Source organism: Culex quinquefasciatus, chromosome 1 (assembly GCF_015732765.1).
Source record: "Culex quinquefasciatus strain JHB chromosome 1, VPISU_Cqui_1.0_pri_paternal, whole genome shotgun sequence".
NCBI lineage: Eukaryota > Metazoa > Arthropoda > Insecta > Diptera > Culicidae > Culex > Culex quinquefasciatus.
The window spans coordinates 128,898,332-129,025,342 of NC_051861.1; the positions used below are offsets into that span (position 1 = coordinate 128,898,332).

General features: G+C 39.4%; 11 protein-coding genes and 1 long non-coding RNA gene across 21 annotated transcripts; 3 read left to right on the forward strand and 9 right to left on the reverse strand.

Moving 5' to 3' along the window:
- Positions 1-743: 743 nt before the first annotated feature.
- Positions 744-7,666, forward strand: LOC6047020 (protein mab-21). The gene is made up of 2 exons (XM_001864095.2): positions 744-1,873; positions 7,002-7,666. Exons 1-2 carry the CDS (start codon positions 1,126-1,128, stop codon positions 7,349-7,351), a joined length of 1,098 nt encoding a protein of 365 aa, XP_001864130.1. The 5' UTR covers positions 744-1,125; the 3' UTR covers positions 7,352-7,666.
- Positions 7,667-26,701: 19,035 nt separating this feature from the next.
- Positions 26,702-41,302, reverse strand: LOC6047025 (protein mab-21-like). The gene is made up of 2 exons (XM_001864096.2): positions 40,752-41,302; positions 26,702-28,086 (listed from the first exon to the last, which is right to left on the reverse strand). Exons 1-2 carry the CDS (start codon positions 40,952-40,954, stop codon positions 27,192-27,194), a joined length of 1,098 nt encoding a protein of 365 aa, XP_001864131.2. The 5' UTR covers positions 40,955-41,302; the 3' UTR covers positions 26,702-27,191.
- Positions 41,303-53,100: 11,798 nt separating this feature from the next.
- LOC6047021 (tudor and KH domain-containing protein) lies at positions 53,101-67,744 on the reverse strand. 2 transcript variants are annotated; one of them, XM_038248387.1, is made up of 4 exons: positions 67,207-67,742; positions 65,480-66,448; positions 62,339-62,657; positions 61,928-62,275 (listed from the first exon to the last, which is right to left on the reverse strand). In XM_038248387.1, the coding sequence occupies exons 1-4, from the start codon at positions 67,613-67,615 to the stop codon at positions 62,137-62,139; spliced, it is 1,836 nt and encodes a 611-aa protein (XP_038104315.1). In that variant the 5' UTR covers positions 67,616-67,742; the 3' UTR covers positions 61,928-62,136. The 2 variants fall into 2 exon arrangements, with proteins under 2 accessions (XP_038104314.1, XP_038104315.1); XM_038248386.1 differs by lacking the exons at positions 61,928-62,275; positions 62,339-62,657; positions 65,480-66,448 and adding exons at positions 53,101-53,450; positions 57,838-59,107 and having other exon boundaries at positions 67,207-67,744.
- Positions 67,745-72,313: 4,569 nt separating this feature from the next.
- Positions 72,314-74,148, forward strand: LOC6047022 (serine/arginine repetitive matrix protein 2). Its single transcript, XM_038249425.1, has 2 exons — positions 72,314-72,565; positions 72,759-74,148. The coding sequence occupies exon 2, from the start codon at positions 72,830-72,832 to the stop codon at positions 73,982-73,984; it is 1,155 nt and encodes a 384-aa protein (XP_038105353.1). The 5' UTR covers positions 72,314-72,565; positions 72,759-72,829; the 3' UTR covers positions 73,985-74,148.
- Positions 74,149-74,184: 36 nt separating this feature from the next.
- On the reverse strand, positions 74,185-76,796 carry LOC6047023 (paraplegin). Its single transcript, XM_038249420.1, has 3 exons — positions 76,676-76,796; positions 74,662-76,621; positions 74,185-74,593 (listed from the first exon to the last, which is right to left on the reverse strand). Exons 2-3 carry the CDS (start codon positions 76,570-76,572, stop codon positions 74,219-74,221), a joined length of 2,286 nt encoding a protein of 761 aa, XP_038105348.1. The 5' UTR covers positions 76,573-76,621; positions 76,676-76,796; the 3' UTR covers positions 74,185-74,218.
- A 51-nt stretch (positions 76,797-76,847) lies between these two features.
- Positions 76,848-78,739, forward strand: LOC6047024 (probable ATP-dependent RNA helicase DDX52). The gene is made up of 2 exons (XM_001864101.2): positions 76,848-77,020; positions 77,081-78,739. Exons 1-2 carry the CDS (start codon positions 76,940-76,942, stop codon positions 78,716-78,718), a joined length of 1,719 nt encoding a protein of 572 aa, XP_001864136.2. The 5' UTR covers positions 76,848-76,939; the 3' UTR covers positions 78,719-78,739.
- LOC6047027 (protein halfway) lies at positions 78,729-101,284 on the reverse strand. Of its 4 annotated transcripts, none has more exons than XM_038249424.1 (5): positions 101,117-101,284; positions 100,614-100,872; positions 100,471-100,544; positions 98,869-99,975; positions 78,729-79,423 (listed from the first exon to the last, which is right to left on the reverse strand). In XM_038249424.1, the coding sequence occupies exons 3-5, from the start codon at positions 100,480-100,482 to the stop codon at positions 78,875-78,877; spliced, it is 1,668 nt and encodes a 555-aa protein (XP_038105352.1). In that variant the 5' UTR covers positions 100,483-100,544; positions 100,614-100,872; positions 101,117-101,284; the 3' UTR covers positions 78,729-78,874. The 4 variants fall into 4 exon arrangements, with proteins under 4 accessions (XP_038105352.1, XP_038105351.1, XP_038105350.1 ...); XM_038249423.1 differs by having other exon boundaries at positions 100,614-100,902; XM_038249422.1 differs by having other exon boundaries at positions 100,471-100,541; positions 100,614-101,284.
- Positions 101,285-102,253: 969 nt separating this feature from the next.
- On the reverse strand, positions 102,254-104,111 carry LOC6047028 (XK-related protein 6). Its single transcript, XM_001864103.2, has one exon. It carries the CDS (start codon positions 103,799-103,801, stop codon positions 102,527-102,529), a length of 1,275 nt encoding a protein of 424 aa, XP_001864138.2. The 5' UTR covers positions 103,802-104,111; the 3' UTR covers positions 102,254-102,526.
- A 287-nt stretch (positions 104,112-104,398) lies between these two features.
- LOC119767095 lies at positions 104,399-105,314 on the reverse strand. Its single transcript, XM_038254713.1, has 2 exons — positions 104,764-105,314; positions 104,399-104,706 (listed from the first exon to the last, which is right to left on the reverse strand). The coding sequence occupies exons 1-2, from the start codon at positions 105,253-105,255 to the stop codon at positions 104,497-104,499; spliced, it is 702 nt and encodes a 233-aa protein (XP_038110641.1). The 5' UTR covers positions 105,256-105,314; the 3' UTR covers positions 104,399-104,496.
- A 6,993-nt stretch (positions 105,315-112,307) lies between these two features.
- LOC6047029 (double-stranded RNA-specific editase B2) lies at positions 112,308-117,603 on the reverse strand. Of its 6 annotated transcripts, none has more exons than XM_038254695.1 (5): positions 117,340-117,603; positions 117,153-117,188; positions 115,134-115,366; positions 114,461-114,674; positions 112,308-113,522 (listed from the first exon to the last, which is right to left on the reverse strand). In XM_038254695.1, exons 4-5 carry the CDS (start codon positions 114,573-114,575, stop codon positions 112,744-112,746), a joined length of 894 nt encoding a protein of 297 aa, XP_038110623.1. In that variant the 5' UTR covers positions 114,576-114,674; positions 115,134-115,366; positions 117,153-117,188; positions 117,340-117,603; the 3' UTR covers positions 112,308-112,743. The 6 variants fall into 6 exon arrangements, with proteins under 6 accessions (XP_038110623.1, XP_038110620.1, XP_038110629.1 ...); XM_038254692.1 differs by having other exon boundaries at positions 115,134-115,392; XM_038254701.1 differs by lacking the exon at positions 115,134-115,366.
- Positions 117,604-119,841: 2,238 nt separating this feature from the next.
- LOC119771141 (speckle-type POZ protein-like) lies at positions 119,842-120,708 on the reverse strand. The gene is made up of 2 exons (XM_038266560.1): positions 120,621-120,708; positions 119,842-120,380 (listed from the first exon to the last, which is right to left on the reverse strand). The coding sequence occupies exons 1-2, from the start codon at positions 120,706-120,708 to the stop codon at positions 119,842-119,844; spliced, it is 627 nt and encodes a 208-aa protein (XP_038122488.1).
- Positions 120,709-124,327: 3,619 nt separating this feature from the next.
- On the reverse strand, positions 124,328-127,005 carry LOC119771158. Its single transcript, XR_005279057.1, has 2 exons — positions 126,537-127,005; positions 124,328-126,197 (listed from the first exon to the last, which is right to left on the reverse strand). It is a non-coding gene; the product is annotated as an uncharacterized LOC119771158 (long non-coding RNA).
- Positions 127,006-127,011: the final 6 nt, after the last annotated feature.

Genomic DNA, 127,011 nt, shown 5'->3' on the forward strand with positions numbered 1-127,011 from the left:
GGACATACCGTACCAAACGAATCTGTGGAGTGTGGTGTGTTAGTGTCAATTGGCAAATAAGTATATTTTCAGGAGGGAAATTGGGGTAAATAATATTGGGAATCGTTATCAGAGATTTTCATGATAAACGCGTGTCAAAGAAGTGTAAAGGATACGCCCTATGCAAATATTATGATCATTGGAATATCAAAATAGACGATAATGGTGAATTTTGACTAATAAATCATAAATATTGCTTTATTTACAGTTTGAAAGCATTATCCATATTTTTACATTTTTATGCAATAAAACAAAGGAAACCATGTAAACAAGCTGCCATAAATCAGCCACGAAAACGGGTAGCTGAAACCCGCAGTTGCACCACAAACATTTACCCAGCCTACTGTCCCATCCCACCAGAAGCAAAATTACCGGCAAAAGCCGGCTCGCCGTAAAAGAGAGGGTGATCTGCCAACATTATAAACGCTCCACCAACACAAACAAACAAAAATACACTGTGCGCAACAAAAGACAACAAATCGCCCGCGGGGCGTGGCTTACACATGTAAACACTCACACCTTCTCAAAAGCACCATGTTTTTAGCATTTCTCTGCGCCTGTATTGCGTCGTCACCAACACACAGCATGCCTTGCCCGTGCGGCGGTTACCAACGGCAACCACCGCACCAACACCACTTTAACCCTGTACGAACGATACCCGACCCGTCGGACGGACACGGCCACGGAACGAAGTCGTGTAGAGACATTTTTCACGCGCGAGGAAGATTCAGTGGCGTACGAGGCGTTGCATCGATCAGTTGTATTAACGAGTCCGGAGGTGTTCCGAAGGAGAGCGGGTTTCGGTTACACACGGGGGCCGCCGCGCGTTAATTAATCTTGGCACGAGCCAACCTCTCCACGGCTGAGAGTCTCGCGGACCGGTTCCGGAGAATATAATCTGTGATAGTGTGATTGAGCTGGGTGTGTGGAAAATAAAGGAAGGAAGTTGGGAGCAGCGATCATCACGTGAAGCTATGGAAGTCTAATTAGTGCAAACAATTCCACAAGTCGACAAGATCAATTAGTTAGTGCGTTCGAGTATCCAGGGGTGATCGTGCTGAAGAAGAAATATCAAGTCTAGTGAAAATGCTGGTTCCACCGGAGATGATTGCCGTGCAATCGAAGCTCATCTACCAGATGAACAAATACTGTGCCGATCGGGTTCAAGCCCGGAAGGCGCAGATCCACAAAACCATCCAGGAAGTCTGTCGAGTGGTTCAGGACGTCCTGAAGGAGGTCGAAGTCCAGGAACCCCGCTTCATCTCGTCCCTCAACGACTACAACGGCCGATTCGACGGACTCGAAGTCATTTCGCCGACGGAGTTCGAAATCATCATCTACCTCAACCAGATGGGCGTCCTGAACTTCGTGGACGACGGAACGTTACCCGGCTGTGCGGTCCTCAAGCTCAGCGACGGTCGCAAGCGGTCCATGTCCCTGTGGGTCGAGTTCATCACAGCTTCCGGCTATCTCTCCGCGCGGAAGATCCGTTCCCGCTTCCAAACCCTCGTCGCCCAGGCCTGTGACAAGTGCGCGTACCGGGACTCGGTCAAGATGATCGCGGACACGACCGAGGTCAAGCTGCGGATAAGGGAGCGGATCATCGTGCAGATAACCCCGGCGTTCAAGTGTGCCGGACTGTGGCCACGGTCGGCGTCCCATTGGCCGCTGCCGCAGATTCCGTGGCCCCATCCGAACATCGTGTCCGAGGTGAAAACGGAGGGATTCGACATGCTGTCCAAGGAGTGTGTGGCGCTGCAGGGCAAGAACTCGGCCATGGAGGGCGATGCGTGGGTGTTGAGCTTTACGGAAGCGGAGAACAAGCTGCTGCAAGGTGCGTTTGGGATGATCGCGATGAATCATAGAAAAATAGGCATTAGTTTGATTTGCATGGTCTTCCACACGGAAATGGATAATCGCTCAATGTGGGGTGTGTTTTACCGACGGCATTACTCTAAAAACTTTACTTAATCCACTTTAATGTGGTTAGAGCCTGGCCAAAATGCCTCAAAAATTAACATTTATGAAAAAGCATTTTTTACGGGTTAAATCTCATTCAAAATTCAAATGCAAAGCTTCAGCTCCTGTTACGTCCATGTCATTTTTGGACGATTCTGTCTTTTTAACATTTTTATGTTTAGTTTGACGTATACTTTTCGAAAAACCTATAAAATTTGGGTCTTTGTTCGTGGACTCATTGAAAACAACACCAAGTCTGTCCCATCGTTGTTCTTCTACGCATAATTGTCCCACCAAGTATTTTCTTCCCCGAAATCAATAGTTTTACGAAGCATTATGTCGTGTTTACCTATTGTATAGCAAGAGGATTACAAGTAAGAGTGATAAACTGCTAACTGGGGCAATTAGGGACATATAGGTTGAATTGGGACCCATGGGACAATTATGCGTAGAATCAATCGAAATCGATCGAAAAATTTCAATCGCGTTTTTCTCAGTTGCTCTTTTTTGAACATGGGACAATTATGCGTAGAACAGCAGTATGCACACCGGAACGAACCCTCCAAAAAGTCATTTTTGTTACATCTTATTAGGCTTCATCCATAAAGTACGTCACGCTAAAATCAGCCCAAATTTACTACTCCCCCTTTGTCACGCTTTTCCTATACTTATAACATGCAATGTCACACTTGCTCAGACACCCCACCCCCTCCCCTAGAGCGTGACATACTTTATGGATGACGCCTTATACATACGTTAAGATGGATCTAGGAGGTTTGATTAGAAAGTTAATTGTTCGAGAGATTTTATAACCCAAAATAATATTTTATTTTTTTCCTCGCACTTCTACGTTTCGACTAAATGTCATTCGCACTCTTCAGGGGAAAGGCGATATTTGAAAGGAAAAAGCAGGAAAAAACTACGTTATTGAAAATCAGGTCGGCCACGCAAGGGAAAAGTCGAGAATTTGTCATAATCCGCAAAACATGGGGGAGAGTCGGGAATCCCAAGCATATTTCCTTTTTTTAAATATATATAATATTGTAATATTGTAATATTGTAATATTTCGAACAATTGTCAACTCAAGTTCGATTCGTTTTTTGCATATGACATTTTGACCAACCTAAAATAATCATTTTGTTTCATTATCCTACATTACTTAAATAATTAAAAATACATATGTGGAATCTTCCAACTTGAGTTTGGCAGTATTTTTTCAAGTTAATATTTTAAAAAGATTAACTAAAGTCATCAGCATAATCGGAAATCATCGGAAAAACATAACTATTGAATAAATCCCAGCCGCTTTTCGTGGTAATTGAAAAACATCGATTTAGTATGAAAAAAAATTGTAAATATGCCAAGACAGATTCATGAAATCTTGAATAAATGCCCTAAAATATGTAGAATTAAATATAAAATTCATTAAATTAGAAGAAACATTTGATTTAAAAATTAACACCAATTTCATGATATTTTTAAAATGGATCTGTCACCATGTTAAAGTGCGTTTTCATTAAATAATGAAAACAATTTATAATGAAGCTATTTTTAACTTTATGCCTATTTTTATTTTTCAGTTAAAACAAATTAACATAAACTCTATCTTTGCAATTGTAAAGTTGAACCTTGGATTTTTATACATTGCTTCTAATTATTTTTCAAACGAATTGCATTAGGTTTCTCTCTAAATCCATTTTATAGGTGCATTATTTTGATGTATTTTTTCTAAATATAAGTTTCCATTTTAAATAAAATTGTCTATGCTAAAAAAATTTCGTTAAATTTTTAGAAATTTGGTTCGATGGATAATATTAATTTTTATCTAAACTGCATTAGAATTACAATCATTTTCGAGTTTGAAATGCCCTTTATTTGAGGTTCTGGAAATTGTCAGGAATTCGAAAATCGGATTTGAGTTGTCTCATGTATTCAGATAAGCCATGAAATGTTTAATAAATTATTTAGATTTATGCGCAAAAAGAAACAGTTCGGAGAGTTTTCTGAAAACAATTGAAAGATAATATGCACGGAGAGACCGGTCAGGGCTAATCTAAGAAAATCTTGGTTAATTTTACTAAAAGTATGGGTTAATTTTTTTACACAGCTATTTTTCAACAATCGATTTTTTATTTTGTTGACCCGAAATTGTTGACGACCTTTCTGGTTCTTATTGTCATTTTTGTAGGTTAAATGGTACAAAAAAATTATAGCTGTCGACTGCCAGAATATTTTTTTGAGAAAATTTAACTAAAAATGTGTTGTTTTCAGCTGAAATATTGTTATTCTAATCTGTTTTTTTTTTTTTTTTCATGAAGAAATTAAATTACTGTTAAAAGCATAATAACGAAACTTTTTTTAAATGTTGTTATAAAACAAATTTAGTTGCATTAATTTAAAAAAATAGCATATTACAAATTTGGCTAAACATATTTAAAAGAGATGTTTAATATATCGTGAGTTCCTAAACCGAGCAAAATTTTCATCAGGTTTCACTTACCATGACTGTGAAATCATCCGATAAGTCATCATCTTCTACAACCAAAGCGAACCTTTTGCTGCAAATAGACATATAAAATTTAATAGTTATTTAATACTTTTTATTATTTCGGCTATAAACTGAAAAGAGGAACGTGAATAAATGTAATTATAATGAGGAGAGAAAAAATATCAATAATGCTACTTACCAAGCATGCATCAATTTAACAACTACTTTTGGCAACACACTTTCATTGCATTTGATTCAATTTAATGAACGTGCTCCGATTCCTGAAAAAATATTTTTGCAATTCCGTCGTGAAACTACTTACTTTTCCTGTCATTCTTGAACGACGAAATAGCTTACTTTTCTGTACCAAAAATAACAGAATCGAATAGCAACACTTTTCAAAATAAATGCTGAAAAGTTCTACTTTTCAGCACTCAAATGGGTGCTGAAAAGTTAAACTTTTCAGCATTTATTTCGAAAAGTAACACTTTTCAACATTTTTTTGAAACGATTTATTGACAAAATACATAAAAATTTAACATAAAATTTCACTCAGTGTGTGTTTTTTGGAATTGCAAAATATGTTGTATGGAACTCGTTGCAAAACTTGATTTTTTCAGCACTCTTCGTATTTATCCAACTCGGTGAACCTCGTTGGATAAATGTACGACTCGTGCTGAAAAAATCCTCTTTTTGCAACTTGTTGCATAAACTACTATTTGAGTTTTACTTACCAGTTTATTGAGCAGTCTTCTTTCAACAGCATATTTAAAATATCAATTATCATCTTTTTTATAAATCTTCTATAAATGTTATGTTTAGACATTTCCCTTCATTTAATTTTTATGTTGATATTATGTGTACGCATTTCCATGTATTTAATGGCTGATGATTCTGAAAAATAATGGTTCATTCAAATTTTATCCATCGTAAGCACGAAGGTTTTTTTAATATTAAGTTTTCTAATTAAAATCATAATTGATAAATTGTTGTGGTAAACCCATACTTACTTAGATTAACTAACATTTTGTTAAATTTGCCCGTGCAAGTATTGTCGTGCAAGAGTTGGCCCGGCTCTTCCTTCCACTGCCCCTCTCTTTCATTCAAAGATTGTCATGAAGCCCCCTCGCATCAGAGGTCCTTATTGCGAATGTCCTCGTTTTGCTCATCATAGTTTATTACCTGCAAGGAAATCATCAACAAACCAACTCATCAATTCTACCTCGACAGTTGCACCAGTGTTTTCTTTAATTTGCACACTTCAAACAGTGTGATTTTCACCTTTCACATCCTCTCACTTCACAATTCACAACACAAACTCAACAAATCGACCGCTCTCGTTCGAATCCTGACTACTAATGACAGACGTAACAAACTCAAGTTCATCTTTTAAATACTTTTGATTTTCCCAAAACAAAAGCTAACAGTCGAGCGCGTTCATTCGAGTTGGGGAATTCTGTTAGCATTTTGCCTTTAGCATTTTCAACAAACAGGTCTACAGTTTTGTTTTAAACATATGAAAACTGTTGTCTTTCATATGTTTATAGGACCCATTAAAAAAAATCTCTAGAGGTTATCAAACTAATACAGAATTTTGGTTATTTTAACTCAAAATTGGCCCTTCGGGATAGGCAAATATTACATCTTAGTTTTTCATATCAACTTCTACAATTTTGCCTTTCTCAAAAACATATTCGTTTGTTCCAATTGATTAAAAATGTCCCAAACCTAAATATTGTTAAAAAAAATCCTTCAAAAAGGCCTGTAGCGAGCTCAAGAGTGCTCAAAACTTCATTGTTAAATACGTTAAACGCAAATAACGCACATAAAAACGGTACAATTTATCAAAAAAAAAAATAGTTTATGTAGCAAGTTGAAAGAAGAGGTTTTTTTCTCCACATGAATACGACAAGACTGTCAGCTGAAAATAAATTTTTAAGCTGTGTTTGACAAAATTTTGACATTGAAAAAAAAATCATATAATTTTCATAATTGCCTAGCTCCGAAACAAGGTTTTTAACCACTTTAAACTCTAGCAGATAATTTACCTTTGTGTCCACTGAAGCATAAAACAAAATCTCGAAAATTAAACAAAATATGTGTTTGTTTCTTCAACTTTCCAAGATGCCTATTACACTTCCGCGTCCTTTAAAAAAAAAAACCTAATCAGCATATCCTATCATCATACCTACCTAACCTTGCCGAGGACACCAAATCGATCAGAAAATTCTCATTCATTCCCAAAAATAACAGTACTGTAATAGTAGTTTGTTGCAAAAAAAAGATTTTTTAGCACGCTGAACCAAGTTGGTAAATGTATGACTCGTGCTTTAAAAAAACTCTTCTTTTTGCATTTGTGGCAAAAACTATTATTTTAAGTTTAATTATTTCAAACTCTGATTTCAACTTAAAAAAATAAATCCTCGAAATATGTTGTATTATTATTATTTCTACATTTTTTTATGAAAACTAAAAGTTTCCTCCGTCTTCTCCGTTTTTCGCCCAAAAATCCAGGTGGCTGCCGGCGGCGCTGTCTCAGCATCCTGAAAACCCTGCGCGATCGGCACCTGGACCTGGCCGGAAATCCCGTCTCGTCGTACGTCATGAAAACGCTGCTCCTATACGAGTGCGAGAAGCACCCGCGCGAGATGGAGTGGGACGAGAACTGCATGGGCGACCGCATCAACGGCATCTTCCTGCAGCTTATTTCCTGTTTGCAGTGCCGCCGATGTCCGCACTACTTCCTGCCCAACATGGACCTGTTCAAGGGGAAATCGCCGGGCGCCCTCGAGCACGCCTCCAAACAGGTGTGGCGACTGACGCGAATCATGCTCACCAACTCGCGCTGCCTCGAGGAGCTGTGAGCGAGTGAGTGAGTGGGTGAGTGAGTGAGTGAGTGGGTGAGCGAGTGAGAAGTGAGCAAATCAAACAAAAATGAGTGTTTCGTACTAGTTCAAGTCCTAAATTATAACCTACTCAGTATACTCATACGATTAAACTATTATTATTAAATAAATCAAGAAGGAAAGCGCAGAAAAACGTAACTCAAAACAACATAACTTATGTCTAACCACTAAGAAATCGACGTATACCTAAACAATTGACTAAGCGACAAACAAAACATAAAACTACAAATCATCAAAATGACAGCAAAAATAAACCAATTTTATTCAAAAGAATTTCATTTAGATTTATTTTGATGCTATGAAAACAACGAATACTCCTTGCGCCATGAACTGTCATTCTAAACCACATGCTATAAAGTCGACGTAGTCGTCATAATCATTTGATTTGCTTTGCATTCACCGACGGTAAGTAAAAGACAAAACAAATTTACGGTAATTGTCATCATAACTTGCTACTTGTACACACGGTAGTAAACGACAGCAAAAACAAAACACATGAAAACAAATCTTCCCCGCGAAACGCTGCAACTGTCACTTTCGACCCCATTTTTATGGCAACAATTTCGCGCGCCACGATCGCGGTAGCGACGCAAAACCCAAAGTACACTTGACTTAATGGGATGCGACGACGGCCACTTCTTCGCTTGCTGCGATGTGCCGCTAATGACCCTAAATGACACCTCCCCCCTCCGAGGGTCATCACTGCGTCTGCGGTGCAGAAGCCGCCGGACCATAATGGCGGCGAGTGAGTGCATGTAAACAAGCGTACTTTATAGCGATTGGCTTGACAAGCTGCCATTATGGCACAACCGCGTCACAACTGTCAAACTAATTGCTACAAGCCATAAAAACGCCACCCCCTACAACGGTTTGACGAATGTTCAGCTAGTAAATCACCCTCCAACCCCCCTCCTTCGCCGTCAGCTGTCAGTCGACCGACCTCGACGATTGTAATTTAAATTTTAGATTATGGTGGCATTTTCCTTATCTAAACTGCCCCCAGCTGACGGTTCATGACCGGCGGCGGCGGCGGCGTCGGCAATTTGCATTCTAGTCTTACATCTCTCTTTCATTATCATTATGGGTCTGTTTTATGGCCGGTTTTATGGTGTGTCTTGAAGTTGTTAGTCTTCTTTTGCTTTCTTTTCGCGCTCTTTTTTTGTGTTGCTGAAATTCTCGTTTTGCGGTTCGACTCTTTTTTCTGTTTTGGTTTCATTTTGCAATAAAGTGGATCAGTTGGCTGTCTAATTTTTTTATAGCAAGTTCAAGTTTGGTTATGACAAGTTTTTCTTTTGATAAACAGGTGGCACGAGCAATAAATTACTTAACTTATGAACTCTCTCGAAGCGTAACGACATTAATTAGCGCCACGGGTTATTTTAAATTTATCCAACTCTTCATCTGACCTGTAATAATGATATCAGAACGAGTGAAAAGAGCTCACACTAACAAGTACTTCCACTAGAACGAATACAGCAAAGTTTTATTCATTACCATGTATCTCTTTGAATTAAACGAAAGAAGAAAAAACCGGACTCGACCAGCCATTATAAATTCATAAATTCATTGAGTTGTGTAAATAATTAGCATTTCTGCTTTGGACCCCTTTTTTCAGAATTGACTTGCTCTTTCTCTCTCTCTTTCTGTATGAGAGTAAATTAAATTGTTAAAATATGATTCCGGGTGTCATCGTCGATTCCCAGCCCAACCAAGTCTGAGCCAAACTGAAAGCCAACATGGTGGATTATGATGGACGATCGCCGAAAATATTTCATTCGTCGTTGAAAGTGGGAAGACGAGCGAGCTTGATGAAATTTAATTGAATAACACAAAAAAGAGGAGACCATTTAACGGGTGAGTTAGCGGCGAACAAACTGCCATAATGGCGATGTGCCATAAAATTGGAACACGTGCTTGCGCGATCAAGTAGGCGAGTGTAGAATTTCTAGCGGGGGTTATCGTTAAGGTGTGTTCACACCATTTCGCATAGCATTTGTATCTAACCAAAAAATGGAACTTTTAGCTGTATTATTTATTCGAGCGATTCGAGTGGCCAAGCAAAAGGCAATCCAGTTAAGGTAAGTTCACATTGTCCCGGATCATAATAGAAGACAGTTATAATAAAATTAAGACAAGTTAAACAAAAAATTATTTTGCTAAAACTCATGCCAAATTCCAGATAAAATATAAACTCGACACACAAAAATTATAGCAAGAGGGTAATTCTCTTCAATTTCGCAAATCGACATTTCTCCGGTTTTTTTTAGAATGAAACTTTGTCCTTTCCCAATGTCAAAATGGGCATGCGAATATTAACAAATCTGAATCTGTCTTTGGATTTTATGATCGATTTGTTCCGGCAGAGTTATAGGTTATAGTTGGCCGTTGCAAATATTTTTTAAAGTTTATGTCCCTCGACTCTGGTCGGGGTAGAGGGGGGGAGGGGGGGGCAAAAAAATAAAAAAAATGTATAAAATTCAAATAACAAGCCATGATCTCAACATTTGAATGAAAAAAGAGTTCTAAAATGCATTCTACACCTGCCCAGTTGTTTTGCAATCATTAGTTTTCAAAATATCCAAGTATTTAAGAGATTGTTTTTTTCGTCGAAAAAAAAAACTTTTAGCGGTGCTGTACATTGGAATTTCACAAAAATTAAAAATATTTTTGATCGATCACAGACATGCTAAATATGGTTTTTAACGCAGAAAAATGCATTGCTAATGGTTTTCAGTTGGCTAGACTTCTATTTCCTTTAAAATTTTGTAGTTTTTTTGAAAAATATTTTTTTTGCCCTCTAATTTTCGGACCGATTTGGAAGGGGGCGACAAAAACTTTGAAAAATATTTGCAGCGGCCTTAGACAATTTCAGCGAAAAAATAGTACACGGAAAAAAATCCGATTTTTCTTTGACATTTATCACTAAAAATTTAATTAGAGAAAAACTTTTTTTTATTTTCAATGAAAATTGATATATTTTAGGGGACTAAAAATCATCCACAATATAAAATTGAGCTTTTGTTAACTTTTCTGTTGTTTTAGATGAAAATAATGTTTTTATCTTAAAAATCCTGTTCAACTTTTAACAAATGTCCAAAAAAATGATTAAAATTGATTCTAGAAGTTTGAAACTATTTTTATTGAAAAAAGTAGGAAATTTCATATTATCAGCATTGAAAATCGCACCAATAGTTTCCGAGAGATCACGAGTTGAGAAATGAGGGCTTATTAGACGCCACCGAGAAAAATAAATTTTTCACAAATTTTAAGCTAACAGACGCTGTATCTCAACAATCGCATCACCCTAAAATAAATAAAAAATAACAAAAATTAGAAAAAACAGGAAATTAACTTTTAGTGATCGAAAACATCAGTTTAGTTTGAGTTTTTCTGTTTATCTATTTTTTATGAAAAATCCTTATCTTAACCTACAACTTTGCCGAAAACACCAAAACGATTACAAAATCCTTCCTCAAAATTCAACTATCAACTAATTCCACAAAACAACAATCTTCAGCCTCTTTTTGATTCGATTGAGTCTTTTTGCGCCCATTCTGCAACAAAAAATAATGCTTTTTATATTCCGGATTCTTGAGGTAATTTCCAGATCTGCTTATGAATTATGTCAATATTGTTGACGATTTCAGTATAAAAAGCACAAAATTTTCTATGTTGGACATGGGGAAAGAATTTTCTTGATTAGTCAAAAACATAAAGAAGCAATTGAGCATGAAATTTTGTTTGGTTATTTTTGTCGAAAACATTAATAATAAAATCAAGATAAAAAATAATAATAAAATCAAGAGTTATTATCGTTTATCTATGTTTTATGAAAAACATAATCCAAATCATAACCTACCGACCTTACCTTAAAAGTTTATTTTAATCACATCAATTATCTGAAATGGGACACGAAGAAACGAAGTTGACTTTATAGCTGTCGGCCACCATTGCTAGTACCAACCACTAGTGTCTTCCTTTTTATCTACAAGGACTTCGCCGCCCTGGGCTCCTAAGTTTATGAAAGTATGGCACGGAGCGACGGCGCCGAATACCCATATTTACACAAAGAATTTTAGAGCGCCCGCCGCTGGATTCGAACCTCTGGATTGTGAGTCCAGTGCCAGTGGGACACATTCTGAGAAAAATAGGCACGTATTTTGTGTTCACAGAATAAATTATAATCTAGGAAAATATAAATAACAGTTTTTAAACGAAAAAAATATTTAAAAAAAAATGATTTGCAGCATTTCGTTTTAAAGAATTTAATGTTCTAATCTAGAAAAAAAATAATTTTTCAACGAAAAGAACTATTTAAAAAAAAATGATTTGCAGCATTCCGTTTTAAATAATTTAATGTGACCTTTATAAGAGCATTGTTTTCAATTAACATAAAAAAATTCAGAATACATTTTTGCATGAAAAACATATTCGTTTATACGGAATGTTGTGAATCTACCTTAACAGTTTATTTAACCAAAATTAATTAATAATTACGTAAATCAATTTAGTGATTAAAGGTTCACATTAATTCATCACAATCCAGAAATCAGAGGGTTCTTTTCACGAAAGCTGCTTTTGTTTTCGTAAAACAAGCTGTGAAGGTAAATTCACATCATTTCGTATTGGCATGATTTTAATGTCGTCTACAAGTACAACCAAACATGGTGTTCATGCTAAAATATTATTCCAAGTTTCACGATCAAGTATAATTAAACAAAATTAATATAAAATTTACTGATGATAGGTTAAGGTCATTTCACACTATTCCGTATTCTTTTGTCCTTCTTCGTTTAATGATTTTATTTTGAGATTTTTCATAATAAGCCCATATGTTTCAATCAGCCAGCTTTCCCACGCATGCAATCGCCGAGAATGTTTGCTTTTTATCCCCTCCTAATGAGTAGAAACCACAATCGAAAAAAAACACAGGTAGGAAGCGGATTTCATAAACTATTAATCAACGCGTGTTCGTACTGCCCACCCGGAGCTAATCTACGACGACGACGACGAAACCACCCATTTCTGGAAGCTGGGGTCAAAATCAACATCAACACGTTCGCAAAGATCCATATTTTATTCCTCACACACACTCCTCGTGCAGTAAATAAAGTGTCATAAATTTCGTTGAAATTTCGTAGAATCGAACAAGAAGAAAAGGAAGAACATAACATGCTCACCATTTGCATTTATTCTCACGGACTCCACTCCGCTATCACCATTTGTCCGAGAAACAAAACAGAACAAGCATAAAATTTATCATCTATTAGAGGCAGAGACGTCGCAAGGGGGGCGAGGGCGATCGCCCTCCTACATATTTCTCACGCACGCAGGTATCTCACGTCGTTTAAACTAATTTTCACGAATAGCTCATCGAATAAATTTCGAACCATCGCAGTGGGCCATGGAAGAAATGGCAACCCGGTTGGGTTCTTGGAAATTTTTACTATGTGGTCGTCTCGGCCTCCCTCGATTAGGGCAGAGAGGTAGGAAATGAGGGAGGGGGGGGGGGGGGGGGTCTTCGAGGGGAACGACAGGTCGTCGCGCATAAATATAAATTAATGATGTGAAACACGAGAATGGAGCAGGGAGAGTATAAAATCAATAACGAGGAGTCACGCGGGGAGATTGGATCTAACCTCAAAATCTGATAGTGGAGGAGGAAGAAGAAGAGAGGAGAATCTTATCGCGCGAATGGTTGGCAAGAGAGGACGAGAAAAATCTGCCCGCGCGAGCTCGCCCCAAAACAAAGATGATAATTTTCTAATTTATTGACGGTATAAATTTAATGTTATTATAAACATACAATGGGAAAATGAATATTGAAATAGACACGAAGCATGAATTAATTATCGCTCTCGTTTTGGCCCCGCGTCGGTGGGTAGCGCGGAATCGCGATCGCAGCAGCCCTGGAAATCGATACACCTTTTCTTCGCAGCTGGAGGTTTGCGAAAAAAAAGGCACGCTCATGATGAGTCAGCTTCTGAAAGGGTCGAAACGTTGCTTTTTGACAGGCTGCTATAAAATTTATGGCACGTTGAAATCTGTCATTTGAAAACAGAAGATATTTGGTTGCTCTTTGAATGATTTTAATTCACCAAAACGGCCAAAAACATACCAATGTCGTGTAGTTTTCATCATAAAAAAACACAAAAGAAAAGTATATTTCAATCTTTCGTTTACCCAAAACGTACAGCCCACATTTCATTTTATCCCCTCGCCACGTTCCCTCCCCCTCGAGAGGGTTAGGATTTATTTACACCGCACGCCAAAAATTCGAACAATAATAAAACAAAAACGCAGCTATAAAAAAAACAAGCTGAACATAACCTCAAAGTTCGCTCGCTCGCTCGTTTCCACGCATATCAAATTGCGCTCGCTTGATTTAAAATGAACGCCAGAGCAAATAAACAAAGCCCACAATTATTTCGTGTTCCATCAAAAAACTGTTTTTCAACTTTCGACGGGGAAATACCAAACCCACCCACCGGCGGTTCCGTTACCTTCTGCAGGTACGGAATAGGTTTTGATTTTATGAAATTCTAGCGTCGAAAGGTATTGTAATCAATTATCTAATTAAAAAAAACGTTTTTGGCAACACCTCGCGCGCAACTGCCAACGAGCTGTCACCTAGCCATAATGGCGTCACCGACTTTTATGGCACACTGCTAGCGGAACGAATCAAGCGTTGCTTTTTTTTCAATCATTAAACACAAAACTTTGCTGGTTTATTTGTTTAAGAAGTTTAACTGGGAAACTTTTTGCACACACACGGAGCGCCCCCACCTCTGTTGAGTGTAGAATGGGGCCTCTCAAACAAAACTTGACGTGATTTTACCTGTCAGCTGTCACTTTGGTTTTGGCTTCCACGCAATTGAATTGGGTTTGATGCGTGCGCTCCGGTGTAATTCGCTTGGATTTCGAAGGAAGGTATTTTTATCTGAATTTTGATTTTTATATTTCAAAAAATTGTTACGCAGAAAAAAGTAAAATGATTTCTCATTATTTGATGATAAAAAATGTCTTCATATGAAGAACTTTGTTTTAATTTTTTATTGTTCGAAAACACGGAAAAAGGATCAATTCTTGTTTTAGTCTAAATGACATAACTTTAAACAAAACGAACTTTATACAATTTTTGATAAATATATTTTTTTCAAATTAAAATCACCAAACAGTGATTTCCAGTAAAATATTTTTGACACTTCAAAATCAGCATCAACATTTGAAAAAGTAAAAAAAACGCAGATTAAGGGTCCTTTTCTCAAACTAGTATTAAAATTAAAATTATTTTTTTCACAGAAAATCAAACTTTTTTTTACATTGAAAATCGATTAAATAGTTACCAAGATATTGGGATGCTGTTTTGTTGACACTCAGAAAATCTTATTTTAATGTTTGTTTTTGTATTAGTGTATCTCAGCAACACTTAGTCCAATCTTCAATGTTACAGGATATTTTCAGATTTTTTGAAAAATTGATAATTTTTTGTCATAGTTATCCAAAAATATTTTTGAAAATGCTACTTTGTTAATGAAAAATGTTTTTTTTTTAATTAAATATAGATTTTTAAAACCTAAAACTGAGAAAAAAAAATATGTTTTTCCAATGTTTTTCGTTTATTTGGTATAATTTTACATGCATTTTTCTATTTTTTTTTTTTTGCAACAAATTTTCAACACTGCCCGAAGAATCCGTATTCTGTTGAAGTTCAAAAGATTTGTTGTGTTTATCTAAATCTAAATTGTCTTTTTCTAAAATTCTAGAGTGATTTTTAATTAAAATTTAGACATACATTTTTTATAATTTGCACTTATTTTTTAAGCTAATAAAAAAAATAAAAATGGCAACACTGCCAAATACTTATTGATAGATCTGCAAAATGTTATTTTTAAAATCGAAACTGTTTTTTTTTCTATATAAGGCCGATGCAAATATTTAAAAAAAGTTTTTGTCCCTCGGCCCTGGCCGAGGTCAAGGGGAGGGCAAAAAAATAAAAAAAAAAAATTAAATAACAAGCCATAGTCTTCACATTTAAATGAAAAAAGTGTTTTAAAATGCATTTTACACTAGTTCAGTTGTTTTGCAATCATTAGTTTTCAAAAAATCTAAGATTTGACAAAAACAAAAATTGTATCGAAAAAAAAGATTTTGCATCGAAAATTTTCAAAAAATCTTAAGATTTTTTAATAAACCCAAACATGCTAAAAATGATTTAAAACGCAGAAGAATGTATTTTAATTTGATTTCAGCTGGTTGCACTTGAATTTTCATAGAAATTTTGAAGTTTATTGTAAAAATATTTTTTTGCCCCCTGATTTTTCGGGCCAATTTTGAAGGGAGGGTGACAAAAAATTTTAAAAATATTTGTACCAGCCTAATTATTTTTATTTTATTTTAGTTTTTGTGTTTTTTACACAAATATAATAATCCACAAAGTGGATATTTTTAAAGAGTAACTAACTGTTTCGTCTATTTTCTGTTTTTTTTATGAGATAATGTTTTATATGATTTGATATTACTCTGCGAATTTTTCATTGCTTTTTGACATTTAAAACAGATTTTTTTTTAGTAATTTGCACTTATTTCTGACGTCTATGAAAAAATATGGCACACCAATTTTTTGCCTAACTTAGATCTGCAAAATACCATCCATTCAAGTCTTAATTGCTTTTTTTTATTATTATTTTAAACATGGCAACACTGCCAATTTTTTGAGTGTAAGTATTTCCTTTGGTCTTAATGGAAGTATCCACAGAGTTTGATCCAAATTAAAACATTTCCCAAAAATATGGTAATTTTTTTAAAGAGGGAACAAAATGCAAGTTTGAAATTAATTTCCTAATGAATCTGTAAAAAAGTTAACGGGGTTTCTTTTAAGAAAGAAACCGTTCTTTAATTACGTAACTATTTTTTAATTATTTTTTTTTAAATTCCTCCTTTTCGTTGCGAAACTACCATATACTGAAATAAATCAAGAAAAACAATGTAAAAATGCCGAAGCCGAAGTGTAAACAAAGAGTCTATCCTGCTCACGTCAGTTGATGTTTACATTAGGAACGAGCAGGATAGACTCTTTGTTTACACTTCGGCTTCGGCCCTATTACAATGTTTTGCTAGAAATGTATGAAGCGTAACAGAACCACGAAACCCCTCCCCCGAATCTGCGTTACGTAATAAAAGAAAGCTCCTAATGAACCTTATTTGATTTGACAGTTCTTTCTATAGTAGTATTGATTATTTTTCGAAATTTTGCTCTTGCTATTATTTTATCATTGTTTTACAAAAAAAAACCGAAACCTGTCAAAAGCAAGAACCTCCATAAGAAATCGTTAAACAATAAAGGATTTAGGTAAACATCTTTATTTAGATCAAATTTGGATTATTTATGGATTTTCGGAACTGCTTTTCCATCGCGTCAAAAAATATAGTTTTAACCCTTTCAGGCCTGATGGGTCATATATGACCCATACCGAAATTCGGTTGTATAAAATCACACAGTGCTCAAAACATATAACATTGTTCAGCAAAGTTGTAATTTATGAGTTTCTCTACCTAGGAAAAAATGTTTGAGTGGTTGTTAATGGCCTTTTGACAACCTAGAACATCCTGAAAACCTGAAATTTGGAAACTTCAGAAAATGTTGAAGATAATTCAGGTTTACAACGATTTTTCAAGGCAAATGAAGTTTAGTTATTACCAGTCACATCCTCACGACCATTTGGGGCCACTTCGATCCCTTTGGATCTCTTTTGGGATGATCTAGGTCCTCCAAAGTGTCCTGGAATACAGATCTTGGAGTCTACCGCCGTAACAACACGATTCTACCAAGTTTCTGATCATGGTTCATATTCAGTGATGTCCCTGGGACCCTTTGGCAACCCTCTGAGCTATGTGGGTCACTTTTGGGGTGATCTGGTTCCTCCAAAGTGTCCTAGAATACAGATCTTGGAGTCTACCGCCGTAACAACACGATTCTACCAAGTTTCCGATTAAGGTTCATATTCAGTGATGTCCCTGGGACCCTTTGGCAACACTATGAGCTATGTGGATCACTTTTGGGATGTTCTGGGTCCTCCAAAGTGTCCTGGAATACAGATCTTGGAGTCTACCGCCGTAACAACACGATTCTACCAAGTTTCCGATTATGGTTCGTATTCAGTGATGTCTTTGGGATCCTTTGGCAACACTATGAGCTATGTGGATCACTTTTGGGATGTTCTGGGTCCTCCAAAATGTCCTGGAATACAGATCTTGGAGTCTACCGCCGTAACAACACGATTCTACCAAGTTTCCGATCATGGTTCATATTCAGTGATGTCCCTGGGACCCTTTGGCAACACTATGAGCTATGTGGATCACTTTTGGGATGTTCTGGGTCCTCCAAAGTGTTCTGGAATACAGATCTTGGAGTCTACCGCCATAACAACACGATTCTACCAAGTTTCCGATTATGGTTCGTATTCAGTGATGTCTTTGGGATCCTTTGGCAACACTCGAAGCTATGTGGATCACTTTTGGGATGATCTGGGTCCTCCAAAGTGTCCTGGAATACAGATCTTGGAGTCTACCGCCGTAACAACAAGATTCTACCAAGTTTCCGATTATGGTTCATATTCAGTGATGTCCCTGGGACCCGTTGGAAACACTATGAGCTATGTGGATCACTTTTGGGATGTTCTGGGTCCTTCAAAGTGTCCTGGAATACAGATCTTGGAGTATACCTCCGTAACAACACGATTGTACCAAGTTTCCGATCATGGTTCATATTCAGTGATGTCCCTAGAACCTTTGGAAACACTCTGAGCTATGTGGATCACTTTTGGGATGTTCTGGGTCATCCAAAGTGTCCAGGAATACAGATCTTGGAGTCTACCGCCGTAACAACACGATTCTACCAAGTTTCCGATTATGGTTCATATTCAGTGATGTCCCTGGAACCGTTGGAAACACTATGAGCTATGTGGGTCACTTTTGGGATGTTCTGGGTCCTCCAAAGTGTCCTGGAATACAGATCTTGGATTTTCCCACCGTAACAACATGATTCTACTAAGTTTCCGATCATGGTTCATATTCAGTGATGTCCCTGGGATCCTTTGACGAACACGAGAAACCAATCCGCGGACGTGGAGATAAGTGAGATTGAGGGAAACCTCGTATATTTTTGACCCATATAGAGTTCGATACCGATCATATAGCCCAATTTTCAGCTCGAATTTTGCCTGAGACTATGTTAGCGAGTAGAATGTTGCAGTTGAGGCATTTCTCCGTGTATTGCTACGGAGTTTTTCAACGCTCAGATTCAGCCGCCCACAGATCGTTCGAGAGATTGAATGTGTTGGGTTTTGGCAGGTTTATGACTTGAACAAATTCAACTAACGCTGCAGTCAAAATCCTCCCTCGAACGCCACCTACCCTTTTGCCTCGCCAGATTGGATTCAAGCCATCCTTTCGCTTACAAAGCGAAACCCGCCAGGAGCTGGCATCCTTTAGCATTACTAGACTCCAAGAACTGTATTCCAGGACACTTTGGAGGACCCAGATCATCCCAAAAGTGATCCACATAGCTCATAGTGTTTCCAATGGCTCCCAGGGACATCACTGAATATGAACCATAATTGAAAACTTGGTAGAATCGTGTTGTTACGGCGGTAGACTCCAAGATCTGTATTCCAGGACACTTTGGAGGACCCAGAACATCCCAAAAGTGATCCACATAGCTCATAGTGTTGCCAAAGGGTCCCAGGGACATCACTGAATATGAACCATAATCGGAAACTTGGTAGAATCGTGTTGTTACGGCGGTAGACTCCAAGATCTGTATTCCAGGACACTTTGGAGGACCCAGAACATCCCAAAAGTGATCCACATAGCTTAGAGTGTTTCCAAAGGGTTCTAGGGACATCACTGAATATGAACCATGATCGGAAACTTGGTACAATCGTGTTGTTACGGAGGTATACTCCAAGATCTGAATTCCAGGACACTTTGGAGGACCCAGACCATCTCAAAAGTGATCCACATAGCTCATAGTGTTGCCAAAGGGTCCCAGGGATATCACTGAATATGAACCATAATCGGAAACTTGGTAGAATCGTGTTGTTACGGCGGTAGACTCCAAGATCTGTGTTCTAGGACACTTTGGAGGACCCAGATCATCCCAAAAGTGATCCACATAGCTCATGGTGTTGCCCAGGGACATCACTGAATATGAACCATAATCGGAAACTTGGTAGAATCGTGTTGTTACGGCGGTAGACTCCAAGATCTGTATTCTAGGACACTTTGGAGGACCCAGAACATCCCAAAAGTGTTCCACATAGCTCAGAGTGTTTCCAAAGGGTTCTAGGGACATCACTGAATATGAACCATGATCGGTAACTTGGTACAATTGTGTTGTTACGGAGGTATACTCCAAGATCTGAATTCCAGGACACTTTGGAGGACCCAGAACATCCCAAAAGTGATCCACATAGCTCATAGTGTTGCCAAAGGGTCTCAGGGATATCACTGAATATGAACCATGATCGGAAACTTGGTAGAATCGTGTTGTTACGGCGGTAGACTCCAAGATCTGTATTCCAGGACACTTTCGAGGACCCAGAACATCCCAAAAGTGATCCACATAGCTCATAGTGTTGCCAAAGGGTCCCAGGGACATCACTGAATATGAACCATGATCAGAAACTTGGTACAATCGTGTTGTTACGGCGGTAGACTCCAAGATCTGTATTCCAGGACACTTTGGAGGACCCAGACCATCCCAAAAGTGATCCACATAGCGCAAAGTGTTGCCAAAGGGTCCCAGGGACATCACTGAATATGATCCATGATCGGAAACTTGGTAGAATCGTGTTGTTACGGCGGTAGACTCCAAGATCTGTATTGCAGGACACTTTGGAGGACCCAGATCATCCCAAAAGTGACCCACATAGCTCATAGTGTTGCCAAAGGGTCCCAGGGACATCACTGAATATGAACCATGATCGGAAACTTGGTATAATCGTGTTGTTACGGCGGTAGACTCCAAGATCTGTATTCTAGGACACTTTGGAGGACCCAGAACATCCCAAAAGTGATCCACATAGCTCATAGTGTTGCCAAAGAGTCCCAGGGACATCACTGAATATGAACCATGATCGGAAACTTGGTAGAATCGTGTTGTTACGGCGGTAGACTCCAAGATCTGTATTCCAGGACACTTTGGAGGACCCAGAACATCCCAAAAGTGATCCACATAGCTCATAGTGTTGCCAAAGGGTCCCAAGGACATCACTGAATATGAACCATGATCAGAAACTTGGTACAATCGTGTTGTTACGGCGGTAGACTCCAAGATCTGTATTCCAGGACACTTTGGAGGACCCAGACCATCCCAAAAGTGATCCACATAGCTCATAGTGTTGCCAAAGGGTCCCAGGGACATCACTGAATATGAACCATAATCGGAAACTTGGTACAATCGTGTTGTTACGGCGGTAGACTCCAAGATCTGTATTCTAGGACACTTTGGAGGACCCAGAACATCCCAAAAGTGATCCACATAGCTCCTAGTGTTGCCAAAGAGTCCCAGGGACATCACTGAATATGAACCATGATCGGAAACTTGGTAGAATCGTGTTGTTACGGCGGTAGACTCCAAGATCTGTATTCCAGGACACTTTGGAGGACCCAGAACATCCCAAAAGTGATCCACATAGCTCATAGTGTTGCCAAAGGGTCCCAGGGACATCACTGAATATGAACCATAATCGGAAACTTGGTAGAATCGTGTTGTTACGGCGTTAGACTCCAAGATCTATATTCCAGGACACTTTGGAGGACCCAGAACGTCCAATGATGAAATGTAACTTTTTTTTGCCTGTTTCTGTTTACTCATGGAAAAAATGAACTACTGGTACCAAAATTGTAGATTAACACAGCTCAGAAAAATTCAGGCCTGAAAGGGTTAAGTTAAAAAATAAAGAATTTCAAAGCAACAATGTCTTCATTCATCGCGCAGTGCTGACAGCGCGATATATCTTTATTCATGTGCTAAATTTGAGCAAATTCCAAGTGGCCACGTTTTTATACTGTCATTCCGGTACAAATTAACCAATTCGTTCTTGTAGCGCGCCGCTGTCATATTGCGCCAGCACTCTACAGTTCTAAGCAAAAATGTCCCATGACGTTTTGCGTTGCCTTTAAACATGGGACATTTATGCATAGCACGGCATAGCAGAAGCAGCCCCGTCACATCCCATATTAGCTGGTTGACTTGACATGGCCAACACGTGTTTTTTACCGGCGTTTGGCGGCGCATACCAAATTATTGTGCAAACTTCCTTCTTTTTTTCTTCTTTTTTCTGACAACCCATTGCCCCCGTCTAGAATCGAACCCGGAGCGCGCACCGGACGGGGTAATTGATATTCCACCAAAGTAAGCAAGTTTAGAGGAAGAATTATGCTAAATTTATGGATCTTTGATGAGCAGCAGCAAGCGCAGCTTGCGCAGTTCAAAGTGAGCGAAGAAAAATGGCCGCGTCCAAGCAAGCGTTGAAGTTTTGATTAATTTTGAAAGTGTCTCGCGGCGAAGCACGCGCGCACCTTTTCAAATTTTTCACTAGAAAACCAAGCAGGCAGAAGGACATTTAGACGAACCATAACTCAGTAGGCTGCGTCGCGATGACAGACGCGAACCACGTTGATGGATGATCGTCGCGCATGCTTTGTTTTTGCGGGGCAGTGCTGCCAGATCCGCGCAAGCTGTCAAAACGGTTTATGGCGCGCGAGCGAATTCAACTTTTGGAACTTTGCCATAAAATTAACAATCAACATAAACGTGTCCACAACGATCCGCCGGGGACGCCCCCGTCGAGGTCCCGGTTCCCACACGTACCACCGAACCCGTTGTGCGGGGACAAATTTGCATCTCGTTATTCTTTTTTAAACGCAGCCTGCCTCGTTATTGTTTTTCTTTTCTTCTCTTCTCTTTTCCCTCTTTTGAGTCCTCCCTCGGCGCGCGGACGACATTTATTGAATATTAAAATTTATTGATGTTTTTTGTTTTATTTTTGTTTGCCTCTTCTTTACGGTGGAACGTGTGCCTTTCGTCGTCGTCTTTGTCATTGGCCTTCTGTCATCGATTCCCGGGGCCTGTGTCCTGATGTCGTTCTCGATTTCTGGCTCGATCGATCCCACAGGGGGGAACTCTAGACGGACGATGGCACCGCGGAGAACAGAGATCGTATCATTTGAATATATTTTACCTGTCGGAGCGAGACTGCAGGCAGGGTTGCAGGCCAGTGTGTTCAGGATCATTGGACCCGTGATCGGACCGAGGTTGATAGTGGTGTGTAATGTAATATGATGTTAAATATTATATTTCTGCCGTTGTTTTGAATTACCCCCCGACGCTTTGCGCAGTGTAATTTGGGAACGTTTGGAATGTTTTGTCGATTTTCGCTACGTAAGAGCAAATCTCAAGCTGGCAGCACTGATTGGAGAAAAATCAAGATTACAACAACTCAAATTACATCAAAACTAACTTATTGAAAATGAAAATGTTTTGGATTCGAATCAGATAACCTTTTATTAAACATGCGAGGCAACAATGTGTACTTTGCGAGACCATTTATTTTTTATTTATTTTTATTTTTTTCAATTTTTATATCTTTTTTAACAAAGAAAATGTATTGATTCAAAATTTCATCTTCATACTCAAAATTCATTTGGCAGTGCTGCCAAAAATTAGTATTTTTTTTTTTCAAATCATCTGAAATTAAGTCGAGAGTTGAAGAGTTGTATTTTTTCACCAATAAATTATTTAATATTTTAAAAGAAAAATTCTCTTCTTTTCCGAAATAATATTTAATAAGTAGTAAATTACCCTAAACCCGATATTTTGTTCAACAATGTCGTCAAATTTACACCTCTACATAAACGTTTACCAGCTCGAGCAAGGATAAATATCAGAGGAAATTTCAAATAATACTGTTATGTGGTATTCACACCATGTGTTGGCATTCGTGAACCCTTAAAAAATAATCCAAAACCATACTGAATTTAGTTATTATCATGAATTGCCTAAAAAAATATATGATCGCTTTTTTTTGTTATAATACAGTCCAAGATTGATTACCCGATGTTTCGATAATTCGAAGTTCGATTATCCGAAGGTTTGTATGGGACTTCGGATAATGATCAAAAATTTGTTTTCATATTTTTTTATATTCTTACTTTTACAATCAAATTCAAACTCTGCGATCCCATTTTAGTCCAATTTGATTATTTGATCCCAATTAAATTATAAAATGCATTTTTTCAATATTTCATCGCATTTTAGCCGCCATCGTGGATTTTCAAATTTTAAATTACTTTAGAGTAGTTTATGGGTCAACAATCAAAAATAATTCGATTATCCGAACTGAAATTTTTCCGAGGTCTTCCGATAATCGAATCTGGACTGTACAAAAAAATGACAAGACGACATCTGACGAAGGCTTTCAACTATGTACCCCTTGAAATAAGATGTCAAGAAAGATAATCTAAGGTATACCGTATTTTTTTTTAAATACTCAAAACATTCTATAGCTATCAAAAGACTCGATATTTTCCATAAATTTGCGTTACATATGTGTTTTTAGAGTGAAGAAATACTAATAATTTCACAAAATACCGATTTTTTGAAAATAATTATTTTTTTAATAATTTGCAATATTGGGTAATAACGTCATGATTCGAAATCCGGACACTTAGTAGCCTATCATTTTCGTTTTAGCTGGCAAAAAATCATGTAATAAGTTGGAAATGTTGAAATATCATCAGGATGTAGTACAAACAGTCAATTTTAAGAAAGTGCTTGCAAAATATACTTTTTCTAACCATTTTTCATCTGAATTTTAAAATTAAAATGACTTGTTGTGCTTCGAATCCCGGACACTGATGAAAGCTGATTCGAAATCCGGACACTTTTGATTCGAATTCCGGACACTCGATTTTGCTTATGAATCGCACAATTTTGGACTGAAATTTAAGTGAATAGCATTCTTTAGGTCTAAAATAAGCTGTTAACATTAAAACAATCGATAATTTGTATAAAAAATTACTTGAATTTAAGGAAATCAGAACAATAAATTTCTGCTTTGCCTCCCCGGTGCTTCGAACGTCTATGAAATATTTCAGCCGAAATGTTTCACAATTTTGGTAAACTCATGTTTTAATTTAATTTAATTGTTTTGGCATTGGCTACAGCGTCCAAACGTATTTGAAATAAAAGTTGATGTTAGAATTCATCAGATAACACAGCATTGACAATAATTTTGCGAACTTATATCAAAATAATTAATAAAACAAGATGATGTGTCCGGGTTTCGAAGCGTCCGGGAATTCGAATCATGACGTTACCCAATTCCCAATGGAGTTTTTAATGAAAATACACAAATTTTCCTAAAATACGGATTTTTTTGAAAACACTAATTTCCATAATTTGCAATATGGGTATCAAACGACGCGATCTATCTTATATATTTTAATATGGGTACCATACGACGTGAATTTTTATAGATTTTCACTATATAAGATTTTACGGTATTTTGTATAAAAATGAGTATTTTAATTTGAAAATGCTAATATAATGTGCACTGAAACAAATTTTGGTGTCGTTTGATACTTAGTTTGATATTCAATATTTATAAAAAACGGTATTTTATGAAAAAAAAATGTACTTCATGAAAATTTCAACACAGTTTTAAAAGAAAAAATATATATTTTATGAAAAAAACTGTATTTTATGAACATTTAAGTACACTCAACAATAGTCACTTTTTCGTTTGACACTTTTTAGTTTGTACCCCGTTGGTTGGTCAAAGTCAAACTAAACGAACGAACTGAGCATGAGCATGAGCATGAGCATGAGCATGGTTGACTGCCAATGAGCTGCTACTCCGTTATTGACGGATCAGCTGAAGTTACACAATGAACCAACAGATGAGTAGTGGGAGCTAATCATCCTCACTGTATAACCCCTGAAGATCTCTGCTTTAAGTCAATACCGGCGCCCCCCCAAGGAGATGCAGTTCAACAAAGGTAGGAATGTTAGTCCGATAGTTGAAGTTGCAGACTCATCAGATACAGAGTTTGTCGCTCTATACCTGTTGACACCGCATGAGACCGTTGAATCCACAGCATCTCCTTCAAGCATCCCGGGAAGTGGGGGAATTGTGTTAGTAGGGGGAGGAAAGGGAAGGTCAGGATTCATCTTGGTAGATGATATGACCAGAAAGTGAAATATAATCGTTGCCTTCCGAGCTACGACGCTATGAGAAGGACTTATCAATTCCTCAATCACGATTTTTCACTTCTACCGCCGTCGTGCCATCCGAGCAACGATGCTATGGGAAGGGCTTCCAAAACTAAATGAAACTGAATATACACACGACGACGTGAATCCCTTTTTCAATGAATTCCAGAATCTTCCACCACTTTCTCGCGGATTCTCGCGCGCGACGTCACACACCGATCCCCCCGACGAACACCACACGACTCTCAAACTAAACGAACGAACTGTCACATTTTACACGGCGCTCATGCACACTATCAAAAGAAACGTTTGGTAGTGTGTGTGGACTCTGTGTAAAAGTGGTGTCAAACTAAAAAGTGACCCCGTTTGTTTGACAATGAAAATTTTAGTATTTTACAAATTAATTCAATATTCAATCAACAATTTAAATTTGACTAAAATAGGATTTTTTTGTGATTTGTGATTTGTGATTCGGCTAATCGAGTTTGGGCTGTGGACTGTATTCTACTTTGGTATTACAGTTTTTTGCAACATATCTCTGATATAAAGGCATTTTTTAAAAATAACTTCTGTTTTACTTTTTTAACATTTTCCAGTTGATCGGCTATCAAAAGGACTTTAACCACGTTTTTAAGACGACAAAAAAAATATTGTTAAGGCAAAAATAATAGGTAAATTAATAAAAAAAAAACTTTTTAAAGGGAAGCAACAAAACCTTTTTTGTATTGAAATTTTGTGAAAATCAAAGCAGAAGAAAATAAAAAGCAAATAAATATTGAGTTTAAGAACACCATAGTTTGGTATGCTTTGTTCTTAAACTAACAAGATATAACCAACCAAGGGCACATTTTGGCCCAAGTAATTCCAAAATATGGTATTCCCGTATTATTTTCCACTGCTCGGGAGGACCAAGTTCTGACCTTTAATTATTCAAAGAAAAATGAAAAATAACAATAGATATTTTGGAAATTGGTGGATTGTTTGGAATTCGAAGGGACAATTTCACAATATTTTTCATTAAAACAACATTTTTTTCAATTCAGAAAGTAGAACTTTCCCAAAAAGCTATCGTCGTTTCACACTCTAAATGTTTTTATATTTTTTTATTATATTTTACCAGCATTCTAGGTCAAACAAGCTATTGCAGCGCCTTCTAAATAAACAATTTGTCTTTATTTCCAGACGAAATCATAGTGTTTGTTAAACAATATTGCGTTTATTTTATTGTATACATGTGTATTTTCATTATTACTTTCTTTTAGAAGTATATGCATAAATTAAACTTATTGAACCTGCATTTATCACTAGAATTTTTTTCACCTTACAAACAAAAAGAAAAACGTTCCAATAACACTTAAATATTAGTTAAAAATTTCATCTACTAACAAACAAAAAAATAAAGATTTTAAAAGTTTTCGTATACATCCGTTACATGAATTATTATTACTTTTTCTTTGCTTATAATGATGGCTCTTTTTCTCCCCCAACCCACAAGATATGACATGATTTCGATGACTCTTACAACCTATCAAACGCCTTACTGCTGGTCAAAATGTCCCGACACAGCTTCCACACGTGTTTCGAAGCATTATCCAGTGCCGTCGGCGATTTTCCCTTGAACAGATCCAAACTGGGCAGGAAGTAGTGCGGACAGCGCCGATTCTGCAGACACGAAATCAACTGCAAAAAGATCCCGTTCAGCCGATCCCCAATACAGTTGGCATCCCACTCCGCTTCCCGCGGGTGCTTCTCGCACTCGTACAGCAGCAGCGTCTTCAGGTGGTAGTACGACAGCGGGACTCCCGGCAGGTCCAGGTGCCGATCGCACAGCGTCTTCAGGATGCTCAGGCAACGCTTCCGGAAGCCGCCCTGCAGCAGGCGATTCTCGGCCTCGGTAAAGTGCAGAATCCAGGCGTCCCCCTCGATGTTGGCGTTCTTGCCCTGCAGAATTACGCTCTCCTTGGACAGCAGGTCGAACCCCTCGGACTTGACTTCGGCAACGAGCGCCGGATGTGGCCACGGGATGTGCGGAATTGGCCAGTGTGCCGCCGACCGGGGCCAAATGCCGGTACACTTGAACGCCGGTGTAATCTGCACGATGTACCTCTCTCTAATCTTCAGCTTGACCTCGGTCGTGTCCGGGACCAGTTTGACCATGTCCCGATAGGGACACTTTTCCACGGCCTGGGCGACCAGTGTGTGAAAGCGGGAGCGGATCTTTCGGGCGGAGAGATAGCCGGACGCGGTAATGAACTCGACCCACAGGGACATTGACCGTTTGCGGCCATCGCTGAGCTTGAGGACGGCTGCGCCGGGCAGCGATCCGTCGTCCACGAAGTTGAACACGCCCATCTGGTTCAGGTAGAGCACCACCTCGAAGGACGTGGGCGAGATGACCTCGATGCCCTCGAACCTGTGCAAGGGGGGTTTGGGAATTTTTTGTAAGTGGAAATGATTCAAATCATGATTTTTTTTTTTCAAATCATTGAACAAATAAATAAAATATCCATCATTTCATTTCCATTCATTTATTTCCATTTTTTTATACAGTTATTTCAATATCAGTCTTAACAACACCACTACCTTAAATTTAATTTCAAAAACTAACAATTTGAAGATAAATTTGTGAAATTTTCAACAAAAAGCCGACTTGGCTTTATTTGTCCACACGCAGAAAAATATTTTGTAGAATCAGCCTGTACAAGGTTTGATTCAACAAAAATTTTGTTGAATATAATCAACGCCGATTTTGCGTTGAAACAAACCTGGATTTTGTCAATTCCAAAAACATCTTTTGTTGTTTTGAAAAAGTTGCTTTGACGTTTAGCGTTGATTCAACAAAAATCTTGATTTCCAAATCAACAAAACGTTTTGTTGATTCAAATATGCCTTATTTTTCTGCGTGCATAATTAAAGTCAAGTCAGTCATGGCATCAAGGTAGGCTTGAACATTTACACCAGAGGTTCAACTATCATTTCCAGGTTTGTTTTGGTAGTTTTCCATGTACATAATTATCACCAAATGATAAAAAAGTTTGTTCATTTCACATTTATTTGATTTAAAGAATGTATTTGGTAGAATTCCTAGATATGAAAATATGACCAGCAACGACACCATAACTTGTTAAAATACTGCAGAGCCAATGACTAAAAACCCTTACCAACAAAAATTACATATTCCAAAATGTTTTACAATTGAGTAACGGAAAATGGCACATCAATTTTCCTGTTTTTTAATCTTCGCATGGCAATTTCTCAGCAACTAAGGTTCGTATGAACAAGGTTCAAAAATGCAAAAATTAGAGAAATTTCTAGGCATTTCAAAATTATTTTTTTCAAGAGTGGGCAAACATGAGCACTAATTTTAAAAAAATAATAACTGCGACTATTTTCAAAAAACTTACCTAAAATTGGTTATAACTTTAACTTTATAACGGTGCATTTTATCAAAATTTCATTAAAGTACTATACTGCGATTTTTTTTTTAAATGAGTGATGCGGAATCTAATTATTTTTCGACGAGGTGTTTTGTTTTGTGAATAATTGGTCATAATTGATTCGATTAATTAAAGCATTATGAGAAGATTTGGTGCGTGTATCGTGTTGGAGAGTGAACAAGAATAAGTTCTGGCGAGATCTTTTTGGGGAATTTTGTTGCTGCTGATGCTGAAGAGGACACTGCGAAGAAGCCGATAAATCGTGTCCGCTGCTGCCAAGGAAACCATTCCACAAGATGCATCATTTCAGCAGGATGTGTGTCGGATCAGCATGAGCAGCCGACAAAGAGAGCTACCGGAAATTCCAGAAACTTGGTGAGATCTATCCAAATTGAAACTTTCATAATTTGCAACAACCATTAAATACGCGCTAATCTCATTTTTGCCTTATGAGATTGGAAGTCTTAAGATAGTTCGAGGACTCTTCTGGTTCTTGGTCTATGTTTGGGTGGGGCCGGACAATGCCCAATGACCTCGGAATTGGACCGCAAGGAGCTCTGTCATTCTGAAACGGGTTATTGGAAGCAGCGCGAGGGCTAACACCACCTAATGTCCGGGACTGCGATAAGCTGTATCAGCACAAACCAAGTCTGATACAGATTATACTTTCCCATAATTTCGTAGCCGGCCTACGGATATTGGATTGGTAAACACACACACACATATTGCGATTTTTTTTAAAAAGTCAGTTTTGATTCAAAAATGCATAACTCGGTCAAAGATTTTTTGCCCATTCTGGAAATCTCTGAAAAGTTGGCATTTGATGTCCTCTAAAACATATCAGAAAACAAAAAAAAATATAAATATGCAATCAAATTTGTTTTTTCATGAAATTATTTTTATCAGGTCCTTTTCGGTTCTGGGACCTGGTTAGAAGCGATTCGGCTTTTGTAATTGCATTGGAGCAATTCTCTACCAAAACCGGAAATGGATTTTATTTGTATTTTTTTATTTGGCTCAAACTTTGTGGGGGCCTTCCCTATGACCAAAGAAGCCATTTTGCATCATTAGTTTGTCCATATAAATTTCCATACAAATTTGGCAGCTGTTCATACAAAAATGGTACGTAAATATTCGAAAATCTGTAACTTTTGAAGGAATTTTTGATCAATTTGGTGTCTTCGGCAAAGTTGTAGGTATTGTTAAGGACTATTTAGAAAAAATAGGTACACGGAAATTTCGATTTTTTATTAACTTTTTTCACAAAACTCAAATTAAAATACGTATTTTTGATTTTCGAGATTTGATATGTTTTAGGGACAAAATCCGCAACTTTTGAGCTATAGAGAAACATGGTCAAAATCTGCCGCCGAGTTATGATTTTGAAACTGGTGATTTTTGTAAATAATCGAAATTTCATACATAAAATTTTTTTGACCTAATTTTTTAATGCAAAATTGAATTTGCAATCGAAAATTACTTTACAGATTTTTTGATAAAGGGCCCCGTTTTCAAGATATAGCCACCGAAAGTTTGATTTCAGCGAAATATTTGCATATTTTCGATTTTTAAAAATAGTGACCATGGGTGACCATTTCTAAAAATATTTTTTTTGAAAAGTTCAGAAAATTTGCTATAAAATTGTCTAAGAGACATCGAAGATTGGACCTCTGGTTGTTGAGATACAGCGGCTTAAAGAAAAAGAAACACGAAAATTCTCGAGTTTTTTTTTGAAAAGGTCCTATAAACAAAATTTTTACTTTTTACTTTTTGGGTGTTTTTGAATACCCCTGACTCAAGGCGGTTCTAAAAACACCCAAAAAGCTAAAATTGGAAATTTTGTTTATAGGACCTTTTCAAAAAAAACTCGAGAATTGAAGTTTTCTAAGTCTCACCCAAACAGCCCACGATTTTCTAATGACGATATCTCAGCAATTAATGGTTCAATTTTCAATGTTAATACATGAAACATTCGTGAAATTTTCCGATCTTTTCGAAAAAAATATTTTGAAAAATTAAATCAAGACTAACATTTCAAATGGGCATAATATTCAATGTTTGGCCCTTTTAAAATGTTAGTCTTGATTTAATTTTTTCAAAATATTTTTTCGAAAAGATCGGAAAATTTTACGAATGTTTCATGTATTAACATTGAAAATTGAACCATTAGTTGCTGAGATATCGTCATTAGAAAATCGTGGGCTGTTTGGGTGAGACTTAGAAAACTTCAATTTTCGTGTTTCTTTTTCTTTAAGCCGCTGTATCTCAACAACCAGAGGTCCAATCTTCGATGTCTCTTAGACAATTTTATAGCAAATTTTCTGAACTTTTCAAAACAAATATTTTTAGAAATGGTCACCCACGGTCACTATTTTTAAAAATCGAAAATATGCAAATATTTCGCTGAAATCAAACTTTCGGTGGCTATATCTTGAAAACGGGGCCCTTTATCAAAAAATCTGTAAAGTAATTTTCGATTGCAAATTCAATTTTGCATAAAAAAATGAGGTCAAAAAAATTTTATGTATGAAATTTCGATTTTTTCCAAAAATCACCAGTTTTTCAAAAAATTATAACTCGGCGGCAGATTTTTTGACCATGTTTCTCTATAGCTCAAAAGGTGCGGATTTTTGTCCCCTAAAACATATCAAAAAATCTCGAAAATCAAAAAATACGTATTTTGGGAATTTGGGTTTTTGTGAAAAAAAAGTTAATAAAAAAATCGGGAATTTTTTTTTCCGTGTACCTATTTTTTTCTAAATAGGGTATATGGCCCTATTTTGGACCTACTATGCAAAGCGTCAACATATTTCGCATAGTTCTCAGGAACGGTCTAACTAATTTGGCTCGTTTCAGGATTGTTTTGTGCCTTAATTTATGCTTAACAAAGTGTACTATTGAAAATTTAAAATAATTTAACCATTCCATTGTAATAAGCATTTCAAGTAAAACATTTTTGGATGCTTTTGGACTTATTGAATGTATTTTGGAGACATCGCTGAACCTATTTTGGACCCACACTCTGATTGGTTGAAATTTGGACAACTCGAATTGCGGCGTGCGGCGGCAACACGCACACTTACAAAAACTCGGTTTGATAAACCAAAGGGCCTATCCACGATTATAAATTGGAAAATATTTATTTCAGAAATTAAATAATTATGATGAAACAATGGATTTGAATTTGAAAACGTGTTTTAATCATATTGAATGAAAACTCACGCATCTTTAGCAGGTCTCTGTCCTATTTACAATTTGCATATTCTTACGACCTAATTGTTCAAGCATTAGAACATAAAAGACAACCCGTTATTACTCGCAATAAAAACACCTTATCTTAAAATTAAATGAATGACACAGATACATAACAAGTTACAATGAAAAAAGGTTCTAAATTTTACATAGAGCTTATGTTCAAATATTATTAAACAATCAAGAAATTTTAAAGGGAGCTTACAGCTTGTAACTTGGTGTGAAACTTTCTCATCTGTCATGTTAAACTTTACAGTTGCTTGACAAAAAGTTTAACTACATGTTGCACTTTAAAAACAATGTAATATTTGAAAAAAATCAAGGTATGGTATTCAAGGGTGCCTTTGATAGTCATAGTTTGTCTTGTTAAATGCAGATTTGAAGTTTTCAAACATTATTTTTACTTCGAACTTACCATCACTTAGGGTGCTGATATAATTTTTAAGAAAATCATTTATGTCAATACTTAGTTAACTATGTTTATAAGCTTTTTAACATAATACATATAAATTTTAGGAAATATTGTTAAAAATTCAGAACTTTGCCTGAAATTCGTTGAAACTAGTTCTGTTTATTAAATTATGGATTTATATTACATGTATAACTGAATTTAAAGAATGAATCAAAAGTTTTCACATTTTATATGAAATTTGTTTTACTGGAAATGCCTTTAAATTATGAGATTTTTTTAAATTATGTTTCAAAAACAAATAATATTTAATAATATTTAAATAACTTATTTTGCCTTTCCCTAGTAGAAGATTGTCCGAAGAATCCGAAAATGCATTCCATTTTACGATTAAAAATCATGTTCATTGAAAAAATCATGACACGTTGAGAAGATGAAAATAATGCTATTTATCAACATTTTCTTAGTTATAGTTAACTAACTTTTTAAACTTTTCAAAATTTCATGAAAAGATCTTCATGAGGTACTTTGAGCACTTCTCTACCACGGTCAGTATGATTCCATGCCACTCCGTACGTATTCAATTTGTACTCTTCATTTTGCGGAAAAATATCAAACCTATCAAAATCACCCCGGCTATATGTCTCAAATCATTAAATTCATAATGTTAACATCGCATTAACCTCTTATGCTATTTTTTTTCGAAGATTTTTATTTTTCCAGCTGGTTTAATTGTGTTTCTAACATGATTGACACGGTAAAATTTAAAAGTGTAATTTATTATAAACCAACGCTGCCAATTGTGAAAAAATAAGTTATACCTGTATTTTTAAAAATTATATATAGATAAATATGCAAAAATCAGTCAAAACTTACAAAAAATATATTGTCCATATGTATATTTCTCTGATTTGTTTGCAATACGTCGTAAAAGCCATCACGATCTCCGACACTTATTTGATTTTTTTCTGAACCAAACCAAATTTTGTTTGTTTTCCAGTAAACAGCATTTAAAAGACGTGCAGATGATAATTCAAAGCATTTTTTATTTATAATTCGTAAATTGATCGAGAACTAATCTAAAAATTGATTAGTTTACAACTAGCGCTTAGGATCTTTTTAACTAACTCAAGATTTTTTAAATTTAATTCATAGGCTTGTTTCAAAAACCACTCGTAAGCGATGTTGACAGCTCCTGTCACGGTGACAGCTGACGATTTAATGAACTAGACCCTTTAGGTTTTTCAATCGTTTCTCTTTCAATTCCAACAGGGTAGCCAGTTTGCATTTTTTAAGCAAAAATTAAAAATATATGCGGCTAAATTGGTGATAATGATGTTAAGACAAAAATAAATCAACATCGGTTTAAATTTTGGGATACTTTGCAATCGGTCCTTACAATCATCTAAATCTCTAGCATCAATTTGCATTTTTATCGTTTAAAAAACATATTTTCATTGTTTCTGTTAATCATTTGCCTTTTAAAGCTTAGATTTCATTCAAATAATTACAGTAAAGAAATTCAATTCAAAATATTAAATTTAAAAATTTCAATCAATTTCAATGAAATATCGAAATAAATTGATAAACAAAACTGGCAACACCTTGTTATGCATGTGTTGGTGATAGCCTTGAACCGACGGCAAAGTAGCTCCAAAAACTGATCCAACGCGGCTGATTTGAAAAACTATTTTGAAATGAGTTTTTTTCGATAATAGAATAGTTATTTCAATGGTTTAGTGACGAAAAACAAGAAAGAATTAAATAAACAACAGTTACATTGCTCGGAAACCGGACGAAATTGCTTGGTGTCAGTGCAAAACAGAAAAAATCATCATGGTGTCGCGAGCCAAATCTGATAAGCAACGAGGCCGGAATTTTTGGACCTAATCGATGTGCTAGGAAAATGAAAGGAAGTTCGAATGGCGTTGGAAAAAGTGGCTGAAAAAGCGGAAATAATCAAAAATGTTAACATTTTTGGGAGAGGTAAGATGCAAAACGATCCTGCCTACACTTTCTGTTGGTTGGATTCAGTGAATTCGTACTTTAAAAGCCTGAACTACCTCGATTCATAAAAATAGGTCCAAAATAGGTACTAGGTCCAAAATAGGGTCATATACCCTAGTCCTTAACAATACCTACAACTTTGCCGAAGACACCAAATTGATCAAAAAATTCCTTCAAAAGTTACAGATTTTCGAATATTTACGTACCATTTTTGTATGAACAGCTGCCAAATTTGTATGGAAATTTATATGGACAAACTAATGATGCAAAATGGCTTCTTTGGTCATAGGGAAGGCCCCCACAAAGTTTGAGCCAAATCAAAAAATACAAAAAACAAAAATGGTCGAAATCGGCCGGTTTTGTAGAGAATTGCTCATTGTTCTTAATGCTAAGAGTAATTACAGAGGATCTTGTGTGTAAATGTTAGTGGGAGGGGAATTTGCAATCAAGTTTTAGTGACAAAAAGTTAATTTAAAAATCGCCAAAAAAATTAAAAATTTAATTTTTGCAATTCCGTCGTGAAACTACTTACTTTTCCTGTCATTCTTGAACGACGAAATAGCCTACTTTTCTGTACCAAAAATAACAGAATCGAATAGCAACACTTTTCAAAATAAATGCTGAAAAGTTCTACTTTTCAGCACTGAAATGGGTGCTGAAAAGTTGAACTTTTCAGCACTTGTTTCGAAAAGTAACACTTTTCAACATTTTTTTGATTTAAACGATTTATTGACAAAATACGTGAATATTTGACTTAAAATTTCACTCAATGGGTGTCTTTCGGAATTGCAAAAAATGTTGTATGGAACTCGTTGCAAAACTCGGTTTTTTTCAGCACTCTTCGTATTTATCCAACTCGGTGAACCTCGTTGGATAAATGTACGACTCGTGCTGAAAAAATCCTCTTTTTGCAACTTGTTGCATAAACTACTATTTAAATCTTATCCATACCTACAACTTTGCCGAAGACACCCATTCGATCAAAAAATTCCTTCAAAAGATACAGATTTTTGAATTTTCATATATCATTTTTGAATGGACGGCTGCCAAATTTATATGGAAAAGTATATGGAAGGTACCAAAAAAGCTGGGTGCTGAAAAGACAGAATGCGTAACGTGATTTTCGAATGATCCTTACTGCTCCCCACTAATACAACTGCACTACAGCTGTAAACATAAACAAAGTAGAAGGCAATGTTCAAGATCAAGCGTGACATATTTTTTGCTGCTAATGTGACTTATTTTGAAACATTTTGGATCTGTTGATGTTAGACTTTTCGCTGACAAAATTAAGTACTTCGCGCGTGTTTTGTTCATAGACTAAAGAGGGGCAGCCGAAAGAGGCCTTTTTTGTTTTCCACGTGACGAAAAATTGCGTCAGAAGTGGGTGGCCCTAGTAACATTTTTAAACTTACAGGTTTTATCATGGTTCTGAAAACCCTCATACGGCCTAAATAGGCTTTTATGGCCTACTTAAAACCTAAAATGTTACTAGGGGGAATTAGGCGAATTATAATAGCAACCAGTTGATGTCCCGAGATTATGAATCTTTGAAGTGCAGTGATAATATCGGAGTAAGATTATTCAATATTATGTCGCAGGTGCCATTCATAGTTATTGATAATTGGATCCTAACATTTCAAAAGGGCACATAACTTTTGTAAACAATAGTGTTTCCCTTTCACTCGAATGACAGTTTACATAAGGTGTGAAAAGGACACACTCTTGTCTAAAAAAGTTATGTGCCCTAATGAAACGGCAAACACGAATTCATCGTTAATATTTCAAAAAGCGTCATAAAAATAGGCTTTGCGTGAGATAATGTGCTTATTGAAATAAATGTTAGCGATGAATTCGGCCAATCTCGATTTCAACCCTCTTCTTGAGATTTATTGACTTCGAATACTTCAACAGTTCGGCGCCATCAACTTTTTTTTATTTAAAACAAAATAAGTTATTGATCGATTACAATACTTGCTACTTCTTGGGAGCATTTTGCGAACAGTAAATTGGTTCCGCTTTGACAGTTCTAAATTGAGGCCGCTTTGCGAACCACTATTCAGCACCCAGCAAAAAAGTATCAGCCGTATGTAAAAATACAAAAAATAAAATTAAGAAAAAAACGTTACTTAATCCACCTTAAGGTGGTTGGTGCCTTCCTCGCATTCATGTTGTATTTTAGGTTGTATTTACAAATTAATTTAAGAGTTTTTTTTTATTTTTTTTATTTTTTTTTCATTTATTTTTCATAACTATTGGTTTTACTTGAACAGCAATTTTCAATTCTTTTTTTTACCAACTCTCCAAAATAAAGGAGAAAAGTCCCATGAGTTATATATTTCAGTAAAAAGTTCGTGTTAATCTTTGTCGTGTAAAATGATGCAGCAACATAATTAATACAGATTTTTTCCAGAAGAGACGCAGACACTGCTTAAGCAATGTGGCAACCGGGCGATACGCATGCAAGGGGGTGTGGCTGCCAATCCCCCGCTTGGGCAAACCAAAATCCCTACGCATGCTGCGCGACTCTCGCGCGTAAGCAAAAATATCCGGCCTTTGAGGTTATGCAAAAATCACCCTTTTTTGTAGCTACAAAAAACCTTGTTCATGGCATAACTTTAAAAGTACTTCACTAAACAGAATAAAATTTAATAGGGTCTTAGGGGACCCCAAAACGAACAGAATAAGGCGGATCCGGCCAAAATCGGTTCAGCCAGTTCTGAGATAATCGTGTGGAAAAAAAATCATGTCTACACACATCCCCACAGACATTTGTTCAGAATTTGATTCTGAGTCGATAGGTATACGTGAAGGTATATCTAGGAGGTGTATTTAAGAAGTTCATTTTTCGAGTGATTTTATAGCCTTGCCTCAGTGAGGTGAGGAAGGCAAAAAGACCGATTTCGTAGAGAACTGCTCACATACATGTTCACAAAGTTGTCTGTTTTCTATCAAAATATATGTTAAATTTTATCTTTTTGCTTGGATGGGTAATTTGGAGGAGTATTTGGAGGGGTACTTTATAGTTATGTTCCCAAAAAAAAACGATTTTTTTATTTATTTTTTTTTTTTGTGGGAGTTAGGGAGTTAAAAATAAAAAAAACAGAGGAAATCAAAACTGTGTACCTACAAGTAGCTATTAATTGAAAACGGTTAATTTTATTTAAAAAAAATCTTAAGTAATTTTCAATTGCAAAAGCGGTTTTGCTTATCCCTCTACTGCCCAAATTTTTTTTTCTAAAATATTCATTTTTCCCGTGTTCAGGAGGTCATTTTGAGCACCTTTTGTTCTACAAAAAAACTTTACTTCTCTTGTTTTATGTTTTTCTTGTTTTATTTTTTGTATTTTAATTTGAATTTATCTTGTTAAGTTTATGTTTGTTTTTGGTAGTATTTGGCCTATTCTACCACTTAATATAATTACATTTTGCCTATCTAATTTTTTCACGTTTTTACAGTCACTTTTTCAATTTTTTGCATGTTTTTCACATAGAATGGCACCGTCATCATTTAAATTGCAAAAAAAAAGTGCGTATAGGCATAGTCTGGGACACTACAAAAATTACTGCATACTTCTTTTTACTGAAAATATAGGAAATGTTAGTAAAAAACACAGCCAAAGTTGGCCCCTAAAAAATGACATTTTTAAAAAACAATGGCAAAGTCACATAAAACAAGTTAAACTTCCAACCCTGAAATTTTCTTAAATTTTAAGAGTTCTTCTTTCCAATGCTTTTTAAAGGACAGTCTGCGATCAGCAGAGCAGCGAGTCAGACGTGCGTCCCTCCAACACCAAATAAGTGCTTAAAAAGTGCAAAAATGCCTCACGGCAAGAAAAAGAGGCGGTCCTCACCAGCAGGATCGGCAGATTTGAAGAAGCTAAAGAACGCCGAAGCGCTACCTGCAAAGCCAGGCAGTTTGAGCAAGGACGCTCAAAAATTGTCTGGAAACCAGTTCGCTACCCTTCCTGTGGACGTGAGCGAGAAGGAAGAATTTGAACGACGGGAAAAGTTGCCACCCATTTTTGTGAAAACATCGTCATCGGATTCGGTGCGAAAGTGGCTGACCGGGTTTATCAAATCTGGTGCTTTACGAGCTTCCATTCGCTTGTGTGCTGATGGACTCAAAATTCTGCTACCTAGCAGAAAGGATTACAACTACGTTCGGGATTTCCTGAACAACACAAAGATTGAATACTACAGCCATGACGATCCAGGTAAACGCCCCATGAAACAGGTCCTCCGTGGCCTGTACGACATGGATGTGAGTGTGCTGAAAGAAGAGCTCAAAACTCTTAAGTTGAACGTGATCGAAGTCTTCAAGATGACGAGGCACAACAAGGACATCAAGTATCGTGATCAACTGTACCTGGTTCATCTCGAGAAAGGATCGACAACGCCGTCTGAGCTGAAAGCAGTTCGGGCAATTTTCAACATCATCGTGACTTGGGAACGTTATCGTCCAGTTCACCGTGATGTGACGCAATGTTCGAACTGTTTGCAGTTTGGACATGGTGGAAGGAATTGTTTCATCAAGAGTCGTTGTGCAACCTGCGGAGGTGAGCACAAAACTCAAGCTTGCGAAACAATCAACGAGAACATCGAAGCGAAATGCTTCAATTGCGGCGGCGACCATTCGACCAAGAATCGGAGCTGCCCAAAACGAGCTGAGTTTGTAAAAATTCGGCAGCAAGCGACGACGAGGCACCAACCAAATCGTCGCAAAACACCACCAGCATACACGGACGTAGATTTTCCTGCTTTGGCGTCACCTGGAGCGGGATCTGTTCGAGTGGTTCCAAATCTGCAGCCATTGCCGTTGAATCAGCGGCAAAAAGTTGCAGAGAATACAACACCTCCAGGCTTCAGTCAGCAACCGAGGGAAAACCAACCAGCATCAACGGGTGAAGGCAGTAGTGACCTGTTTTCACCACAAGAACTTTTGAACATTTTCATCGAGATGACAACAACTCTGCGTGGTTGCAAAACTCGCCAGGAACAAGTAAGAACCCTTGGAGCATTCATCTTAAAATACAGTTCGTAGTTTACTCGTTCTAATGATTTTGAATATTTCAATGAATTTACATTTTTTTTTTTTTTTAGTTTTAAGTTAGGATTAGTTGTTAAAGTGATTTTTTTCTTTTTTACCCAAATGTATTCGATTTAATGCAAAAATGTAAAACAATTTGAAGCAAATAAATGAATGTGAACAGTTAATAATAAAACGAAAAATACAATAAAGATGAAGAGCATTTAGCCATACCACTTAGAATGTAAATGAAATGTAATTATTATAAGAAAGTTCAATAAAGACATATTTAATTTCAAAAAAAATGCTTTTTAAAGATCAAAAATCGGTTGGAAATTTGATTTTTTGGCGATTTTTCAGATCGAAGCCCGTCTAAAGGCGGGGTTAGGTTGTAGAGGGTTAAATTTTTTTTTATAATTTTTGGCCAGGTTTTCAATATTTTAAAAAACACGAAAAATTAATAGCTCCGGATTTTGCACCTTCTCGCACTATGGCTCAGGAGATGTCTTTTATAGTATTTGCAAAAATATTCATTATCTGCTAAAAAATGGATCATTTTTCGATATGCGGTTTATTTTTGGAAATATTTAGAAAATAAACTTTGGATCTTCCATAACTCTATAGGAAATTCAAATTTGGCTCGTAATACTAAAAGCTAACGCATCCCTAAAATAATGCCAGGTGAAACCCGTCGCCGAATCAGCGTGAGCTTTTTTCATTTAGCATATTTTTCCAATATATTTGCTAAGCCAGCCGTTTATTTCGCTCAAATCAACAGCCTTCTAGGATTGTTCGCTGGTTTGCTATCTAAATTTATTTTATTTTTCTCAAGAATAAAATGACAATAAACTAGTACAAGTTTGTGTTCCAAAGCGTTTAGTAAAGATAAAATTGATTCAAAAAATCGATAGTTGAAATTTTCTTGCACAATTCACCCTTCCTTACCTTCCATTGCACTCCACCAGACTGCTGATGAACCTCGGCTCCTGCACCTCCACCTCCCGTAGAATCTCCTGCACGATCTTGCAAATCTCCCGGATGACCCGGGCCACGTTGCCCATCCGCATCTGCACCTTCTCGGCGTAGTACTTATTGATCTGGAAGATGGTCTTCGACTGGACCGCAATCATTTCCGGCGGAACCAACATTCTGACGGCGACCGATGGCACGTTGACAAAAGAGGGGGGATCCCCTCTTAATCCGATTACGCGTCGACGAACCGGTCAGACTACTCCCTAATCTGGCACATGGCGAAAACCTGCTCTTGTTCTTCTTCTTTTTTATTTTTGTTATTGCCTAGTCACACACTTAATCCGAATTGAGCTTAACTCGATAAAAGTTGATTCCGCAGCCCAAAAAGGGACTCCCGCAATATCGGACGACGACGACGCGGTTTTCCGCGAAAGACCGCGCGCCCGGGATCGGTTTCACCGACGACGACACACGCCGCGGCGGAAGATGACTCGGACACGGTTGGAGAAAAACAAATGAAGTACTCCTCTACACTATACGCCGAGGGGCCGCGCACACAACATTCCATACAAGCAGCAGCAGCAGCCGACCCCAACGTCCCCCCATAACCTCAAACCTCCTCTTGTGCGCACATACATAAGTAACAGTTTGCACACACACACCGACACAAATACACATCCCAGTGAGCCCCACTTGTCCCCCAACTCCACCCTCATCCTTTGTACAGCAGCAGAGAGTGTGAAAGAAAGTTGATGGGGGGAGAAAAGAGGGGGCGAGGAGGGTGAAACGAGTCGGTTGGAAACAAAATGACGAGGTTGCAACATTTGCCACCAACAACACAGTGGCGTCCGTGAAAAAATATTTCAAGGAAACGAAATTTTGCCCAGATGAATTTTTGAACCAATTGAGTTTTGGAGTAGATCTCTAGATTTTACAAAAAAAAACTGTTTTAAATTTTTGTATTTTTTTTAAATTGATTTTAAGTCTAATCCATTGATTAAGTTCTGAATAAGCTATTTTTGCATAATTGGTTTCTCCATACAAATTTTGGGGTGTCTATAGAAATGTGTTATAGAAATATTCGAAAATCTGCATCTTGAGAAGGGATTTTCTGAACGATTTGACGATTTAACTATGGGAATTCGGATAATCAAATCATGAACAAAAAAAATGTATTTTTTTATTTTCTTATTTTTAACACGAGTTCTACGACCCGAATTTAGTTAAATTTGAATGGCAGATTTCCTACCAGCTTTAAAAATTCTAATTCACTTGAGAGTAGCTAACTTAAACTCTACAGTCAAAAAAAAAGTAAAAATAAAATCTTGAAGTGATCCAAAAATTCGAGTGAGAACAGTCGAGTCTAAGGTATGTTCGGAGCAATTTTTTAATTTACTCTTATTTCAAAAACTCGATTTTGGCAAAATGAATACATTGAGATTTTTTGAAAAATTGTGATTTTTGGAAAGTTACGAAAATTTACCCAAAAAAATAAATAAATTTGATATTACAAAGAAATTTTGTGAATTTTCAATGAAATGCTCCATTTTTGAGTATGTCCGTAGAATTTTTTTTTAAGTTCATGTCCCTCGACTGTGGCCAAAATCGAGGGGGGGGGTTTCGATGTTGTACAAGCTATTTCATATTAATTCAAAATATTTTCAAACAAAAATATAATCATTTATGCATAAAAAAATCAATTCACCCTATTTTTGTATTTCCATTAAAATTTTTAAGTTTTTTGAAAAAATTGAAAAAAAAATTTGGACCGATTTTGAGGGTGAAACTCGTGTAAAATTTTCGAAACCTCCTCGAATGTCTTGATTTCACAAATCAGCATTTTTGTGAAGTGGTCAAACTTCTTCATCAATTCGTCAAACTTCTTCATCAATTCGTCATTAATGAGTACAAAAAAAAACTTTTAAAAAACCTTTAAAATAGTAAACTCTCTACAACTAAACCAATTACCTATATTGACAAATTTATTTCAAAATTTTGTTTTCAATTCAAAACATCTTTTTTAACTTTTTTTTTGTCTTCAACACGCTTTATTTGATTTGAATTGATTCATGTGACTTTGCAATTATTTTGTAATCTGAATGTTTTAGTGATAAAAAATGCATGGACGGAAGTGCATGGCTTTGGATGTTATGATGTTATTTTTACCTCAATTTTAAAGGCGACATTACACTAGAATAGTAGTAAAATTACACATTTTTAGATGTAAAATGAAACATTTTTTCTAACATAAAAGATGTACCCCTTCCCAGATGTAATATTACCATGATTTTTTTACTGTGTGGGAATGGACATATTTCCCTTTTAAATTCTTTCTTATTCCTTACACGCATTTTGATGCAAAATAAAAATATTTACAAAAATATGAAAGAACAAACTAAAAAAATTATATGTGACAGAAGAAAATTTTGAACAAAACAGCAAACATATTAAATGATGGTTTGAACTAGGCCTAAAACTATCCACAAAAAGATGAAAAACGGTACCATTTTTTCCCAATGAAATAATAACAGTCGATTGGTAAATTTTCAACATGAGTAATTGGCTAAATTTGCACATATTTAATTACCAACTTCCAGCATTTTTTATCTAATATAAAGTTTCAAAAAGCCCATTTAGTTTGAAAAACAAAAAAAAAACATTGTAAATATATTATTTTGCAAAGTTCATGTTAAATTTGACTAAAATTGGGTCGCAGAACTTGTATTTGATAATAAAAGCAAAAGAATAAAAAATTACAGAAAAAACATGTTTTTCTTCGTGATTCAGTTATCTTTAGTCCCATACAAACCATCGGATAATCCAGTCTGGACCGTATTTCAACAAAAATAAACAACTCTTTTCACTTCTTATTTAATATTTTCATGATTAGTTATATTTAGGATTAGTGAAATTTCACGATTTCGCGGACAGCGTGAAATCCGCGAAATTTGTCTTTTTCCGCGAAATCCCGTGAAATTTTATGTTTGTGAGAAACTATAACGATTTTTCTCAAAATATTTTATCAAACTCAAATAAGAATAAAAATAATCTTAAGAACTACTGTTCAATTAATAATACATATATAGGGTTATTGAATTTTGGCGATTTGAAATTCTTGTAATTTATTATTTTGTCAAATCGTTTTTTTTTCATATAACATTATAATAAATATTTTAATCATAAAGACTATTTGAGTCAATTTGATTAGTTTTAAATTAAAAAGCTTGATATGAACCATTTGAAGAATTGTTAGGATTTTTCAGTTTTTTTAGAAACTAACTTTATTTAGTAATATTTTTATTCGCTGTAGTAAAAAAAATACTACAATTTTTTGAAAGGTGTAGTTTTGAATGAAATTAAAAGAATTTAGCTTTGTTTGATTCAAAATAAAATAAAGAGTATTTTATATCTTTGAAATCACCTTTTAAAAATATTTAATATTTTTCTGAGTCCTGTTTATTTGATTTTCTGGATTGATGATTCCCGTAAAAGTTAAGTCTGTTTTTTTTTTTGTATAAAAATTTCGATTTCGCAACCAATTTAATCATTTTTGCTGTTTGATTTTAAATTTAGTTTTAAATTTTTAATAAAAACCTTTAAAAATATTTTGAATGAGCTAATTTTTGCAGAAAATTAAAACTATTTTACTAATTTTTGCTGAACAAGATTGTTGAATCTGGCTTTGATATGAAATTCAATAAAATGTAATCTTAAACAGAAGCAAATCAACGAATTAGCTTTATTAGTCGAATATTAAAAAAGCAGTTCAATAAATTTTGTTTCAAAATATAAATAGAGCCCATCCATAAACCAAGTAGATTTTTTTTTTTGAAAATTTGAAGATTTGTTTATGTGTTACATTCAAATTTAGTGAGATTTTTTTTTGTTTATTGAAGAATTATTTATAATGAAGCATAACAAGTAGTTGCTGTATTTTAAATATAAGATTTTGAGAGTAATTTTAACATTTTTACGTTCCGCGAAATTTGCGTGAAATTTGGTGATTTGAAATTGAGGTCCCCGTGAAATTTGCTATTTCCGAGCGTGAAAAATCACTAAGCCTAGTTATATTGAACAGATACAATTTGACAATAACATAAAACTGATTCCACTATTTAATGAAAATTTTAACCTACACCCATGGCTCAACATCGCTCCAACACCAAGCGAAAGCCACTGCCATCTGCCACCGCAATCCGCCCACCCACTTCCACACTTTTACTTGCTAGACTGCTTGGAAGGGAGAGGGAGAGGGGGAGGGGTGGACCGAGCTGGGATGGGGTATTTCTTTCCATCCCCCTTTCACACATCATTACGCGCACCCTGTTCTGCCCCAACGCCCTTCCCTTCCTCTCCAGCCCAACAAATACATGCGAGGGACGCCTTAAAACAAACATAAACTGTGTTGATTTACGACTACAGCAATGTTATACCTCAACCTCCCCCCCTTCCCCACTTTTGAACCAGCAATTTGGTATCCTTTTTGGCAAGACACAAAAAAAATCATGCACCACGTGCTACCACCACCCAACACAAACAAAACAAACGCACACTCTGACATTTTTTGCGCTTGTTTGTGTGAGTCATTCATAACCAAAGTAGGCGGAGCGTGCCGAGCTCACCAATACAACCGCAAAGCTGGTGGCTACCAAAATTGGTAGTACGCGCAGCGCATGCTGCGATCGTCATACTTTGAAAGGAAAGAAAAAAATATATAGGAAAAGCCAAGCAAAACTTTGGTTTGGGAAAATTAATTTACGACCACGGCTTATATCTTGGTTGATGGGGGCCATAAAGCGGACTTTTTTAATGCGTCGTTTTGGCTACTGACAAAGTATCGCCTTTATGGGACGGAAAAATGGCGACATTTGCCGCTAGCTATATAGGCAGAAAAGTCGATCCCAGACTGTGTGGTTTTCTGGGTTGGGGATTTCAACAATTTGTAGATACACATAAATGCAGTTTATGGGACAGTAAACCATCTTGTCTTTATGTTAGGTGACAAATTGACGAAAAATGTGGAATTGATTTTGAATTAACATGTCCAAATTAAGGTGCAACATTTGTGGATTTCGAATTTTGACCTTAAAAAAAAACTATCCAGTTTTTTAAGCGAAGATGGCGTTACGAACGGTGAACGCCCGAAATGTCAAAATCGCGCAGTGGTACCAACATTAGAGAACAAGTGTGGCTGTCATACTATGGCACACTTTTTTTGTAATGTTGGTACCACTGCGCGATTTTGACATTTCGGGCGTTTTACCATTTGTAACGCCATCTTCGCTTAAAAATCTGGAAAGAAATGTAACACTTCAAAAATTCTGAGACAATTAGAAAAACTTATTTTTCTCAAGGTTTCTTGATTTTGAGTCTCTCAGCAACCGTATAAATTGTGCAACTGTCTGATTAGAAAGTTTTTTTTTTTTCGCTTTTTTCAAGTTTTTTTTGTAGTTTTATTGATGCCTTTCCAATATTTGTTGAATTTAATCAACTGAACACAATTTAAAATGCAATTTATTATGTTTATGCTATTTTTTTTGCGAAATTTCATTGTAAAATATCTAAATAAAAAAAAATCTTATATTTTTAATATAAAAAAATCAAAAAAAGAAAGAATTATATTATCAAAATTCTAAAACTAACCAAATTTAAAATGTAATTTGTATATTTTCATAATTTATAAATTTCTAAATTCTACACATTAAGATTTTATACAAAACTTGGTAAAGTTTACCGAATTTTCAATTCGAATTCCTCAAAATTCGATCAAAAAAAATCTAGGAACTTGGTAGTGAAGTTCATCGTCTAACCGATTTTCGGTTTTTTTTTTTTCAGTTTGACAGATGGTTTAACAATCTCATCGACTTTTGAACTAGCAAATTCGGTAAAAAATTATGCGCGTAAAATTCAAAATTTCTCAAATTTAAAAATTATTAAATTCTTAAACTCAACGCAAGCATTCTACATTATAAATATTTTTTATTTTAAAAATTTTTACACTTAAAAATGTATACATTTGTAAAATTTTAATTTCTCTAAATTCTGAAATTCAAAAATTTTAATAATTTGTTGTAAAATTTCTGGAAACCAATGATTGAAAAACATTACAAAAGAATCAAAAAAGTAATTAAAATTACACAATTTTAAAAATAAGCTTTTGGTGGCTATTTATTTTAAACGCCGCACTTTTTTTCAGATTTTTGTATGGTTTCAAGTGCAAATCATCAAGTGCAGGGTGACCACTAAAATCCCACTTGAGCTATTCATTTTTTTTTTCAAGATTTTGTCTAATATTTTATATAAATATAAATATAAATATTGAAATAACAAGAAAAAAGTGTTTTAAAATGCATTATACACTAGTTCAGTTGTTTTGCAATCATTAGTTTTCAAAAAATGTAAGATTTGACGAAAACAAAAATTTTAGCGAAAAAAACATTTTGCGATAATTTAAAAAATTCTAAAATTCTAAAGATTTGTAAACTAACCCAAACATGTTAAAAATGATTCTAAACGCAGGAGAATACATTATTAATTGATTTCAGCTGATTGCAGTTCAATTTCCATTGAAATTTGAAGTTTTTTAAAAAAATATTTTTTGCCCCCTAATTTGTTGGGCCAACTTTGAAGGGGAGGAGACAAAAACTTTAAATAAAATTTGTACCAGGCTTAATTGTTTTGAATATTACATGAAATTTTATCAACCTTAAAAAGGAATAATAATTTGTTGAAATTGATTTATGCATCGACTGACCCCTCGATCTTTTTGCTTTGTTATTGTTTTTTGACGTTTTACTTTGAATTCTGTTTCCGAAGACTCCTAATGATGCAAATGCAACTACATTTCTCAAAATTTCACAAAACTTCTCGTTTTGAAGAGTTTTAATCAATTAACTGACATTTAGGAAATACTGCCGCATGGAACATTATCATGTGACAGTCTTAGAACAAATTGTCGGGATTTTTTTTTGGGCTGATCTTTTGAAGCAAACCAATCATACTCGAAACACATTTCATTGCAAATCAATTTTGGAAAAACAATCCAAGAATTTATCCGATTTTGACTGTTTTATACTATAAAGCGATATCGAGGAATTTATTCAATTCCAGCTAAAAAAAAATGCTGAATATTTACACACAATATTTACCCTTCAATAAACAACCCTACAACCGTGCCTTATCATGCCACAACATTTCCACCCACCAAAGTTGAAAAAGCCCCGACAAAAAACATAACACCAACAGCTCAGCAAAATAATCCTCCAATTTAAAGTTCCTGTTCCTAACCTAAAAGGGAGCCGACACTTTCCCAATTATTTCCCTGTCAATCCACCGAGGCAGAGATTAATCCTCAAAATATTGATAATCCTCGCAAAACATACAAACTCTATAAAAGATAGAGAGAGGACTAAATCCGAAACCCAGCAACCAAAATCTATTTCCCTTTTTGCTATTCAGAAAAGAATGAAAAAACAACCCATGATTACATTTATTAGGGGTGCAAGGAGATTTCAAGTAGGTGCACGCGGGGAGAGGTAAATGTGTTTAGATTCTTAAATTACATCACGATAAACAACCCTCGTCGAGGAGGACTACAAAAGAGCAACTACACTTCACTTCAGCAGGGGAAAGATCCATTTGTACGTAGCCCCGACCCTTTGTCGGCAAATGGGAAAAACATAAAGTTACAAATTACACATCATCATGCACCTCTCGAGATCTCTGTACGGAGAAATGGAGAGGTGGGCTCTCGGAACAGCTGGTACACGAGGGTAATCTTATCATTTAAGGGTGAAGTAAGCAATTGAATTCGAAAAGTGCCAAGAAATTCGTAATGGGACAAGCTTGCCATAATCATTTGACAGCTGTCAAGGGGGTTGCTATAAAATTTGAAGCAGAATTCTAACAGACATGGAGTTGGCGTTCGGTTAAATCTGTCTGCGCAATATCAAGCTGTCAAGCTTATAAACAAACATTGCGAAATTGCTTCCTTTTGTTAGGGTAGTTCCCAAAGTTTCACTCAGAACATTCAACAGTTTTGTCATAACCTGTCAAATCTATCATAACCTCCAAGCGCACAGTTTTGACATTTTCCTCATCAACAAACTGTCATCCCGGAATCATCAGGAAGGACCAAATTATGCATATGATTTCCCACATCCTCCGCCAGCAAATGAACGGAAGCAATCTGAATCAGCAATCTTTCCGCCACCAAAACAGCGCATCTGGCGTGAAAAACACGACACTTGTTCGACCCTCCGGCCGGGGGTTCCGGACCGGTGGCTGGAAGCGCGCACTCTATCACAGAATCAGTGGACCAAAACAGTTGCTTCTTTTCGAGAGCATCCGAAAAAAAGGGGGAAAATTATGGCAAAAACGAGGATGATGATGCTGTTTCTAGCTCTGTTCCCGCGGGGAAATCCGGGAAGGGAACCAGTCAAAACAGATACCAGGAGGGGTTGTTGTTGTGCGGGAGTTGCTTTAATGCGTTGGATTAGGGCGAAATAATAGAATTTGTTTGGCATATATCACCGAACAGGGGGTCATCCGGTGAGAGCGGCCTCTTCGAGGCAAGACTGATGTAATTAGAAAATAATTGAATTAGGTGTCTTTTTGCTGGGCGAGAGAATGCAGATGTTGGAAGTTTCCGGGGGACAATGCGATTTCAGATTGTCCATAAATCATGCCATGGTTAATCGAATTGAGTTGCCAACGAAGAACTCAAAAAATAGGGAGATTTGTTGTTATTTTTGCACAAATCAAACTATTCAGATTTAATTCTATGAAACAATTGTAAGTTTTAAAAAAATATGTGTACTCACCTTTTCAAAAACCACTTCAAGTATTCAGTACGCAGCAAATTTGCTCAAATTTCCTCAAAAATAGGATTTTGAGCACTTTTTAATCATGCTTTTTACTTCACACCAAACATCAATTGGTTTAATTTTCAAAATTTCCACCATTTTTAACATCACCGATTTCACCTTAACACTCTTTGCTACCCCATATCACCTTAATGACATTTTTGTTTACGAACAATTAGGTTTTACGCCGTGACGTCATTTGACAGCTCGTGTGCACTGTTTACATGGTCCATGTAAACAGTGCACTGCTTCGGGAGCGTTCTTTTATTACGTAACGCAGTAGGGGGGGGAGGGGGGGTCGGAGGCCGTGTTACGCTCCATACAATTTTTTTTTAAATTTGTATGTAAATTTTGTTACGAGGGGGGGGGGAGGGGGTCTAAAAGTCCGATTTTTCGCGTTACGTAATAAAAGAACGCTCCCTTCTAACCTCCAAATCGAGTCGGCGTAAAACCTAATGCGCGAGATTTTCACCATGAATATTGACGATTCTGTGCCGTTTTTTCACCCTTCTCAAACGCGTTGTTCACGGAAATATCGGAAAATTTCACTTCTCGTCGCATTTCTTTCGAAACAGTTCAATTTTGTTTGATTTTTCAAACTTTCTTTGCGAAGCGACGAAAATTTGCTTCCGGCCGATTTGACAGTTCGCGACGAAACTTGTGCTGCCATAAAAATGCACTGAGAAAAGTGTGCGCTAGGCTTTCTTGGGATTTGGAATACTAGAATTTTAGCATCATTTGTAATCTTTATATTTTAGTTGTATAAGCTAGTACGGAATGTTTCAATTAGAATCGCAACACTTTGTATTTAAAAAAACTTAAAGGTGAAGAATGGAATCACGAACATATTTTGCTACGCGCAATAAGAATCCAAGGGATCATCGAGGAAGAGATTTTGCAAGCAAGAGAAAATATCGAGGAATGAAGAGATCGAAGTATGCAGTTTGAAGGGACTGAAGAATTCATCAGTAGATGGAACAATATTGAAACCATGTAGATCGACATCAGATTTGCGTTTTTTTTTTTCTACATGAAAACCCTTAGAACAAAGTTAAAATGTTAAGGACACTCATATTTTTTTTTATTTGGTCTCCACCATGCTTACAAGACGCACTTGATGAGTCTTCACCCCAAATATGATCATTTTTGTTCAAAGCAGTAATGAGATATCGTGGCACCAGTTTATAAAACTTAATTATGATATCTCGTTCAGCTTTTTACCAAATGTCACCCAACTCAAATTTTGAGCAGTTGACTTCAAACAGGTTTTTAAATAATACTAAAAAGTGAGCTTATTGGAATGCAATTGATTTCAAATGCTTAGAAAAAAATATTGTAAAAAATTACACATTTTAAAAATGCACTAAATAAACGGAGTTTAATTTTTTTAAATAGCAAATTAACCAAAAGAATAAAATAAGTAAAATTTACCCAATCAGCAACATTAACCAAAAACGGCACAAAACTGACAAATTGTGCTAAATTAAATTTAAAAAATCCAGCCCGTAAAATAAACCAAATAAATAAAACAACAAAATTTACATTATGAATCATATTCAAAAAATAAAACATTGCAAAATTAATATAACAAACTAAATAAACAAAAAAACTTAAAATACCTAGGCTCATACCAAAGCTTACAAATGTTACCAATTTATTTGTGTGTAACGTATTTCATATGCTTAGCAAAAGTATAAATATAAATAATTGATAATTTAAATAATAAAAATCATTAAAATTCATACATTTACAAAATCAAGAGTGGTTATATTTTGGGTTAGTTTTCAAAAGGCCATAAGGGCCACCGTGACCACTGACACCAATTATTATTTTTCTCTAAAATTAAACAAAAATCTTTTATTTTTAGTTTAGGGCACTAATCTACCTTCAAGGACGTTTCAATGAACAATTTTTTTTTTTAATTGGTTTTTCGTAAGTAGATCGAATACCGAATATCGAATCCAAAATGGCTTTGTTTACCAATGGCTCTTACGGCTTTTTTTTTAAACTAATTCACAAATAAACCCAATCAATTAAATTTAGCAAATCATCAAATTCAGCAAACAGCAAAGAATTAATTCAACTAAAAATTAACAAAATAAACCAAATAAACAAAATTGACAAAATTAGCAATAGTGAATCAAATTCACAAAATTTTAAACTTTTTTTTTGCAATAAAACATAAAAAATAAATCAAAATAAACCAAACGGAACGGAAGCGAAAAAAAGAAAAGAAATAAAAAAATCTATGAAAAACCAAAAAATCATCAAAAAGATGTTATTAATAACTAACTTTTAGTTTTTATTGGTTTTTATGTTCTTTGAAACTTGTTTTTTTTAAATAATATTCAGGACAAAGCCAATTCATTGGACTGACTGAGCTTATGCTTAATTTGATAAGATTAGAATAATTTTGAGTAAATATAAATCGAAACTTTTAAACACTTCTGTTAATAGTTTTTAAGCATTTATGTAAACTGAATTAAATTAGCATGTCAATTCTACACATTTGCTTATCAACTGTCCGCCATTATGGCAAACTGCAGTTTAAATTCATTCTTCTGTGCAAACAATCAGCGAAAAACCGTCGCATCCCGATAGAAATCAATATTCGGACCAAGGCTCGCGCTTTTTCCTTTCTGCGCATCCAAACATCATCGGTCCCTGTCAACGACCGGATCGGTACGTGCCCGCGTCCTTATCAGGCTCTTTCAATCTGTCGAGCAGCGGTGGCAACGTGCCATAAATCCCTAAGACCGTGCAGAGTGCATCGACCTACACTGAAACAAATCCGACTCGGAGAAATAAAAGCTGACGCATAATAAAAGGTGCGAAATTTGATACTTTATTGTGCTTCTTTTATCTGATTTCAAGTGGAAAATCTACGAGGATCGGGCAGATGTCGGATGAACTGCACCGTCCGACGACACATGACTAATTACACTGCGCTAAATGCTCGTTTTAAATTGAGTGCGATTTGTGCAACAGACACTTCCAATTAAGGTCCGCGTGCACGGAATGTAATTGTGAATCGTAAACCCTTTCTCCTACACTGAGAAAAATCTGCACACACAAAGGGACACAACATCACTCTCTTTCCTGGAAGGTTCAGACTTTACCACGTGTTACTACTTTAGCAGCTAATTTTAACGATCTCAATTCAATTATAATTTATTCCTCGTGACAGTCGCTTTTCCTCTTTTCAGTTTTTTAGTGAACCGTTTAGTGGCGTGTACACCGAGAAAAAGGGCCACCAATTTGAGGCTAATTTTAGCGCGGAAAAAGATTGAGATGAAACGGAAAAATAATTTACACGCCCGGGATCTTCCTCGTGCGCGCCACACGGGCCCACAAATCAGTTGCACATGTTTGAAGTAGCACCGAGGTAATCATTTCAATCTGCGTCGTCAATCGTCACCTTTTTGTTTTGTTTCGGAAAAGAAAGTAAAACTAGAGCGTTGTTTTATTTGCGTGTTTTATTGCTAAACTAAACTTTCTTGAACATTTCATTTCGTCAAATATTTTAGATATCATTTAATATTTGTTGATTCTGGTAGTCATCATTTCAAAATTCATTAATTTTCTAGTAACAAAAAAATCATTTTGTAAGAAAAAAGCAAAAAAAAAATTTCATCGTCCCCGCACTGACGATGCCGTTTCCCGCTGGCCGCTAATCAGGCGGGCCGCTTCCGCGAGCTCGGCGGCGTCCTCGAACAGCTTCTTGGCCAGCCCGGCCAGCAGCAGTCCGGTGGCGACGTTGAAGCCGTCCTTGTCGTACAGAATCACCTCCCAGGGGGTGCCGTTGTCTCTGGAAATATAAGAAGAAAAGGATAGTAAATTGATAAAACTGTAAAATTTATTTTTCAAAATTTACAAAATCGGCAAAAATTACAAAATTGACAAAAATTATCAAATTATCAAAATTTACCAAACTACCAAAATTGAAAAAAGGTCAAAATTGACAAAATTTAAAAAAAAAACAAAATACAAAATTGGCCAAATTAAAAAAATTACAAAACTGAAAGAATATCGAATTTAACCAAAATTACCAAAACGACCAAAATTTACAAATTTACATAATATACACTATTTACAAAATTGACCAAATTGACAAAATTGATTAAATTTATAAAATTAAAAAAAAAAATTAAATCACAAAATTTCTAAATTGACCAAAAATAAACAAAATTTACTAAATTGTCAAAATTGACAAAAACCCAAAATTTACCAAATTGGCAAAATTGGGAACTAAAGCCCTATGAAAATTTTTATGTACAACAATAAAAAACATGGTTAAAAACCATTTTTGATCACTTTTTTAATGTTAATGCAAAAAAAAATATTGACAAGACAACATTTTTTCGATGGATCAACTATAGTCCCCTTGGAACGAGCTGTCAAGTAGGACCTTTTCTGTCAAGAAGGGCCGTGAAGTTAACTTTTAAAAATTGAATTAAAAATCCATTTTAAATTCTTTGTGTCCGTTCAAAGGGTCATTGCACTCAGAAAAATAAGCTTTATCGTTGTGAACAATAATACCAGAAATCTAAACTCAATTTTAGGGCCCAATTGAACTGATTGACAACATTGACAAAAAAGTTCAAATTAATAAAATTAAAAAAAAATGCGAAATTACAAAATTTTAAAATTTACTAAAAATTAACTTAATTTTGAAAATAACAAAATGAAAAAAATGGCCAAATTGAAAAAATTACAAAATTGAAAAAATTAAAAAAAAATACCGAATTGATCAAACGATCCAAAATTTGCAAAATTGTAAAAATTTACAAAATAGCCAAAAATTACTAAATTGTCAAAATTGATAAAATTGGGCAAAATTTATAAAATTTACAAAAATCAACAATATCCAAAATTTACAAATTTAACAAAATCGACATAATTGACAAAATTGACAAAATTGACCAAATTGACTAAATCGACAAAATTGACAAAATTGACGTAATTGACAAAATTAACAAAATTGACAAATTGACCAAATTTACCAAATTGGCCAAATTGACCAAAACGACCTAAAATTGGCAAAATTTACAAAACTGACTAAATTGACAAATTTTTAACAATAAAATATTAACAGGATTAACAAATTCGCAATTCGCAATTCGCAATTTTCAGTGTAAGAACGGGCCTTGACCGATCTTATGCACCAGGTTCCCGACGAACACGCACTGCCCTTACACCTACATCTCACCCTTGCTCTGAGTCAGTACGAGCAGCACGCTAGAACACGCTTTGAGTGTTCGTGCCAGGCATGTACACCTTCTTTTCCGGTTACGCATTTTAACTCGGCCGGGGGTGGTACATTAAGTAGGGTTTGATGTAAGTATAAGCGCCTAACCATTTATAGTGTGCCTATCATCTTTCATTAAAGCAAAAACTGTTTTATTTTTAGTTTGAATTCAAAAACTTATTGTTATTTACTGTGTATTGTTTTCTCCTGAAATCTTCCCTATTGTTGAGTCTGTTTATCTGTTGCTATTTCTTTTGTCGCGGTGTTTTGTTACAATTTTTGATCCTAAGCATGTTATAAAAGTTTACCAAAAATACAATAGTAATATTTGTGTTAATCCTTTAACCATTCCATAAATTGAGTAAGGGCTCAAACCTCACTTGTTTGAAAAAAAGGGTGAAGATTGAAAACATTTGACAGTAAAAAAGAGTTTATTTTATAAAAATCAAGTATCAATAGTAAGAGAATGATGAGCGTATTTTGAAGAATAGAAATGAGAAGCTAGATGTATTAGATGTAAAATTAGACAATAGATAATAAATAGAGATACAAAACAAGCTTAGATTATAGTAATGATAATTTATAGGACAGATAAAGAATTATTCAAATAAATAAATTCGCAATAAATTCAAAAAAGGTTAGGCGAATGATAAAAAGACTTGATATTACTAGTACATTAAGGAAAAGTATATTTTTAAGGAAAACAAAAACAAAACAAAGTTTGTTACAGCAGTATCAATTGATAGAAAAGAGTGGAAAAGCTTTGAGAGATAAGTGAATCAAAAGTTAGTAAAATTAAAATCAAATGTTGGATATTAAATAGAAGAATCAGCGAAGAATTGGGAATCAGAAGAGCAAAATAAAAATAGGAGATAGGTGGTAGCTGAGAATGAAGAGAAGAGAAACCCCGTTGTGCGATGTTTCAGGTACATCCACAGCAGTTGACTCAACATACTGCGAATCAAAACAATACCGTCTACAATCACAAATTACATTCCGTTCCCACATTGTCGCGCCCCTTTCTTTTAGCCGTCTCGACTCTGACCCGCGGTGGTCAAAGGTTTACGATCCGTTTCCACAGGCCACCAGCTAGGTCATCATGAAAACCAAGCCAACGTGGAGGTAAGAAAATAGGACACTCGCAAGGAACCAGAGCTATACTGTTCTGATCAAGATAATTCGGATGATCTAACAGAACTACGGATGTAGTTAGTTACGCTCCTTCCAGGATGTTCCTTACGTGGACGTCAACCGAAGAGCACGCAACAAGGTCAGTGCCATTGCATGCTCTTAGGTATCAATCCTTGGCCTGCATTAACAGGATTAACAAAATCAACAAAATTTAAAAAAAAATCAAAAAATTTACAAAATTGTCAAAATTGGCCAAATTGACAATATTGACCAAAATCACAAAATTAACCAAATCTGAAAAAATCACCAAATCGGCACATTTGGCAAACATGACAAAATTTGCAAAATTCACCAATTCTGCAAAATTGGCAAAAAAATACAAAATAAGCAAAATTGGCCAAAATTTAAAAAAAATGCAAAATTGACCAAAATTACAAAATTCGCAAAATTTACAAAACTCACCAAATTATGCCAATGCCAAAATAAAAAAAAAAATCAAAATCTACAAAAACAAAAAAGATAGAAAATTGGCAATTTTTTTTTTAAATGATAAAATTTACCAAATTGGAAAAAAACCATGTTGACAAAATTGACCTAACTTTTAAAATTGACAAAATTTTTAAATAAGGCTTTCTAGGCCCAACAAATATTGACAAAAGTTTAAAAAAAAAACAAAAATTAACAAAATCTCAAAAAATTTCAAAAAATTACAATATTGTCAAAATTGTCAAAATCGCAAAAAAAATTTAATTGACAATATAAAAAAAAATTAAATGGCCAATTTTACGAAATAAAAAAATTACAACATAAAAATAATAATAAAAAAACAATACCAAACTGGCAAAACAGAGCAAATTTACAAATTGACAAAGTTGAAAAAATTACAAAACTGACAAAAAAATCCAAATAGTCAGAATTAAACAATTGACCATTGACAATGCTTAAAAAAATTGTCGAAATTAACAAAATAAAAAAATGGAAATGTTGAAAAATCTCCAAATTTACTAATTTAACAATTTCGAAAATAAAAAAAATACTAAAATGATGCATTTTTGTGTTTTTGTTTTTGATTTTAGTAATTTATAAGGTCCAATAAACAAATGTAAACATTGAGTGTATCCCTTTCACACCTTGTGGCAATGTCCATCGGGGTAAGTGGGATACACTCAATTTTTAAATTTGTTTACTGCCGTTCTACGCATAATTGTCAAAAGTGCAACTGAGAAAAACGCGATTGAAATTTTTCGACCGATTTCGGTGTTTCTACGCATAATTGTCCCGTGGATTCCTATTCGCCCTATGTGTCCCTAATCACCCCAGTTAGCAAGTTATCACCCTTATTTTTTATTCTCCTGCTACACTACAGGCAAACAAGACATAATGCTTCGTAAAACTAATGATTCCGTGTAAGAAAATACTTGGTGGGACAATTATGCGTAGAAATACAACGATGGGACAAACAGACTTGGTGTTGTTTTTAATGAGTTTCCGAACAAAGTACCAGATTTTACGTGTTTTTCTTAAAGTACACATCAGACTAAACTTAAAAATGTCATAAAGTCAAAACCGTCCAAAACTGACATGGGACAATTATGCGTAGAACGGCAGTTTATAGGACCTAATAAAAAAAATCGAAATTTGATTAATTTTGATCGAATTAAATCTGACTCTTAAACCCATTGCAACGAACTATCTTTGTGGCTAACATTATGTAGTAGGCCTTGCCATTGACACTGAGCAAAATAACAACTCTATTTTCATAAGATTTCTTCCCTACATTAAGTAATCTTTAGAAAGTAGATATTTTTATACTCACACAACCTGCGCCAGCACGCGCTGATTCAGCAGCACCCGGTTCATCTCGACGACGGCCTGCTTGTGGAACGGCCTCACCGCCCGCACATCCGCCAACCTACACATCACGGCCTGGTACGGCAGATAGCTGAACCGCTCGTCCCAGCGGCGCATCTCGTCCGTCCGCACCAGCTCACAGTTCCCGTAATCCACGTAAAACACCTTCACGTTGTCCTCGTCAAAGTACTCGGCCACTTCCGCCCGGTACCACTTCCGGTCCGTGTACTTGGCAAAGACCGGCTCGGCGAAGGCCGGCGGCCGGCGGTCGAACTTCCGGAAGGTGCGCGAATACTCCGCATCGTTCAGCTTCAGTTCGAGCTCCATGAGGTCGGCGTTGACGCGGTCGCCACCCTCGACGACGTGACACCAGAAGTGGTCCACGTCCCGGATGAACTTGGGCACCAGGTAGAGGTGACTGCCGACCGGCGGAACGACGTAATCGTCTGAATCGGGCTTCTTTTTCGGGGGTGTTGGTGGCTTCTCCGGTGGGATTCCGGCTGGCCGGATGATCGGAGTGCCGTTCGATTTGTCCGGATTGTCCACCTTGAAGATGTTCCAGCGGGGAGTTGTGGGTTTCTTCTGAGGGGACGGCGGTGCAACCAACCGTGGGGTTCTCGGCTTGACTCGGGTTTCCTCCAGCGAGCTTGGCTCCGAGTCGGAGCTGTCCGAGAGGCTGCTGGTGGCACTGTCCGCGGACAAATCCCCGCTGAACGGATTCTCCGTGATCGGTTGCTGGCTCAACCGCAAATACAGGATGTGTCCCTCGGCCGAGACCACCTTGTAGTTCTGCGTCGCGTGAAGATTCTTCCTCAGATACCGGTTCAGATCGTCACACGAGAACGGATCGTCCAGCACGTTGACCAGCACGCACCGGATTGCGAACGCCGGCAACTTCCGGTAATACTCGGACAATTCGCACAGCATACCTCCGTCACCCTCCTCGTACGCCAACACCTCACCCGTGTCCAACAGCCGGATGTAATCCGTCCTCATCCGGGATCCCTCCAGCGGGGGCCGGTTCCGCACAGCTCGGAACAGAGTGCCCTCCAGGAACACCCCGAACACGTCACCGGGCCGGCCCGGAAGTTGGGCCAGCCGGGAGCCGTGACTGTGCTGCATCGCCGCCAGCAGTTTGGTACAGTCCCGGTGGTCGCGGTCCACGATGCAGAAGCTGCGCTGGCCACCCGGAATCACGGACGAGATTACGCACCGCCCGGTGTGGTTGGGTTTGTCTGCGGGAAAAGGTGATATTTAAGGGAAGCGGAAATTACTTTTTTGCCTTTCTTACTAAAGAAAGGTATAGGTTTTACTTTAAGCCAGGACGTCATTTCCAGCTTCGTAAATATGTCGATTCAGCATGAATTTTAAACCGAAAAATCGCTAAAAAATCACACTGCATCGATTTTCGACGCTCTATCGATTCACCTTGATAGAACTCGTCTATCTCGAACTCTCGAATTTTGAGAAAATAAATTCCGTGGAGGTCGAGTGATGTTCGTATGTGGTAAAATTTTGCAAAATTTTGTGTCGCGCCGTTCTCAGCTCCCATAAATCCGATTTCGATTCTCCTAAATGCAGATGAAAGCTAGTGTGCTGAACCTGGGCGAGTTGCCGCGCAAATTTCGAAATATCCATCTGTTTTCGGATGTGTCTAGACTTTTCCAGAAAATACACAGTTTTCAAATGAAAATATGGTCAAAATTTTTCATTTTCATACCTTTTATTTATCTCAAAAATTGCATTTTTCGAGCCCTACAACCTCCCAAAATTTCAACCATATTATGAATCTGGAGTTAGAGCCGTTTGATTGACCTACCATAAGAAACAAAATCCCTAAAAAAAGGTAAAAGCCCACCTGGTGACCTTCGCCAACATTTTTCATTTCTGATTTTATTCGAAATTTCTTGCTACATTCATAGTACAGACCATGAGTGAGCATCTGAAACAAATTCGACATCGATCGGCAATCCCGATCAATTTTTAGAACGATTTACTTTTTGCCTTTCTTACTAAAGAAAGGTATAGGTTTTACTTTAAGCCAGGACGTCATTTCCAGCTTCGTAAATATGTCGATTCAGCATGAATTTTAAACCGAAAAATCGCTAAAAATCACACTGCATCGATTTTCGACGCTCTATCGATTCACCTTGATAGAACTCGTCTATCTCGAACTCTCGAATTTTGAGAAAATAAATTCCGTGGAGGTCGAGTGATGTTCGTATGTGGTAAAATTTTGCAAAATTTTGTGTCGCGCCGTTCTCAGCTCCCATAAATCCGATTTCGATTCTCCTAAATGCAGATGAAAGCTAGTGTGCTGAACCTGGGCGAGTTGCCGCGCAAATTTCGAAATATCCATCTGTTTTCGGATGTGTCTAGACTTTTCCAGAAAATACACAGTTTTCAAATGAAAATATGGTCAAAATTTTTCATTTTCATACCTTTTATTTATCTCAAAAAATTGCATTTTTCGAGCCCTACAACCTCCCAAAATTTCAACCATATTATGAATCTGGAGTTAGAGCCGTTTGATTGACCTACCATAAGAAACAAAATCCCTAAAAAAAGGTAAAAGCCCACCTGGTGACCTTCGCCAACATTTTTCATTTCTGATTTTATTCGAAATTTCTTGCTACATTCATAGTACAGACCATGAGTGAGCATCTGAAACAAATTCGACATCGATCGGCAATCCCGATCAATTTTTAGAACGATTTACTTTTTGCCTTTCTTACTAAAGAAAGGTATAGGTTTTACTTTAAGCCAGGACGTCATTTCCAGCTTCGTAAATATGTCGATTCAGCATGAATTTTAAACCGAAAAATCGCTAAAAAATCACACTGCATCGATTTTCGACGCTTCGTCGCCAAGTCGACAAGTTGTCAAGTTGAGCTTCGAATACTGGCGCGAGAATGCTGGCGCATATGTTTCGGCTCGACTTATACTCGTTCGTAGTAGCTTGTCTACCGATGTTTCCTTCAACATGTAAGACATCGTAGCTTTTCGGTTTCTTTTGCTCTGTCCGTTTTTGCATAACTGTCCAATGTTTATGCAAAATTTTTTTGACATAGGACATTCATCCGGGTACAATCAATTTGTTTCCCGTGTGCTCCTAAAATCGCCTTTAAGTAGGCTTCATTTGTCGTGTCGTTTTATTTAAAAGAGTTCATTGGATTCCAATAGGAGCTTTCGAAGCTTCTAAGCTTTATATCGTTTTCAAAGTTTTCAATGCTCGCGACGCCAATGGCTATCTACCTAAGGTATTGCGATTGAGTGTGTAGTGGTGCGGTTGTAAAAATATCTATCTCTGACTCTCTTACTTTCGTAGACGCTGAATGGCAAGCTTCCCACTGTGCGGTTAACTCGGTTTTGCTTTGCGCCTGCTTTGTTCGGTTTTTGGGCTCGTACCAAAACTCGAAAACCAAAACCGCGGTGTGTGTCGTCACTTGCGCATTGGAAGCTAAGAATTTGTACGATTAAAAATATTCGATAGGTGAAAATTGCATTTTCAATTTCTTTTAGAAAACACATCATTAATAATACCTTGCTTTCATCATAAGATTTTTTGTATCAAGTCGATGTTGTGAATTGAGAGATGTTATATTCTTTAGTAAGAAAGGCTCTATCTCACCCCTGGTGGGATTAAATCGGGTTTTTAATCGAAAAATAATGTAAACAAAACAATATAGATTTGTAAACAAGCAGTCTATCTTGCTTGCTGTCGTGACCGTGGACTTTCTTTCATAATAAAAACACTGATATTTTGCAATTAACTAACAACACGTCTTATTCCACCCAAATCAACCACAAACAAAACTGATTTGACAATCTTCCTTCTCTCTTTCGTCAGCCACGCGCTTCTCGCTGTTTTCTCGCTCTTTATTCTCTCTCGCGCTCAATGCTCAATCTGTCAGTTAGCTGTCACGTTAGCTGACAAGGCAATGTTTACAAAGGTGCGCACTTTTTGTACTCATAATCGCAACAATTTCTTTTTCGCTGTTTCTTTTTTTTTTTTTTTTTTGTTTCTATTGTTATTGGTGTGTACGTTTTTTTAAAAGGAAGCCAAGTTTGACTGACGGTGTTTTGAGAATTGTGATAAAAAGAATAACAGTATAACTTTTATGACAAAAAATACCTTAATATATTATTTATAATTCTTACAATAAAACAAAATTTAAGTTTTTTACAGCAATATGAATTTTCACAACAAGTATTTTAAAATTTGGTCTTGATTTGATCACAACGAACACATTTTTAAAATCTCCTACGCCGGCACCCACGCCTCGGCATCATCTATCACAATCGGATTCCTCGGCAGGGCTACCTTCCGGTTGACCAGAAACTCCCCGACGTCGATTCCGCAGCCATCGTACACCAGCACTTCCCAGTACGACCGGACGTCCCTTTTCAAGAGAAATTTTTACTATTATTTTTCTACTTAAAAAAAACATTCCGACTTTTCTTACAGAACTTTCACCGCGACCCGCTTATCGTAAATAACCTCCCGCAGGGCAAGTGTCCCCTGGATATCCTCCGCCTCCTCCTCCTCCTCTCCTTCCCCGCCACGCTTCCGGGTCACGTTCGCAAGCCGGCAGTGGACCGCCTGGAAGGGCAGATAATCGAACCGGTCGTCCCAGGTGCGCAAATCGGCCATCCCCAGTCGCTCCTGGTTCCCATAGTCCAGGTACAACACGACGACCAGCCCGTCGTGGAAGTAGTCCAGAACCTCGGCCCGGTACCACTGGCCGTCCTCGGCGTAGCGCGCAATCACGTACTCGCGGGTGTCTGCGCACGGAACGGGCGGAAATTTGTAGGTTAGAGGAACGAAAAAAAATAATAGACGGGTTTTGGGCAAATTTGAGGAAATGTCAGACTTGAAGAAATTAATATTGTAGAATTTTAATATATTTTTTTTTATTTCCTGAATTTGGATATTTTTCATTTTAAAGATTTTAAAATTTATATAATTTAAGATTTTTAAGAATCTTAATTTTACAATTTTTTTAAATTTCAAAAATTTCACAAATCCTGCAAATTTTACGAATTTTACAAATTTTATAATTTTATGAATATTATTTTTTTAGAATTGAAGAATTTTAGAGTTTTTTTTAAAAAAAAGCTCCTATAAGCTATTGTGTATCATATGTTCATAGGACCTAATAAAAAAAGTCTAGTATTTAAAAATTGTAGAATTTTAAGAAACTTTTAGATTTATAACTTAAAAAAAATGATGGAATTTTAATTATTTTTAAAAATTTATAGAATTTTATATTTTTACAAATTTTGAATTAAAGAGTTATGATATTGACAAGTTTTAATTATCTTTTTAGATTCTGAATTTTTATAATGTTTATTATATTTTTTAATTATATAGATATTTTTTTTTAAATCTTAATTATTTTAGAATTTATTATTTAAAATAAAAATATATGCTATAGAGTTTTATATTTTTACGATTTTGGCAAATTTTGTGAATATTAAAAATTTTACAATTTTAGAATTGAAGAATTTAAAATTTGAGGAATTTGAAATATATTTTTTGTTTCTAAAATTTCATGGAATTTTAGAGTTTGAATATTTAACTTTTTTAGATTTTTTAGATTAAAAAAGTATTTTTTTAATTTTTGAATTTTAGATTTCTTTTGATTAAAAAAAACTCAAAATTATCGTATTACTCAAAATTGATAATGTCTAAAAATTCTTCATATTCTAAAAATTCTACATATTCTAAAAATTCTACATATTCTAAAAATTCTACATATTCTAAAAACTAAAAAAAAAGTTTTTTAAAAATTCTAAAACTTTTAAATTTTAAAATTTTCGAAATTGTATTTTTTTTAATCTAAAAAAAAATCAAATTCCAAAACAAAAATCGAAAATTAATGTTTTGTTTTATTTATTTTTTGAATTTATAGAAAATTTAAAATTCTTCAAATTGTTATAACCTTTAAAATTGTTTATTCTTATTCAAAATTTATTGAAATATAAGAATTCCAAGAATTTTAATTTTTAAAGAATTTAAAAAAAAATTGAAACCTTAAAGAATTTTAAAAATTTTGAGAATTTTAAAATTTTAGAAATTGTTAAATTTTTAAAATCTTTAGAATTTCTAGAATATGTAGAATTTTTTGACATTAGCAATTTTAAGTGTAACAATAAATTTGAGAACTTTTAGGATTTTTTGAATTTGAGAATTTTTAGATTTTTTAGTTATTTAAGAATTTCAAATTAAAAAAAAATACAAATTTGAAAATTTTGATTTTTTTTTTTAAGATTTTTTGGACGAATTATTCAAAGAATTTCAAAAATTCTATAATTATAAAATTTTAGGAATTTGAAGAATTTTGAGAATTTTAAGAGTTTAAATTTTTTTTAAAGTTCTCAGAATTTAAGAATTTTTCAGAATTTTTAGACTTTAACAATTTTGAGTTTTATGATTATTTTGAAAACTTTAAGATTTTTGAGAATTTTAAATTTTTGGATTTCTAGAATTTTTAGTATTTGCAGAATTTTTAAAATTTCAAGAATTTTAAAAGTTTTAATAATCATAAAAAATTTAAAAAATTTAGAAATTTTAAAAAATTTAATAATTTTAGATTTTTTAAGCATTTTAAGAATTTTAAGAATTTTAAGAATTTCAAGAATTTTAAGAATTTTAAGAATTATAAGAATTTCAAATTTCATTTTAAGAATTTTAAGAATTTTAAGAATTTTAAGAATTTTATGAATTTTAAGAATTTAAAGAATTTAAAGAATTTAAAGAATTTAAAGAATTTAAAGAATTTAAAGAATTTAAAGAATTTTAAGAATTTTAAGAATTTTAAGAATTTTAAGAATTTAAGGAATTTAAAGAATTTAAAGAATTTAAAGAATTTAAAGAATTTAAAGAATTTAAAGAATTTAAAGAATTTAAAGAATTTAAAGAATTTAAAGAATTTAAAGAATTTAAAGAATTTAAAGAATTTTAAGAATTTTAAGAATTTTAAGAATTTTAAGAATTTTAAGAATTTTAAGAATTTTAAGAATTTTAAGAATTTTAAGAATTTTAAGAATTTTTAGAATTTTAAGAATTTTAAGAATTATTAGAATTTTTAGAATTTTTAGAATTTTTAGAATTTTTAGAATTTTTAGAATTTTAAAAATTTTTAGAATTTTTAGAATTTTTAGAATTTTTACAATTTTAAGAATTTTAAATTTTTTTAGAATTTTAAGAATTTTAAAAATTTTAAGAATTTTACAAATTTTACGAACTTTAAGTTTTTTTTAAAACAATTCGAAGAATTTTAAAATTTATAAGAATTTAAAAAAAAATAAAAATTTTAAGGATTTAAAAAAAATTAAGAATTTTAAGAATATTAAGAATTTTATTTTTTTAAAGAATTTTAAGAACTTATTTTTTTTAATTAAGAATTTTAGGAATTTTAAAAAATTTTAGAATTTCAAGAATTTTTAAAAATTAAAGAATTTCAAGAACTTTAAAACTTTTAAGAATTTTGAAAAGGTATTTTAAGAATTTGATAAACTTTAAGAATTTTGAAAATTTTAGATTTTGTGTTCATGCCGATCCCAGATTTGCCCAAAACCCTAAATTAAAATAACTCTCTTACAAGGCTTGTGGTCCAGGGGACGGAACGTCTTCACGTTCCGGGGGTCATTCAGCAGGGCCTGCATCTCGGTCAGCTTGGTGCCATTCTCCGTCACGTCCAGATGGGCGTAAAACTCCTCCACGTTGACGATGGTCGTCGGAATCATGTGCACCACGGAACCGACCTTGGGCTCGTTCAGCTGGGCCCGGATCTTGACCTTGTGCAGCGTCTGGTCGCGGGTCCACCCGTCCGGATCTTTGGCCACGTGCAGCAGCTTGCAGCGCGAACCCTTGAAGCAACCCTCGAGCGCCGGTTCGTAGTGCGGACAAATACGGGTGTCGTCCTTCGGAATGTAGCCCATCGTGGCCTTCATGGCGTTCGTCGTACCCAGCGGTTCCTCGTACAGCACGTCCAACTGCTCCTGAGTCAGTGTTTTCTCCGAGATCCGATACTCCGCGGTCGGTTCCTCTCTGACCTTCTTCACCACTCCGTTCCTCTTCCGCGCCACTGCCCTGCCCAGGTTCACGTGCAGTACCTTCCCCCGAACCCGCACCACCTCAAACTCCCTCCCGCAAAACAGATTCACCTCCAGGAACCTCGCCAAATCCCCGCCGCGGAACTTCCGATCCGTCACGTCCACCAGCTCGCAACACCTGGCGAGTGGTTCCTGCCTGCGGTAGAAATCCGGCAGTTCAAACAGCAGCATCGATTCCTCGTACGGCAGCACGGCGCCCGTGTCCAGCAGCCACAGCCAGGCCGGTTCGCTCCGACTGCGCACCGCCCGGAACGTTTCGCCCTTAACCTCGACGCCGAAGATGCGCCGCGCTGAGTCCGGCAGGTCCTCCCGGCGGTTCGTTACGTTCTGCAGGCTGGCCAGCAGGCGATCGGTGCGATCCGCCTCGTCGCGGTCCGTTCGGTCCATCATGAAGAAGCGCCGGCTGCCGGGACAGGTGTACGTTACGAAGCAGGTTCCCGGCTGGCCCGGGGAGTCTGGAAAGGAAGGAGGGGGAGGGGGTGTAGTGAGTTGGAACTTGTGAATAATTGTGCAACTATAAATACCTTAAGCAGAGGTGAGAAAGCAGAAATTCATGCGGTACATGCAGTGAGGGTTTACGTTCCGGAATAGTCTCCAACCCGGAATAAAAGAAAAAACGATGGTTCTGGAAATTTTCGCGGAAAAAGTTGCTATCGCAAAATCAGAAAACAGAGTTTTCTGACATTTTTTTTTTTTTCTGAAGCCAGCATCACTGCCAAAAATATCTGACAGCTGAAAATCTAGCTAAAGATTTTGCTGTTTCAACACTGTTGATGTTAATTCAGCTAAAGTGACAGCTAAAGTTATGAAAGTTATCTCTGCAAAGATTGATGGAACGCAATTTGAACGAAGTTAAGATGCACTTTTTGTAAAGTTTGTTTGAGGGCAATCCATGAACCACGTGGACACTTCTTTCGAAATCTCATTAAATATCCTAAAATTGCTCGCAATTTTGTAAAACTTGATGAACTTCAATTGCCTTTATTGCATTTGAAAGATCTTTTGAAACACTTCGAAATGTGCCATTAAGATTCCGTAGGTATTACAAATCCAAAACTAGCAGCTATAATTTTTATCAAAATTACTCTAAATAAAAAAATTTATAAACAGTATATCTAGAGTACTTTTTCAAAACAACCAAAGAGATATCTAATAATGAATTCAACAAAATAAAAAAAAATAATCATAAAACAATCCCAAACAGTCTACTCACATTCCTTCAGCGACTGCTCCAACACCTCAAACACCGGTTCGGCCTCCTCCTGCGGAACCGGCACGGCCACCACACTCCGCCCGCCATTCTTCACCGACCGTCCTCCTCCCCCATCGTCCCCGTTCAGTCCCAGCTTCTGCATCACGTCCATAATCTCATCGCCGTGACTTTTCGGCTTGCTCGGTGGCGATTGCCCCAGCTGCTGCAGTTCCGGCGGAAGCTTCACGTCCGCCAGCGCGCCCTCCCACTGCTCAACGAACGCGTGCAGGGCGTTGATCATCCGGACCTTTTCCTCCAGCGGCATCCGGGTGCGCTGCAGCTTGAGCAGCATTTTGCCGAGCACCTCCTCGGCGCGCAGGATGAGCCCCTCGAGGACGCCGTTGGTGCCGGTGGACCGGTGGCTGTCCATGGTGGTGCGAGCACGTGGTTCTGGAATGGTTCCCGCGGAACTGGTTCGCTGAGTTTGCAACTTTGCGCCTTGCACTAAAACACAAAAGAAACCGGCGTCTGATCGGAACAAAACAAGAAACAAGTACAAGATCTGTCAAAATTCTAAAGTTGTTTTGATTTCGGCAGCGTTGCCAGATATGTGCACGTTTACACTGGTAAACAGCATTACACTTTTTTCAGTTCACTTTTACACACTTGTATGGGATTTTTCAGTTCAAGTATGATTACACACTTTCGTGTAATCATACTTGAACTGAAAAATCCCATACAAGTGTGTAAAAGTGAACTGAACAGTGTGTAATGTTGATTATCAGTGTAGTTGAAAGAAATCCAGTTGCTATTTAATTTCACAATAGGGTCCTAAAACCCAATTTAAATTTGTATGTGAACATGATTAAAAACAAAAATTTTGTATATTATTTCTGATTTTGTTTTTTTTTATGCATAAAAATTATTATGATAAGAAAAAAAGTAAAACTTTTATTCGGTAACAACTTTTCTAAAGGGCGAAACCGAGGGCGAAACCCTCAGATGTAAACCAACATGCAGAAAAATATTTTGTAGAATCAGCCTGTACGAGGTTTGATTCAACAAAATTTTTGTTGAATATAATAAACGCAGATTTTGCGTTGAAACAAACCTTGATTTTCTCAATTCCACAAAAATCTTTTGTTGTTTTGAAAAAGTTGCTTTGACGTTTAGTGTTGATTCAACAAAAATCTTGATTTTCAAATCAACAAAATGTTTTGTTGATTCAAATATGCCTTATTTTTCTGCGTGAACTGAGTTTTCATCAGAATCATGTAAAGCGAACAAAATTGTTTATAAAACACCCTTCAACATATCAAAATTCTGAAACTATGTGGTTTTTTTTTTTTTTTTTTTTGCTGAGTGTATATTATATATTATATATTACATCTATAAGGTTCAACTTATGCAAAGTTTGTTGGCTGACATATCGAGCGGTTAGTAAAAAAAAACAGCATGAAGTCGCCTGACAAAAAACTTTGCTAGAAAGAGAAAGGTAACCTGATGCAAACAAATGTCCAGCTGTAATGTAAACATCTCGGTAAACATACTTTGAATGTGTTGGTAAATTTCTGACTAGAAAGCTTTATAGAGTTATCTACGTGCGCATGTATTGCGTGTACGTACACGATGGATTTTTAGGTTAAAATTTGTGGTCACCAGCAAAAACAAATGGTAGGCTAGTGTGCGTGAGATGGGGCTTAGATAGCTCTATTGTTTGCATCAGTGTTGTATTCTGACTAATGCAAGTTAAACGTGTAACACTAACACCACTACACGGGGAAAAGAGGCACACCTGGGAGGGGGAACAAGAACTGTCATAACGTGGGAGAGAGGAAATAAAGGAACACGCGGTGGAAATTGCTGGATTAAATTCGGTGTTTTTTTATTCATTTATAACCCGGAACAGAACGTAACATTTGGCGACGAGGCGGAAAAGAACCCGCAGGAAGCGTGTGAGTGAAATTTGGTTCAATCCGGCGGCGAGAACTCGGAAAATCGGCGAGGGAACCCCGAGGCCGCACTCAACGTAAACCAAAGAGAGACTTGATCCGGACAAGAAGCGATTTAATTCGGGCACGATGGTAGATGCAGCAAGCAACTCGAGTGTGCCACCTTTTATTCCCGGGGACACATCCACGGTGTCGGCCCGGTGGAAGAAGTGGAAGCGTGCCTTTCAAATCTTCCTCGACGTAAACAACGTCACGATTCCCGCCCGGAAGAATTCATACCTTCTTCACTACGTGGGACTCCAAGTGCAGGACGTGTTCTTCAGTTTGCGAGGGGAGGAAGCACCGGCAGTTCCGGCCGGCTCGGATGAATTCAAGGAGACGATGAGGCTGCTGGACGAGTACTTCCTGCCGATGAAGTGTCTTCCGCTGGAGCGGCACAAGTTCCGGAACCTGGCACAAACCGACGATGAACCCATCGAGAACTTCGTTCTTCGCCTCCGAGAACAAGGCAACCTCTGCGAGTATGGTGACCACTTGGACGAGGAAATCAAGGAACAACTTTTCGAAAAGGGTGCATCGGATGACTTGCGAGCGAAGATCCTCAACAAACCGCAAATGACACTGGCCGAAACAGTGGAAGCAGGTCGAGCGATGGAGACAATCGAGAAGCACAAGACGAACACGACTGTGGCCCAGGTACCGGAAGAAATACACCGAGTAAGATCCAAGGCAAAGAAACGGGAATGCTATCGATGTGGCCATCGGGGCCATTTCGCCAACGACGATAACTGCCCTGCGAAAGACCAGATGTGCAAGCGTTGCGGCTTAATCGGCCATTTCAAGAGCTGCTGCAAGACGAAGAAGCAGAAGAAGAAGGTGAGCGGAAAGGGTACGCGACACGCAACGGCCAAGCATCACTCTTGTGATTCGGATGACTCCGATGACACGGAGAAACAAAGCGGAAGCGATTCGGATGAGGACAGTGTGCAGTATCTCTTTGCGACTGATCCGATTAGAGAAGGAAGAGCTGTTTGCGCTGTTGGAGACGTTCCCATCGAGTGGGTGATCGATTCAGGAGCCGGCGTGAACGTCGTTGATCGTCGAACCTGGGAGTACCTGAAGCAGCAGAAGGTGCGCGTCAACTTCCAGACAACTGCAGCAAAAAGAACGGTGAAGTCGTTTACTGGGCAACCGGTAAAAATCACTGGAATGTTTTCTGCGGAGATTGCTACGAAGGTAAAGGGAGTCGAAGCAGAGATCTATGTGGCGGAAGATGGTGAGTGCTGCTTGCTGGGACGAAGGACAGCGTTGGATCTTGGAATTCTCAACATCGACAAGACGGTATGTGTGACAAGTGACAGCGAGGCAGTTAGGGAAGGCAGTCGGGGAACAAGCGAAGTGAACTGGAGGCGCGACCTGAAACCGGTTTCGACACGGGAAGGTGGCTGTGACCCTTACAGCGCTCGCGAAAAATCACTTACAAAGTATGTGACGTTTGAGGAACTTCTAGCGGTTCGTTGAGAGCTTTCGATGAAGATGGACAGTAATCGAGCAACCCGGAAAAAGAAGAGATTGTTGTATTCTGACTAATGCAAGTTAAACGTGTAACACTAACACCACTACACGGGGAAAAGAGGCACACCTGGGAGGGGGAACAAGAACTGTCATAACGTGGGAGAGAGGAAATAAAGGAACACGCGGTGGAAATTGCTGGATTAAATTCGGTGTTTTTTTATTCATTTATAACCCGGAACAGAACGTAACAATCAGGACACTGTAACGAGGAGTTCATAAATAATGGTTTATATTATTTTCAGGCCCAATGAAAAAAAATGAACTCAAAAATTACAAACTCCTCGTCTCGCTCCTCGTCACATTGTGAATGGGTCAGATAATTTAGGACAACAAAGCCTATTGAAAAAAAGAAGTGAAGAAAATACATTTAAATACATTATTAAAATATATTATGATTTAACTCAAAAATTATGAACTTCTCGTCACAGTGTCCTGATGCAAACAATTTTCGAGCTCGAGCTGTCACAACCCTGCAAAGTATGTTGGCTGTCATGATCGGGCGGTCAGTCAAAAAAAAAACAGCTAGTAGTTGCTTGAAAAAAATGGCCAGAAAGAGATAGCAATTGGGTCCTAAAATGAAGCTTAGATTTCTGATATTATTGTTCACAGCGATAAAGCTTATTTTTCTGAGTACAATGACCTTTTGTACGACCACAAAGAGTTTAAAATGGATTTTTAAATCAATTTTGAAAAATTAACCTCGCGGTCCTTCTTGACAGAAAAGCTCCTACTTGACAGTTTGTTCCAAGGGGACCATAGTTGATCCATCGAAAAAAATGTTGTCTCGTCAATATTTTTTTTGCATTAAAATGAAAAAAAGTGATCAGAAATGGTTTTTAATCGTGTTTTTTACCGTTGTACATAAAAATTGGCATAGGGCTTTAGTACCCAATTCTGATGCAAACAAACTCCCAGTAAACAAACTTTGAATGTGTTGGTCAATTTCTGACTAGAAAACCTTGGGAAAGCCTTATTCAAATATTCTTAAATACTAAAATTAAAAGCTACAAAAATTCCAAAGTTCTACAATTATAAAATTAGGTCTTAAAATTAAGCTTCAATTTTAAATCCTTTTTGTACGAACTCAAAGGATTTGAAAACAGATTTTTGATTATTATTTTTTTAATACACTTCGTACGCGTAAAAAAACAACTTTGTAACCACCGGTAAACTTGAAAAAAAATTAAATTAACTCTCAAAAAGGGTGTGTCTACCTTATGTTGACAGATAAAGGGTAGACAGATCCCTTTTTGTGAGGTACTTCTGATTTTGAGTGTAGGGCTTTAGGACCCTATTGAGCAGTTCAAAAAAATCTTGAGTTTTAATATCCAGATTCACTAATATCTGCCATCTTCGCTTTAAAATCTGGATTCTACTAGCAGATACAATGAATTGAAGAAAGTTAAAAAAATAAATTTTAAATTTCAAGAACAAAAGCATACAAAACAAAACCAGAGTGTACCCAAAATTAGGTATACCACTTTGTCATGCTTTTTTGCTGCACGGGTAGCTCATTTGACAGCTTTTCCCCCGTTTTCTACCTGTTCCCTGATGCAGGCTGAAAAATCAAAACGTCAAGCCTCGGCACGCGTTTCACTTTCAGCCAGCAGCAGACTTTAGTTTATCTCCAGAACTTTCCACGGGCGGTCGTTGCCATAGTGCTCTATGCAGCTCCCGTATAAATTTTTTAAACTCTGTGTGTCCTCCTCGGTGTGTGTTGTGTCCCGTGTGAAGAAAATCAACTCCAAATCGCCGTGAGGCAGCTTGCTACGATTTCGTCGGTGGAATTTTCCCTGGGAAGTGAGAAGTTTGAAACGAGCCACGCGAGAACCTAAACAGCAACAACAACAAAGGTGCGTATGCCAAAAACGAACTGCGCCATTTTTCCAAGGTTGAAAATTTTCATCTCTCTTTTTGTGTGCTGGGAGATGGTGATGGGAGGGTCGAATAATGATACGCTAAAATGTGATCAAAACACACTCCGAAAGGGTATTTTGGAATTGTTTGGGCTAATGGTGGGATTTTTTGTTTTTGGTGTTCTTGCAGCTCGCCGGAAGAGGCAAGAGGCGTTTGGGTCGCTTTGGGCCCAAAGAAACTATAATTTTGAAAGAAAAAAAATGGCGACCCCCGCCGGATTTAAAACGTTGCTCGAATGCCCGTACAACAAGGCCCACCGGGTCCAGGCGACGGCCATGGCCCGCCATCTGTTCAAGTGCCGCAAGATGCACCCGAACATGGAGTTTGCCACTTGTCCCTTTAATCATGCCCACCGCGTGCCGGAACCGGAACTGAAGATGCACACGGCCCAGTGCGAAGACAGGGCCAACTTTGATATGTACAAGTACTGTATTACGACGGCGGCGGCAACGCACACTTCGACCGAGGCGCAAGAGCCGGAGCTTATTTTCAACACGGAAGATCCGATCAATGCCAGACCGGTCCAGGATGACGAAGAAGAGTGCTGGGACGATTTGCGCGTGCCGGCGTACAATCCGGCCGAGTACTGCGAAAAGGCCAAAATCATCCGCAAGGCCACGCTGATGACGCCGGCCGAGAAGCGGGCATTCTATGAGAAAGAAAACGAACGTCACAAGATTTTGGACGTGAAGATTAAGCGAGAGCAGGGCATCGAAAGTGATTCCGACTCGGAACGTCGTCGCCGGAAGCGGTCCCGGTCGCGTTCTCCGGTTCGTCCCAGCCGCCGGCGGTCTCCGTCCGATTCGGGCCGTCGTCGTCGGTCGCGCTCAAACTCCCGCTTCCGGCGGTCCCCCTCACCGGTACGACCCCGTCGTCGTTCGCCATCGATTTCACCGCCCGCGGCTCGCGCGCGCAATTCCCGCTCCAACTCGCGCAAATCACGCTCCACAACTCCGGTGCGGGACCGCTTCCGGCAACGCTCGCGGTCCCGATCCCGATCCCGCTCGGCTGGACGCTTCCGGCGGCATCGCCCTTCCTCGCGGTCGCGCTCTCGTTCGGCGGAACGCTTCCGCCGGCGTCGCCCCTCGCCGTTTGTCGAACGACGCAGCCGTTACGAGGACTACATTCGCGTCGACCGGGAGAAACTGGTCACGGAGCGGGCCACGGCCGAGGCGCCTCGCTACGGCGCCCGGTACCATCTGTACGACACGTACGACCGGCCCTCGGTTAGCTACGGCAGTGCCAGCAGCCGGTACGATGCTTATGCTCGCTTCAGAGACTCGTACCGGGACCGTCGTCCGGCGCGGCGGGACAGCGACGACGAACAGGTCTACCGACGCGATTTTAGAGATTAAGCGGCATGGTGGCAGTTTAATGTCACATTTTTTTTATGAATCTAAGTTCAAAGTATATTCTTTTTGACCGACATTTCTTACGATAGTGTTACAAATTTTAGCATTTAGACGCGTCCCACATTTTTTTTTTCGTTCAATAAAGAGTAAGATTAAATACCCAAAAATGGACTTCTTTCCTCACTAGAAAAACAATTGAGAAATTCCAACTAAAACAATTTTTATTAACCGTTGCAACTACTTCTGCTCCTCTCCACCCGCTGGCGAACCAGCAGCCGCCCCCGCCAGCTTCTTCAAGCTGTCCTCAAACTCGACCGGTTCGATCTTGCGCTTCGCGTCGTCGTACGCCGGCGGCCCAATCAGCTCCACCACCTGGTCGTAGTTGAGCGTTTCCTTATCCAGCAGGGCCTCCGCGAGCGTGCTCAGCTTTTCGGCGTTCTCGCGCAGAATCCGCTCCGTCCGTTCGTACGCCTCGGTAATCATGCGGCGCGCCTCCCGGTCGATCACGTTGCCGAGCGCCTTCGAGTAGGGCTTCTCCATGTACGGGTTCTGGTCGTTCTCCTCGGAGAAGGCCAGCGGACCGATGGCGCGGTTCATGCCGAAGAATTTGATCTGGAATTAGGAGGGGGGGGGGGGGATTGTTAAATTAGTTCTTAGGAGTTAAGAAATGTCGGACGAACCTGCGCGTACGCCATCTTGGTGACCTTCTCCAGATCGTTCTGCGCTCCGGTCGTAATTCTGTCAAATGTTAGGTTCTCCGCGGCGCGTCCCCCCAGGGCCATGCACATTTTGTCGAAGAGCTGCTCCTGGCTGTAGAGCTTCTGCTCGCGGGGCGTGTACTGGGCAAATCCAAGCGCGAGCGTCGTCCTCGGAACGATCGTCACCTTGAGCAGGACGTCCGAGTGTGGCAGAAGCCACCCGACGAGGGCGTGACCGGACTCGTGGAACGCAATGACGCGTCGTTCGGCGTGGGACAGGGCGTGCGATCGCTTCTCGGTTCCACCGACCAGTCGCTCGACGGCGTATTCCAGGTTGGATGTGGTGACCACCTTCTGGCTGGTCCGGGCCGCGTGCAGGGCTGCTTCGTTGCAAACGTTGGCGATATCTGCGCCGGAGAAACCAGGTGTAAGGGTGGCCAATCGGGCGGCGTACTTGTCTGGCGTTGCTTCCAGCTTAATTCCCGAGAGGTGCTTTTCGAAAATTTCACGGCGTTCCGAAAGGTTCGGCAGGTCGATCAGGATGTGACGATCGAAGCGACCGGGTCGGAGCAGTGCCTTGTCTAGAATGTCCGCGCGGTTCGTGCTGGCCAGCATGAGGACACCCTCCTTCGACGCCATTCCGTCCATTTCGACTAGCAGCTGGTTCAGGGTTTGTTCCGACTCTCCGGAGCTGACTCCGCCAAAGCTACCTCCACCGTCGCGTTGCCGTCCAATTGCGTCCACCTCGTCAATGTAGATTATACAGGGGGTTCGTTTGCGGGCCTCCTTGAACAGATCTCGGACGCGAGCCGCTCCGAGGCCGCCAATCATCTCGATGAATTCCGACCCGTTCATGCTGAGGAATGGAACCTGCGCCTCGGTGGCCACCGCCTTCGCCAACAGAGTCTTTCCACACCCAGGAGGTCCCAGCAGCAGAGCACCCTTAGGAACTTTCGCCCCAAGTCGTTGATACCGATCCGGTGCCTTCAAGTAATCGACAAACTCCATCACCTCCTGCTTCGCCTCCTGAAGACCAGCGACGTCCTTGAAGAAAACCCCCCGACCCCCATCCACCGGATCCACCAGCGTAAACTTGGCCCGCCCCATCTGCGTGAAGCTGTCCATACTGATCGGTCCCCGGATGCCCCTCATCCGACTCAACAGCGCAATTATCACTCCCGTTGCCACCAGCGTAAACAAAATCTTCCCACTAACGTCCCCGCTGCGCTCAAACTGCACCGAAACCCCATCCTTTATCCCCAACCGCGCCTCAACCTGCCGCAGCTTCTCCTCAAACTTGTCCACATCCGCCACGGCCATGTGGAAGATCGTAGAATGTGCCCGCCTGCCCTTCAAAATCGCTCCGTCGTGCAGAAGAATCGTCACCATCTCCATGTCCGGATGGACCACCACCTCCTTCACCTCACCCACCGCCAGCATGTGGTGCACAAACTCGTGCCAGCTGACGTACCGCGTGGCCGTTTCCGGCCGGTTCTTGTTCGGAACGACCATCGTCAGAAAGCCCACCAGCATGTAGATCGCAATCATCCACATCAGCGTTTTCGTCACCACCGACATCATCTTCTCCTTGTCGTCGTCGTTGCCCTTTTTCTTGCCTCGATCGTCGTCGTCCTGCTTCTGGCCCATCCGGGCGGAAGTGTGCAAACTGCGGAGCAGAACCTGCTGCGGAATGCCGTACGAACGGGAGAACAGTTGCACGATGGCTCGGCACTCGGCGGCCAGCTGGCGCTGCAGGTGGGCATTCGGTGGCGTTACGGAGAGTGGGGCCGCGCGGATCGCATGGCTTGGGTTGGTGGTTCCGGTGGCCGGAACGTAGCTGCGTACGAACCGGTTCGCCAGCAAGTGCTTGGCGTAGCGCTCTAATCGTAACATTTTTTTGTGTAAGTTATCGAGAAAATCCGTAGAGCATTCTGGTGGGGCACTAAAATTACAACATTAATTAAATAGATTGTTAATAAAACAACAATTTTCTTACGATTTCCACCCAAAAAATTGGTTCTTGTTATGAAATTCTTCGCTCGAAATCCCGTCGACGGATGACACAGCGCGAGCGGTTTGTTTTGGTTGCGCGCGTTGACAGTGCGCAAGCCCATGCAGCAAAAGTCCCCATTTTGACTCTTTTCACTATACGCCCATGCGTTTCGATTGTGACAGTTCTCGCGCGAAGCGCCAGTTGTAAATAAACACACGTGCGCGCGCGGTATCAGAGATTGATTTCCGTCGATTCCACAGACCTTCGATGGACACGAGCGACCTGTTCCGCAAGCTCACCTGCGGGGTCAAGTTCTCCGCCAAGAATAACGCGTTTTTGAAGCGAACGGTAACTTTTTCCGGTTTTATCGCCTAAAAAACTGAAATAATTTCCAAACGATTCTTTCAGCACAATGCCGACAAGCGGGAACCGCCGGCCAAACCCGCGGCGGATGTCAAGCTGGAAATCAAGCACGAGGACGATGACTCGGAGAACGAAGCCGCCCCGATCTTCCCGCACAGTCCGCTGCTGTTGAGCGAGGAGGAAATCAAGGACGAAATCAAGTCGGAGGAGGAGGACGACGGCGATGGCGACCAGAACCAGCAGAAGCGCCTTCGGCTGATGTCCCCGGAGAAGCGCAAACGGTACGAGGCGTTTCGGGTGAAGCAGCTGCGCAACGTGCAGCAGATCAAGGTCAAGAAGGGAGCGATCGCGGTGCCGGATCCGGTCGAGGGCTTCCAGCAGTTGGCGGGCGAACCGTACAACGTTTCGAACCAGCTGATAAAAAATGTTAGCGAGTGCGGGTACCGGGCGCCGACGCCGGTTCAGATGCAGGCCATTCCGGTGCTGCTGGAGGGACATCCGCTGCACGCGTGTGCACCGACCGGGTCGGGCAAGACGGCGGCGTTCCTGATTCCGATCATTCACCACTTGAAGAAACCGATGAAGTGCGGCTTTCGGGCGTTGATCGTGTGCCCCACGAGGGAACTGGCCAAACAGACTCAGCGCGAAGCGCTGCGACTGTGCGAGGAGATTAATTTGAGGACGCACGTGATCACGAAGGTTGATGAGAACACCACCGATTACGGGCTGGAGAGTCGAAAGCACTACGATATTCTGGTCACGACGCCGAATCGCGTCTGCTTCCTGGCCGGCCACAACCCCCCACTAATCGATTTGAGCAACATCCAGTTCGTGGTCGTGGACGAGGCCGACAAGCTGTTTGAGGAGTCTCGGAACAGCTTTCGCGAGCAGCTGGACACGATTATGACCGCTTGTACGAACCCGTGCAAGGTGGTGGCGTTCTTCAGCGCAACCGTCACGAAGGAAGTGTCCGCGTGGGCCCGGGATCACATGCCGACCCGGGTGCGGTTCTCCGTGGGCGCCGTCAACACGGCCACCGACATGGTCGACCAGGAGTTGCTGTTTGTGGGGAACGAGAGTGGCAAGCTGTTGGCATTCCGTGAGGCCGTCCACAAGGGTCTGACTCCGCCGGTGTTGGTCTTCGTCCAGAGCAAGGACCGTGCCCAGCAGCTGTTCACCGAGCTGCTCTACGACGGTCTGAACGTGGACGTGATCCACGCCGATCGGAGCCAGCGCGAACGGGACAACGTGGTGCGGTCGTTCCGCGAGGGCAAAATCTGGATCCTCATCTGTACGGAGCTGATGAGCCGCGGAATCGACTTCAAGGGCGTCAACCTGGTGGTGAACTACGACTTCCCCCCGTCCACAATCAGTTACGTGCACCGGATTGGGCGCACGGGTCGCGCCGGTCGTCGAGGCCGCGCCGTCACCTACTTCACCAAGGACGACACCACGAACCTGCGCGGAATCGCCCAGCTGATCCGCAAGTCCGGTGGAACCGTCCCCGAGTACATGCTCAAGCTCAAGCAGAGCTCCAAAAAGGACCGCAAGAAGCTGCTCCAGAAGGCACCGAAACGGGCCGCCATCCGGACGCTGCCGGCGTTTGAGATGCAGGAACGGGCGCGGAAGAAAAAACTGATTGCGCAGTCCAAGGCTAAAAAGGAAGGAAAGAGCAAAAAATAAACAATAGTCGTTCAGCTTGAAGAAGTCGTCATTTACTCTCTTCTGTAGATTCTTCGAAACTCACACCACTCAATCACAGACAATTAAGGCACATTTTCTATAATTTCTAATTGCACAAAATTTCACAACACAATTGGCACGACACGTTAGAGAGTCTCATTCGCACAAGCAATCACAGGGCAGCTTCGGCATCTTGTTCGCCGGCCACGGCAAATATCCGGCCGTCTTGAACACCCAGTAGTCGTACGAAACCTTGCAGACCAGCGCCACCAGCAGGATGATCTCGATCGCAATCACGTAGTAAATATAGTCCGTCCAGTCGTGCTGCGATTGGCACAGCTTGCTCTCCAGAATCTGCACCATCTTGACCTGGTGCGAGGACGACGAAGCGGTGCCCTCGCACAGGATCAGATCCTGGTCCGGCACCTGGGCCTTCTTACTCAGCAGCCAATTCTTAAAATTCTTCGCCGCGTTGCAGTCGCACGTCATCGAGTTGCCCTCGAGGAACAGGAACGTGCCCAGGTCCAGCTTCAGCAGGTACGTCTGGATGGTCCGCAGCTTGTTGCGGCGGATGGCGAAGAAGGTAAAGTGCGACAGGAAGCCGGTGCCCTCGAGTTCGCCCAGCGAGGTGATTTGGTTGTCGTCGGCGTACAGGCGAACCAGCGATTGGTACGACTTGCCGTTCAGCGCCTTCAGGCTGGTGATCTGTGAGGGGGGAAGTTTGGTATTAGTGAGCGGAAATTTCTACTGATTCTGAATGCCGAGAAAAAAAAAATAAATTGGTTGATTTTAGAATATTTTTTGGGTAAAAACTAAAGAAAACAAAAGCAATATTAAACAAATCCTTTTCTTAAAAATTTCAAAAAATACTTATGATTGTTATTATTTATGATTATCAAATAAGGCTGGATTTTTTTTTTCGCTAAAATTTTTGTTCTCATCAAATCTTCCATTTTTGCTGTTTTTTTGGCTTGTTATTTCGATTTTTATCATTTTTTATTACCCCGGCCGAGAGACAAAAACTTTGAAAAATGTTTGCATTGGCCTAATTTGAATTTAAAGAAGATGGAGTTGATCGAAGATTGGCTCCCACGAGTGCTGTTTAAAAAATAGTTGTATTTTTTATCAAATAGAATAATTCTAGGCTTTAAACATGAAAAAATAAATTAATAAAACAATATGCTTGACAAGAAAAAAGCTCAAGATGGTATGTCAGAGACATAACCGAAAGACATAGGACCAAACAATTTGAATGTGTTTTTGGATTGCTAGTGAAATCTGAAATAAGATTGGCAAAATTGTCATAAATGTTCTCCCAAGGTGAACCTTCTTTGAGGGCACCGGCAACTCCAGGTTGTGGCCACTACGGTCGAAATGTCAATTTTCATGTTCAGTATAAAAAACCATGAATTTTGATACCCATATTGCCACAACTCGTATGTTTCTGTAAATGTCCCCCCAGGCCCCGGGGGAACCTTCTTTGAGGGCACCGGCCACTCCAGGTTGTGGCCACTACTGTCAAAATGGCCATTATTATGTTCAGTATAAAAACCATGAATTTTGATACCCATATTGCCACAACTCGTATGTTTCTGTAAATGTCCCCCAGGCCCCGGGAACCTTCTTTGAGGGCACCGGCCACTCCAGGTTGTGGCCACTACTGTCAAAATGGCCATTATTATGTTCAGTATAAAAACCATGAATTTTGATACCCATATTGCCACAACTCGTATGTTTCTGTAAATGTCCCCCAGGCCCCGGGGAACCTTCTTTGAGGGCACCGGCCACTCCAGGTTGTGGCCACTACTGTCGAAATGGCCATTATTATGTTCAGTATAAAAACCATGAATTTTGATACCCATATTGCCACAACTCGTATGTTTCTGTAAATGTCCCCCAGGCCCCGGGGAACCTTCTTTGAGGGCACCGGCCACTCCAGGTTGTGGCCACTACTGTCGAAATGGCCATTATTATGTTCAGTATAAAAACCATGAATTTTGATATCCATATTGCCACAACTCGTATGTTTCTATAAATGTCCCCCAGGCCCCGGGGAACCTTCTTTAAGGGCACCGGCCACTCCAGGTTGTGGCCACTACTGTCGAAATGGCCATTATTATGTTCAGTATAAAAACCATGAATTTTGATACCCATATTGCCACAACTCGTATGTTTCTGTAAATGTCCCCCAGGCCCCGGGGAACCTTCTTTGAGGGCACCGGCCACTCCAGGTTGTGGCCACTACTGTCAAAATGGCCATTATTATGTTCAGTATAAAAACCATGAATTTTGATACCCATATTGCCACAACTCGTATGTTTCTGTAAATGTCCCCCAGGCCCCGGGGAACCTTCTTTGAGGGCACCGGCCACTCCAGGTTGTGGCCACTACTGTCAAAATGGCCATTATTATGTTCAGTATAAAAACCATGAATTTTGATACCCATATTGCCACAACTCGTATGTTTCTGTAAATGTCCCCCAGGCCCCGGGGGAACCTTCTTTGAGGGCACCGGCCACTCCAGGTTGTGGCCACTACTGTCGAAATGGCCATTATTATGTTCAGTATAAAAAACCATGAATTTTGATACCCATATTGCCACAACTCGTATGTTTCTATAAATGTCCCCCCAGGCCCCGGGGGAACCTTCTTTAAGGGCACCGGCCACTCCAGGTTGTGGCCACTACTGTCGAAATGGCCATTATTATGTTCAGTATAAAAAACCATGAATTTTGATACCCATATTGCCACAACTCGTATGTTTCTGTAAATGTCCCCCCAGGCCCCGGGGGAACCTTCTTTGAGGGCACCGGCCACTCCAGGTTGTGGCCACTACTGTCGAAATGGCCATTATTATGTTCAGTATAAAAAACCATGAATTTTGATATCCATATTGCCACAACTCGTATGTTTCTATAAATGTCCCCCCAGGCCCCGGGGGAACCTTCTTTAAGGGCACCGGCCACTCCAGGTTGTGGCCACTACTGTCGAAATGGCCATTATTATGTTCAGTATAAAAAACCATGAATTTTGATATCCATATTGCCACAACTCGTATGTTTCTATAAATGTCCCCCCAGGCCCCGGGGGAACCTTCTTTAAGGGCACCGGCCACTCCAGGTTGTGGCCACTACTGTCGAAATGGCCATTATTATGTTCAGTATAAAAAACCATGAATTTTGATACCCATATTGCCACAACTCGTATGTTTCTGTAAATGTCCCCCCAGGCCCCGGGGGAACCTTCTTTGAGGGCACCGGCCACTCCAGGTTGTGGCCACTACTGTCAAAATGGCCATTATTATGTTCAGTATAAAAAACCATGAATTTTGATACCCATATTGCCACAACTCGTATGTTTCTGTAAATGTCCCCCAGGCCCCGGGAACCTTCTTTGAGGGCACCGGCCACTCCAGGTTGTGGCCACTACTGTCAAAATGGCCATTATTATGTTCAGTATAAAAACCATGAATTTTGATACCCATATTGCCACAACTCGTATGTTTCTGTAAATGTCCCCCAGGCCCCGGGGAACCTTCTTTGAGGGCACCGGCCACTCCAGGTTGTGGCCACTACTGTCGAAATGGCCATTATTATGTTCAGTATAAAAACCATGAATTTTGATACCCATATTGCCACAACTCGTATGTTTCTGTAAATGTCCCCCAGGCCCCGGGGAACCTTCTTTGAGGGCACCGGCCACTCCAGGTTGTGGCCACTACTGTCGAAATGGCCATTATTATGTTCAGTATAAAAACCATGAATTTTGATACCCATATTGCCACAACTCGTATGTTTCTGTAAATGTCCCCCAGGCCCCGGGGAACCTTCTTTGAGGGCACCGGCCACTCCAGGTTGTGGCCACTACTGTCAAAATGGCCATTATTATGTTCAGTATAAAAACCATGAATTTTGATACCCATATTGCCACAACTCGTATGTTTCTGTAAATGTCCCCCAGGCCCCGGGGAACCTTCTTTGAGGGCACCGGCCACTCCAGGTTGTGGCCACTACTGTCAAAATGGCCATTATTATGTTCAGTATAAAAACCATGAATTTTGATACCCATATTGCCACAACTCGTATGTTTCTGTAAATGTCCCCCAGGCCCCGGGGAACCTTCTTTGAGGGCACCGGCCACTCCAGGTTGTGGCCACTACTGTCAAAATGGCCATTATTATGTTCAGTATAAAAACCATGAATTTTGATACCCATATTGCCACAACTCGTATGTTTCTGTAAATGTCCCCCAGGCCCCGGGGAACCTTCTTTGAGGGCACCGGCCACTCCAGGTTGTGGCCACTACTGTCGAAATGGCCATTATTATGTTCAGTATAAAAACCATGAATTTTGATACCCATATTGCCACAACTCGTATGTTTCTGTAAATGTCCCCCAGGCCCCGGGGAACCTTCTTTGAGGGCACCGGCCACTCCAGGTTGTGGCCACTACTGTCAAAATGGCCATTATTATGTTCAGTATAAAACCATGAATTTTGATACCCATATTGCCACAACTCGTATGTTTCTGTAAATGTCCCCCAGGCCCCGGGGAACCTTCTTTGAGGGCACCGGCCACTCCAGGTTGTGGCCACTACTGTCGAAATGGCCATTATTATGTTCAGTATAAAAACCATGAATTTTGATACCCATATTGCCACAACTCGTATGTTTCTGTAAATGTCCCCCAGGCCCCGGGGAACCTTCTTTGAGGGCACCGGCCACTCCAGGTTGTGGCCACTACTGTCGAAATGGCCATTATTATGTTCAGTATAAAAACCATGAATTTTGATACCCATATTGCCACAACTCGTATGTTTCTATAAATGTCCCCCAGGCCCCGGGAACCTTCTTTAAGGGCACCGGCCACTCCAGGTTGTGGCCACTACTGTCGAAATGGCCATTATTATGTTCAGTATAAAAACCATGAATTTTGATACCCATATTGCCACAACTCGTATGTTTCTGTAAATGTCCCCCAGGCCCCGGGGAACCTTCTTTGAGGGCACCGGCCACTCCAGGTTGTGGCCACTACTGTCGAAATGGCCATTATTATGTTCAGTATAAAAACCATGAATTTTGATACCCATATTGCCACAACTCGTATGTTTCTGTAAATGTCCCCCAGGCCCCGGGAACCTTCTTTGAGGGCACCGGCCACTCCAGGTTGTGGCCACTACTGTCGAAATGGCCATTATTATGTTCAGTATAAAAACCATGAATTTTGATATCCATATTGCCACAACTCGTATGTTTCTATAAATGTCCCCCCAGGCCCCGGGGAACCTTCTTTAAGGGCACCGGCCACTCCAGGTTGTGGCCACTACTGTCGAAATGGCCATTATTATGTTCAGTATAAAAACCATGAATTTTGATACCCATATTGCCACAACTCGTATGTTTCTGTAAATGTCCCCCAGGCCCCGGGGAACCTTCTTTGAGGGCACCGGCCACTCCAGGTTGTGGCCACTACTGTCAAAATGGCCATTATTATGTTCAGTATAAAAACCATGAATTTTGATACCCATATTGCCACAACTCGTATGTTTCTGTAAATGTCCCCCAGGCCCCGGGGAACCTTCTTTGAGGGCACCGGCCACTCCAGGTTGTGGCCACTACTGTCAAAATGGCCATTATTATGTTCAGTATAAAAACCATGAATTTTGATACCCATATTGCCACAACTCGTATGTTTCTGTAAATGTCCCCCAGGCCCCGGGAACCTTCTTTGAGGGCACCGGCCACTCCAGGTTGTGGCCACTACTGTCGAAATGGCCATTATTATGTTCAGTATAAAAAACCATGAATTTTGATACCCATATTGCCACAACTCGTATGTTTCTGTAAATGTCCCCCCAGGCCCCGGGGGAACCTTCTTTGAGGGCACCGGCCACTCCAGGTTGTGGCCACTACTGTCGAAATGGCCATTATTATGTTCAGTATAAAAACCATGAATTTTGATATCCATATTGCCACAACTCGTATGTTTCTATAAATGTCCCCCCAGGCCCCGGGGGAACCTTCTTTAAGGGCACCGGCCACTCCAGGTTGTGGCCACTACTGTCGAAATGGCCATTATTATGTTCAGTATAAAAAACCATGAATTTTGATACCCATATTGCCACAACTCGTATGTTTCTGTAAATGTCCCCCCAGGCCCCGGGGGAACCTTCTTTGAGGGCACCGGCCACTCCAGGTTGTGGCCACTACTGTCAAAATGGCCATTATTATGTTCAGTATCAAAAACCATGAATTTTGATACCCATATTGCCACAACTCGTATGTTTCTGTAAATGTCCCCCCAGGCCCCGGGGGAACCTTCTTTGAGGGCACCGGCCACTCCAGGTTGTGGCCACTACTGTCGAAATGGCCATTATTATGTTCAGTATAAAAAACCATGAATTTTGATATCCATATTGCCACAACTCGTATGTTTCTATAAATGTCCCCCCAGGCCCCGGGGGAACCTTCTTTGAGGGCACCGGCCACTCCAGGTTGTGGCCACTACTGTCGAAATGGCCATTATTATGTTCAGTATAAAAACCATGAATTTTGATACCCATATTGCCACAACTCGTATGTTTCTGTAAATGTCCCCCCAGGCCCCGGGGGAACCTTCTTTGAGGGCACCGGCCACTCCAGGTTGTGGCCACTACTGTCGAAATGGCCATTATTATGTTCAGTATAAAAACCATGAATTTTGATACCCATATTGCCACAACTCGTATGTTTCTGTAAATGTCCCCCAGGCCCCGGGGAACCTTCTTTAAGGGCACCGGCCACTCCAGGTTGTGGCCACTACTGTCGAAATGGCCATTATTATGTTCAGTATAAAAACCATGAATTTTGATACCCATATTGCCACAACTCGTATGTTTCTGTAAATGTCCCCCAGGCCCCGGGGAACCTTCTTTGAGGGCACCGGCCACTCCAGGTTGTGGCCACTACTGTCAAAATGGCCATTATTATGTTCAGTATAAAAACCATGAATTTTGATACCCATATTGCCACAACTCGTATGTTTCTGTAAATGTCCCCCAGGCCCCGGGGAACCTTCTTTGAGGGCACCGGCCACTCCAGGTTGTGGCCACTACTGTCGAAATGGCCATTATTATGTTCAGTATAAAAACCATGAATTTTGATATCCATATTGCCACAACTCGTATGTTTCTGTAAATGTCCCCCAGGCCCCGGGGAACCTTCTTTGAGGGCACCGGCCACTCCAGGTTGTGGCCACTACTGTCGAAATGGCCATTATTATGTTCAGTATAAAAACCATGAATTTTGATACCCATATTGCCACAACTCGTATGTTTCTGTAAATGTCCCCCAGGCCCCGGGGAACCTTCTTTGAGGGCACCGGCCACTCCAGGTTGTGGCCACTACTGTCAAAATGGCCATTATTATGTTCAGTATAAAAACCATGAATTTTGATACCCATATTGCCACAACTCGTATGTTTCTGTAAATGTCCCCCAGGCCCCGGGAACCTTCTTTGAGGGCACCGGCCACTCCAGGTTGTGGCCACTACTGTCGAAATGGCCATTATTATGTTCAGTATAAAAACCATGAATTTTGATATCCATATTGCCACAACTCGTATGTTTCTGTAAATGTCCCCCAGGCCCCGGGGAACCTTCTTTAAGGGCACCGGCCACTCCAGGTTGTGGCCACTACTGTCGAAATGGCCATTATTATGTTCAGTATAAAAACCATGAATTTTGATACCCATATTGCCACAACTCGTATGTTTCTGTAAATGTCCCCCAGGCCCCGGGGAACCTTCTTTGAGGGCACCGGCCACTCCAGGTTGTGGCCACTACTGTCGAAATGGCCATTATTATGTTCAGTATAAAAAACCATGAATTTTGATATCCATATTGCCACAACTCGTATGTTTCTATAAATGTCCCCCCAGGCCCCGGGGGAACCTTCTTTAAGGGCACCGGCCACTCCAGGTTGTGGCCACTACTGTCGAAATGGCCATTATTATGTTCAGTATAAAAAACCATGAATTTTGATACCCATATTGCCACAACTCGTATGTTTCTGTAAATGTCCCCCAGGCCCCGGGAACCTTCTTTGAGGGCACCGGCCACTCCAGGTTGTGGCCACTACTGTCAAAATGGCCATTATTATGTTCAGTATAAAAACCATGAATTTTGATACCCATATTGCCACAACTCGTATGTTTCTGTAAATGTCCCCCCAGGCCCCGGGGGAACCTTCTTTGAGGGCACCGGCCACTCCAGGTTGTGGCCACTACTGTCGAAATGGCCATTATTATGTTCAGTATAAAAACCATGAATTTTGATATCCATATTGCCACAACTCGTATGTTTCTATAAATGTCCCCCCAGGCCCCGGGGGAACCTTCTTTAAGGGCACCGGCCACTCCAGGTTGTGGCCACTACTGTCGAAATGGCCATTATTATGTTCAGTATAAAAAACCATGAATTTTGATACCCATATTGCCACAACTCGTATGTTTCTGTAAATGTCCCCCCAGGCCCCGGGGGAACCTTCTTTGAGGACACCGGCCACTCCAGGTTGTGGCCACTACTGTCGAAATGGCCATTATTATGTTCAGTATAAAAACCATGAATTTTGATATCCATATTGCCACAACTCGTATGTTTCTATAAATGTCCCCCCAGGCCCCGGGGGAACCTTCTTTGAGGGCACCGGCCACTCCAGGTTGTGGCCACTACTGTCGAAATGGCCATTATTATGTTCAGTATAAAAACCATGAATTTTGATACCCATATTGCCACAACTCGTATGTTTCTGTAAATGTCCCCCCAGGCCCCGGGGGAACCTTCTTTGAGGGCACCGGCCACTCCAGGTTGTGGCCACTACTGTCAAAATGGCCATTATTATGTTCAGTATAAAAACCATGAATTTTGATACCCATATTGCCACAACTCGTATGTTTCTGTAAATGTCCCCCAGGCCCCGGGGAACCTTCTTTGAGGGCACCGGCCACTCCAGGTTGTGGCCACTACTGTCAAAATGGCCATTATTATGTTCAGTATAAAAACCATGAATTTTGATACCCATATTGCCACAACTCGTATGTTTCTGTAAATGTCCCCCAGGCCCCGGGGAACCTTCTTTGAGGGCACCGGCCACTCCAGGTTGTGGCCACTACTGTCAAAATGGCCATTATTATGTTCAGTATAAAAAACCATGAATTTTGATACCCATATTGCCACAACTCGTATGTTTCTGTAAATGTCCCCCCAGGCCCCGGGGGAACCTTCTTTGAGGACACCGGCCACTCCAGGTTGTGGCCACTACTGTCGAAATGGCCATTATTATGTTCAGTATAAAAACCATGAATTTTGATACCCATATTGCCACAACTCGTATGTTTCTGTAAATGTCCCCCAGGCCCCGGGGAACCTTCTTTGAGGGCACCGGCCACTCCAGGTTGTGGCCACTACTGTCAAAATGGCCATTATTATGTTCAGTATCAAAAACCATGAATTTTGATACCCATATTGCCACAACTCGTATGTTTCTGTAAATGTCCCCCCAGGCCCCGGGGGAACCTTCTTTGAGGGCACCGGCCACTCCAGGTTGTGGCCACTACTGTCAAAATGGCCATTATTATGTTCAGTATAAAAAACCATGAATTTTGATACCCATATTGCCACAACTCGTATGTTTCTGTAAATGTCCCCCCAGGCCCCGGGGGAACCTTCTTTGAGGGCACCGGCCACTCCAGGTTGTGGCCACTACTGTCAAAATGGCCATTATTATGTTCAGTATAAAAAACCATGAATTTTGATACCCATATTGCCACAACTCGTATGTTTCTGTAAATGTCCCCCCAGGCCCCGGGGGAACCTTCTTTGAGGGCACCGGCCACTCCAGGTTGTGGCCACTACTGTCAAAATGGCCATTATTATGTTCAGTATCAAAAACCATGAATTTTGATACCCATATTGCCACAACTCGTATGTTTCTGTAAATGTTCCCCAGGCCCCGGGGGAACCTTCTTTGAGGGCACCGGCCACTCCAGGTTGTGGCCACTACTGTCAAAATGGCCATTATTATGTTCAGTATAAAAACCATGAATTTTGATACCCATATTGCCACAACTCGTATGTTTCTGTAAATGTCCCCCCAGGCCCCGGGGGAACCTTCTTTGAGGACACCGGCCACTCCAGGTTGTGGCCACTACTGTCGAAATGGCCATTATTATGTTCAGTATAAAAACCATGAATTTTGATACCCATATTGCCACAACTCGTATGTTTCTGTAAATGTCCCCCCAGGCCCCGGGGAACCTTCTTTGAGGGCACCGGCCACTCCAGGTTGTGGCCACTACTGTCAAAATGGCCATTATTATGTTCAGTATAAAAACCATGAATTTTGATACCCATATTGCCACAACTCGTATGTTTCTGTAAATGTCCCCCAGGCCCCGGGAACCTTCTTTGAGGGCACCGGCCACTCCAGGTTGTGGCCACTACTGTCGAAATGGCCATTATTATGTTCAGTATAAAAACCATGAATTTTGATATCCATATTGCCACAACTCGTATGTTTCTATAAATGTCCCCCCAGGCCCCGGGGGAACCTTCTTTAAGGGCACCGGCCACTCCAGGTTGTGGCCACTACTGTCGAAATGGCCATTATTATGTTCAGTATAAAAACCATGAATTTTGATACCCATATTGCCACAACTCGTATGTTTCTGTAAATGTCCCCCAGGCCCCGGGAACCTTCTTTGAGGACACCGGCCACTCCAGGTTGTGGCCACTACTGTCGAAATGGCCATTATTATGTTCAGTATAAAAACCATGAATTTTGATACCCATATTGCCACAACTCGTATGTTTCTGTAAATGTCCCCCCAGGCCCCGGGGAACCTTCTTTGAGGGCACCGGCCACTCCAGGTTGTGGCCACTACTGTCAAAATGGCCATTATTATGTTCAGTATAAAACCATGAATTTTGATACCCATATTGCCACAACTCGTATGTTTCTGTAAATGTCCCCCCAGGCCCCGGGGGAACCTTCTTTGAGGACACCGGCCACTCCAGGTTGTGGCCACTACTGTCGAAATGGCCATTATTATGTTCAGTATAAAAACCATGAATTTTGATATCCATATTGCCACAACTCGTATGTTTCTATAAATGTCCCCCCAGGCCCCGGGGGAACCTTCTTTAAGGGCACCGGCCACTCCAGGTTGTGGCCACTACTGTCGAAATGGCCATTATTATGTTCAGTATAAAAACCATGAATTTTGATATCCATATTGCCACAACTCGTATGTTTCTATAAATGTCCCCCCAGGCCCCGGGGGAACCTTCTTTAAGGGCACCGGCCACTCCAGGTTGTGGCCACTACTGTCGAAATGGCCATTATTATGTTCAGTATAAAAAACCATGAATTTTGATACCCATATTGCCACAACTCGTATGTTTCTGTAAATGTCCCCCCAGGCCCCGGGGGAACCTTCTTTGAGGGCACCGGCCACCAGGTTGTGGCCACTACTGTCAAAATGGCCATTATTATGTTCAGTATAAAAAACCATGAATTTTGATACCCATATTGCCACAACTCGTATGTTTCTATAAATGTCCCCCCAGGCCCCGGGGGAACCTTCTTTGAGGACACCGGCCACTCCAGGTTGTGGCCACTACTGTCGAAATGGCCATTATTATGTTCAGTATAAAAACCATGAATTTTGATATCCATATTGCCACAACTCGTATGTTTCTATAAATGTCCCCCCAGGCCCCGGGGGAACCTTCTTTAAGGGCACCGGCCACTCCAGGTTGTGGCCACTACTGTCGAAATGGCCATTATTATGTTCAGTATAAAAACCATGAATTTTGATACCCATATTGCCACAACTCGTATGTTTCTGTAAATGTCCCCCCAGGCCCCGGGGGAACCTTCTTTGAGGGCACCGGCCACTCCAGGTTGTGGCCACTACTGTCAAAATGGCCATTATTATGTTCAGTATAAAAAACCATGAATTTTGATACCCATATTGCCACAACTCGTATGTTTCTATAAATGTCCCCCCAGGCCCCGGGGGAACCTTCTTTGAGGACACCGGCCACTCCTGGTTTTGGCCACCACTGTCGAGAATTGGCCATTTTTCATGAGAACCGCCGCATCATAGCGACTTCCACGCCGTCCGCTTCGCTCGAATTTCCTCCTTCTGCTGCCGGTGGTTCTTCCTTCTGGTTGCTGGTCCTCTTCTTCTATTGGCCGCTGCTGCTGCTGCTCCGCGCCGGCCCGACGTGCACAGTTCGAGTGCTCGTTCCAAAGTGACTTGTTTTTGCGAAATTTTCTGCTTAAATAGCGGCACAGCCGGAGAACGGCACAAAGGGGCGCGGTCTCGAATGCATACGCTCGCTCTGATTGGTCATCTGTCCGATTTGTACTGAAAAATTACTCATTTTGATTGCATGTTTTAAGTGCTTTAACTATGTTTAGTCAGACTATCTATGTAGTTAAACAATAGCTGAAGTCTTCCTCTTTCGATTGGTGGTCCAACCATCTGGATTGATTCACAGGGAAAAAAGATATAAGCGTTCAAAATGTCCCCTTTTTTAACGCTTAAAAGTGACGCTTTGGATCGAATTTCTGAACTGGCCCCCCAATATAGTAAGTAAAGACATAGTCCTATGTCAAAAAAATCTAACAATATCAAACACTAAAAAATCTCAAGAAACAAAAAAAATTAAACACTCGAAAAAAACTAAAATAATAGACCTCCAAAATATATATAATGAAGGAGACTACAACAAAGTTTGGCAAACTGACAAACGCAAAAAAAAAGTGCGAGTTTGTTTGCCATAGTGTAATAGCTCCTTAAGGCTGATACAAATATTAGTAAAAGTTTTTGGTCCTCGGCTCTGGTAAAGGTCAAGGCAGGGAGCCAAAAAACTATAAAATAAAAACTTAATTGCAAATTTCAAGCCCAACTTTCAAAATTTAAATGCAAAAATGTGATATATTATAGTTAGATGCTACTAACGAAAATGTACAAAATATCGATAAATTCTGGTCTTATTCCGATCTATTGTCCCAAAATTCAAAATTAGCAAAAGTCAAAAAGTGCCCTATTAAATCAAATTTTGATTGAACGTTATACACAGGGTTACCAGGTCAACATTAGACAAATCTGGCAAAGTATGTGTGTGTGTGTGTGTGCAACCAACCAAACGGGACCACGTGGTCGCTTCTTACAAATTGAGTTGTTTCCATGTATTTTTAGATCTTCATTCTATACATGGGTCATTCCATCTCAACTGTGCACGAAAAAGTGCAAATTTGAAAATTACCCTCTCCGATCCTGCTCAAATTTGGCAGAGCTGTTGATACTATCAAAACATGTAAGAATCCCGAATTTCATCCAAATCGGACCACCCCCTCCATTTTTGTACCTCCCCAAAAAATCGACTTTTTGACGATTTTTGACCAAACCTCCTAGTTTGAAACGACGATAACTCAGGAACCACAAATCTTAGAGGGTCGGTCTTAGACTCAATTTTGAAGGAAATTGGACGTAGAATCCATTTCCGTGATCAAAATTTAGATTAATTTATTTTTTCTACCTGTATTGCGCAATTGAAAACTTTAAACGGCCGTATCTCAAAACACCCCAACTTATTTTTTTTATTTGACCTCACCATCGTGTTCCCCGGCCAATTTTACATAAGAATCACTTATCGACAGAAATGAATATGTTTTGTTCCAGAGATATCGAATTTTAAAGTTTTGTGTTTTCGAGATTACCTACATTAGCTTCACTCGCCGCATTTGCTAGAAGCACACAGGCGGGCTGATCAACAACTGCTACCTGGTGTTCTGGGAGATAGTTAATTTAATTTATCTTTTTATAATTTTAGGCAAATATTTATTCAAATGGCTAATAGGGGAAATTCTCGTATGTTTGGCAGGTTAAGTCAAAAAGCCGTAATTGCCAATGGTAAACAAAGCCTATTTTGCATCGGTATCCGACCTACTTACGAAAAAACAAATTTCAAAAATGCTTAAGATTGTTCATCAACTCGTCTCAAGTGCCCCAAACTGAAAAAATGAAATTTTGTTACAATTGGGAGAAAAACAAATATTAGTGTCGGAGGTCACGGTGGCGCTTACGGCTTTTTGAAAACTCACCCAAGATTTTCACTATTTAAACAACAAATTTTGCAAAACTTTTGATAGAAACTTGCTTGTTCACTTCTTTCTTATTGAGCTATTTATCACTCGATTTCAGTTGAAAACGCTTTTAATCAGCTGTAATTGAATGCCAAAGCGCTGATATGGCAACATTACAAGAACGCTGGAATTAGATGCTGTTCCCTACCTTGATCAATCTATTTTTGTGAAAATATATTTATTGGGTTATTTTGAATGCACCGTTTATTTTCGTGTTGCTAACCGTTTTAGAGAACCTCCGAGGTCATGACTAGGGCCTTTATCATGGGCGGTAGCAAATAGTACCATTCAGCAAAACCCCAAAACCTGCTTTATTATTATTATTATTATAGTTTATTATTGACACTTTACCATAATTTGGCAAATCTCATTTATGGGTTAAAAGATTGATCATGTGGGGATGTGAGCCGTTCCGCCTTCGATAGCTCTCTGGTCCGTCGAGCTGTTCCCCGTGCTGGTCCTTCTCACCTGGTGAAGTTGTGGTGACCGCTGGGCGGCTTCTTGCCCCAAGTTGGCACAATATCAAACACGACCACTCCTTACATTAAATCCAAACATTTATTCTCTAAGTTACATATTTATTCTTACAGTTAACACAAAATGGTCAATAAAATATAAAATTGAGTAGGGGTTTCCCGTGACCCGTTCACCACCGCAGCAAGTGGGCAATAGAGCGAGTCTTGCCGATCGCTCTTAGCTGCTCCCGACGATCCCGCGCGCATGATGAGGTCGTAGTAGTACGGTGGGATCGCTGCGATGTTCTCCGTCGACAGGTCTGGAACCCATCGACAGCGATCCCTCCGATAGTCCGGATCCTCGTACTCGAACAGATCATATTAAATCAATTTTTATATTGTGAGCCAGCTCCATTTGATTAAAAGATGATTTTGGTCAAGGTACATTTTATTTAAAAAATCCTTTATACGTGAGGACAGCAGCCGTATTGTGTTCCAAGAATCCAAGAATGACAGAAGAAAAAAAACACTGTTGTTCGGACGATGTCGAAATCATCGCAACAAAATTTGGGGAATTAGCCGCTTTGCAGCAGATCAAACTTTGTGATTTTCTTACATTTTTCAGTTTTATACTTTACAGAAATCCTTTTCCTACTTCTTGTGATCGTCCTTCACTAGAGTACAACAAATCAACAAATTTTATTCATTTTAATTCATATTTTTAACTCAATAATGTATCGTGCACTTATTGTTCAGTGTTACTAACAAGATTAATTGCATTTTGCATCGGAATCCAATTCTGCCCTTTACTGTGTGTCGTTATTGCTCTGTCCTGTGGGTTAGCACAGAAATTCACTTCATTCATTGTTTTTAACAGATAAACATTCGCGATTAAACTCCAGTTTCCTACAGTGTTATACAGTTAATTTTTGCCCAATTTGATAAAGATTATTTATGATGAAATATTATTTCAATAAATGACCAGGTAGCAGTTATTGATCAGCCCGCCTGTGTGCTTCTAGCAGATGCGGCGAATGAAGCTAATGTAGGTAATCTCGAAAACACAAAACTTTAAAATTCGATATCTCTGGAACAAAACATATTCATTTCTGTCGATAAGTGATTCTTATGTAAAATTGGCCGGGGAACACGATGGTGAGGTCAAATAAAAAAAATAAGTTGGGGTGTTTTGAGATACGGCCGTTTAAAGTTTTCAATTGCGCAATGCAGGTAGAAAAAATAAATTAATCTAAATTTTGATCACGGAAATGGATTCTACGTCCAATTTCCTTCAAAATTGAGTCTAAGACCAACCCTCTAAGATTTGTGGTTCCTGAGTTATCGTCGTTTCAAACTAGGAGGTTTGGTCAAAAATCGTCAAAAAGTCGATTTTTTGGGGAGGTACAAAAATGGAGGGGGTGGTCCGATTTGGATGAAATTCGGGATTCTTGCATGTTTTGATAGTATCAACAACCCTGCCAAATTTGAGCAGGATCGGAGAGGGTAATTTTCAAATGCTGTTCCGCTTCAGATGGAATGACCCACATACAAATAACTCGCATAGGCATTTGGAAGGTGTTAGCTCTGCCGAGCTTTGGTGACCCATTTCTACGCTGGCTAGCCGAGCGCGAGGTCCCTCAGCTTTTATCGACAAGCCCCGCCCTGAAGAACTTTTGCACCAATCGGGTTCAAACGTTATTTAGAACTTCCGAACCCTTGTCAAATGGACAAGGACCCAGCGCGTATATAGTTTGATAGTAACAGTATTCCTAATTCCAAGCGTCGTTCACCAAGCCGTGATGGCCTTGTGGTTAGCATTTTTGCTTACCAATCCAAAGGACGGGGGTTCGAACCCCGACTCGGGCGACTTTGATTTTTCGTTCATGTTCAGTGTTTCAAGATTAATATTTCCTATACTTTCTCGTTGGGAGCAGATGGGAATCGAACCCAGGACCATTCGCTTAGAAAGCGAACACCGTAACCAGTCAGCCACGGCCGCTCCTTTAGAAAAATCTGGCAAAGTATCGTCCAAAAATCTAGAAGACGAAAATCTAACCATTCTCAATGGTGAAGGAGAGGGAGGATATGAATTCAGGTGGTTGAATTGATTTTATGACCTCAAATGTTCAAATCTGGAGTTTTTTTTGAAAAGGTCCAATAATACAAATTTCCAGTTTTTGTTTTTTGGGTGTTTTTGAAACCGCCTTGAGTCAGGGGTATTGAAAAACACCCAAAAAGCAAAAACTGAAAATTTGGTTTATTGGTCCTTTTCAAAAAAAAACTCCAGAAATGTTTCATTAACATTCCCTTTAAGAAAAACTCATTCTATTTTTTTATTTTCAATTAAATTCGCCATTTTAATCAAAAAGTTGTTCAAAATGTGCATGAAGTGAAAAATTTGACAAAATCTGTCAAAATTTGTCACTCAGAACTTGAAAAATCTGGCATTCCCAGATTTACCTTTCAACTCTGGTGATACACTCAAACCCCGATGGTTTGATACCAATATTGGTTAACTGTTGTTAAACGGACGGGGTCACTTTTAGTTTGACACCCCTTTTACACGGAGTTTACACACACTGCCAAACGTATGTTTTTTTTATAGTGTGCGTAAGCACCGTGTAAAAAGTGACAGTTCGTCACTTTTTAGTTTGACATTATACAAACTAAAAATTGTCAAACATAAAAGTAACCAAACACCGGTAGTGAGTGTAGTTTAAATAGTACAAGTTTTTAAAATGAGATATTTAGATTTAAAGCAATAATTAATTGGTTCGCCCCTTGTAAGAATTGTTGCAAAAAATTTAGAATAAAATTTATAATGGCCTGAGTTAAAGATAAAAAAAATAAAAAAGTAAATATTTTTTTTTTTCAAATCATATAAATAAATAAATAATAAACGCCTAGTAAAAACCATTTTAATCGCAATAAAAAAGATAAATTGACAGGACAATATTTTACGATTGGTCAACTATGATCCCTTTGTGTCAACCTAATTTACAAAATTGATTTTAAAATCCATTTTAAACCCCTAGTAGTTGCAGGGTTGTTAAGGGAGAGTCGAAAAAAAATCCGCGCCGAACTAAAATCCGAAACCGCGCGAAATCCACGCAATATAAAAAAAAATATCGCGACCGACATTTAAGTAATTTTATTTTTTAATGAAGAAAAACTAATTCAGAAAGTATTTGATAAAAAAACTCGTTTTATGTTTAAAGGCTCCAAAACAATGAAAGCAATAAACCAAATTAAAAAAAAATCCCCAAGAGACGGTCAAGGCAAGGGTCATGAAAAAAAAATCTTCAAAAATAGAAAATACAATATTTAAAAACCTAAAAATTTAACTTTAAACATGATAAAATTTTAAATTTCGAAAGTCTAAACATTCAAAATCTAGGAATTTCTATACAGTTAATTATCCAAAATCCTCGTTAAAATTTCACTCCGAAAAACGAAACTATTGGCACTACGCCCCCCGGGGCATGGCCTTGCTCTAACGTGGGATTTCTGCTCCAGCGCCTCTGACGAGACAGGAGAAACCGGGACCGACGTTTTACTTCACCATCCGATAGAAGCTCAGTGGATAAGGCGGGAATCGAACCCGCGTCTCATAGCATCATCGGGATCGGCAGCCGAAGCCGCTACCCCTGCGCCACGAGACCCAAAGAAATTCCGAAAGAAATTTAATTTCCGATATTTAAAATAATGTCTTCTCATAATTTCAAAATCTCTTACATAAAATAGGACTTCAAAAATTGTGGAATTCAAGAATTTAAGAACTAAGAATTTAAAAATAAAAACATTTAAGAATTTACGAATTTAGGATTTTAGAATTTAGGAATTTATAAGCTTAAGAATACTAAAATTATTTTAGATTTGATATTTTTTAATTTTGTTTTTTTCAAATCTTCAGATTTTCGATTACCCAAATTTTTGGTATTTTGAATTTCAGATTGCTAAAATTTAGAATTTCGAAATTTCAGATTTTTTAAATTACGATTTAAGAAATTTCGAAAAAAATAATATGTATTTTGATTTTTTTTTGTTATTATAAAAACTATAAAACAATATTTTTTTTTCGAATTTTTGAATTTCTGAAGCTTTGAATTTGGAATGTTCTGATCTTTTTATTTTCGCCAAGAATGTTTAAATTTAGAAAAAAATATTTCTACCGATTAAATTCGCAATTCGCAATTTTCAGTGTAAGAACGGGCCTTGACCGATCTTATGCACCAGGTTCCCGACGGACACGCACTGCCCTTACACCTACATCTCACCCTTGCTCTAAGTCAGTACGAGCAACACGCTAGAACACGCATTTTAACTCGGCCGGGGGTGGTACATTACGTAGGGTTTGATGTAAGTATAAGCGCCTAACCATTTAAAGTGTGCCTAACAACTTTCATTAAAGCAAAAACTGTTTTATTTAGTTTGAATTCAAAAACTTATTGTTATTTACTGTGTATTGTTTTCTCCTGAAATCTTCCCTATTGTTGAGTCTGTTTATCTGTTGTTTTTTCTTTTGTCGCGGTGTTTTGTTACAATTTTTGGTCCTAAGCATTTTATAAAAGTATTTCAAAAGTACAATAGTAATATTTGTGTTAATTCTTTGATCATTCCAAAAATTGAGTAAGGGCTCGAACCCACGCTCGAACCTCATTTGTTTGAAGAAAAGGGTAAAGATTGAAAACAATGGACAGTGAAAGAAATATACTATTTGAAGAATCAATAGTAAAAGAAAGATAGAAATTTATGAAGTATATAAAGAAATTAACAATAGTTAGTAAATAGAGACAACAAACAAGTTTAGATTGTATAAGGGCAATTTATAGGGCAGATGAAATATTATTCAAATAGATAATTAAAGATAAACAAAATTGACATCGCTGCCAAATAAAGGGAAAACAGACAGTTGAGAAATAAGAGAATCAAGAAAATAAAATCGAAAACAAATGGACGATAATAAACAGAAGGCGTGTTAGAGAATCAGTGAAACAAAATAAACAGAATATATATGGTAGATAGAGAACCTGAAGCCTCTTAGAGAACGGACATCTCAAACCAAAAGCACCAATCGAAGCACGAGAACTGTCAAACGGAGGCACCCGAGGCACCAATCGAGCAAAAGACAAAGGATTTTGCTCGATAGGCACCTCCGCTTGACAGCTCACGCGCCTCGACCGGCACCTCAGGCCTGAGATATCCGTTCTCTAACAAACTCCAGGCTCTCTAATGGTAGATAAAAACGGAAAGAAGAGAAACCCCGTTGTGCGATGTTTCAGGTACATCCACAGCAGTTGACTCAACATACTGCGAATCAAAACAATACCGTCTACAATCACAAATTACTTCCCTTTCCCTGGAATTTATAATGTTTAAAATGTTTGATGTTTTAATTTTGTAAATTTTTCATTCTTTAATTTTGAAATATGTATTTTTTTTAATTTTTGGAATTTAAAATCAAATTCTTGATGAAATCGGCACCCACGAAAGTTACTCACATTATTGTTCGACACATCTAGCGTGACCGTGTCCGGCGGCAGCGTCTCGGGAAAGTCGGTAAAGTTGAGCCCCGAGCAGTTAACCTTTGCGGTGATGGTTTTCTTCTCCGTGTTGTTCAGATCAAAGTTCAGCCGCTCCAGCTCGCACCGGCACAGCCGCGGACAGTTTTGCTGCAGCTGGTCGGCCGCTTGGAGCTGCTGCAGCCGGATCACCACCTCGGACTCGAACCAGTTGAAGGTGCGACTCGTTAGGCAGAACGTTTCCTGCTCTTGGACGAAGGTGATGTTGTGCTTGACGGCCTCGAGGAGGTGTTTGCAGAGCATCGGTTTGTTCTCGCGGACGTCCAGCCAGCGGAAGGGGGTGAGGGTGGAGTACTGGATGGGGATCGAGGACAGGTTGTTGTGGGAGATGTCCAGCATGGTGAGGTTGCGAAGTTCTTTGAAGGCTCGGTCTTGGATTTCGCTGATGTTGTTGTTGGAGATGTTGAGGCAGAGGGGTGAGGAGTAGCGGGCCAAGCTGCTGCTGATCTTGTGAATCGATCCGTCGGTGATTGAGAGCGAGAGGAGCGTTTTGATGTAGCGATTGGAGACGTTCAGGACGAGTTCACGCACGGTGAGGTTGCGCATGTGGATGTACTTCCAGGAACCGTCCGCGCAGCTGATGGCTTTGTTGATGTCGGTAGCGTTGCAGCAGTACAGGGCGTCCGGGATGGTCGGATCTGGTGCGCACTCGCAATCGCCGGTGTGCGTTCGGCACAGGTCCGGATCGGCGTTGTAACAGCCAAATTGGTTGGTGGGTGGGACCAGGGTGGTCGTGGTCGTTGGAAGGGTTGTGGTGGATGTGGTCGAGGTTGTCGTAGTCGATTCCGTGGTTGTTGTGGTGGTCGTCGACGTCGTACTGGTACTGCTACCAACTTCTTCCTCGAGCTTGTCCTCGCTTTCTGGGACGACCTCAGGAACCTGTGCCAGGGGGGTGGCTGGTGTCGTAACGGTTCCTTCGGTTGAGGTCAGTGAATTTGACACCACGGGGTGGTCGGCCACGTTTGCGGTGACACCTGTCGCCACCGCCAGAAGCAGACCGATCCGGATCATCACGGCGGAGACCATCTGTTTGAGGAGAGAAAGACGCACAACAAAAGAAGTCATCGCAATAAATTTACATCAATTTGCAGGGTGGTCGTGAGAAGCGAGCGAGCGCGCGCGAGTATCGAAACCGTAGCAATTTCTCCATCAGTGACGGCGCGGCGACCGGCTATCCCTTGTTTGCATAACAATTTAGCGCGCTAATTTGAGTTTCGTGTTATTTTTATCCCCTTAATGGGGGTCAGAGCGTGGTCACCGGCTCTGCTATGGATATTGCAAGAGACACCTGTTGAGCTGTTTTCGTGCTCTTCTTAAAATTTAAAGCTTCATTCAGATTAAAGAAGTTGATAGTGTACTAGCGTGTAGCGACACTCGAGCACATAATTCCAAATCGTGAATCTCTTCTATCAGTTGTTGGTATTCTCAAAGTAATTTGCAAAGACTAAACAACGCTAATCGCCGCAATCTAAAACAAGAGATAGTCGTCGGTGTCCCCAGGGCAAAGTAAACAAGCCTTACCTTGAGATTCATACGCGGTATCTTCAAGTCCAAGTCCGGAACCAAGCTTAGACGACCATCATCTCAGGTTGCTGCTGCAAGTAATGAAGTCATCTGATATGCGATCAAGTTAGCCTGCGCGTGAAATTCGAGATTGATCTTACCCGGAACCAGGACCGTACACACAGGAAGGGGAGGTGACAAATTCCGCGTTTATTCTTAGCGCTCAGAATAGTATTGCGGCGTCACACATTTGCGAAGCAAACTTTTTATTTCTTCCCGTTATCAGCAACGTAAGCAAATATTGTTTATTTGACAAACAAATAGCGTTCGGAGGGGGTCGTAAACTCCCGCAAATTCTACCAATTTAGGGTTTCGTTTTGTTTTGAATGGCAAAGAGAAAAGTTTGTTTTGAAAATCGTACTGCAAGAAATAACTTCGATGAACGTGCGCCTATTAATACACACTTAAGTCACTTTGACACGATGAACTCGTGGGGTGGTTAATCCACTGCTCACAAATTCATTCAAAGCCGAGTGTCTTGACAACATTCACACGTTCGCTTGAATGGAAACAAGTGAACCTACACAGCTTTGCTTTGCTTTCAGTAAATCTAAGTCACTTTGCTTGAAGCTTTCCAAACTATTCTTCAAATTTCAACAATTACCACGAGATATCAAAACCAACAACGACAAATCATCAGCTCGCACGAGTACCAAAAATTTGGTCCCCGTTTGGTCACGACGATTTCTTCGCGTTCCTTCGACGACGACGTTCCGATTAATACTGCACGGAACCAGCAGAGCAGGTTCTGCTGATAGTGGGAGCAACATGCGCACACATAGACACATGCATGCCTTCTATACACACTTGTTGGTTCAAGCTGGGGCGAGAATGCAGCGTGAAGCGCGCGTTTGATAAGATGTTGTGGTACAGAGAAGGACTGATTTTGTTGACCTTTGGCGTGGGACTACGTTTTAGTCGAAGGAACAGTGTTCAGAATGGAATGTGATATTTCAAACGCTTATTTCTTTGTTGAGACAAACCGAAATTACAAGAAAAATAAGCAATAATTCTTCGTTCGTGTTTTGAGAGTGTCCTGCAATCCTAACTCTACTTCCGTGTATCCATATCTCTCTTACCTCATCACAAGGCGCTCAAACAAATCAGAATGCAGCAATTATTCATCCATTTAGGGTATTGAAACCGTTTGTTATTCCACACGCATATGAGCACATAGGGTTAAACCGCGCCCAGATTCGCGTTACTTTTGATCAGATTTATCATATGCGGCCCAGAGTGATCCCATGTCGTGCTCTTCCTCACAGTACCATCGTGGGTCCCTTCTATTTCAACGGCTCGTTGATGTTGATTGTCGTCTTTGCATCCTCTTGAAACTGGTTGTAAAGTTTAAATCCTTTATAAAGAGCGGTTCTGCAGTCTGAGATCGTCAGCTCCTCTTGTGTCATACTCATGGCTTCCGTAAAGAATTGTGTAATCATCCTTTCCTTAATAAGAAAAATTAAAACAAGAGTGTTATACTCGATTCGTTGTTTCAACGACATCCACTGCAACAGTCGATCACATCTGAGGATTGGCCGCATGATTTTACTCTGTAGAACTTGCATTCTTTTAAGTAGCCGCTGTGTTCCCAAGAATGAGATTGATGAACAGTAATCGAACTACGGGGTGATAAGCGAGCTGGTGCTTCTGCCCGGTTGCGTCTACGATATGAATAATTTGTTTTATTTATGAACTACATTCAAAGTAAGGAAACGTTCGGATTACAACACGAAATTTAGTCTTATCTTCAAACGATATGCATGCTTGTATATTTCACGTTCAACCTAAATTTAATATAGTGAAGATCATCTCTGTAAAGAATGTAGTTCGGAAAAAATAAAATAAGTAGTAAATTTCATCTGAGTCAGTCTAGCAATTTCCCTTTCGTCATTTCATACAACAAACAAAACAAAACGGGACGGTTCACATCTCCTTCCTCAAACCTAAACTGGCCTACTTAACCTACCCCTTAATTCTAATAAATGTCTCAAACGTTAATTACTGCTGGTAAACTTCATTCCTTCGTATTCTCCGCGGAAGCCTCTGTCTGGGAGCCGCTCGCACTGCTCTCCCCATCCGTTGCCGCTGTCACTCCGGACCGCTTCCTCCGCCTGGACCAGATGTTCGGGTGAAAGTGCTGATAGTACACGACCAAGCACCCGATCCCAAACACGAACGGACCGATCGGGGCCACGCACAGCAGCGGCAGGTAGAAGCGCGAGTTGATTATGATCGGATTGCGCACGTACAGATAGTAGATCAGCACGCAGACCAGGTTCTCGACGCCGCACAGGCTGTAGTAGATGAGATACCGGTAGAAGGTCCGACCAACGCGGGGCAGGATGTACGTGAAGATGAACACCACGCCGAGCACGAGCGAAAACAGGAAGCTATGCAGCATCGTTTCGCTGCAGAATGGCGACCGGTCGAAGAAGAATATCCAAAGTGTCATGGTTAGGGAGTGCGCCAGGCAGGCGAAGAGCGTGTACCGTGGAAATAGACTGGCGACGATGGCGATCGCCAGGATGCGCGAGATGGTCACCGAAAAGTGCCACATGATCTGCGAGATCGTCCCGAGCCACGTTACGTGCCGTTTGTCCGGCTGGGAGAACCGATTGCAGCGATAGTACGAGGCCATGCACCAGGCGATGCCGACGATCGAGCCGAGGATCGCAAGCAGCTGGGGCCACACCATTCCGTCCTCCCCGGACAAGATGATCGTGAGCTGGAGGATCTTCTGCGGAGCCGCCTCCAGCAGGCATTCGAAAATTCGCACCAACGCAACGTCGCTGTCCTCCTGGATCATAAACTCGTAGTACTTCTTCTGCGCATCCCGATCGTTCCGGGCTTCGGCGATCTTGCTCTGGATGGCGTATGCCAGCGATTGACAGTACCGGAAGAAGAACGGGACGACGATGATGAAGGTGAGAATTTCACAGCATCGCTTGCGGACGCGCTTTTGCTCCTTCATGTCCTCCAGGTACATGTACACGGAGAGCGTGCTGGTGATCACTGCCGGCACCAGAATGCCGCACATCGTCCAGATGAAGTAGTCATGCTTGTTCTTCCGGTAGTAATCGATCGCCAGGTTGATGTTCAACAGGATGCTGATGATTCGGCTCAGAATCGAAACCACCGTCCACACGATGTCCGTGTTCGTCACGGTGAAATTCCCCTCGTCGGTGCGCGTCAGGAAATCGATCGCCGGTTTGACCACGACACTCACCGTCGATCCATCCGTCGTGGTGGTTTCCCCGAGGCACTGCTGATTTTGACCTTTTCCGTGCATTTTTTCTCTCTTCGCTCAAACTTCCCCTGAGGTCAACAGTTCAGTGCACTTGCATTAGCCAGTGGCATCTTCCTTTTTCGGCTAATCATTTGGCTTGCTCCGGCCAATCGATCGTATTTGGCCCCTTCCGCGAGTTAAGCGACACAGATTAGCGAAAAAAACAAGCAATTAAGCGGAAAGAAAACGCGTACGCTCACATCACCACCATCATCGTCGTCGTCACTGGGATTGCCTTTTTCGTGTGAGAGAATTCGCGATGCATTATTTATGTTTTCCTCCGCAGCTGCTGCTGATGCATCTGTTGCGCTTTGACGTTTGTTTGTTGTCGCGCGCAACACGCGCCGAGGCGGGTTGCAACATTCATCGAGTGCCAGCCAAACAAAGATGGCGGCGACGTAGGGTAACGGGTGCACTTTTTGACAGTCACTAGTTTGTTCAACGATCATACCATGACGAAAACCCTCCCTGCTTTCGCTTTAGTTAGTCTTACGGCGGTTTACGAATGTCACCCCTCCTAACCCATCCCTTTTACCTTTGTAATGTCCACTTCGTTGTGCATAGCGAGGTTCATGCGTCTCCGTTCAAATGCAAACACAGTTTAGAGTCTGAAACGATAACAAACTATATTGTTGCAATGAACAATAAACGAACCAATTCAGTAATCAAAATTCAATCCTAGTCAAAAGTTCAAAAAACTAATTTTGATAGACATCATCCTCGTGATATTCCACGTTGAATAGATCCTTGCAGGCGGCAGCCGCCGCATACCAGCGGGCATCCTTCTTGTTCCGTCCCTCACCCTCGTACTGGTGGCCCTCGATGTCCAGCACGTACTGGTACCACGGGTCACCTAGGTCAACATCCTCCGGCTTGGTCAGCAGCTCCCACGAGTACTTGGGGCACATCTGCAAGACCAAGAGCGAGATAAGTAACCATCAACCAAGGTCGGTGAAAACCCTTACAAATACGATCAACATGGACGGGTGCATCTCGGCGGCATTCTTCGGCAGATCCCGCAGCGGCCGGATCGACTTGCGCGTCTTGCCGACGTACGGCTGGGCAAACTTGGGCGGCGCAATTTCCTCGCGCAGGTTCGTGTTCCAGTGTTCGTCCAGTTTGTACAGCGCAAACGAAACCACGGCCGCCAGCGGAAACAGCTCCGAGCCGAACAGCAGCTCCGAGTCCAGCTCGACGGCCATCGGAACGGGAGCGTCCGGGAAGTTGAGCTCGGCGACGGTTCGGATAGCTTCCAGCACCAGATCGCGAAAGACCTGCTCGGCGATCGACGTTTTGACCTCCTTGCGGTTCGCGCAGATGGCAAAGTATCGCCGGTTGTTGTGCCACAGGAAGCCGGACGACTCGTGGCGGGGGCCGTTCTGGTCGAACGTGATGGAGCCCATCGGGTAGCCCAGCACGCTGTGGATGAGGGATTGGGCCGGGAGCGGGCGGAACATCTGGCGGCACAAGCGGGACACTTGCTGATCTGCAAGGGGGGAGAATGGGGTGCGGTGGAAGATTCGGAAGATCTGTTATCCTGCGATATTATCATTAACTTGATTTTTTTTCTGGAGCCGTGAGCAACGCGCTTCTCGAACACAGACGTGGATTCTGAATACCAATTACCAGAAAGCATACTAGCGTAGCGTTTCACAATCACTGAATTCAATTTCATGTACCAGGTACTAGGTTGAGGACTTACTCAGTTAACCATTAAGCCGATCTTATCTCAAGATCTTATATGGAATTTAAAAAAAATCTGAGTTCAATATTTTAAATGTGAAAAATATAAACAAAATCTAAATAAATTTCTTTATAACTTCAAAAGATTCAAAAAACTTCAAAATTTTCAAAAGTTATTTTTTTAATTTCAAAAAAAATAATAAAATCAAAAATAATTGAAATTTCAAAAATTAAGAATAATTAATTTTTTAAAGAATTTCTAAATTTTTTGAAACTTTTAAAATTTTTTAACTATTTAAATTTATAACTTTTTTTAAACTTTTGAAACTTGAAATTTTCGATCCTCGATCGAGATTCGAAATTAAAATTTTTAAAATTTCGGAAAATCATTAATTTTTAAGTTTTTAAAACGAGCTTCGAACCGATATTGAGATTTTCTCGATCGTCGGTCGATTGATTGTTTTGAAAAAGTAATCTAGAATACAAAAGTTTTAATAAATTTTCATTCTAACGTTCAATGATTTTTCAAATAAATCAAATATAAAAAAAAAAATCCAAAATTTCAAAACTCTTAATTTTTTTGTTAACCATTCGTTTTAAATTTTCAAGATTTTCAAATTTCAAGTTTTTTTTAATTTGAACTAAAATTTTTAAATTTTTGAAAACATCAGGGTTGTTAAGGGAAAGTCTAAAAAAAATCCGCGTCAAATCCGCGCCGACCGAAACCTCAATCCGCGCGAAACCCGTGCCATATAAAAAAATCACGACCAATATTCAAGAAATGTTATTTCCAAAGAAAAAAACTAATACAGAAAGTATTTGATAATAAAATTAAACTCGTTTTATGTTTGAAGGAATGAAAGCAAAAAATCCATTTAAAAATACATCAAGAAAAGTGTCACAAAAAAATTCTTTTTGCAAATCAGAGGGACACTACAATTATTTTGACCAATATTTTTTTTCTTTTTTTTGGGAGGGTGGTCCAGCCGCACATCGTTGATGTTGAACCCTCTAAACTGGGCCCTCGTCCTGTCACGTCCGTCAGTAGTCTTGTCGTACATTACAACTAGAATCAGATCTGCCAATGAATTAGTACACTTCGACCAAATAAACACTGACGCTGTATGGATCTGACTCTAGAATAAATGCACAGTTGTGTGTTATTCATAAGTCCAAAATGTTCAATTATTCATATAAGTCCAAATATTCATTTGCGGATAACTACCTAACTTGAATTGAATACAAGATTTAAAGCAACCTATCCAAAAGCTACTCTTATCTCAAATCCCCGACATTTTAATTATTAACCAAAAAAAACGTTTCTTTTAAAACCTGTCTGGCTTCTTTAAAAAAAAATAACAGTTGATATTTTACAAGTCGTGAATTGAAAAAGAGACGACCATTTGTTCGTCAGAATTCCAGTAGATCCTCGATTCGCAACAATGGTCGATACAATCATAATCCGACAACCGTTAGTTCAACAGATCAACGAATTTAGTCCGATATCATTTCACTATTGATTGATCGAGACTCTATGAAAATTTTGACAAATTAGAATGGTTTTTATGCTACTTGAATGAAAATCACCGATTCTGATTGAATTACTAAATTCACTGTTACTAATTTTGTCCCTAAATAACTAAAGGCAAAGTATAAAAAGTTGATATTTATAGTTAAAATCCTAAATTCTACAATCACTATTTTTTTAAACCCGCATCCTAACCTGACACCCACATTAAGATAGGGAAAAATCACATATGTAGCGGTTCATTGTACAAATGTGGTATTCCGCTAGATTTGTTTAAAAGTTATCTATCTAATAGATCCCAGTTTGTAAGTTTTGATGGTATTAAAAGTAATATTAAATTTATTGATGTAGGTGTTCCACAAGGCTCGGTTCTTGGACCATTATTTTTCATAATTTACTTAAATGATTTAGCATTCCTATCTCTTAAAGGTAAATTGAAACTTTTTGCTGACGATTCTTCTTTTCTGTATAATAACAAGTCTGCTTCCGAAAACGAAACTATTGGCACTACGCCCCCCGGGGCATGGCCTTCCTCTAACGTGGGATTTCTGCTCCAGCGCCTCTGACGAGACAGGAGAAACCGGGACCGACGTTTTACTTCACCATCCGATAGAAGCTCAGTGGATAAGGCGGGAATCGAACCCGCGTCTCATAGCATCATCGGGATCGGCAGCCGAAGCCGCTACCCCTGCGCCACGAGACCCACAAGTCTGCTTCCGTAAATGATAAAAACTTGCACGATGATCTCAAAACTCTTGTTGAATATTTCCGAATTAACAAATTAACTTTGAATATTAATAAATCAAATATAATAAATATTAAAAACTCTAATCGTTCCATTCCAAACAGATTGACACTAACAAAAAACAGTTTTCCTGATGTTAAAGTCATAGATGAATGCAAATATCTTGGAATTATCTTAGATAACAGACTTAATTGGTCACCTTATATAAATTCATTATTACTAAAGCTTAACAAAATAACTGGAATCATTTATAAAATCAAACATAAATTACCTTTAAGCGTCCTTTGTTAATATATCATTCATTGTTTAGCTCTCATCTTTCGTATATAACTGCTGTTTGGGGTAACGCATGTAACATTCTTATTAACAAAGTTCAAATTGCTCAGAACAAATTCTTAAGAATAATCTTTAACTTGCCAATCCGTAGTCATTCCGTTGATTTGTACACTAAATTCAAAAATATTTATCCTGTAAGAGGCATTTACATCATTCAATCATGCTGTTTTATTTATTCATGTTTAGCAAATCAAACTCATAGCAATACAAAATTTGAACCCTCCACTCATAATCATTTTACAAGAAACCACGATTCATTACAGCGTCCCAATGTTTCAACTTTAGCTGGCGAACGAAGTATTACGTTTAAAGGTGCTCAATTGTATAACTTTTTTTCAAACAAGTTTGGTGATTGCTTAAGCCTATCTATTTTCAAAAAACAGCTAACCAATTTCCTGTCTGAACCGGCTATCCTAGAGAAACTTCTCAAAACCTACGATTTCCATATATAATAATTTCTTTTTTTTCTTTTTCTTGCTTCCATTTCGTAACTGAATTGAACTGATACTGTTGCTCTGCTTGTTCTTTTTATCCTTGAATTATTTGATCCTGCTTTGCCTTTTCTTTCTTTTATTCCTTTTCAGATGATTCAGCCAGGAGTGTAGGAGTCCAGCTCAACCGAGCTCCTCGCGAAGATGGAGCTCTGGATCCAGCCGTGTTATTTGTATTTTGTCACTCATGTATTTATGTTTTGTATTATGTGTTTACAAAAAGAAGTAGGTTTTTGGTGCCACTGCTTTGGTGGCTTTTCCTGCCTTAAAAAAAGTAAAATAAATTCAAAAATTCAAATAAATTCAAATTCAAAAAATTCAAAAATTTCCACTATCAGAGAACCTCCTTGTCTCGATGACAGCTCTCGATGGCACTCATTATGACAAAGCCCAGGGAATTATTTTGACCAATATAAACAAAATAGAAAATTATAAACCAATATAAACAAAATTTAAAAGTCTAATCAATGAAATTTGACTTCAAAAATATATTAGCTCAAAAAAACCAAAATCTGAAATTTTAATATGATTAAATTTAAGATTTCAAAATTCTAAAAATTCAAAACCTATGAATTTTAATACAGATTATATTCCAAATTCCTCACTAAAATTTCATTCCAAAACAAATTGCATTTCCAATATTTGAAATGTTTTTTTTTCTAAAATACTAAGAATTTAAGAATTTTAGAATTTAAAAATTTAAGAATTTAAATTTTATTTGAGATTTCCGTTTTTTTGTTTTCAAAATTGTTTAAAACTAAAAAATATTTTAATTTATTTTATATATAATTTTTTTTTTAATTTTGATTATTTTTAATTTTGAATTTTTCATTAAATTTTGAATTTAGAAATTTCGGATTTTTTTTTATTACGATTTTAAATGGAAATTCAAAAAACAATAATCTGAATTTTGAAAAAAATTGATTAAAAAAAACTATTAAAACATGAATGATGGAGCATTAATTTTTGAATGTTCAAATCTTTTTATTTTTCGCCAAGAATGTTTAAATTTAGAAACATATTTCTACGGGTAAATCCCATCTTAAATTCAAAGGCAAATTGAATTTATCCACTGTAAAATTAAAAATAAATAAGGTTAAAAAAACATTACTCAAAACTCAAATGAAATTACATATTCAGAGCCGGATATATTAAGAAAAGAGTTAAGTGTAGTAATAATTTTATTTAAGAAATTCTCAACCATACATTTAAAAAATAATCTCTACATATTCTTCATCTTAATTTTTCAACGGTTCGTATTAAGAAAATACAAACAAACATTTTCAGAAAAAAAATCTATTAATATGAAATTGAAATTGCACTGAATGGAAAAAAAAACTAATTCTCGTAATTCTTGATAATATTTTTCTTAATAACTTGAAAGTAATTCTATCTATTTATTTATCAAAATTGCCATCCGCGCAAAATCCGCGCCTGAGCAAAATTAGTCAGCAAATCCGCGCCGTCCGTAACAACCCTGCATGATTCAACCACGAAAACGAAACTATTGGCACTACACCCCCCGGGGCATGGCCTTCCTCTAACGTGGGATTTCTGCTCCAGCGCCTCTGACGAGACAGGAGAAACCGGGACCGACGTTTTACTTCACCATCCGATAGAAGCTCAGTGGATAAGGCGGGAATCGAACCCGCGTCTCATAGCATCATCGGGATCGGCAGCCGAAGCCGCTACCCCTGCGCCACGAGACCCACATGATTCAACCACATATCTAGCAAAACAATGTAATTAGGCCGAAGTCGTTTCTAATGTAAGCATCAACTGACGTGAGCAGGATAGACTGTTTGTTTACACTTTTGGACTCAGCCTTTACCGATTTGGACCAAACTTGGAGGGAACGTTCAGCTATCGATAGTTAACAGAAGTCCCAAGTTTGGTGCTGATTGGACCATCCCTCTATTTTTGGCACCGCCCTCTTTTTTTACGATTTTCTCAAAAACTTTTTTTTTCTTTTAAACATAACTTTGCAACCATTTGAGCAAAAGACTTTCTTCAGGTTGCATTTTATAGTGTCCAAGGAATTCTAATCTAATCTAATCTAACACAAACGCAGCCAGTCCGATGAAAGCATGCTGGAAAGTCTTGTGATTAGATTACGCCCCAAGCACTTTTCTTGTCAATATTAATAATTGCAGTACATCCGAGAACACCCGAAAATGAATTGCAAAAATTAAAGCGGCCAGCCGTTGTGTTTACCGCAGAGAGGATTCTGTGAACGGATCACATTTCACAGAATCTACAGGGGAGGAAGGATGCGTGGACATACCGTTCCAAACGCTCCGAATCAGTTGGGGTTGGGTGTGTAAGTGTAAATTTGGCAAATAATGGGATTCGTGGAAATGGACAAATGGGGATTGGGAAAATAGAAATGGAGAAGGGGTAGGAAAGATATTTCATTTAATCAATAGAATATAATTTGTATTGGTATGGTATGAAAAAAAAAAAACTTTGCAAAAAATTATGGAAAGATCTCACCAAAACCTGGATATCTTCAATAAGCAGCTTCAATCTTCATTTTCCTGCAACCGGAATTTGACACAGCCTGACGTCGCCTCCTCTGGGTTCTTGATAGTTTTCGGTCGACGAACCGAATCAAATAGAATCTGCTTCCATTTAGGGGCTGTTTAAGTGAAGGGCATTTTATAGTGTCCAAGGAATTCGATAAAAATAAAATTTTAACCCTTAAATGCCCCCTAATGTAATATTTTTACGTTTTAAGTTTTAAAATTCAGTTTTGACCAATTGATTATATTTTTATTTTTTTTATTTTATCACCATCGTGCTCCCCGGACAATTTTACATAATAATCAACGTAAACCTCAAACTAAAATGAACTATTGGCGAGAAACATCGATTTTACTAAAAAAAAGTTTGATTTTGCGATATAAAGCACACAGGGCATTTAAGGGTTAAAATTTTATTTTTATTGAATTCCTTGGACAATTTTCTATAAAATGCAGCCTGAAGAAAGTCTTTTGCTCAAATGGTTGCAAAGTTATGATTAAGGTGAAGCCGTTGATCATTTTAGAAAAAAAAAAGTTTTTTTTAGAAAATCGTAATAAAAGAGGGCGGTGCCAAAAATAGAGAGATGGTCCAATCAGCACCAAACTTGGGATTTCTGTTAACTATCGATAGCTGAACGTTCCCTCCAAGTTTGGTCCAAATCGGTGAATGCCGAGTCCAAAAGTGTTCTCAGTTGACCTGGAATGACCCATAGAGATTTCCTCAATCGTTAGTCGTAATTTGTCGATGGTAGATCGAGAAATTACGATTGAATGATTATCTTATCTTGACAAATTACAATATGCAATTATCAACACGTACTTTAGCTTCCCGAACGCAGACGTTGATACCAAGTACCAGGATTTTTTTTTGTAGTCAAAGTAGAATTTCCCAAACACAGAGTCCAATTTCAAGTACCTTTAAATTTAATTACTTGCTGACCAAAATTATAAGTCGGGCAGGCCTACCACTCAAAATTTGAAGGTTTTATGATTTCTTGAAGATTATAAATTGAACTGTATCGACATTTTTTTTCGAGAGTCGATTTTAGTTTCAACCTATCTGACAAAAGGTTTCCTGTGCAGATAAAGTGAAAGCAAAATTTACTCTAGACTTGGTATTTCAAAAATTTGTGATACTTTCACACATAGCTCGCCCTGGGCTGTCATCGAAGACCAGAGAAAAAATAAATAATTAAACGCTTCATCGAGAGAGATACTCTTTCAAGAGACACAGTCCTATATTCTAAATCGAGTATAGTTAGATTTACTAGTTTAAACATTTCATTTTCGTCACGTCTATCAATGTGTCTCCTCTACGGGACGGGGGCGTTTGCAAAAAAACACAATCTCTTTTTGTGGTTGTTGCGTTTGCACGTCACGTCACGTGGAATACTGGGGCCCTTCCAAGATAATTTAAAACAGGGCTAGAGTGTACTGTCTACGGGATGCGTTCGTATGTGCAAATTTGTAAGGAAAGTTTTGGGATCTTAAAAAATCGTTATAAATTATGGTGATGCCCTCGGTGAGGGGCACACGATTAGCCAAAACACGGAACGCGTGTTACTACCGCGCGTTCGCAACTAATTCTATATGGAGAGATTAATTAGGTGCTAGTGTTTAGAAGAAGATTGGGGAGCGACTTAAGCCGTCGCCGCTGTTTGCTCAAACGCCACATCGAACAGCTTCTTGCACGCGGCCGCGGCGGCCTCCTTGCGGGCCATCTTCTTCGAGCGGGCCTTACCAATGAACCGCTCGCCGTCGACGGTCACTCCGACGGAGAACTCGCGCTCGGCCGGGTTGTTGGTGTTGTTCGAGCCGAGGTCCTCGTACGGGACCTGGGGGCGCATAAAGGCCAGCAGCGCCGTTGGGTGGCGAGTGGGCGCGTCCGCCGGCAGGTCCGCCTTCGTCTTGGGAACCTTCGGGGCCAGCGGGTGAACGCCGGCGGGGGTCAGCTTGACGGGGGCCTTGACCGGCTTGATGGCGGGAATTTCGAAGCCTTCGTTTTGCCACTCGTTGAACAGTTTGTACAGGGCGTACGAGGCCAGGTGCAGCATCGGCACGTCGTCGTTCTCGGAAACGTCGGCCATATCGACGTCGTCGGTGGCCGCCGTGGCATCGTTATCGCTGTTGCCGTTGGTGGCCTTGGTCGCTTCCGGCAGCTTCGCCTTGGACATCTGGGCGATGACCAGATCGCGGAGGGCCTTCTCCGAGGCACGGGCCTTGGCCAGGTGCTTGTTCGGGGCGGTCGCTTCGTAGCGCACGTTGTTCACCACGATCTCGGCGGTCGTCTCCTGGCCGTTGGTGTTGATGACGAACTCGCTCATGCCCGGTCCCTGCAGCTCGTGCAGCGCCACGACGGCGTTCTTCGGGGTGAGCAGCTTGCGCAGGCGGCGCAGTTGACGGGCCTTGCGTTCCTTTTCTGGAAGTTGTAAAGGGTTCATTAGCTATTGATGTCAACGAGGAGGTTGAGAATGTGTGTACTGGGATTTAATCATAATAGTTGACAATTATATCACAAAGCGGATTAATCGTTATTTGTTTAGCTTTGTTCGACTAATCCTCAAATTTGCGCAGTGTTTGTAATCATTTTGAAGTGAATTCATTGAAATGTTCGAAAGAGCACCGCAAAGTCAAACTAGTTTGAAAACTATTTCCTATTTTTCTTTATTTGTGTTTTGTTGATTCTGCCCAAAGTCACGCTTCCCTAACACCGACGTGAATGTCAAGTACCTATTATGAATAAATCTGGAGTTTTTTAAAAAAAAAAAAAAAGATCCAATAAAACCAAACTTCCAGTTTTTTGCTTTTAGGGTGTTTTTAAAACAGCCTTGAGTCAGGGGTATTAAAAAACACCCAAAAAGCAAAAACTTAAATTTTGTTTTATTGGACCTTTAAAAAAAATAAAAACTCCATAAATAGATAAGCAACAATGCGCTTCCCTAACACGGACGTAAATTTCAAGTACCTAGATACAATATATAATTCAGTCCAGCTGACGTTTCCGAAACACAGCATTCAAATTTAAGTACGTATAACATGACCCCTACTGGGATTTCTACGAGGGCAGCAAGAGGAGAGCCAGAACTAAACATCGCGACAAACTTCTTCTCAAAAGTTAGTTCAACCAAATATTACGCTTAGAATGAATGGCCCTCAGCTTCTTCACTTCTCTTCCCCTTATAACTGCTAGCAACCTGTCTGGAACTGTTTTGCAACCTGAGATCATCAGCTTCCCTAGTGTCATGCCATTCCGGTTATGTCTGGGCCTAAACTACTTTGACTTTTGCAGGGTTTCAAACTCAACTTGGCAACATTCCCAAGTCACTGAAAAATAAAGCATCTTTCATCATCACTTACCCAACTTCTTGCGGTCGGCCGGGCTCAGGTTCTTGCGGTGCGCAAAGATCTTGCGCATCTTGGCCCCGATGCCGCCCTCGGCCGTGTTCTCATCGCCGGAATCGGCCATCGCCATGCTCTCCTCCGGCTCGAGGTCGATCGGTTCCGACTTGGGCTGCTGCACAATGGGTTGGGCCACCGGCGGCTGCTGCTGGACGGGCTTCGCCGGCGATTGCTAAAAGGAGGAACGGAGGGTTGTTACGCGGTTATTTTTGGCTCTCGGATAGGTTCCTAGCGTCGCGTGAGTCGGACGAGGGGGGAGAAAGACGGGAAGATTCGTTTTGCTGCGTGCACTCAATTTATGGCAAGCGGCGCGGCGCATACACTCTCAAGACTCGCGCCAGAAACTACTGACACCATGACTGCAACGAGAGATTCTCCGTTGAGAATTGGTTGAGATTGTGGAGGGGTGGGGGATAGCTCTTGGTTTCGTGAGAAGTTCCGGTGGCGCACCTGTCGCTAGTTCTGTGCTGGAGATACAATGCACGCGCACGCCCATAAATCGATGTGTCGGCTGCCTGTTTCTGATTTTTGTTGCGTTTTTTTTTACTAGTCGTTTCTTACCAAACACACCACAATCGGGGGGAGAGGGGCGTTCTTGTACGTATCTAGCAGTACCGGGTTGAATACATACTCTCTTCACAGCTCACCAGCGATGTACCCAGGACGACGCAGACGAGGATGGCAGGGCCGTGCACGCGCTTCCGGAACCAGGACTACTATTCTGTTTTCCCATTTCCGCCGCGTTCGTTACTTATATATAGCTATGGCCATTTTCTGCTCCACCCGTCTTCTCCAAAAGGAGATACTGAGAGGTTCGTCGTTTTATCTGTTTTTGGGTAGCAAGTGGAGCACGTCGAATGGATTCTGTTCCCAGAACGAAAACGAGGTTTCTTGAGTTTTACGTAACAAAACAGCGAGAGAGAGAGAGAGAAAAAGTGAGAGACTTGATGCGGTGACACCACTTTGAGCGCTTTAGAATTCCTCCTGGTTTTGTTTTATGGGTTTGCAGTTGGCGATTTCTCTCTCAGAACTAATGCGCTTTGCCCTAGTTTCACAGATTCACAGCTGGCTGTCGAGCTGGTGTGCGTTTGTGGTGAGTGAATCTGGAAGCTAGCCGGAAAAGAGCCACGAGTTCTGCTTGGTGCGATAGCAGAGTGCGATTTTTGTTGTTTGCCTAATCGTTGAAGAGGGTTGTCGGTAGTGAAAAGCTTGCGAACGTTCTCCTTAAAAAAATCTACTTAGGTTCCTTTCTCTATCACGGACGTAAACTTTATGTACCTAATTTCATAGCAAGTCACTAGTGAGCAAAATTTTTTCTAGGTTATTCTGGTTATGTCTTCAACATGACATTTAAACAACTAATTTTGCAAAACTTTTGATAGGAACTTGCTTGCTCACTTCTTATTGAGTTATTTATCACTCGATGTCAGTTGAAAATGCTGTTAATGAGCTGTAATTGAATGTCAAAGTGCTGATATGGCAACATTAGAGACCCGCTGAAATTAGATGTCCTTTCCTATCTACTATGTTTTTTTTTATAGATGATCTGCGCCATCCAAGTCTGTTGTTTCATCAAGTTTAATTTGTTATAATTCCGGCGTTAGGCTCTAGAATCTATTCTCCCGGTTAATTGGGATGACTCAGCACGTGCCGAAAGTGAATTTTTATTGTCTTGCCATAACGGAGTCGTGTGTCTATTTAGAGTTCAAAAATCTTCTGTGGTTGGTCATGATGGTAGATGATCTTTTGTAGGTCTTGTTGGAATCGTCTTCATTTCTTCTTTCAGCACGTGTTGTGATGCGATTAGTTTGTCATATTTTCATACGTACTCAATTACTACAAGCTATTGATATCAGGTATCGAAATCTTATGTAGATGCTGAGCAGTGTTCCAGTATCTCGATACTTGCTGTACGGCACCGCGCCTACTAAGTTTGGTAAACCTTCCAAACAACCTTTTCCTGCTCTTGCTTCCTGTTTATATAATTCTAACAAATCCAAGCAACCTGATTTCATAACAAGCTTCTAACTTGACACCTAACCATCAAGAAAGATTCTCAACTGACCGGCCCGGCATCGGCGCATGCTTCGATCGATAACTTTTCTCCTACCAACCAAACCAAACCCGAGAGAAATAAAAATCGCACCAACTATCCGCACGACGCAGAGGAGGATTGCAGGAGTGGGAATGCTAGGGGGGGTTAGGGGAACAACACGCGCGCGCGCGCCATCTTGGAAAAGAACGGAAAAAATCTGCACGCAGCTTTCGGGGTGATCGAAAAACGCTGAAGATTTGTGACCGGCTTTTTCCAAAATCCCAACCTTGGGGTGTTCCCCGCTCGATTCTAAACCGGACAAAGTCGTTCCGTCGAAATGGCCCGAGAGCGGGGAGGGCCCACCTCCGGAGCGCGGGCACCGGTTCCGGCGGTGGAACTTCCCCTCTCTTTCGAAGGGTACTACGGTGAGGGGGGGATCGTTTTTCGTTCAACGGGGCCAGAACTGGCAGAGTGGTCCCGGGCGTGGCCGGAACGAAAGGCGGAAACGCCGCCTCCGGTGCGGCCCCCGCCCGGGACAGTCGAGCGCCGAGAAAAAATGAACATAACTATATTTTTTTGTGAGGGGGGAAAAAAGAATCAACTTGGTCTACTGACTGTGCTTCAGTCGAGTGTGTCCGTCCGGACGAGGTCCTGCCGGAAGGGGAAGAAAATCGTACCAATATGATTGTAAAATAATAAAAAACGAAAAATGAAAAAAAAAAATCGACTGCTTTCGCCAGCACAGTAGGCGATGAGAAAAAGAAAATGGCCGGCACTCATCGATCCGCAAGCCAAAAGTTACCTCTTGCTGCTGCTGGTTGCCGTTCGAGGGCACAAAGTGCTGGTTGTACTGCTGTTGGACGCGCTGCTGCTGGTTCTGGTTCTGGGCTCCACGGGCGTTGCTGCGGCGGTTCATGTTGATTTTATGCGGTTTACTTTAAACTTTGCACCAAGAAAAAGATGGCTGAGCCTCTGGGGTTAAAAAATTACAGCGGGTTTGCGAAGCACGAAAGAACACGACTGTACGCGGCCGGCGATCGAACAAGACTGTGCCGAAGCGCTGGAGCAGTGCTGGCAGATTTGTTAACAGAATGACAGATGCGAAAAAAAATACCTCACTGAAACAAAGCGGGACGAGGTGAAAGTGAAACTGGGTTTGACTTTTTTTGCTGCAAGGGAGCGTAGATTCGGTCCAAACTGCATCACTGCAAAACTACTCAAAATTGAGTTGGTGTGTTTGCATGGTTCATGAGAAAAGCATACACCCCAAGTAACATTTTTAAACTAACTAGCCACCACCAAGTTTTATTGAGGTTTTATTGTAGCATCTTGATTGCATAATAGTTGTATTTGGGCATTCATCTCAACCAACAAGCAAGAGAAAATTAAAAGGTTCTTACCTCGGTTCTAACAGGGTTTTATGCCTCGGACATAAAACCGAATTGAAATAAAAGCCGACTGGCTTTCAATCAGGTTTTATGGAAGTTTTAATAGAGGCTTGAAACCCAGATGGCAATGCCATTCCAAACGGTTTTATCGCATGCTTTGTTAAAACCTAGGATGTTGTTGCTGTCAAGTGCCATTAGGCATGTAAATAGCTCACTTAAAACCATAAGCTCCTAAAAGAGCATTTATCGCGGCCAAATAGCAGTGCATAAATATGGCGCTAAACGCGTGCTCTGATTGAATATGATTGACCACCATCTTGATTGAATTTACTGACTGAACTGAAAAATTTTATTTAAATTTGATGAAAACACACAAAAATCAAAATCAAACCATCCCCATTAACGACCCCCGGGTCTTTTGTGGTCTCTATTGCAAGTTACTGCTCGAACCTAGGAGTCCGAAGGCTTGAATGGGGAGAGCACCCAAACCTCTTTTACTCCAAGGAACCTTCCACCCCAGTGTTTGAACTGACGACCTTTGGATTGTGAGTCCAACCGCCGCCAGCGATTCCACCGGAGTAGGCTTGGTTTGGTGTGTTGTTTGTACTTTGGCATGGAAACGACTCCTACACCTGGAATGACTTAACGGCCTAACAACCAAGGCCGGGACCGACATTTTACTTCCTCATCCGATGGAAGGTTGCAGCAGATGGGAATCGAACCCAGAATCATCCGCTTACAAAGCGGACAGCGTAACTATTCGGCCACGCACTGCCACAAAACAAAACACACATTTTTGCTGAATTTCTGGTATGATTAATATAGCGATAGATGTTTACAAATATTTTGAACAACAAAGAATTGCAATAAAATATTATTTAACATTAAACACTACGATTACAAAATAATGATTTTTGATGAAGCGAGTTGAATTTTTTGGCTCTATCGCCCCTACATTTACCAATAAAATTTCAACCGCAGCTGAATTTGAGCCATCAATTGGGTCCTAAAATTAAGCTTAGATTGCTGATATTATTGTTCACAGCGATAAAGCTTATTTTTCTGAGTACAATGACCCTTTGTATGACCACAAAGAGTTTAAAATGAATTTTTAAATCAATTTTGAAAAATTAACCTCGCGGTCCTTCTTGACAGAAAAGCTCCTACTTGACAGCTCGTTCCAAGGGGACCATAGTTGATCCACCGAAAAAATGTTGTCTTGTCAAAAAATTTGTTTGCATTAAAATGAAAAAAAGTGATCAGAAATGGTTTTTTATCGTGTTTTTTACCGTTGTACATAAAAATTAACATAGGACTTTAGTACCCAATTGCGAGAAATAAGCTTTCAAATTATTTGGATTACCTCTAATATCTATCATTTATCATCGCCATTTTTGGCAACCATCTCCATAATTTCATTTGGCAAGACGAAGACTTTTTTTGCCAAAATAAAACCTATTTGTCATAAGACGTTTGAAGACGTATGAAATGCCATTTTTTCATAACTCCTGACTAGGTTTTAACAAAGGTTTTATCAAGGCTTTGAGGATGTTGTTAGGATTCAGTTGTAAAGCCTTGAACTCCTATGTAGGTTTTATAAATAGGTCGTAACAACCTTTTGCGGAGGTCCTTTTGGGTTTTAAGTTCTGGGGTGTTTGTTACGACTAAGGGGTTTTAATGTTGGTTTTGGCTGATAGGTTTTATAGCGGTTGTGACAGCTTTGATAAAGCCTAAAATGTTAATTGAGACGCTCTGGATTGCTTCCGCTGCTGCTGCTGCTGCCCATTTGAAATATTTCTTGACCGATTCCTTCCGAAGTGCATACACCGCTTTTAGCGGTAGGTTTGGAGTTCGAATCGAAACAAAAACATCACTTTGAAATTTTAGAAAAAACTTTACTACCACAAAAAGCAACGTCAAATCTCAGTCATGGCACTCAAAATGGCCGCCACCAGGTCCGGATGAGCGCCGTTGTAGTCCATCCAATCGGTACCCTGCATCGACTTGATGTTCTTGCAGATAAACTGAATCGACTGCTTCTTCAGCTCGTCAGCGTGGTGCAAATCGGCCAGCGCCAGTGTTTTGAGCACCGTATCCTTGTTGATATGGCCAAGCAGATGATTTTCACAAATCTTCCTCAGTCGGTCCACAGCGTATTTGTCAGCAGCGACCAGCAGTTCGTGGGGCATCTCCTTCAGTCGTTCGACCTTGCCAACGTAGACGTACCGAAGCATTTCTTTGAACACCTCCGGTTTGATGTCGTCGACCGTGAGGCGGTTCTGCGTTGATTCTTGCATTCCACTCTGGAACATGGCTGCAAAAACGGGACTTCGAACCGAGAGGATCGCCTTTTGGGCGTAAAACTTTTCCGACCCAACCTGGATCGTTACATCACTGAGCGTCTCGTTGGACAGCAGGCTCAGGAAGTTTTCCACTAGCTGAGAATCCTCCGGTACTGGATCCTCGATCAGCGAAAATTTCAATCGAAAAGTGAGTGTGTCGTTTCGAAGATAACAGTTTTTCAATACTTCGCTAGCTAAGGTTAATTGTCCAAGTGTTGAACCGGGTTTAGTTAATCCAGTTATCTTATTGCCGTTGTCTAAATCCACTTCAACATTCAGAGAAGCATCGCAGGAATCGATCAAAGTCGAAAAAGTAACTGAATATCCCATAATATTAATTCCTCGTCGATTACAGTAAGTCCGTTCACTTTTATTAACAACGAGGACGTACTGCCAAGCCACTTCGCACCCACTGCTGTGTGAGGAATATCCATAAAACATGTCGGATTTCCATTGTTGACCTTCGGTACTGTTGAATTGTAGAATTTGCCAAAAATTGTGAAAAACCGTAGATTTGGATTCCGTCGCACAGTTTTGCTCCTTCGACGACATCACTTTGCTGCCTCGTTGTTGAATACTGATTGCCTGATACCTTTCCCTATCTTTATTTATTCAAGTGTTATTTTATTACCGATACCTATCTAATCACTTTTTGTATACTTAAGGAGCCATTAAGGTGAAGCCGTTGATCATTTTCGAAGAAAATTAATCATCACTATAAAATATTCTGAATTAAATTCAATTTAACGAATTTCAGCACCAAAAGGAATCAGCATGTGCCGGTTGTTGCCTTCTTGAAGCCACTGAAAGAATTTTTGATCTAAATCAAATGTGCTTCAAAATTTATATAATTTTGTGGCACAGTCATTGATGTCTTAGTTGGCAATCATTGATTAATGACGATTTCCATAACTTTACAAGGAATGGGATAATCGTTACCAAAAGGAATCAGCATGTGTAGGGCACTATTCTAAACAACTTGTTGAAGGAATTTTCGCAATTCGCAATTTTCAGTGTAAGAACGGGCCTTGACCGATCTTATGCACTAGGTTCCCGACGAACACGCACTGCCCTTACACCTACATCTCACCCTTGCTCTGAGTCAGTACGAGCAGCACGCTAGAACACGCTTTGAGTGTTCGTGCCAGGCATGCACACCTTCTTTTCCGGTTACGCATTTTAACTCGGCCGGGGTGGTACATTAAGTAGGGTTTGATGTAAGTATAAGCGCCTAACCATTTATAGTGTGCCTATCAACTTTCATTAAAGCAAAAACTGTTTTATTTTTAGTTTGAATTCAAAACTTATTGTTATTTACTGTGTATTGTTTTCTCCTGAAATCTTCCTATTGTTGAGTCTGTTTATCTGTTGCTATTTCTTTTGTCGCGGTGTTTTGTTACAATTTTTGGTCCTAAGCATGTTATAAAAGTTTACCAAAAATACAATAGTAATATTTGTGTTAATCCTTTAACCATTCCATAAATTGAGTAAGGGATCAAACCTCACTTGTTTGAAAAAAGGGTGAAGATTGAAAACAATAGACAGTAAAAGAGAATTTATTTTATAAAAATCAAGTATCAATAGTAAGAGAATGATGAGCGTATTTTGAAGAATAAAAATGAGAAGCTAGATGTAAAAATGAGAAGCTAGATGTGCAAAACAAGCTTAGATTATAGTAATAATAATTTATAGGGCAGATAAAGAATTATTCAAATAAATAAATTCGCAATAAAATCAAAAAAGATTAGGCGAATAATAAATAGACTTGATATTACAAGTACATTAAGGAAAAGTATATTTTTAAGGAAAAATAAAACAAAACAAAGTTTGTTACAGCAGTATCAATTGATAGAAAAGAGTGGAAAAGCTTTGAGAGATAAGAGAATCAAAAGTTAGTAAAATTAAAATCAAATGTTGGATATTAAATAAAAGAATCAGTAAAGAATTGGGAATCAGAAGAGCAAAATAAAAATAGGAGATAGGTGGTAGCTGAGAGTGAAGAGAAGAGAAACCCCGTTGTGCGATGTTTCAGGTACATCCACAGCAGTTGACTCAACATACTGCGAATCAAAACAATACCGTCTACAATCACAAATTACTTCCCTTTCCCACATTGTTGCGCCCCTTTCTTTTAGCCGTCTCTACTCTGACCCGCGGTGGTCAAAGGTTTACGATCCGTTTCCACAGGCCACCAGCTAGGTCATCATGAAAACCAAGCCAACGTGGAGGTAAGAAAATAGGACACTCGCAAGGAACCAGAGCTATACTGTTCTGATCAAGATAATTCGGATGATCTAACAGAACTACGGATGTAGTTAGTTACGCTCCTTCCAGGATGTTCCTTACGTGGACGTCAACCGAAGAGCACGCAACAAGGTCAGTGCCATTGCATGCTCTTAGGTATCAATCCTTGGCCTGCAACTTGTTGAAGGAATTTTGTAAAAATATTGAAAGCGACGCAAAAATTATATCTTTGAACGAAAAATCATGACAATGATGGAAGTCTTCACGTTAAACTACCGAAAACAAACAAACAAACTCGCACTTTTTCGTGTTTGACAGTTTGCCAAACTCGCAAACAAGGCAAAATGTATGCAGGCTGACGTTTGTACAAACAAATCCAGGCAAACTGGCAAACTGTCAAAAAGTGCGAGTTTGTTTGTTTGCCGTAGTGTAATAGCTCCTTTAAGCGCAAACACTGCTAATTCGAAAGAAATTACATTCCTTAAGGCTTTCAAGGGCCAGTGATAAAATCTAGAATATAACTCAATAATGACCAACTCCTCGTCACAGTGTCCTGATGCAAACAAAGATCGAGCTCGAGCTGTCACTGTCCCAGCGAAATATGTCAGCTGTCATCGGGCGGTATATATCTTTAAAAATCAGCTGCAGTTGCATGACAACAACACTTTTGCCAGAAAGAGAAAGCAGATCCGATGCAAACAAACCAACTTCTGTGGCACTCAGAGGTGTAAATGTTTTAGTAAATTTCCCGTGACAAAAACAAAGAGCTGTCACAGTCCCTGCGAAACAGCTTTAATTCGCACTGTTAACGCACATAAGAGCGTCTGGTGCTTGGTTCGTGGCATAATCGGATCTGAACAGAACTGAAACTCGCGGGTTAGATAGTGCACAGTAATTTGTAATCAAAACTGTATTGCTCTTGGTTTCTGTCGGTTTATTGAACTGTACTGGACGGTAATTAGACGAGAAAACTACATCTTGAGCTGTATTTCAGAACAGGACGGTTCTGTTCTGTCTGATCTGTTCTGTACTGTGTCTCACGGAGCAATGGCCACTTCTAGAGAAGATTCTTGTGACCAAAGCTGGTAGTTCTAGCGGGAAATTCTATAACAATGCCAAGAACTCATTTGGAGATGCTTAGAATTATTCTGTAGTACTAGATCTAACTGAACTGATACAAATCTACAATCTGAACCTTTTGCATGCGCAAACACGCACGATAAACGACTTTTGCGAGCAAGAGTAAAAGCAGAATTGTGATGCAAACAAACCGTTGGTAAATTTTTGTCTTGAAAGCCATATTTGTTTCGCCTTTTTGCGGGCGGTGATATTCACAACTAAACGGAAAGATTGAAAAAAACGCTTTTTTAGTTTTTTTTTCAATTAATTTCATTTTATTTTGTCTTCAGTAAAATTACATGTGTTTAACGTACGTACAGTATTACATATACAAAAGAAGGGGGATCGAGATGTTTTCCTTACTGTTGTTTTGTGGTTTTTCTGTTCTTGTTTTGTAGTGTGTAAGTGTATGTGTGTGTGTCTATTCTATGCTGTTGGGAGGGGGTTCTGTATGTATTTTGTGAGAGTGTGTTCAAAGTGTCTTTCTCCTTTGTTTGTTTGTTTGTGTTCTGTTTTCTTTTGTCGGGTTTATGTTTGTTTGATGTATTGTTCGATTTTCTTCCTTCGACTGTTTTTTTGTTTTCTTTTATATTTTTTTTGTTATGTTTACTTTTAGCGTGTCTGTGTGTCTGGGTTGTTTTTTTTGTTTTCTTCAGTTCTCTCTACCGATCACTAAATATTTTGTTTTGCTTATAACTGGATTTTTTTTCTGCTTGCTTGCGCTCTCATTCTTCGCTCAACAAAGTGTTTTTTTTTACTTCTTCATTTTGTGAGTGTTTATTTTTTTGTGGATGGTGTCTTTTTCTATGACCACTGTTGATGCTGTTGCGTTCACTGCTTGTTTGTGTGGGTGTTATTTTTTACTCATTCTCTCTTAAATATTTGGATCAACGTGTTGGATTTCTTGTTTTTTCACTGCTTTTCAATGTTTTCTGTTTGCTTAGAGTGCAAGAGTTCAAGAGTTTTTGTTTTCTTCCATTTTGTTTTGTTCTTATCTTTCCACCGTCAACTCTTTCTCTCTATGTTACTTTTGTTTTAATTTATCTGGCTGTTTATTTTCACTAAAACTTACTTGTTAATTATTTACTTTTTTGTAATAATTTGTTTATAATGCGTGTTTTCCATTATTTATAAGTATATTTTTTGTTCATTTTCTGTTCTTTTCTTTCAACCGAACTCTCACATTTCTATTTTTTTCGAAAAAAAAAAACGGTTTGTCCCCCCTAAATTTGCCGCGCTCGCGGAAATCGCAACCGGGGGGAAAACTGCGCGTTTTATGTGTCTGCGTTTTGTCTCTAGGGGATGATTTTTTCTTAGTTTTCGAATCTTTTTTTTTTTGTTTCCTTCCGTTAATATTTACATTGAGAGATAAGTGTGTCCGTGTGTTAGCTAAACTTACGATCAACTTGTATCTTATTCAATGCTTTAATTTCTGCTCTTATTTCACGCATTTGCTCTCAACATTCTCGCCCGCGCGCTTGTTAGTTTTTTTGTTTGTCAAGTTTATTCAATTTCAAGTTCTGTCGCTTGCACGCTTACCACTAAATAATTTCTTACTTGTGTTTGTAGTATCGCTCACTTCTCACGCACACCACCGCGCAAAGCGGCTCTCAACGCTTCTCTCGTCATTGTTTTGCAGGCATTCCTAGCGCTCTCTCTCTCTCTCGCTCTCTCTTTCTCAGTGTAAATCATGCTTAACATTAATTAGTAATAATAAAAAATAAAGGAAATTCTATCAGCAAAAAAATAAATCGTCAGAAAATATATTTTTAAGAGATTTCTCGTCTCAAGAAAATAATAACTAATCATTGATCATTTAAAAAAAATCACGTTCAATTGCGATTTTTTTTCTCTAATTACTTTTCTTAATCCTTGTTGTGTAGTATTATTCTTCTCATCTCATCAGAGTCATTACCACCGTGCGCGCGTATCTCATGATCGCATATGATCTCTTCTAAACCAGTTTTAGTTTTTTTTCTTGTGTATCAACTAATGAACTAATCTCTGGGCGCTAATCTAGTACATCATTTTTTGTTTTATTTTGTATGTTTTCTTCTTCTCTTGCTCTCTTATCGTCACTGCTTCTTCTACCACTACGTTTTTCTTCTTCTTCTTCCGCTCACTATCATGCGTTGTTCATTCACTCAAAAAAAAAAAAAAATCACTCGTTCGTCACTCAAACCAAACTCAAATTATGTTTCAAAAAGAGAAAAAAATAAACAAACGTCAACTGATTTGTTTGTGTTTGTGTCGTCGTCGTGCTATAACAACAAAGCAGGATGATGGACGTTGCCCTACATAACTAATTCAACGTTAAAAAAAATAGTTTTTATTTCTGTTTTGTGTGGAAAGAGGGAAATGTAACGCGAAAGTTCGATTTTTGGAAAATATTTTCTTGCGTTGATATTTTTTGTCAGTGCCGACGACAGCAGCAGGTGTTGGACAACAACAAGCAGGCCAATCACCGAAGTAGATGCGAGTTGGTCGCACCGCTTGCTTAGGGCGCATCTTTGACGTTTTGCCTTGCTGAACGCGGAGCTTACCCAGCGCGAATTTAGACGTTTTACCTCCAAAGAATGTTTATTTTTTGAAAATTTTGAATTGGTCGTAGCACTAGGTCAAACGATATTTTTCAAGGTCGTCCCACTTGCTTAGGGCGCAACCTTGACAGTTCTGTTTTGTGTGGAAAGAGGGAAATGTAACGCGAAAAGTTCGATTTTTGGAAAACATTTTCTTGCGTTGATATTTTTTGTCAGTGCCGACGACAGCAGTAGGTTTTGGACAACAACAAGCAGGCCAATCACCGAAGTAGATGCGAGTTGGTCGCACCGCTTGCTTAGGGCGCATCTTTGACGTTTTGCCTTGCTGAACGCGGAGCTTACCCAGCGCGAATTTAGACGTTTTACCTTCAAAGAATGTTTATTTTTTGAAAAGATTGCGGAACTTGTTTGAATTTTGAAAATTTTGAGGTGGTCGCAGCACTTGCTTAGGGCGGCTGACGAAAATTTTGTGGAAATTGTAATTTTTCAAGTGTTACTCATCCTACGGAATCCAACGAAACATAATTATGGCAAACAGTCGAGATCGTTCAACTTGCTAAGGGCGTATCCTCGAGTTCAATGAAGATCTTTGGAAGATTTTTCTTAATTTTGGAAAGTGAGCGCAAAACTTGCTCTTGGCGTCTACCGTAAAAAATATTTGAGATTTTTTAAAAACAATTTGAAAAAATTTTCAATTTTTGAAGGGGTATTTTTCAAGGTCGTCCCACTTGCTTAGGGCGCGTCCTTGACAGTTTGTTTTCCTCTCAGCTCTCACAACATTCTGGAGGCAAATTTTGAGCATTTTTGAAGTGTTATTTATCGTACGGAAATGTTGGCAAAC

Excerpts from the sequence above, each read along its gene's own strand:
- LOC6047020 (XM_001864095.2), top strand. The coding sequence starts at position 1,126 with ATGCTGGTTCCACCGGAGATGATTGCCGTGCAATCGAAGCTCATCTAC. Across the intron at positions 1,874-7,001 it reads GGAGAACAAGCTGCTGCAAG|GTGGCTGCCGGCGGCGCTGT; the intron begins GTGCGTTTGGGA and ends CCAAAAATCCAG.
- LOC6047025 (XM_001864096.2), bottom strand. The coding sequence starts at position 40,954 with ATGTTGGTTCCGCCGGAAATGATTGCGGTCCAGTCGAAGACCATCTTC. Across the intron at positions 28,087-40,751 it reads CTGGTGGAGTGCAATGGAAG|GTTCGAGGGCATCGAGGTCA; the intron begins GTAAGGAAGGGT and ends CCCCTTGCACAG.
- LOC6047021 (XM_038248386.1), bottom strand. The coding sequence starts at position 67,615 with ATGGACAGCCACCGGTCCACCGGCACCAACGGCGTCCTCGAGGGGCTC. Across the intron at positions 59,108-67,206 it reads GGAGCAGTCGCTGAAGGAAT|ACAAACCCAACCACACCGGG; the intron begins GTGAGTAGACTG and ends CTTTTCCCGCAG. Across the intron at positions 53,451-57,837 it reads CGCGTGCTGGCGCAGGTTGT|AGACAACGGCACCCCCTGGG; the intron begins GTGAGTATAAAA and ends TTATATTTCCAG.
- LOC6047022 (XM_038249425.1), top strand. The coding sequence starts at position 72,830 with ATGGCGACCCCCGCCGGATTTAAAACGTTGCTCGAATGCCCGTACAAC.
- LOC6047023 (XM_038249420.1), bottom strand. The coding sequence starts at position 76,572 with ATGTTACGATTAGAGCGCTACGCCAAGCACTTGCTGGCGAACCGGTTC. Across the intron at positions 74,594-74,661 it reads CCAAGATGGCGTACGCGCAG|ATCAAATTCTTCGGCATGAA; the intron begins GTTCGTCCGACA and ends TCCTAATTCCAG.
- LOC6047024 (XM_001864101.2), top strand. The coding sequence starts at position 76,940 with ATGGACACGAGCGACCTGTTCCGCAAGCTCACCTGCGGGGTCAAGTTC. Across the intron at positions 77,021-77,080 it reads ACGCGTTTTTGAAGCGAACG|CACAATGCCGACAAGCGGGA; the intron begins GTAACTTTTTCC and ends CGATTCTTTCAG.
- LOC6047027 (XM_038249424.1), bottom strand. Across the intron at positions 79,424-98,868 it reads TAGATGTGTCGAACAATAAT|ATCACCAGCCTGAAGGCGCT; the intron begins GTGAGTAACTTT and ends CCCCCCTCACAG.
- LOC6047028 (XM_001864103.2), bottom strand. The coding sequence starts at position 103,801 with ATGCACGGAAAAGGTCAAAATCAGCAGTGCCTCGGGGAAACCACCACG.
- LOC119767095 (XM_038254713.1), bottom strand. The coding sequence starts at position 105,255 with ATGTTCCGCCCGCTCCCGGCCCAATCCCTCATCCACAGCGTGCTGGGC. Across the intron at positions 104,707-104,763 it reads CGTCCATGTTGATCGTATTT|ATGTGCCCCAAGTACTCGTG; the intron begins GTAAGGGTTTTC and ends TTGGTCTTGCAG.
- LOC6047029 (XM_001864104.2), bottom strand. The coding sequence starts at position 117,453 with ATGAACCGCCGCAGCAACGCCCGTGGAGCCCAGAACCAGAACCAGCAG. Across the intron at positions 114,675-117,339 it reads GCAACCAGCAGCAGCAAGAG|CAATCGCCGGCGAAGCCCGT; the intron begins GTAACTTTTGGC and ends TCCTCCTTTTAG. Across the intron at positions 113,523-114,460 it reads GGCCGACCGCAAGAAGTTGG|AAAAGGAACGCAAGGCCCGT; the intron begins GTAAGTGATGAT and ends TACAACTTCCAG.
- LOC119771141 (XM_038266560.1), bottom strand. The coding sequence starts at position 120,708 with ATGTTTTATGGATATTCCTCACACAGCAGTGGGTGCGAAGTGGCTTGG. Across the intron at positions 120,381-120,620 it reads TAAAAGTGAACGGACTTACT|TACCGGAGGATTCTCAGCTA; the intron begins GTAATCGACGAG and ends TCGAGGATCCAG.